The sequence below is a fragment of the Balaenoptera borealis genome (assembly GCF_965194805.1).
Source record: "Balaenoptera borealis genome assembly, chromosome: 1".
NCBI lineage: Eukaryota > Metazoa > Chordata > Mammalia > Artiodactyla > Balaenopteridae > Balaenoptera > Balaenoptera borealis.
Window position 1 is genome coordinate 48,441,135 of NC_138860.1, and position 144,179 is coordinate 48,585,313.

At 42.1% G+C, this 144,179-nt stretch overlaps 1 protein-coding gene and 2 pseudogenes across 4 annotated transcripts; all 3 read right to left on the reverse strand.

Moving 5' to 3' along the window:
• Nucleotides 1-17,497: 17,497 nt before the first annotated feature.
• Nucleotides 17,498-83,370, reverse strand: RGSL1 (regulator of G protein signaling like 1). Of its 2 annotated transcripts, XM_082382534.1 has the most exons (15): nt 81,899-83,370; nt 80,721-80,882; nt 78,683-79,650; nt 69,052-69,114; nt 68,379-68,601; nt 65,504-65,611; nt 42,091-42,196; nt 33,253-33,446; nt 30,826-30,943; nt 30,298-30,412; nt 27,969-28,098; nt 24,245-24,416; nt 21,299-21,437; nt 20,931-21,055; nt 17,498-18,437 (listed from the first exon to the last, which is right to left on the reverse strand). In XM_082382534.1, the coding sequence occupies exons 1-15, from the start codon at nt 81,996-81,998 to the stop codon at nt 18,242-18,244; spliced, it is 2,919 nt and encodes a 972-aa protein (XP_082238660.1). In that variant the 5' UTR covers nt 81,999-83,370; the 3' UTR covers nt 17,498-18,241. The 2 variants fall into 2 exon arrangements, with proteins under 2 accessions (XP_082238660.1, XP_082238661.1); XM_082382535.1 differs by lacking the exon at nt 65,504-65,611 and having other exon boundaries at nt 80,721-81,995.
• Nucleotides 83,371-108,957: 25,587 nt separating this feature from the next.
• Nucleotides 108,958-114,172, reverse strand: LOC309632601 (transmembrane epididymal protein 1 pseudogene; annotated as a pseudogene). Its single transcript has one exon. The product of its transcript is annotated as a transmembrane epididymal protein 1 pseudogene (transcript).
• Nucleotides 114,173-137,189: 23,017 nt separating this feature from the next.
• On the reverse strand, nt 137,190-138,805 carry LOC309613592 (RNA-binding protein with serine-rich domain 1 pseudogene; annotated as a pseudogene). Its single transcript has one exon. The product of its transcript is annotated as an RNA-binding protein with serine-rich domain 1 pseudogene (transcript).
• Between the last annotated feature and the right edge of the window lie 5,374 nt (nt 138,806-144,179).

Consider the following 144,179-nt stretch of genomic DNA (forward strand, 5'->3'; position numbering starts at 1 on the left):
GGGGAGGCAGGGGTTGGCTGTGGCTCACTATGGGGGCAAGGACACTGATAGTAGAGGCCCCAGGGAATTTTTTTTGTTTTGACTTGTTTTATTGTTGTTGTTTTAATTTTTAAATTTTACTTATTTATTTATTTAATTTTAAAATACATTTTTAATTTTTCTATTTTTATTTTTTGTTTTTGCTCTTTTTTTGTTTTTGTTTTCTGTTTTTTTGTTGTCCTTTTTGTGTGTTTATTTTTGGTTTTCTTTGCTTTTTTTGTTGTTTTTGTCTTTTTTTGTTTTTGTTAGTTTTGTTTTTATTGTTTGTCTTGGTTTTTTTGTTTGTCTATTTGTCTGTTTTCTTTCTCTCTTTTTTTGTTTTTTGGCTGCACTGCATGGCTTGGAGGGCCTTGTTTTCCTGGCTGGTGGTTGAACCTGAACCCTCGTGGTGGAAGCGCCAAGTCGTGGCCGCTGGACCGACACAGAATTCCTGGCCCCAGGGAATATTACTCAGCATGAGCTCTCCTGGAGGTGTCCGTCTTGGCACCAAGACCCAGCTCCACCCAACAGCCTGCAAGCTCCAGTGCTGGACACCTCAGGCCAAACAACCAGCAAGACAGGAACACAGTCCCACCCATCAGTAGACAGGTTGCCTAAAGTCATACTAAACTGACAGACATCCCCAAAAACACACCTTGACATGGCCCTGCCCACCAGAGGGACAAGACCCAGCTCCACCCACCAGAGTGCATGCACCAATCCCTCCCACCAGGAAGGATATGCAAGCCCCTGGGCCAAACTCACCCACCAGGGGGCAGACACCAGAAGCAATTGGAACTATGACGCTGCAGCCTGAGGAAAGGAGACCACAAATACAGTAAGTTAGCCAAAATGATATGACAGAGGAATATGTTGCAGATGAAGGAGCAAGGTAAAAACCTACAAGACCAATTAAATGAAGAGGATATAGGCAATCTACCTGAAAAATAATTCAGAGTAATGATAGTAAAGATGATTCACGATCTCAGAAATAGAATGGAGGCACAGATTGAGAAGATACAAGAAATGTTTAACAAGGACCTAGAAGAACTAAAGAACAAACAGACAGTGATGAACAATACAGTAAATGAAATGAAAAATACACTAGAAGGAATCAATAGCAGAATAACTGAGGCTGAAGAACAGATAAGTGAGTTGGAAGATAGAATGCTGGAAATCACTGCCATGGAACAGAATACAGAAAAAAGATTGAAAAGAAATGAGGATGAGTCTCAGAGACCTCTGGGACCACATTAAACACACCAATATTTGAATTATAGGGATCCCATAAGAAGAGAAAGAAAAAGGGTCTGAGAAGATATTAGAAGAGATCATAGTTGAAAACTTCCTTAACATGGGAAAGGAAATAGTCACCCAAGTCCAGGAAGCACAGAGAGTCCCACACAGGGTAAACCCAAGGAGAAACACACTGAGACACATAATAATCAAACTAACAAAAATTAAATACAAGAAAAAATATTAAAAGCAGCAAGGGAAAAGCAACAAATAATATAAAAGGGAATCCCCATAAGGTTATCAGCCAGTTTTTCAGCAGAAACCATGCAGGCCACAAGGGAGTGGCATGATATATTTAAAGTGATGAAAGGGAAAAACCTACAACCAAGAATACTTGACCCAGCAAGGATCTCATTCAGATTTGACAGAGAAATCAAAAGCTTTACAGACAAGCAAAAGCTAAGAGAGTTCGGCACCACCAAACCAGCTTTACAACAAATGCTAAAGGAACTTCTCAAGGCAAGAAACACAAGAGAAGAAAAAGACCTACAAAAGCAAACCCAAAATAATTAAGAAATTGGCAAGAGGAACATATATATCGACAATTACCTTAAATGTAAATGGATTAAGTGCTCCAACCAAAGACATAGGCTAGCTGAATGGATACAAAAACAAGACTCGTATATATGCTGTCTACAAGAGACCCACTTCAAACCTAGGGATGCTTACAAACTGAAAGTGAGGGGATGAAGAAACATATTCCATGCAAATGGAAATCAAAAGAAAGCTGGAGTAGCAATACTCATATCAGACAAAATAGACTTTAAAATAAAGACTGTTACAAAAAGCAAGAAAGGACACTACATAATGATCAAGGGATCAATCCAAGAAGAAGACATAACAATTGTAAATATATATGCACCCAACATAGGTGCACCTCAATATATAAGGCAAATGTTAACAGCCATAAAATGGGAAATCAACAGTAACACAATAATAGTGGGGGACTTTAACACCCCACTTACACCAATGGATAGATCATCCAGACAGAAAATTAATAAGGAAACACAAGCCTTAAATGAAACATTAGACCAGATAGACTTAATTGATGTTTATAGGACATTCCATCTGAAGGCAGCAGAATACACTTTCTTCTCAAGTGCACACGGAACATTATCCAAGATAGATCACATCTTGGGTCACAAATCAAGCCTCAGTACATTGAAGAAAATTGAAGTCATATGAAGTATTTTTTTCTGGCCACAATGCTATGAGTTTAGAAATCAATTACAGGAAAAAAACTGTAAAAAAACACAAACACATGTAGGCTAAACAACATGTTACTAAATAATCAATGGATCACTGAAGAAATCAAAGAGGAAATCAAAAAATACCTAGAGACAAATGACAACGAAAACACGATGATCCAAAACCTATGGGATGCCGCAAAAGCAGTTCTAAGAGGGAAGTTTATAGCAATACAATCTTACCTCAAGAATCAAGAAAAAGCTCAAATAAACAACCTGTCCTTACACCTAAAGCAACTAGAGAAAGAAGAACAAACAAACCCCAAAGTTAGTAGAAGGAGAGGAATCATAAAGATCAGAGCAGAAATAAATGAAATAGAGACAAAGAAAACAATAACAAAGATCAATGAAACTAAAAGCTGGTTCTTTGCAAAGATAAATAAAATTGATAAACCTTTAGCCAGACTCATCAAGAAAGAAAAGGGAGAGGATTCAAATCAATAAAATTAGAAATAAAAAAGGAGAAGTTACAATGGACACCATAGAAATACAAAGGATCATAAGAGATTACTACAAGCAACTATATGCCAATAAAATGGACAACCTAGAAGAAACAGACAAATTCTTAGAAAGATACAACCTTCCAAGACTGAACCAGGAAGAAATAGAAAATATGAGCAGACCAGTCAGAAGTACTGAAATTGAAACTGTGATTAAAAATCTTCCAACAAACAAAAGTCCATGACCAGATGGCTTCACAGGCGAATTCTATCAAACATTTAGAGAAGAGCTAATACCTACCCTTCTGAAACTCTTCTAAAAAATTGCAGAGGAAGGAACACTCCCAAGCTCATTCTATGAGGTTACCCTCACCCTGATACTAAAACCAGAGAAAGATATCACACACACACAAAATTACAGGCCAATATTACTTTGAGCATAGATGCAAAAATCCTCAACAAAATACTAGCAAACTGAATCCAACAACACATTAAAAGGATCATACACCATGATCAAGTGAGATTTATCCCCAAGATACAAGGATTCTTCAATATACACAAATAAATCAATGTGATACATCACATTAACAAATTGAGGAATAAAAACCATATGATCATCTCAATAGCTGCAGAAAAACCTTTCAACAAAGTTCAACACCCGTTTATGATAAAAACTCTCCAGAAGGTGGGCATAGAGGGAACCTATCTCAACATAATAAAGGCCATATACAACAAACCTACAGCTAACATCATAGTCAATGGCAAAAAGGTGAAACATTTCCTCTAAGATCAGGAACAAGACAAGGGTGTCCTCTCTTGCCACTTTTATTCAACATAGTTTTGGAAGTCATAGCCACAGCTATCAGGGAAGAAAAAGAAATGAAAGGGATCCAAATTTGAAAAGAAGTTAAACTGTCACTGTTTGCAGATGACATGACACTATACATAGAAAATCCTAAAGATGCTACCAAAAAATGACTAGAGCTCATCAATGTATTTGGTAAAGTTGCAGGATACAACATTAATGCACAGAAGTCTCTTGCATTCCTATACACTAACAACGAAAGATCAGAAAAAGAGATTAAGGAAACAATCCCATTTACCATTGCATCAAAAAAGAATAAAATACCTAGAGGAATAAACCTACCTATGGAGGCAAAACAGCTATACTCAGAAAACTATGAAACTCTGATGAAAGAAATCAAAGATTACACAAACAGATGGAGAGATATACCATGTTCTTGGATGGGAAGAATCAATATTGTGAAAATGACTATACTACAGATTCAATGCAATCCCTATCAAATTACAATGGTATTTTTTCACAGAATAAGAACAAAAAAGTTTTACAATTTATGTGGAAACACAAAAGACCATGAATAACCAAAGCAATCTTGAAAAAGAAAAACGGAGGTGGAGGAATCAGGTTCCCCGCTTTCAGCCTATACTACAAAGCTACAGTCATCAAAACAGTATGGTACTGGCACAAAAACAGAAATATAGAACAATGGAACGGGATAGAAAGTCCAGAGATAAACCCATGTACTTATGGTCACCTAATGTATGACAAAGGAGGCAAGAATATATAATGGAGAAAAGACAGTCTCTTCAATAAGTGGTGCTGTGAAAACTGGGCATCTACATGTAAAAGAATGAAATTCGAACACACGCTAACATCATACTCAAAAATAAACTCAAAAGGGATTAAACACCTAAGTGTAAGGTCAGATACTATAAAACTTTTAGAGGAAAACATAGGGAGAACACTCTCTGACATAAATCGCAGCAAGATCTTTTTCAATCCACCTCCTATATTAATGAAAATAAAAACAAAAATAAACAAATGGGACCTAATTATATTTAAAAGCTTTTGTACAGCAAAGGAAACCATAAACAAAATGAAAAGAAAACATTCAGAATGGGAGAATATATTTGCAAATGAAGCAACTGACAAAGGATTAATCTCCAAAATATACAAACAGCTCATGCAGGTGAATATCAAAAAAACAAACAACCCAATCAAAAAATGGGTGGAAGATCTAAATAGACATTTCACCAAAGAAGACATACAGATAGTTAAAAAAGACACAAAAAGATGCTCACATCACTAATCATTAGAGAAGTGCAAATCAAAACTACAATGAGGTATCACCTCACACTGGTCATAATGGCCATCATCAAAAAATCTACAAACAATAAATACTGGAGAGGGTGTGGAGAAAAGGGAACCCTCCTATGCTATTGGTGGGAATGCAAACTGGTACAGCCACTATGGAGAACAGTATGGAGGTTCCTTAAAAAACTGAAAATTGAGCTACCATATGATCCAGCAATCCCACTCCTGGGCATATATCCCGAAAGGACCATAGTTCGAAAGGATTAATGCACCCCATTGTTCATTGCAGCACTATTCACAATAGCCAGGACATGGAAGAAACCTAAATGTCCATCAACAGAGGGATGGACAAGGAAGATGTGGTACATATATACAATGAAATATTACTCAGCCATAAAAAGAAATAATGCCATTTGCAGCAACATGGGTAGACCTAGAGATTCTCGTACTGAGTGAAATCAGACAGAGAAAGACAAATATAGTATTATGTTGCTTATATGTGGAATCTAAAAAAGGCTACTAATGAACTTACCTACAAAACCGAAATAGAGTTACAGATGTAGAAAATAAACTCCACGGTTACCGAGGGGTAAGGGGGATGGGGAGGGATAAATTGGAAGATTGGAATTGACACATACACACTACTATATATAAAATAGATAACTAATAAGGACCTACCTGTATAGCACAGGGAACTCTACTCAGTACTCTGTAATGGCCTATATGGGAAAAGAACCTAAAAAAAGAGTGGATATATGTATTTGTATAACAGATTCACTTTGCTGTACACCTGAAACTAACACAACATTGTAAATCAATTATACCCCAATAAAAATTTAAAAATAAATAACTAAAAGGAAGCCCAATATTAATACAGGATGTGAAAGATAGTATTCTCTTTTGTATTTACTTTAAAATAATATTTTTAAAAGTTGAGGAAGGTATATGATTTGAGACTGGCAAATTGTTTATAACTTTATTATTTTCTCAATTGCTTTATGTTTGAAAATAAATGTCCGTACTTTGATAGGCCTTCCTAATCCAAAGTTGTTCACAGCTGTCATTATTTTTGATGACACCAGAGCACTATCTGAACGTTATCTGAAATTATCAGTTTTTCCACATTAAAAAAAATTTGTACTTCTTCCTCATGATGATGAGAACATAAGCTCCATGACAGCAGTGATGTTGTCTGTCTTCTTCAGCCTTTTATTCCATCTCTGATACCTAGTACAGTGCCTGGAACAAAGCAAATTTCAATACATTTTTACTGAATGGAGAAGTAAATGCTTCTATGAGTGTAATATCTCACTGAGTTATAATTATCTCATTATAAACCTTTCTTTAAAATACAAGCATCTAGAAGGTTAAGATTTTTTTTCTTGTTCATTGTGCTTGGCACTGAATAGGTGGCTTGATAAAATCTGTTGTGTTTAGTTGATCCTCCCGCCCCTAGGGGGCTCTGTTATATTAATATGGGTCTCTCAATGAATGCAGAGGCTCTAAAGCCCAAATAAAATACAGTTGAAAGGTGTGATTGCAGGTGTCATGGCGGGAGGTAGGGAAGGACATTAGGATGCTTTCTGGTATCTCTCAAATTATTTCTAGACATCTGCCCATAAGACAAGCAGATTTTAGGTCCCTAACTTCCCCTGGCCTGTGGAACATCCAAGAAGTAATAGAGTCAGGCTCGTGGGCTCACACTCTGTGGTTCCTCCCACAAGCCCAGCTCCCTCTGAAGTTTCAGTTTCCAGATGAAACTTTCTTGGTGTCAGCTTGCACACAGTTAAGGCAACAGCTCTACCCCATGTGCTGTATTCAGTAGTGGGTGGCGTGTATACCTGTTTCCCCAGAGCCTGGTACAGTGCCTGGCACGTTATAGGTGCATAGGAGATGCTTCTTAAATTCACTGGAATTGATTTTTGGAAGGTTCCTGCTGCAGCCTGGGAGAGAGGTAAGTCTTGGAGCTGATTCCAAGGGCAGACTCTTCCCATTCTCCACTCACCTCCACTTTAGGACAGTGGGGTTTCAACATACTTTGTGTAAAGTGCAGCAGAACCTCCCACCAGAGGAGACCTTGGGAAATCCAATTTTCCCTTTTCCTTTCTGTGGGGCTCTCAGGATTGCCAACATGCCCAGCACAGTGCCTGGCATATAGTAGGCACTTAATATCAGTTGCTGCTCTTGTTAATCACCTAGCTCATGACAGGCTTGCAGCAAATGTTTTATCCTCCTTCTCTCTTCTCCTATTACAGGAAACAGAAATATCAAGGGAAAAAAGAGTGAAGTCATGCTTTAATTGCTTTATTGCCTGTTTGCTTAGCTTAAGGACAAGAGAGGCTAATAAGAAATGGAGAGAACTGGGTGGAAAAAACAGGGGGATTGGATTTTCTGAGGCTCTAGAGAAACATTAACAGGATTAGATGTTAATAATATTTATTTTTATCGTTTTTAAAGATTAGTATGTGCCCATCAGTATCTTTAGCCCTAATAGAAGCCTATGGAAATTTAACACAGGAATCCTGAAGTGATTTCATGTCTGCAGAAGGGATGAACCCCAGCAGTGAGAACTATTGACTTAGAGATTTTCATTTTCTTTCACTCTTGAAAATTCTCTCCTCTCCTGGAGTATTAGGTGGGATTTTGTTTTGTGATTTTGTAAAATTGAGATAATCAAGTAAGATTTTACTTAGTAGCTCTTTTAATAAAGACCAAATGAAAGTGACTTAAGCAAGGTAGGTTTGTATTTCTTTCATGGTAAAGCCTCAGTGGCCAGCGGTCCAGGAAGTAGGCAATTTTTCCCCATGAGTCATGGAGAGAACAGTGCTTTGCTATCTTCAGTGATTAAAGCACTGGAAATACTACAGGAAACAAACCAGCCAAAGATCTCTATCCTCGTGGGGAATTAGAGAGGTGGAAGATGGAATTAAGCATTAATAAAGATACAGCACACTAGAAGGTGATAATGACCAGGGATAAAAGTAAGGCAGAGTAAGGGGTTGCAAGTTAGGGAGGATAAGTGAAATTTGAATAGGGTGATCAGAGGAGAGAGCCCTCTGTGCTCATTATCTACCTCTCTCCTTCAGCAGTAAAGTGTATATGGCACCTATCCGTCGTTCTTGAAACTGCATGTATGTTAGAATCTTTTGGGCCCCATCCTAGACCAATCAAGTCAGAACCTTGGTGGGGCCCAGGCCTAAGCTTTAAAAAAAATCTCCTGGAAACGTCAGGCTTCCGATCCAACACATTAGGAGCTTCGAAGTCATCACTCTGTCCTAACAGTAAGTAAAAAGCTGAACTGAAAAATCAACAACTCTTTTTGGATCTGTCAGAGAAATGAAGTCACAGGACAAACTACTACTCCCCAAACTACAGAGACAGAGAGAGGCGAATACAGAGAATCACAACTTCCAGAACAGAAACCCACCTCAGTGAGAACCAGTAAAGGAGCAGGAAAACCTAAACTGTAACTAACAAATTGCTGGAGGCTCAGTGTGGACAAGTCTGAGAGATAAAAACTCCAGGGAGACTGGCTGCTAAAAGGGGTGGTGAGGGCTCACACTTTTGTGAGTTTTACCTCCAGGAGGTAAAAACCAGGCTCTCACAGTAAAGATTAGAGATTAGAGATTAGAGATTAGAGAAAAGATTAGAGAAAAATCCCTTTGGATTTGCCGCAGAGGGAGGAGGGGGGGGAAAGTAACCATTTTGAAATACACCAGAGCATTCTGAAAAAGAAACTATTTTAACAGGCCTAACACACTGGGGTTTTATCAGAGTCTAACCAATGTCCGGGAAGGGAAATAGCCAACTTCAGCTTCCCTTGGTTTCCGTGTGGGGAAAGGGAAATACTCAACTGTGGTCCTCTCTAGCCTTCCATGTGGAAGAAGGCAAATACCCAACTCCAGGCCCCTCTGGTCATCTTGTACCACCTAAAGGGGTGAAGAAAAGGAAAACCTAAGAAGCACTTGTAAAGTTGACAGCTCAGCAGCACAGGCTTACTAAAAGCTTAGGACTTAATCATAAGACTATAAGATACTCAACCCTCCTTTCGCACCTCACCACTACCTTACAAAAGACCTATTTACCACATTCCTTTTAATGAGTACATCATGTCTAGCTTTAAACAAAAAGTTACCTGGCATACTAAAAAGCAAAAAAAGCAATTTGAAGAGACAGAGCAAGCATCACAACCAGACCCAGATAGGGCAGGGATGGTGGAATCATCAGGCCATGACTCTAAAAACACTATGATTAATATGCTAAGGGCTCTACTGGAGAAAGCAGCCAACATTCAAGATCAGATGAGTAATGTAAGCAGAGAGATGGAATTTCTAGGAAAGGATCAAAATGAAGTGGAAGAGATAAAAACGACTAACAAATGAAAAATGCCTTTGATGGGCTCATTAGTAGACTGGACATGGCTGAGGAAAGAATTTCTGAGCTTGAGGATTTGTCAATAGAAACTTCCAAAACTGAAGGGTAAAGAGAAAAAGACTGGAAAAAAAAAGAACAGAATATCCAAGAACTGTGAGACAACACAGAAGATATAACATGCAAATAATGGGAAAACCAGAAAAATAAGGAACAAAATAAATATTTGGAGAAATAATGTCTGAGAATTTCCCAAACCACAGATCCAGGAAACTAAGAGAACATCCAGAAGAATATCTACCAAAAGACTACACTTAGGCATATCATATTCAAACTGCAGAATATCAAAGAAAAAATCTTGAAAGAAGCCAGAGGAATAAAACACCTTACCTATAAAGGGGCAAAGATAAGATTTATATCTGGCTTCTCCTTAGAAATCATGTAAGCAAGAAGCTAGAAGAGACCTGCCCTCTCTACATGTGCATTAGCTCACCTGTGAAATAAGGCTTACAATTCCTATCCCAGCTGTCACATAGTTAAGCGCTCAATAAAGGGTCACAAATATTTTGAAGTATCGGCTAGGGGCTCCGGGTGTGCATGGAGGAAATCCATGGGCACAGGAGGAAATCTTTTTACCTCCTATTAATAGTAAATATATAACATATAGAAATCCTCCAAACGACTACATATACATCAGGAATTAAATGGACCTGTGGATTCCTGGCCACTCAACCCCCCACAGACCATGTATCTTGTTGGAGGAAGTGCATTCAGAATTTTCTCAGGATTTAGCACTTCCAGTATACCACTCCCGGTCAATCAGTTTCTTCATGTTCTGAGAAGTTAGGGGACAAGGTGGAAAGAGGGGCAGCAACTAATGTCCCTGCCCCCAGCTCTGTTCCTGGCCCCATGGCGTGCACTTGGCCTGCCAGACTTCAAGTTAGTCTCCAGACAGCCCTGTGAGGTAGACCTTATCACCTCTGTTTCACACACAAGGGTGTCGAGATCGGGACTCAGTGACGTTAAGTAATTTGCTCATGATTACAAAGTTACTCAGGAGTGGAGAGAGGATTTAAAACCAGTCTGCTTCAGGGAAAAGCGGGAGCTCTGAAGGAACTCTGTTGGTCAGGGGAGGGCCCATGTTCCTGAGCCTCTGGACAACGCTGGCTGGCCCCTGGTCTTGATCCAGGATGGGGAGTAGTATTTCCACTAAGCTCTTGAATTGGAAGTGACCTTAGGAGCCCCCTAGGGAGCAACGTACTGTTTCCCTGTGCCCTTTAATGAGAGTATGGGAGGCCCACGATTGTGAACATGGACGTCTTTTATTCTGGCTAATGATATGCAGTGCTGGTTGAGGTGTAGGGGTGAGGACTGGCCCCCTGAGGTGCTGCACACAAGAGCCGCCTCTCTTCTGCAGTGACACCTGGATCATTTGGAGGCATTCAAAATGAGGGACACACTTGCTGTAGAAAGAGAAGCGATTTATATCACTCCCAGGCACACAAAACTGAAAAGGCTCCTGAACGTGGAAGGCAGATCTCTCTTGGGCTCTCTTGCTCTGTTTTCCTCTGCCTCTTTCTGTCACCCTTTAGTCTGAATGGGTTACGTGAGCTTCCTTAAAAAACAGAAAGTTCTGAAAGCATAAAGCATTATTGGAGTATAAAAATGTTTCATAAGGAAAATTTGCTATTTCTTCTTTATTGGGCTCGTCACAATTGTATTGGTTACTGATTTGATTTTCTGGTCAACAGCACCATCTACTCTAATGGCCTGTGAGGTTGGCGTAACTGGCTGTAAGGTCAGGGCAGCCACGAGCTGTGTATTCTGTTTTCTCCACTCCATTCCCAGCGCCAGGCACAGTTCGTTTACTCATGCATTCATTGTGTATCTGTGGGGCAACTATTACATGCATTACTGTGCTAGGTGTTGGAGGTATGAAGAACAATAGGAAATGGTCTCTGCCCTATAAAAGTATACAGTCTAGTAGGTGAGGCACATACACGAATAGGTATCTCCAAAAAGGGGGAAAAACATGTTGCAGAAACAGAAGGGTGAGAGAGAGGGGATAACCAGAAGACATCACCACTGTGATGTTTCTTACTGCCCAGTGGAGAAGAAAGGGAAGGGCATTTTAGACAATGGTGTGGCTGGAGGATGAAGTCCATAAGGGGGAGAGGCAAGAAATAAACGTGGAAACCTAGCCCGCGGTCGAGTTGTCAATGGTCTTGTGTCTGCCACTAAGGAGCGGAGGCTTTTTCAACCAGGCAAAGAAAGGCCAACAGCCAGCAAGGTAACAAGACCTCAGTCTCCAACCACAGGGACTGGATTCTCCTAACAACCTAAACGAGCAAGGAAACGGATCCACCCCTAGAGCTTCCAGAAAGGAATGTAGTCCTGCACACCTTGACGTTAGCCCAATGAGTCCCAGGTCAGACTTCTCACCTACCGAACTGTAAGACAGTACTTTGATGTTGTTTTAAGCACTTAAGTTTCTGCTCATTCATTATGGTAGCAACAGAAAATGAATACAAGGGACTAGAGTAGACCAGCTTCCTTACCTGGTTCTTCTTTCTTGGCCCTTTCCTTAAAGGTCTGTCTGTGGCCCCTTTGGGTCCATTGTCAGGACGTCTCTTCCTCCATTCTGTCTAAGATGACCCAGGACCCAAACACAATTTCACAGGGAAAGAAATAGCTTAAAGCAAAGACCGCAACTTGTTGGGCTGTGGACCAAGCTCACCCACAGCCAAGTTTTGTTTGACCTGAATGTGTTAGAAAAATTCTAAACATCTTGTTCTTTGTTCTTTTTCCTTTTTCTTCTTTCCCTTTTTTCTCCCTCCCTCCCTCCTTCTTCTCTCCCTCCCTACCTCCTTCTCTTCCTCCTTCCTTTTCTTTCTTTCATTTTTTTTTTTTTTTTCAAGTAAGCAGCTCTGGCAGCACTGGGTTGGCCGGCTAGAGCTGACTGTCGCTGACCCTCTGAGCTGTATTCTCCAGCTCATCACAGTCTCTACCATCCCTTGTTATCTCTCAGGGGTTACTTTACTAGCTTACATTACTTGCCTGCATCCTATAGGTGATTGACTTTGGAACACTCACCGAGTTCTGGTGTTAGAACATGCTAGATCTGGGATCTCTGAAGTGACAGCATAAGAAACTGTGGGAAGCAATCAGCAAGACTCAATAAAAGAGCAGAATTTTTTTCTACTCAGAGTGGTCCTCATAAGTGTCGTGAGGCCTTTTAAATAATATGCTTGCGTGTGCTTGCATACCTGTGCATGAATACACCCCTGGGTGAGCGCACAGAGAGAGAGAATTAAGAAACGGGCAAAGATCACAGTTTCGAATGAGTCCACTGAACAATCTTTCTCTTCCTTCAGTGGGACCCACCTATTGCCAGTCTGTAGATTCAGCCTTGCCTCAGTCCACTGCGAGGGTAGGTAGGCAATGACCCTGACCCGGTATTTTACTAGATCCTCGTCCGTCACCTTGTTGCTGGCCTGACATCCTCTCCAGTTCCACGCTCCAACTCTTGTTCCTTTTTGACCAAGCTCATTCCTGGCACCTCAATTCCAGTAATAGGGCTCTTCTCCATTCTTTTCCTGGAATGTTGCCTTAGTTTCTTGCCTGATTTTTAGGAACTGTAATTCTGTCTCATGCCTTCTGCTGCTTCTGTTAATTGAAGTCTTTTTCTGGAGCCCTGGCCCTGTTAGGGGAGGAAGCCTTACTCCCTTCCTCTGGGCCCCCCTTATGCTGAATGCTTGCTTCGCCGGACCTTGTCCGTGCCTGAGAGGCTCCCCATACCTTGCCTACATCCAGACCTCCCCTAGTCATGTCTGCCTTCAGTCTTCCTGGACCTGTCACAGGCACAGCCCCACCCAGATGATTCCACAGTCCCGGGTGTTTGTGAGCCCTGTCCAGACATCTCAACACTTATCATCTTGAGAAAAGTCTAGGAAATAAAGGACATCCGCATAGCAGGAAACTTTGTCTGGAAATTGGAAAGGATTCTCCAATAAGCTTTCTAGTCTCTCGTCGTCCTGCAAACCATGGAATCAATGAGCCAAGTGGAGGGCTTGTTTAGGATATTCTGACTGTCATTTTACTCCCGATTTTCTTCAAAGGGCAGAAAATGGGCCAAGTCACTTTAAAATGATGGCAATAATTTGGTTTTTAGGTCAAACATTTTCCCGAGTCTCTCTATCTATTAATTGGCAAATGGACAGAATTCCAGGGAAGAACTATTCCTTTTGTGTGAAGAGTTGTGTAGATGGTGACCATGCAATGAGAACTGGCCAAAGAATCAGAAGTGGTATGTTCGAGTCCAGACCCTGCCATTTACTACCTAGTGATCTTGGGAAAGTCATTTACCATCTCTGTGTATCAGTTCTTCATCTATTTAAAAATAAATGATTTCAGACATGGTTACTCACAGGGTTGTGAGGATTTGCTGAGACAATGGGTGTGAGTCATCGTCCAAATGAGGGGATCCTAGCAATAAAAGATCCCATCCAATAAAAACAGTACCTTGCTTCCTAGGGTGTTTAATGCCATCTACATACAGTTCTCCTGGGACTCTTCAACAACCTTGAGTCAGGGATTTGCTCAAGGCCATGCAGCTGCAGAGTGAGACTAGAACCCAGGTGTCCTGACCCCAAGCGTAGGTGTTCTGTTACACACCCACCATGGAAAGACCATCTCTGATAGAACCTCTGGGATCAGTGGGGGCAGAGGTGCTTCTGTTCGTGCTCTCCGCCCACATCTTAGCCACTGCAGTCTGTTCCTGCCAGGTCTGGGCTACCACCCCTTTGATCTTCCCAGGGCATATGGCTTCAGGGCATTTCATTTCTGACCAGAAAAAGTTCTGTCAGTGGGAGGAGGCCTGAGAGATGATGTGCCTCTGTTGGGGGGTCTGACTTGATTACTTCTTCTCCTTTTGGGTGCTGGGTAATTTTGGCCTGAAGGAAGGGAGAAGAGTGGCCAGTTATCACAATGGCATTGAGGTAAATGGCATTGTATTCTCTACTGGTTGGTTGCTGTCATCCCCTCTAAGTATGGCGACGGCCAAAGCTCAAACCCTTTGCTTTCAGGACAGGGCCCCCTCATTCTTATTCTCATCTTCTTCCTCAAGAACTTGTAACTGTGAAGCAATGCATTGCCCTTCTGTGCAAAGAGCTCCCAAGTTGCTTGTCTTCCAGGCACCAGCACTGGCAAATAATGCCTGGGCAGCTCCAAGCCCCTGTTGGACTTGCAGCAAGTCTGAGAAGGTGGGATGGCTGGTGAGAAACCAGGCCTGCCATTCATAGAGCCTGCTGTCTATAACCTTGACCTTCAAGTAGCCTTTTGGCACTGTTTCCACGACCCCCTGGGGATTCTCCTATATCCCTAACTTAGCATCAGTCCCACTCTGATGCTTGTACAGAAGTGGATTAGGCTAAATCAGATTTTGACAGTCTCATATCCTTTGCAACCTTATTGCCAATATCCTGGCAAGCAGAAGAATAGCTCTTCTTTCCCATCTTATTCATCTTACCCTGAAGGACTGCAGTATAAGGGAAGCTAGCAATAAAAGATCATCCAGGACACTTCCCCCGACAATAGCATTCTACTGGGAGGTGGGTCAGGGGCTCCAATTTCTTCAAAGTGGCTGTCTTGATGGAGAGGGACACTAACGCACAGAAAAGCCCTTCCTTCGCTACCCTGACTAGACGCCTCTTGAGAAACAGCAAGCTCAAGAGGCTTCTTGGTTCTGTATGCCAAGGGGTGTCAGGATATGGAGCTAGGTCTCAGGGAAGTTTCTCCCCCATCTCCCATCATACACTTGGACAAAGCAACTCTGCACTGAAGAAGAGGAATTCTGTCTCATGCCTACCCTGGGACAGGACACAACTGCATGGCGGAGAGAGCATGTCTTGACTGGGTAAGGATGCTAGATGAAGCTAAAGACAAATACAGAGAAAAAAATGCATCAGCACTCATGGCACAGTTGCTCACTGGAGGGTCAGCCCAGGACAGCTTCCAGGGAATGCCTCTAGGGAAGGAGTTGGGAGAGGGAAGGGGAAGCAGTAATGCCCCAGGGACATTCAGGAGGCCTGGTTTATATGCTGCAATTTTTTTTTTTTGTCCTAGGAGACATTTCATCTGGATGCAGAGGTCATGTTGCCAACCTCATAGACCCAAGGAAGTAAAATAAGGAGATTAATCTGCCAGATGAACACTAGAATCACAAGACTTTAGGGCTGTTTGGATCTTACAGATCACGGGCAATGTTCTATAGTGGCCTCCCCGCCATTAAGCAATGAGTGGACATATACAAACAAGCAGACGGGGCAAGCTGGCATCTCGTGCCTTCGAGAGGCAGAGAAGCAGTATCCCCCAACCTAGAAATAGATGCTGATAATTGGGATAGACAGGAAACGCTAGTTGGGAGAGACCATGCAGAAACAGAGGCAGGTTTAGTGCTTGGGAGTGGGATTGACTCCTTGAGGCTGAAGATGGGGAAGAAAAAGGATATAACAAGGACCCCAAAATGTGAAGCTAGGGCCATAGTGTTTATTACAAGGATAAGAAGGTCAGTAGCAGGAGCATCTGGGAAGTAGGAGGTGTGGGACGGAGGTCCTGTTCCAGCCAGTGGGCGCTCTCAGTGGGAGGAAGAAGTAACCAGCGGATGTTACGATTGTCTCATTAAAGGTCATACACCACACCTGGAAATAGGCCGAGGAGCCAGGAGAGATACAGAGAAGCTTAAGGCACGCCCCCCTTCAAAGGGCTCTATCAGGGGCCATAATCAGGAAGACACGATTATTCAAATGGGAGTTGTGCACAGAGCCCCGAAGGATGGCCAGGAGACCCAGTTTTCACCCCATCTCTTGTGAGTGGCAGAGTCACTTCATATTTTGGAGGTGTCGGTCTCCTCATGGTCAGTAAGGAGACTGGCCGAGCCGGCCGTCCAGTCACCCTCTAATTGAGTAGTAGACTTTTGATATCAGTGGGGTTCCAACTCCAACTCACAGTTTTGGACTGGGCTTCCTGCTGCATCCCAGAGTTGAGGTCACAACCACTCAATACCTCTGAGCAAGGTGAATCTTAAGACAGCGTGGTCTCCTGGGGAAGGTAGAAGGGGGCTCATTAAAAACCCTTACAGTGACACCCAACAAGATAAATCTTTGTAAGTAAGCAAGAAAGCCCCTGTTTAACATTCTTTGAATTATAGGATGTTAGTGTTAGAACATTATGTAAATCCAAACCTTGGTATCTGAGATAAGGGGTATGAGTCTGAGAGAGGGGAAGCAAGATGGTCAAGGTCCCTCAGTCCCACACCATGACACTCCAGGCTGAGAACCTAAGTGGCCTGACCCCTTAGCTCAGGACACCCTGCTGCCCTCTTCCAACTTCAGACACCAGGAAAGATTTGGGGATCTACGTCCCTGGAGCTCAGCAGGAGGAAATGAGCCAAAGGCTGGAAGCTCTGGGGCAGGTACTAAGGGACATTTGCTGGCTCCTCTGAGTGAATATCATTTGCCCGCCCTGCCTGCCCTCCTCCCCCTCCTTTTCCTCTTACTACTCCCTTCTTCCCCTACACCTACCGGCATCCTAAATAAGCCCTTGCACCCACAGGGACATTCTGCCCCATATACTAAATAGATTGCTGATTTCCGCCTGCTGATGTGACATTCCACAAGGCTGAGACAAGGATAATGAACAATGTTCATCGACCCTTGGGGTGGCTGCAGCCAAAAAGGTAGGTGATCTGTTTCAAACGAAGGTGAGGACCCTCTTAGAGGGGCAGGACACTCTACAGCCAGCCAGCCTTGCTTCCCCTACCATTCGGGCCAGCCAGAGATGGATTGAGGTCTCAAGGGCCCTTTGCACTCCAAGCAGGGGGTGGGGTGCTTGCTTGTGAGGGCTGGGATGGGGGGCAGGGGTGAGTATCCGGGGAAATGGACACGAGAATGGGGTAGGTTTGAGCTGAAACAACAGAACGCTCAGCTCCATCACGGGACAGTTAGCTGCTGTTTTTAAGATTCTTGTCCTATCTCCATATTTTGTTCTGATGCTGGTACTGTTCCCAGATTCACAGACCTGTTGTCTTTGGTTCCCCCAAATTTCCACTGCAGAGACATCCAGCCTTGCCCTCATCAGGCACTTCCCTGTGCACCCTCCTCCTCCCTCTCTTTAAAATTCCCTTTTTTTTGCTCAAGTACTGATCTCAGCGCAGGTATCAGGAAAGGGGCTGAGTTTAACTGCTCTGTGTTAAGGAAACATATATATGTATATATTTATTTATAAATATATTAGTAATATATGTATGTTAATACTAAGTGCATAAACATCTCATAATCACACTACCCAGAGATAATTCATTAATACTTTATTTCTAAGTTCCTTCCCATGTTTCATAAAAATTACATACATACATAATGATTTATATATATTTACCACACTAAAATCACACTCTACATCCAGTTTTTTCATCTTCTCACTTAACACTATACAATAGATGCTTTTCAAATGATAGGGTTGAATGGAGACAGTTGGAGCAGGAGGCTTCATCAACAGCAGTAAAGCAGCTTGCCACCTCCATCTACCCCCCACGGAGTCTGTGACCTGCATCCTGGGAGGTACTGCCAAGGAGCAATGCATGGGTGGGGTACCCTTTTGCTAGCACTGATAGCCACAGATAAAGTATGCGTTAATGCTTCTCTGGGGGCCAAGTTAATGAGATGGTCACCCCTCCAGCAAACACCTTCTGTGAAGTCTTACAGCTGGTCCTTCCGGACCTCTCTCTTCCCTCTGTGAGTCTCGTCTGCTAGAGAATGGGGCTGTGGGTCATGGTGGAGCTTACCTCCACTCCAAGGAGGGTACTTGTACACAGGTTTAGGAGAAACTATTTCGTCCTTGAACTTCTGGCCCCTGTGCTGGACGTAAGAGCGGATTGCCTTCCAGGAACAAAACCTGTGAGAAAAATGGCTTCTGGTCACAGGGAGAAACCCACTAGCTGAAAGGGCTGGACCACTGAGCACCGGGGAATGGGGTCAGGACCAGTCTGCACAGAGAGGGGGGTGTCCAACAGAGCGGAGTAGAGCCATTGGCCTCAGAGTGCTGCCTGTCAGAGGCCCTTCATCTGAGGCCTCTTCTTTGTCCAGGCCTGGCTCCAGTGAGGGTCTGGCCTGGGCAGTACGCTGGGACTTCCTTCTGGAACCACCAGTGAATGGAGTCTGTAAAGAATGTGCAGCACTCAGGCCTGGGCGGGGCTAACTGCTGGGGTGCTCGCTTCAGCCTTGGACTAGGAGATGAGATCACTATCTGATCCCACCTGGTGCAGCCAGAGTGTCTGACTGGCCTCCTCTAGGGACCAGATCCTTGGTTTCCATCCTGTCCCTTAACTGAGGGCCATGATCCCCTCACCTCATTCCTAACAGCCCCTTCCCTGGAGTAGACCCTGGTTCCTCATGCAGACTCACTGCAACCTGGGAACTCTCACTCCCTAGAAGCCCTGTGACACTCCCCATCTTTTCCTCCCTGGCCTCTAACCCTTTGCTAGCCCTCAGCCTGCCCTTGGATGGGACCACTTGGAGGTCAGTCTTGGCTAAGACTGGATTTATTTTCTATCCTGCTTTGGCTCTGGTGTCTTGAGTTCCACCCTCCCTCCTCCTCACTGAGGGGGTACTCTGTTCATTTACAGTTGGTTTCTCTCATTCCACTTACTGAACTGGGTCTCCCTCTCATTATGAGCCATGCAATGTGCCACAAATGCATTCTTTAGGGTGCTTAAGAGACCAAGAGACCTCGTTTCTAATCCTGGTTTTACTACTTACCAAGTGATCCTAGGCAAGTCCCTTAATCACTCTGAACCGAGGTTTCCTCATCTATAAAATAGGGATAATAATACTTTGCCCCACCCAGCTCACAGTGTTGCTGAGAGGTTCATCTTAGATAATATGCATGGACAGGGTTTGCACAATATGAAACTTTTTATAAGTATACAGGAAGGGAAGTAAAGAACCAGCTGCATGAGGATTAGGGATTCAAAGCCTGCACCGCTATACTCCTCAGTAGGTCTGAGGGAGAGCTGAGCACTGACTCCAGCCGGGAGCAGTGTGTATTTCTCAGGGGCTTCTGAACCTCCAGAAAATTTCAGGATGAGTTTCCATTGAGTCCTGGTTCGGAGAACCAGAATCAAGTCTAGAATTAAGTGCTAGGTAACAACTGGTGTTCAAAAGGCTAAACTGGGGACTTCCCTGGCGGTCCACTGGTTAAGACTGTGCTTCCACTGCAGGGAGCACGGGTTCGATCCCTGGTTGGGGAACTAAGATCCCGCATGCTGCATGGCACTGCCACAAAAATAAATAAATAAAACAAAAGTCTAGACTGATGATCTTGATCTTAGATTTTTATATTTTTTAAAAATTTTACATTAAAATTTTTAAAGTTTTACATTTTAAAAATTTTATATTTTTAAAACATTTTACATTAAATAATTTATTAGCTATTTTAAACCAAAGGTTGGTTATGGGTAAGCAACCTTTACACTTCTATTTTAATGAAGCAACATTTTCTTTTGTAGGAGAGGGGAATCCCTAAGGGCCAGAATCACATAATAATCTAAATGTCCAAATTAGCCTGGTCTGGGAACATTTCAGCCAGCTGTCCTCTGGTCACTATCACCCAGGGCACTGCCAGTCACTACGTGTATGGTATGAGCTGGAGCTGGAGTAGATCAAAGGAGTCAATAACCGGCTGGGAAGATCTGGGCTAGTCTCTCAGCCCAAACCTTGACAGGTAGGTTTGGAACCAGTGGGCCTCAGGTTGCATCTGTTGTGCAGCCATTTTGTTTGTTTTATTTTTATTATATTTATTTATTTTTTAAATTTTGTTTGTTTTATGTTTGTGTTTTGTCCTTCACAGCTTCCTCACCATGTTTTTGTCTTGAGTTAATTGCCATATTTGCCACTTTAATCTTGGGAGATATGGCATGCAAATCTGACTGTCTAACTCCTTTTGAAAATGGAAATATCTAGCAACTGTGGCCCTAGTGATAATCATGGGATCTGAGCCTAATAGAGCAAAGGTTTTCTGATTACTGCCTCTGTGAAGCTCCTTAAGCCCAAGTACAGTTGTGTTAGTCTTGACAGAATTTCTCCCAAGTAGCTGTGGTCTATCCTCATCCTTAGGTGAGGAACCTACACCTAAGAAAACCTAGGGGAGAGGTGGGAGTTAGGCATCCTGATCTCCAGTCTTACATGGCCTTTTACTCTCTGATTCAGTGTTCAGTGTGAGAATGTGAGGGACAGAGTGGGTGAACAGCATAAGACCATAAGACTACACCATCTGAGTTCCCATGAAACTGGAAACTGAAACAGAGGGCTAGAAGCAGACAGAAAAGTCTCCAGAAAGTCAAATGTGCTTTCCTGACTTCATGGTCCTCAGGTGAAGGGAGATAGTTACCTTTTCCAGAAGTACATAATGACGGGGAAGAGAGCCATGATAGCCCCGTGGAAGATGCTCCGATCTAGGTGGCCCTCTGCAATGGTAGCAAGGATGGCATCCTTCTGGGACTCAGAGATGTTTACCTACCCACAGAGTGGGAGCCTGTCACTGGCAGAGGCTCCAGGGAAGGAAGAAAAACACTTTTGGCCCCCCAGAACTTTCAAGACCACCTCCTCCCCAGAAGGCAGAAGTTTTTCATGGGGCTGCTAGGTAAAGGACATCTGGTTGACCCGGACTTAGGAGGTGCCTTACAATTAGCTTTCAGGGTTCTTGTGGGGGAAATGCTTCTTGGCAAAAGGCCAGAGAGGAGTGGGGTTCCCCCTTACCCTCAGCCTTGGAGGGACCTCTGAATGCAGGTAGAGCTTTAGGATGATGTTAATTTTGGACTTCATTAAGATCACGTCATTCTCGTTGTATGCCCGGTTGACTTGTAGCACATGAGCTGAACTCACCAAACCATTAAATCTAAAAAGAGGTAGTAAAGAGGAAATCAGACTAAATCAATTTAGTCTTTCAAGGAGAAAATGAAAGACTAAATAGGGTGGCTGGCTCAGACCTATTTCTGGCCTAAAAACAAAAGAGCCAGTCCTGGGCCAGGTTGTGACTTCGTTCATTCAATCATAATTCATCCATCGGCAAATACTAACTGAGCACCTACCACATGTCAGATGATATGCTAAGTGCTTCTTCAAGTGTATTTCTTCACCATAAACTCCTTTATTTATCCCATCCTCCCTTCTTTACCCACATCCTGGCCCCTTCATCAGTTGTGCCTCCGACTATTTCAAGGGCTAAGGGCTATCTTGCTCTTTCTTTCCCCTCCTGTGCTGACCCTCTCACAATTACCACCACTTTCTGAAGCAACATATTCCTTTTCTTAAAATTTTTTTATTGTAGTAAGATATGCATAACATAAAATTTACCAGTTTAATCACTGTTAAGTGTAGAGGTCAGTGGCATTAAGTACATCCACATAAATTGTGCAGTCATCATCATCATCCATCTCCAGAACTTTTTCATCTTCCCAAACTAAAACTCCATACCCATTGAACACTAACTCCCATTCCTCCCTTCCCCTAACCCCCAGCAACCACCATTCTACTTTGTCTCCTAGCAACATGTTCATTTACTAACCAAAATATCTGTCAGTTATACCTTATCTTAAATACACAATGTACTTCTCTCAGGCCATTTTAAATCTTAACCATTTAAAATCTTCCTAAGAGTGGAGTACCAAGGGTTTCCCATTAAAAGCCTGTTTTGCATGTCTATTCATATATTTGATCAGCGGACATTTATTATGGTTTTACTCTGTGCAGGCGGCATTCCAGGAGCAGGGATTCGGCACTGAACACAGTAAACAAAGTCCTGCTTTCCAGGAGCTCATAATCAACGAGAGGAAGAAGACATATAAGTGAATAGATGAATAATTCAGTACGCAGTAGAGTGCTATGAAGACAACAAAAGAGGATGAGTGATTTGGGAAGGGGGTGGGCACTGAAACTCGAACAATGAGAAAGAAAAAGACAGTCATCTGAAGACTTGAGGGCAGGGGCTTCTTCCCACAGAGAGGGGAGCAAGTGCAAAGGCTCTGAGGCAGGCACCAGCTCATGGGGCACGAGTGGGACAGACTGGAGACCCTCATAGCTAGAGCATGGGGCAAGTGGCGAGTAGCACGAGGTGAGCTCTGAGATGCAGGCAGGGCCTGCTCATGTAGAGCCCTTTAGGCAATGAGAGGAGGTTTGGACTTTATCCCAGCGGTAATGGGAAGCTGCTGGCACACTTTAAGCAGGAGAGGGATATAATGTGGTTTACACTGAGAAAAGGCTGCTCTGGCGGCTGTGCAGAGAACAGTTTGTAGAGAGCAAATGAGAAAGCAGAGATGATGGTGACAGGAATTGGAGCAGTGGCAGAAAGGGCTGTTCACTCTGGTACTTTTTTCTGCTTCTCACTCGCCTGCCCCTTGCACACTTTAAAAAAAAAATCTCACTAACCCCTATTCATTCTTCAAAGTTCAGCTTAGGTGACCTGTCTCCTAAGAAACCATTCCTAAGCACTCAGTTGTCTAAATATACTTCCTGGGCTTGACTTGACAACTGTCATCCTACTTCCTAACTTTCATTTGTGTGTTTTGTCTACCATCCCCATTGGTCTGTGGGATCTTGGAGAATAGAGAACATGTCTTAGCTGGTTTTTTATATTTGCAATGCTAAATCCAGTGCCTAAGAAACAATAAACAATCACTAAACATTTGTGGAACTGAGCTAAATCCTTCCTTAGGGTACCATGGAAGATCTCTTAACCAAACACTCCTAACCTGTGTGCAGAGTTACCAGCTGCCCTGCATGTCTGAAGAACACATTGCCTGATCTGGATGGCACACCCAGCATACACACTGGTGGTACCTTTTCATGAACTCTCTCACTTTTCTGTAACTAATTGAGGCAAATATTTACTGAGAGTTATTCATCTCTTCCCAAATATTTTTGCCTGTTGTTACTTTAATTTGTAATTTATGAAAATTGACAAACTATGAACGTGAAAAGAAAAGGAATTTGTTGTTTCTGTGAAAACAAACTTGAATGCTTTGGGATGTTCCAATAAAGGCGAGTTCCTTAAAAAAATTGCTACTGAGTTAGATAGGTGTGGCAAGGCAATTTAAAACATTGTAAAAACAAGTATAAAAATCCAGAAGGATTAAATGGCTTTTCAGTAACTATAGTTTCTCCCTCCACCATAAGGAGAGAAGAAATTAGAAATAGTAGATAGCATTTTAGGTATGGTTTACACAAGAAAAATATGTGGACCTCCAATTAGTGGAATGGTTTTGGCTTTACTTCAAGTTTGACAGGTGTGTGAATGTACGTTAATATGTTTTAACTTAAAAATATCTGTTTAATGTCATGCATACATATACACACACAATTTTTATTATTATAATTCCTTGCTTTAACTAAAGAACTATTGGCTCAGTGGTGTGACATAAGAGGACTTCTATCGTATTAATAAATAATAGGAAGAAAATTGCTCTACTTCCTGGGTATAAGTAAGTGCATTTCAATATTGGGAACTGCAGAATACTAAGGAGCTTTTAGGATCCAAAGGAAAAAATGGTGGACATGGATACAGGGACAGCATTCAGTGAGATTTTCAGGTGGAGACTCCTGCCTGGCAGAGCTGAAATCCCTGTATCACTTCCAGGCCACTCCAGTCTTTGCTGGGAGGAACTAAGTATAGAAAGCCATGAGGCGAAAGAGAGATAGGAAACTTACTTTTCCATCTCAGAAAAGAAATATAAATCATTGATGGCAAAGTTGACAGTAATAATCCTGTGGCCAAATATCCGGCGCTTCATAAGGATTATGTCTCCATTCTCGTGATCTGCGCTCTGGATGTTGGGATTTGTGATTGGGAGTCCTGATATGTTTGGTGATGTGGAGAAATCTGAGAGAGAAAGAGAAAGGAATTAACATCTAGTTTGATCAAGTCACTCTTAAGCCTGAAGCCTTCCACCTGGGCATGACCAAAATGAAAAAAGGAAACTGTGGACCCACCTTTGGGCTTTTTGAAATAGTGGTTTCCTACCACTGGGCGCAACCTTTCACTTAGATTTGAAACGCTGTTAAAAAGCCTTTTGCTCAGATTAGTATGACAGCATACGTACCAAAAAAAAAAAAAAAAAAAAAAATCAGCTGAGTACTGAAAGGTGTTTTCCTGGTGCTTGACTAATAGAAGTATAATCAACACAGTAGTTAGGTTAATCCCTAACATTTCTGCAGAAACAGCATATGTGACTTTCAGAATGGAGTGTGTGGTTCTGATAATGCTTATTCAAGGTTTATCAGGGAAGTAATTTAGAAGTAAACTAGGAAAACAGCGCAAAATAAAAGCTAAAACAAAAAGTAAAGTTTATTAAAGAAACGGAGTAGGAAAGTGACAGAAATGGGTAAAGAAAAGCATAGAAGCCTCTAGAAGGTTTGGACTGTGTCTCAGAAAAATAAGACACTTATTTTAGAAAGTTTCTTGACTAAATAAGATATATCCAAAGAAATCCATTCATAGGGATTCAGGGCTGAGAACAGTTTGGGGCAGGATCTGACAAGTAGACCTTGGTTAATTGCCTGGTTTAGGAAAACTGTCTAATTCAGCTCCAGAATGGAATAACTGGCATGGGCATGATGCTCCTTATGGTGTAAGTAGGATTCCTTTTGGTGCAGTATTACATATAGCATGGGAGGGTAACTACAACATTCAACAAATACCTACCACCTCTTATATCCCACTGTGTTAGGTCCTAGGGTTACAGCACTGAATGACATAAGGTCCCTCTCTACTACCTTACGCTCTATCTTTATCTCTTAGACTTAAATTTGAAGGGAAAAAAGTCTGGATAACAGTGGAAGTTGATATTATGGTCAGGCATTTTAGGAAAAGAGCGTGCTAAATCTAGCCCCAAAAACCTAGAAGCAGTGGTATACTTGTAAACCGGCTCTGGTAGGGAAGGGAAAACCCAATTTGGATTATTTGCTGATTTCTGTAGTAAATATTCCCACCACGGTTGATTTCAAGCTATCGGTAGTTTATCAACTGGCTCAAAAAATTCCTGAGAGCCTCACAATTGGCTCTCAATTGGGCTAAGTTTGTCAGGGTGTTTTTCTTTTTTAAGCAAGATCCAACTATATGCTGGCTACAAGAAAAGCACTTTATTTTTTAAAAAATTATTACTATTATTTTTTGGCCACGCCACGTGGTATGCAGGATCTTGGTTCCCTGACCAGGGATTGAATCTGTGCCCCCTGCAGTGGAAGCATTCAGTCTTAACCACTGGACTGCCAGAGAAGTCCCAAGAAAAGCACTTTAAATGTAAGGCATAAATAGGTTATAAGTAAGGGAATGAAAAAAGGTATTCATGCTAACACTAACAAAAAGAGAGCTGGAGTGGCTGTTTCAGATAAATGTACTATATCTGAAAGTATATTTCAGATAAAAGAATATTCCCCAAGGATAAAGAAGGTCCTTTCATAATGATAAATGGGTCAATTAGTTGAAGGACATGACAATCCTGGAAAGGGTTAATTATAGTAATAGAAAGAAGACCACTGGTCAAGTAGATCTCCCGTTGAGCTGCAGTAGTACATTTGTTGTTGGTTCTCATGCAAAGCTGGGGATGTGGAAAGTCAAAGGAGGGTAAAATTGGACTTCCCACCATTCTGGGGCATAAAGGTTTCAGTTGATTTTATTTAAAAGAAAAAACAAAAGAACTCTTCTTAAATCCTAAATGTTTGGTTGTGAAGCAATGCATAAAAATTACATACAAAAAATTTTGTTTGTTAAAGTGCGAGTTGGAACAACACAAAAGTCATCAAGGGAGATGAGATTTGTTACTATCAATCCCTCCAGGCTTATCTCAGGCACTTTCTCCATCTTATTAACCTCTAGTCCAACTTGCTTGATTGCAGTTCTTAAATTGCACCATCCTCTTTCTTGTTTTAGGATTCTATACAGACCTAGAAGTTCCTCCCCTCCTATTTTGCCTACCTAACTTGCTCATTTCTGAAAACTCAATTTTATGTCATTTTCTGGAAGAAGTCTTCCCTTACCCTCTTCCTTGACTAATTAGGGTCTCTCTGCAGTTATCACTGGGATCACTCATCACAATTCTATAAAAATAGCAAGAATACTGGCTAACACTTTTATGGCACTTACTATTGCCAAGAACAGTTCTAAGATGCTTTATATGTATTAAGACAATTCTCACAACAACCCTATGCAACAGGCACAATTATTATTTCCATTCTACAGATGAGGCACAAAGTCACTTATGCAGGATCCTCCAGTTAGAAACTGACAGATTCACATCCAGGCAATTTGGCTCCAACATCTGTGACTCCATTTTCTGTCTTGCCCTCAGAAATGTAGGTCTCATGAGAGCAGATCATATGCTGCATAGTTATTACTGTATCTCCAGCACCTGGCAAAGTGCCTGCCACACACTGTATTCTCGAAAAGTGCCTTGAACAAACAAATGAACGAATGAATGAAGTAGTTGAATAAATCTATACTATGGAAAAACAACATAAGGAAGTAGTTTTGTAAAATGTGAGATCTCAAAGTGCTTGAGACTGATCATTACCTACATTTTCTGGCTCCTTGAACAGAATGCACTGGGCTCACATTCTTTCTAGGTGGGACTGCTGGACTTGGCTTTGCACCCAGGACCTGGAGTTCTTGCTAGACCCCAGGCTAACACAAGCATTGAAACCAAACAGAACCCTGCGAGGCCTTCCTAGGGACAGACACCGCCCTCCACCCCATGTTCCCTTCCTCTTGTTTGTAGAAAAGCTTTAGCATCCTAGCCTGAGTTCCAAAGAACAAATTTAATCAGAGAAGTGACAAAATGCAGAAACAAAGGAAAAGAATCAAGCGAGATAAAATAATAGTAGTTTATCCATACAACAAAGTCAAGGACTTTTTGTTCTTCTTCAAGGGCTATAGATAATATTCTGGGCCATATCCTTGAGTTGTTTTACAGACACTAAACCCTCCACCAGGTGAAAGAAGTTAACTGCATGCTGACCACCAGCACGTAGACCCCAGACCAGTTGGAACCAGAAGGTTTATTATGTTGACTCCAATTACCTCACTACCAACCAATCAGAAGAATGTCCATGAGCTGATCAGGTATCCTGCGACCCTCTCCCTCACCTTGCCTTTAAAAATCCTTCCCTGAAAGCCAATGGGAGTTCAGGTCTTTTGAGCATGAGCTGCCCATTCTCCTTGTTTGCTCTATGTTGGATGCCTTGCAATAAAGGCTGTACTTTCCTTCACCACAACCCAGTGTCAGTAGACTGGCTGTACTGCAGGTAGGTGAGAGGGCCCAGGTTTGGTTCCTTAACAGCATGACACAAAGCAGTAAGCTCTGCAGCTTCTTACCTGGGTTAACCCCTGTAGCTAAAATATCAACAGGGAAGAGGAGTAAATAGAGAAGTGACTTACTTTCCTTGTTATTGTGTACTTCCAGGTGAAGATAGTCTTCAAACTCCCCGCGCTTTTGGGAATTAGACATAAATCTGCGGTACTTACAAAATCTCTTGATAAAGCTGATCATCTTCAGCCAGCCTCTCTTCTGGGGAAAGCGGAAGGAGTATGACATATTCATTAGCATAGCCTGCTCTTCACTGAGAGTCTACTATGTGCCAGAAACTTGACATTCATTACATTTAATCCTCACAACATCTCTTTTAAAAAGAATAAATTTTAGCTCCAATTTAAAGGTGAGGAAACTCAGGTCAAAGAACTTGTATAATCTTCCCCAGAATAAGGGGCTGGTAAGTGGAAGATTCTGGCTTCACCCAGGCATGGCTTGGGCCATTGACAATGCTCTTTCTACCATAGTCTTTCTACAGTGAAGATTTGAGATGCCATGATTGGGAGAGAGCGTGTGAGAGCTAAGAACAGAAAGAAACAGAAGACAGAGATAAGTATGACTCACAGGAAGGGAATAATGGCTCAGGCAGATTTTGAAATGTTGAGGAAATAAGGAAGTGAGTAAACCATTTCTAAGCATTATAAAAGAAAAATATAATTACATGCACACACTCATACACCACCACCCCCACCACACACACACAGGGACACACAAAAATGCATGTTATGTTTCTTCATCTGTTTCTTAATAGATACCCAGTGATCATTCTCCAGTTTATTTACCCCTTGATAAACTGATACTTAGAGCCAGAAAGATCTAGTTGATCAACTAGTTCAACTGTCTCATTCTATAGAGAGGGAACCTCAGTGTAAGCATGGCTTTAGAGAGCCAGTGGTAAAGCACAAAAACCACTGTATTTAGTATCAGAAGCTTTGAGTCTGGAGCCTAGCTTCACCTTAACTGGGTAATTTGGATCAACTTTCTTAACCTATGTCTCAATGTCTCCATGTGGAAGGTAGAAACAACAGCCTTCAGGGTTATGGTGAAGGTTAGTGATAATATATGTAAATCACTATGTGCAGTGCTTGGCACAAAGTAGGCACTAAGTACATGCCGAATCCTTTTCATACTTTCTTAATTAAGAGCAACTGGAAGACCTGAAATTAAAACAAAGCATCCTGATGCGGGGTGCAGTATTCTTTTTATTCTCCCACATCATCATTCATGGTACCCTGACATAGAGCTGATCCATATATGGAGGAGAGGAAAAAGAGAAAGGAGGGAGCAGCACATTTTCATATCTGGGGTATTGTGTCAGTGGGCATAGGCGTTATTTTTTTTCACTATTCTAATATAATTGTTTTTATTTCACCTAGTGCGTATATAATTTTATAATGTTGTGATTATAAAAATACAATTTGGGGATCTGCTGGGTTTAAACAAATTTTTTCTCACGTCATTTTTTTAAATTGAATGAAAGATTCCTTAAAGTCTATAGTGCTTTACAATTTTCAAAAGTCTCACACACATGATGTCATATAATCCCATAATAACACTTTCCCCCCCCCCCCACCCCTATATTGCCCCTGGTAACCATTAGCTTGTTCTCTATATCTGTGAGTGGCACAGGCATTATTTTCAGAGATACTTTAGCATGATCTTTAGAGTCAGATAGAGCTGGACTCATATCTTTCTGTTGACCAATTCTACAACACATTGAGCAAGTGATTATTTAAGAGGAGCATGTATTTTTTTTCTCAAATCATATGAAGAGACTTTGCTGATAACATTCCTGTCTCCTCTTTCTTTTCTTCTTCTCTCCTCCCATGAGAGAAAGAATGAGTTAGATAATTGATGAGTTTGGAAGAAGGAAATGGGCATGCTTTGCTCTTTAGACTTTTGCATTCTCTCTGGGAGCTGCTTATCTGCAGACACCTATGCTCAGGCCTGCCCTTTGTCATGTTGTAAGGGGTTCACCCAGGTAAGTGGAGGCCTAATTCTTCCTCTATGTCAGTGACTGGACATGGAAGTAAGTAAGGGTGCAGAGAGGATTATCAAACCCACTTGGCTTCATAGCCAATCCATGTCCTCCAAACTAGTTTTCAGCAGTAAAAAAACCCTGACATTTTGATCTCCATGTGACCAGGCCCTGTGCCTATCACTCAATTAGTTCTAATCACAGATAGTGAAGACAGGGATTTCCTTAAATTCTCACTGCAACAATTCCTCTGAGCCTCAGATTCCTCCTTTGTAAATGGGGATTTGAAAGCCTATCCCAAAGAGTAGTTGTTTTAGTGAATAAATAAGCTAACGGTGAAACATTTTGTGTGGTCAACAATGCCGCGGCAGTGGTTTCCTTGTCCACAATATCTTGTCTTCACCAACTTCCTCACTGACCTGGGATTCCTGCAGGTAAGTGGCTGTCTTTGAGGGTTTCCTGGGCGAAGCTAGTGGTATTTCAGTTTCCTTCTCCAGAGGATGAGGTTGAAAGAGATCTTGGTAATCTTTAAACCTGCCAGCAGGAGACCAAGACTATCAAAGAAGGCAAAAACCTGGCACATAAAAGGTAACAATCCAGGAAAAAGTATCACAGCCTTTGGAGGAAGGGAGATTTGGGGAATGGTGCGATACTCAAAAATACTCTTCTTACCATTCCAATCCTTTGCTCATGTCAACCTGTTCTTCCTGATCAATACTGTAGTGTTCCTTGCTCAGGCAGGTGAACAGAAATGTGTGTGTGTGTGTGTGTGTGTGTGTGTGTGTGTGCAGGTAGGCAGGTAGGTAAGAGGGTTCAGGATAAGTTTGGCTTTTCTTTTGCAGGGAAGCTCTGGCAATGAACCATGAGTGTGGATTAGAGACCAACGTGGCTGTCAGAATCCAATGAGCAGCTCCAGGGAAAAACCACCTTCACCCAGAAACACTCACCACTTTTCTTCCAGAGATTTCATGACATAGCCCTGGAGCATTAACAATGTTGTTGTGCTGACATGATGCATGCGAGAGACTTCTTTGATAATAGGGGCATCACACTGCAGCATTTCTTCTAAAAAATGCAAGAGAGAGAAGAAAATTCATCATTTTCTTGTGTACCATTTCTGAGTTAACTGGGGGTGTTTTTCATCTTAGGGCCTTACAGTTCCTTATTCTCAATCTGCCTAGACTCAGCTCTCCACAATTTGTTTGAAAATTTCAAAAGCACATTTGCAATGTTATGTGTAAGCATACTTGTAGAGCAAATACTTTCCTGGTTTAGTTCCATTCGAATTTCAAAGATAAGTGCTTAAGGGGAAAGAAATGTTTAAAGGACTTCATTTCTGCAGTTAGTTTGAAGTTTTCAGTTTAGGAAGAGAGCAGAAGAATAAAGGATTCAAGTTAAATGGCTGAGGCAGAAGGAAATCCAAGATTACCAGTAGGTCTTCTAAGGGCAATATGATCCTTCAGGTGTTCAAAGACTACAGTGTTCATTAATGAGACTTAAAAACTTATCGAGGACAGGATCTGCATACTCTTCTTTCACTTCTAGCTCATTCAAAATGATGCACAGGGGGGGCTTCCCTGGTGGCGCAGTGGTTGAGAATCTGCCTGCCAATGCAGGGGACACGGGTTCGAGCCCTGGTCTGGGAAGATCCCACATGCCGTGGAGCAACTGGGCCCGTGAGCCACAATTACTGAGCCTGCGCTACTGGAGCCTGTGCTCCGCAACAAGAGAGGCCGCGATAGTGAGAGGCCCGCGCACCACGATGAAGAGTGGCCCCCACTTGCCGCAAATAGAGAAAGCCCTCGCACAGAAACGAAGACCCAACACAGCCATAAATTAAAAAAAAAAAAAAAATGATGCACAGGACTTGATATCCTGAGACTCAACAAATAAATACTACTTACAAGTAAAGACTTGTCAATTTTACCTCTTTTTCTACTTTCATAAAGTTTATAACCTTATCTTGGTTTACCACAAGCAAAACAAACACACACACAACCTATCTGTTCATCTGTGTCAAAATAGGAGGCTTTATCTTCATTGTTTTGCAATAAGTTTTGTTTACCTCCAGGATGGGATCATGCTCACCCCCTTTTGTTTTCCTCTAGAATTATAGATCAGTATTTTACTTGCAACTTCTTCTGGACAAGATGAATTTACATGGGTCAGATTTACCCTCCCGCCTTAGGCAAGAAAATAAGACAAAACCTATCAAACATTTTCAGGGAGACAGTTCTCCTTTTCGGTACTTTTCAGTACTCTTTACAACCCATGGATGGTGGATACTCCAGGTTTGCATGCTGCTAACTCTTGCTTTTGTATTTAACTCCAGTCTACGTGATCTGAGCATCAAATGACTTGAGTTTGAATTCAAGTTCCACCAACTGGACATGTTAGTTAACTTCTCTGTGTTTTACCTTCCTCATTAGTAAAATGGAGTTGTTTATCCCTACCTTTTAAGGATTAAATAAAATCCTATTTTCAGGATTGAATAAAGTTAAATGAGAGGACGTATTTCACATATTAAGTGCAAGTGTCTTGCACTTGGCTTCTTTTACTAGTAGTATTATATTTTGGATTTATTATTGTAGTATTATTTTAGTTTTTCTACAACAGTTTTCTTAATTATTATAAAAAACTAAATACTAACACATGTTGAGAATTTAAATAAAACTCCTGCTTCAGGATTATTAGCACATTCTGATTTTAACCAACCAGCCATTCTGTCTTTTCAACATTATACTTCAGAATGGTTACATATAAAAGAACAAGAAGACATACAGGTTTTTTAAACCATGCTTCTTTCTTTCAATTCTCCTTTTTTTCTTTAAGAAAAAGAATGATAAATTTGATTTTTTTTCTTTTTTGATATACTGTATGTTATCAGTTATGTGTGGAATCTAAAAAATAAAATGAATGAATATAACAAAACATAAACAGACTCACAGATGTAGAGAACAAACTAGTGGTTACCAGTGGGGAGAGGGAGGGGGGGTGGGGCAAGATAGGAGTAGGGGATGAAGAGATATGAACTAGGCATAAAATAAACAAGATACAAGGATATATTGTATAGCACAGGGAATATACCCTATATCTTATACTAAGTTTAAATAGAGTATAATCTATAAAAATACAGAATCACTATGTTCTGCATCTGAAACTAATATAATGTTTATTAACTATACTTCAGTTTTAAAAAAAGGATTTATTAATCTTCTCTGCTTTCACTGTCCCTCTTGATATTTGTCTCAATACTGCCCCATGTGGACGCTGCTTTCTTCTGCTCTCTCAGGGAGAGAGCAGGCTCTTTCCTAAACTCTTCTCCTAAGATTCCAAAGGGGAAGGAAACATTATCAGGAGAGGAGAATGCATACCAGGAGAGTTTTTGCCGTGGAAGAAAGTCTTGATCATGTCTTCAAAGAGAGACTTGTAAATCTTTTCATTTGTCTCAACGCTGATCTTCTTTATGGCTACCAGGAATTGCAATGGGCTTTCAGCCTTCCGTTTTCTGAGGAACTCCCTGAAGAACTCTAAGTGCTGTGTATTTAGGAGGACTTCTGTCAAGTTTCTGGAAGACAAGAAAGCATCATTGGTGGAGAGAAAGGGATGGTGACTCTGAATTCTGCTCCAGTTAGGGAATGGGAAATGGCACCTCCCAGGCTGTGAAGCCTTTAACCGTGATTGAAGAGTGGGGTGAATGAATTGGTTACTCTCCTTATTTCCTTGAAGATTAACTTCTATGTACCCATCGTAAACTTGGTGTAATCATTTGACAACTCCAGTGGAAGAAGAAAAGAGGTATTTTAAAGGGGACAATTTTTTTTTTCCTAAGGAAACCTTCTTTTTACATTATGGATTCATTGGCAGTCATTTCAGTGAAGCAGAGCATGAGTGATCAGCAGTTATTGATCAGTATTTCTAAATTGCCATTGCTGATTTCTTCTTTCACTGTTCTTTACATACAGGTGTCCCTAATGTTTCAACTCAATCCTCTTTACTTTTGCCTTATGATTTTTTCCTGCTGGGTAATCTCTGCATTCTCTGTGGTTTCAGTTTTCATTCATAGGAGGAAGTGGTTTCAATTTTCATTGATACGGTGAAACTATATCTCTAGTTTCTGTGAGCTCCACTTCAAACTTTCAGCTGCCCATTGAACCTCATCATTATGTCACTGTCATTGTTTAAACCTCTCTATACAAATGCACAAGTTGTCCAAATTGTTCTTCCTCCATTACATACCTATCTCATTAAGAATTATGTTAGCTATAGGTTTTTTATACATGCCCCTTTTAAGGATGAAATGATTCCCTTCTAATTTTATTGAGAATATTTATCATAACTTGGTGCTGGATTTTGTAAAATGCTTTTAATTCATCAATTGAGATAATCGTGTGAAGTTATCCCCCTTATTTTATTAATATGGCACATTGTATTAATTTATTTTCAGATGTTTAAATCAACCTTGCATTCCTGGAATAAATCCCACTTGGTCATGCTATATAATCCTTTTTATATGTGGTTGAATTTGGTTTGCTAATATTTTGTTGAGAATTTTTATATCTAGGTTTGAGAGGGATATTGGTCTGTAGTTTTCTTATGATAACTTTGGCTTTGAGATCAGGATAATACTTGCTGGCCTCATAAAACAAGTTAGCAAGTGTTCCTTTTTCCTCTATTTCCTCAAAGAGTTCATAGACTATTGGTATTATTTACCCTTTAAATATTTCATACGTTTCTCCAGTGAAGCCATCTGTATCTAGATTTTTATCTGTGAGATTTTAAATTATGAATTCAGTTTCTTCTCTTGCTTTAGAGATTTACTCACATTTTCTAATTCTTGAGTCAATTTCAGAAATTTGGATATTTCTAGAAATTTCTCTATTTCATCTAATTGTCTAAGTTACTCCTTGCATTTTCTTATAAACTTGTTAATTTCTGTAGGGTCAGTCGTCCTCTCTTTTGATCCAGATTTTGGAGATCTGTGTCATCTCACTTTTCCCCCTTTGTCAGTATAGCTAATGGTTTATCAATTTTGTTGATCTTTACAAAAACCTACTTGTGCCTGGATTTTCTCTATTTTTTCTCTTTATTTTATTGATTTCCATCTAATATTTATTATTTACTTCCTTCTACTTCTCTTGAGTTTAGTTTGAAAGTATCATCTCACCACCTTTAATCTCCATTTTTTCTTTTTTATTGAAGTATAGTTGATTTACAATATTATATTAGTTTCAGGTGTACAACATAGTGATTCAATATTTTTATAGATTATACTCCATAAAATTAAAAAAGTTATTAAAAAATAATAGCTATATTTCTCTGTGATGTCCAATATATCCTTGTTGCTTTTTTATTTTATACATAGTAGTTTGTATCTCTTAATCCCCTAACCCTATCATGTCCCTTCCCCCTTCCCTCTCTCCACTGATAACCACTAGTTGGATCTCTACATCTGTGAGTCTGTTTCCATTTTGTTATATTCATTCATTTGCTTTATTTTTTAGATTCTACATATAAGTGAGAATGTAGAGTATTTGTTTTGTTTGTCTGACTTATTTCACTAAGCATAATACCCTCTAGGTACAGCATGTTGTTGCAAATGGCAGAATTTCATTCTTTTTTAGGGCTGAGTAACATTCCACTCTATATGTATTTACCACAAATTCTTTATCCATTCATCCGTTAATGGACACTTAAAAATGCTTGATATAATTTCTAGCCTCTTAAATTTGTTGAGACTTCCTTTGTGGCCTAGCATGTGATCTATCCTGGAGAACATTTCAGGTGCACTTGAAAAGAATGTGTATTCTGTTGTTTTTGGATGAAATGTCCTGTTGATACCTGTAAAGTCCAATGGCCTAATGTATCATTTAAGACCACTATTTCCTTATTGATTTTATGTCAGATGATCTGTTCATTGATGTAAGTCGGGTGTTCAAATTCCCTATTATTTTTTAAAATTAATTAATTAATTTGGCTGTGTCAGGTCTTAGTTGCAGCCCATGGGATCTTCATTGCAGCACGCGGGATATTTCATTGCAGTGAGCGGGGTCTTTGTTGCGGCACACAGGCTTCTCTCTAGTTGTGGTGCATGGGCTCCACAGCACTCAGCCTCAGTAGTTGCGGCATGCGGTCTCTCTAGTTGTTGCGTGTGGGCTCCAGAGTGTGCGGGCTCAATAGTTGTGGCACGTGGGCCTAGTTGCCCTGCAGTATGTGGGATCTGATTTCCCTGACCAGGGCTCGAACCTGCGTCCCCTGCATTGGAAGGCAGATTCTTAACCACTGTGCCACCAGGGAAGTCCCCCCTATTATTATTGTATTGTTGTCAATTTTTTCCTTTATGTCTGTTAATATTTGCTTTATATATTGAGCTATTCCTGTATTAGGTGCATATATGTTAAAGAGTGTTATATCTTCTTCTTGTATTCATTCCTTTATCGTTATATAATGCCCTTCTTTGTCTTGGGTATAGGCTTTAAAAAAAAATTCTATTTTGTCTGATGTGAATATTGCTACTCCCACTTTCTTGTTGTTTCCATTTGCATGAAATATTTATTTTTTCCATCCTCTCACTTTTAGTCTGTGTGTGTCTTTAGCTCTGAAATGTGTCTCTTGTAAGCAGCATTTATATGGATCTTTTTTTTCTCCAATCGGCCACACCATGTCTTTCAATAGAAGCATTTAGTCCATTGATATTTAAAGTGACTATTGATAGGTATATATTTATTGCCATTTTATTACTTATTTTCTGGTTGTTTTTGTAGCTCTTCTCTGTTCTTTTCTTCTTTTAGTTTCTTCCCTTGTGGTTTGATGTTTTTCTTTAGTGGTATGCTTGTGTTCCTCTCTCTACTTTTTGTGTATCTATTTTAGGTTTTTGATTTGTTGTTACCATGGGATTCATATATGTTTCCTTAGAACTATTTCTACTTTTAGACAGGTAGTCCTTTAAGTTCAAACACATTCTAAAAGATCTACATCTTTTACTCTCCCACATTTTATATTTTTACTGTCATAATTTACATCTTTATGTGTGTCCTTTACTGATATTTACTGATATTGTAGTTCTAGTTGATTTTACAAATTTTTGTCTATTAATATTTGTACTAGCTTATTTAAGTGGTTGATCATCAGCCTTTCCTATATAGCTGCCTTTACTAAAAGGATTTTTCCTTTTCTCTAGATACTTACTTCTTGTTATAGCCTTTTCTTTTCCACTTAGTGAGATGCTTTAATGTTTCTTTTAGGGCAGGTTTAGTATAAACAAACTCTTTCAGTTTTTAGTATTAATGAACTCTTTTACTTTTGTCTGAAAAGTCCTTTATCTCTCCTTCAATTCTAAATGTTAATCTTGCTGGTAGAGTATCCTAGGTTGCAGGGTTTTCCCTTTCAGCACTTTGAATATGTCATGCTACTCCCTTCTGTCCTGCAAAATTTCTGCAGAAAAATAGGCTGATAGCCTTAATGGGGTTCCCTTGTATATGACTGTTTGTTTTTCTCTTGCTGCCTTTAGAATTCTCTTTATCTTTAACTTTTTCCATTTTAAGTATGATTTGTCTTGGTATGGGTCTGTTTGGGTTTATCTTGTTTGGGACCCTCTGTGCTTCCTGCACCTGAATATCTGTTTCCTTCCTCAGGTTTGGGAATTTTAGAGCCATGATTTCATCAAATACATTTTTGACCCCCTTCTCTCTCTCTTCTCCTTCTGTGACCCCTATAATGCAAATGTTGGTACAGTTGATTGTGTCTCAGAGTTCCCTTAACTGTTCTTATTTTTAAAAATTTATTTTTCTTTTTGCTCTTCTGATTGGGTGATTTCTGTTATTCTATCCTCCAGATCACTTATGAGTTCTTCTGTACCACCTAGTTTGCTGTTCATTCCTTATAGTGTGTTTATTTCAGTTATTGTATTCTTCAGTTCTGACTAGGTCTTTATATTTTCTAGTTCCTTGTTAAAATGATCACTGTGTTCATCTATTGTTTTCCCTAATTTACTTAGCATTCTGTTTCTAATGCTTTGAACTCTATCTGGTAAATTATTTATTTCTGTATGATTAGTTGTTTTTTCAGGGGGTTTGTTTTGCTCTTTCAATTGAAACAGATTCCTCTATCTTCTCATTTTGCTTAGCTTTCTCTCTCTCTACAAAATTAGGTGAAACAGTTACCTATTAGAGTCTTGAAGGGCTGTCCTTGTTTGGGAGTGTCCCTATACAGTCTGCATGTGCCCAGTGGCTTTGGTGGGAGCACTGGATCTGATGTGAACATAATTTATGTCTTTCTTCAGGGTTTGTTGGGAACTATCACTTTGGTATGAGGTGGGGCTAGAGATGAAAGGGCTAGGTCCAGAACCAGGTGTGAGCCAGGGCTGCTACTATGCTCAGTGGCCACCACCACCCTGTCAGGAGCAGAGGTGAGTTCCACATTGCTGGAGCAGAAGTCCTGATGGTCAGGTCTGAATCGGGTCCACTCCCTTTAAGTGTGTGCTGTCCTTCCTCCCAGCACTGGTATCTTTATTTAGAGGAAATCAATACTGGAGAAAGACAGGCTGATGCAGGCACTTGGGTGGGCTGTGGCAGGCACTTGGGTGGGCTGTGGCAATCTGGCTTCCATCCGAGACCAGACAGCTTCTGATGCACTGCCTGTGTAAGTGCCAGTAATGGCTGCCCCTGTCCTGCCCAGCCATTTCTCCGAGTCTGAGCTGCCTGTGTGGCAAACAGCCGAACTCTCTCCTCGGTCATGGCAGCCCTTGCCCCAGTGTGGAATTGTGTTTTGAAGCAAGTGAGACCAGTGCAGTCACTCAGCTCAGGCTGGGGTGTGTGCCCAGGCAGTTGTGGGAAATCAGCCAGCAACCTGTACAGTTTCAATTCACCCTCTCTGCCCTGTTTTGGGAGTAAGCAAACATGGGCATGTTCCTCACCAGCAGAGTCCAGGCTCCCCAAAGCCCTCCTGTTAGTCTCACTGGCCCTCCAACCAGCCAAGGGGACTTGTCTTCCCAGGGTCAGAGCCCAGGGCTGGGGTGCCCAATATGCGGCTTGAACTGGGAGGATCTCCACCTGTGTAATCCCCTCCCTCTTCTGAGTCTCCTCCCAGGGCCTGTGCTTCTCTTGCCTTCCTACTCAATTCTGTGTGGATCTTTCTTACAGCTTTAGTTGTACAGGGGTCTTTCTGCCAGTGTCCAGTTAGTTTTCAGTGAGGATTGTTCCACATGTAGGTGTATTTCTGATGTGTTCATAAGGGAAGGTGAGTTTTGCATCCTCCTACTCTGCCATCTTGATCTCTCTCCTACTCTCCATTGCTTCTGATGTGAATTAAATTTTAAGCTGGTTGTAGTTCGTTGAATGATATCATTTTTTATCTTGCACCATTTTTTTTCTGTTTATCTTTCAACAGTTTGACTATGATGCGTCTAGGTGTGGATGGATCTCTTTGAATTTATCCTACATGGAGTTCATTAAGCTTCTTGTATGTCCTGATTAGGGGGTTTTATTCAAATTTGGGAAGTATTTAACTATTAGATATTAAAAATTTTTTTCTGCCTTTTTATCTCTCTTTCCTCTCTTGCTGTGGCTCCCATTATTTGTATGTTGGGGTGCTTGATGGTGTCTCCCAGGTCTCTGAGATTCTGTTTATGCTCATGTTTCCTTATTCTTTTTTTCATCAGAGTGGATAATGTCTGTGGACCTATTTTCAAGCTCACTGATTCTTCTGCCAAATCAAATCTGCTGTTGATTTGTTCTAGTGATTTTTTTTTCCATTTCAGTTGTTGTAGTTTTCAACTGCAGATATTTATTTGGTTCTATTTTATAATTTCTATCTTATTGATATTTTCTATTTGATTAGTCATTGTCATTATATTTTCCTTTAGTTCTTTAAACATGTTTTCTTTTAGTTCACTGAACATATTGCTTGGAAGTCTTTCTTATTCCAATATCTGAATCACCTCAGGCACATTTTCTATTGACTGCTTTTTTCCCTCTGTGTATAAGCCATACTTTCCTGTGGGGCTTTTTTTTTTTTTTTTGAGGGATGGGGTATGTCTCATAATTATTTTAAGTAAAATTTTTCGAGTTTACAGAGTTCTGAAATTTTTTGATAGGTTTGTTTAGTTTTATCATTGATTTTGTGGGGAGACAATTTGTGAAGTTCTTACTCCACCATTCCAGAAGTTTATCTCTTCCTTGTCAGTGTTTTTAAAAGCTGTAACTTCTTTTCCACTTCTATTGTCACTGTTTACTTCAGGCCTTTAATATCACTTGTCCAAACAACAGCAACAAACTTCCAAATATTCTGCCTTCAATCTTCAAGTCTTTGACCCTTTATACTATCATTGCTATTTCTGCCACAGTAATATTTTAAAAATACATATAATAGGTATCTCTGTTACCCCTGTCCAACAAACCCCAGTGAATCCTTATTGCCATTTAATAAATACAAATTCTTTAATAATTCGCTCAAGACTTTCTTTCAGTTATTTAGTCTCAATCTAGCTTTCTAATCTTATGTTTTATGTCCCTTCACCCTATGCATTCTGTGCTTTAATACCACTGGTATTTTCAAGTCTTTGAATATTATTTTCATATTTATGAGTTTATATCTTTGTGTGATTTCTTCAGCTTAGAAAATACCCACAAAATACTCCCATTGCTTTGTAATTAAATTTCTACATGCAGCTCAGGGCCCCTTCTGATATTGTAATTTTCCTAATCCTCACTTAAGACTTCCTTCTCTTTCCACTATGCTCTCATAGTAATTTTCCAATACTTTATCCTAATATTTTAAGGTTACTATTGTATTTTACTTAGTTATGTATTAGAGTAACGACAAGGACTGTGTCTTAGTTTTTGTATCATTAGTAACTACAGAGTGTCTGGGACATAGTATATGATCAAAAACTGTATATTACATTAAATGAGGGCTAGGAACAAGGATTAAGAGATTTGCAACTGTGGTATCCCTGAGCCATTCTGTTGTGGTCTTAAGTGAAGGCATGAAATTGGACTACATGACCTTGTATATTCTCTCTAGAATGTAATGATCTTGTGAATATATGATTTAGAAAAGACTTCTGTGATACTCATGCTCAACTAAATTGGAAAATAGGTATTTCTGTAGACATAGTGGAGAGTGGTGAATAATATAAATTGGAACAGCAAAAGGAATAAATGATTGAATTTCAGGGAATAATTTCAGTTCCTTAAAGGGATAAATGATTGCCCTTCAGGGAATAATTTTAGTTCCTTGAAGGAGAGGAAGCTCCATCTAGAGTATTTAGAAGAGACAGAGGACTTATAACACTCAATGAATGTTATCAGTAAATGAAAGCATACTTCTGGAAGCTTTATCTATGCACAATATTCTGCCAGTGACATTGACTTCCAAACTGGTATGTGCTAATATATCTCTATCATCTATAAGAGGACTTTTTATATAGCCAGAGTCATTAAAAGATAATACTGAATTAAAAAAATAAGTGGCTGAATGAATGACATGGATTATAAGAAAAATATAGTCAAGTCGAAAAGGTGGAAATAAATAAAAAATAAAGAGCAGTAAAAAATAGTGCATGGTAATTCTTGGTGCTGTATTTTGGGGGTTTAGTATTTCAGAGGAGATGGAAGTCATAGCAGATATAAAATTGAAGAACTTTTTATGTAGAGTTGGAACTTGTGCTAAGGTAAGTGGAAAGAAAGGTGGTGAGTGGGCACTCCTGAAGGAAGGGGCCACAGAATTGTTGTCTAGCCATGGGAACTTACCAGTGGCTGACTCTAAGACTGATTATAAGGGGGAGAGACAAGAAGTAAGGAGCCAGTAAGGAGACTACTACAGCAGTATGCAATCCAGAAAAACACAAATGGCAAGGACATATGTACAAAGATGTTTCTTGGGGTAACATTCGTAGCAATGAAAAGTTAAAGATAATATAAATGTCCATTATAAATATATAGTTAAATAAACCATGCAACATCCATACTGTGGAAGAAGGTAGACCTATTCATACTGACATGAAAGGATAGCTATGATAGTTTATTAAGTTTTAAAAAGTTAAAAAAAATGAAAATTAACAAAGTAAAAAGTTATTGTATAATATATATTGCATGGTGCCAATTTTAGAAAATAAGTAATGATTTAAAACACAAAGTGTGCCTGTGCATGTACGTATGATTAAGGAGAGCTTGTGCCTGGATGTGTTGCTGTGGCCAGATCCTATGTCTTACCTTGGTCTTATCAAAGGCTTCCTTACATTAGTCCTTTTAAAGAATGACATTCTCCTATGTGAGGGAGAAGTCTTCCTTGGTTCTCTGACAATTTCTACTGCAAAATCTAAAAAAAATTACAAAATTGGGGAACACCATGTTATAAAGAACCTTGCAGACATTAAGAAGGGACAAAGTAGTTAGGACATTTATCATACACTGAGTGCATGTAGAAAAACCACAGTCCCCATAACTGCTGCCATCTCAGGCCATTAGTGTGAGAAGAGACTTACGGATGATTTCTACCCTTAACACTAATATCAGTCCAGACGGTGTTTCTAAGTCTTCTGGCCATTAGACACAGAGCCTACCTTCCTCAGAAGACTGCTGAGACCAAGCAGTCCTTCTCGTTTGAACTCCAAATGTCATCCCTCCCTCAGTCAGCCATGTTTTACTAGACCGTACTCCGTATGACATTCAGTCTCCCTTGGCAAGTCTGCTGTCCCATCCTAAACCCTTCCACTTGCCCTCTGGAACTCCTAGTAATCAGCAAACACTCACAAATTCTTGACCTCTTTATTAAGAGTTAGTTCCCTCCATCTTCTTGCTTTAACTGAAACATTCTCTTATCTGAGGACACTCCTTCAACCGGAAGCTTCTCAAGTGGTATTCTATCACACCATACAGAATTTAGCATGGGTGTCTGGCTCTCTATTGTCATTTAGAAACCATTATTTCAAAAATACATGAAAACATTACTATTGAAGAATAGTAGATTCCAAGGATCTCAGTATTAGAAGAGCCCTTTGAGGTTAATATTGTAGAAGAATATATAGACTATCAACTCATTATGGGCAGGGATGATATTACTCATCCTACCACCCCAAATTAGGACATGGCATAGTTTATCCTCTAAAATATTTATTAAATAGAATGTACCTCACAGGAAATTTTTGTGTGGTTTGGTAACGCGTTTAATGACAACATACAAAAATGACTGAAAACAATAGAAAAATATACTCAATCTAAATAAATCCAATTGAATCCAAACAGTGGAAAATTAGATATAAAAAAAACAAAGCAAAACAAAACAAAAAATAAACAAAAAAAACCCAAACATCTCCCAGTACAAAATACCTAGAAATTTCTGCATAAACACACACACACACTTTTAAACTCATAAGTGTGTAAGAAATTAAGACAAAACAAAAATAAAAACATAGAGATTAGAAAAAAGAGAATGTTAAAAACCAGAAACATAAGCTGATACCAATGATTTAGTTGTCTTAGAGGCATTTGCAGTGCTAAAGCCACAGTAGGACAGAAGACAAGGCCATAGACCTTTAGAAAATGGGCAAAAAACCTTTTAGTATTGCTTTTACTCTTGGGGCATTTGATAACTATGACAATTTCTACTGAGAAATTTAGCAAAGCTTTGGCAGACTTTCAGGGCAGAAGGGGACAAAAAACTGCAAAACAGCAAAGGAGAGGAGACTCTGTTAAACACCCCAGGATTTCAATTGGGACCCCAAGGAGTAAGGGAGACCAGAAATAGCTCATCCATCAAAAGGAATGAAAGCTAGCTTTGAACCAACTCAGTCCCTAAGTGGATTAAGGTTATTAGTTCAGTGTATGCCCAAAGTAAAATAAAATCCTCTCTAGAGTAAAATAACATCACCCAGAGAGAGCCTCAAATCATCTCTACAAATTTGTACCAAAAATGTTCACAAATAAAGCAGAAATAATAAGCTACTTAAAAAAATTTGACCAAAAACCAAGGGGAGAAAATATGACATTTGACATATAGACACATATGGATATATCCAATAGACATAGGAAATCCAAATACAGACTTTAAAATTACTATTATCAATATACTTGAAGGAATTAAAAGAGAAGAAAAATATCAGTGTAGACTGAACATCACAAAAAAGAAAAAAATGAAAATTCTAAAAATAAAAAGTTTAATGACGAAAATTTAGAAAATTAAGAAAAATAGTTTGGGAATTCCCTTGGCACAGTGGTTAAGAACCCGCCTGCCAATGCATGGGACACGGGTTTGTTCCCTGGTCTGGGAAGATCCCACATGCCACAGAGCAACTAAGCCCATGCGCCACGACTACTGAGCCTACATGCTAGAGCCTGCGAACAACAACTACTGAAGCCCTCGAGCCTAGAGCTCATGCTCTGCAACAAGAGAAGCAACTGCAATGAGAAGCCCACACACTGCAATGGGGAGTAGCTCCCACTTGCCACAACTAGAGAAAGCCCGTGCACAGCAACGAACACCCAATGCAGCCAAATAAATAAATAAATAAGTTAATTAATTAATTAATTAAAAAATAAAAGAATAAAAGGTTTAATGAGAAACTACACTGCTGAAGTGAGAATTGTTGAATTAAGAGTTAGATCAAAATAAAATATCCAGATTGAAACATATAGAAAAAAATATGAAAAATACAGAGAATAGCATATAAGACATATGATTAAAATGTCAAAAATATATGTAGTAAGATTATTAGAAGGAGGGAAGAGATCAAATATTTGAAGAGATAATAACTGAAATTAAAACTGACAAACGACATCAAGTTGGAACCGCAAAAAGTCCTAAAGCCACAAATAGCATAAATACTTAGGCACATCACAGTAAAATTGCACAAAGGCAAAGGCAAAGACAAAGACAAATAAGGGGGTGGGAAAAAAGAAACACTTCCTTCTACTAACTAATGTGAGTGAAGACTGAAGGCTGACTCCTCCAGCTGAACTAAGAAAGCCGAGAGACAATGGAATAATAGCTTCAAAGTGCTGAAAGAAAATAACTACAAGAATTCTACATCCAGAGACTATGTTCTTCAAAAATAAAATAAAAATAAAGACTTTTTTATTAACACTAAAGGAAATAAAAAAGGGTGTTCATTAGGCAGAAAAAATAATAAGTCTGGATGGCAGCTTAGAGGAGCAGAAAGCAATGAAAAAGAGAAAAATAGTAAATATGTGAGTAAGCCTAAGTTAATATTGATTTATAAAATAATAACACATATGCAGTAAAAGTACTAATTTGCATTAAACTTTAATGTAACAGGATGCATTTTGAAATCATAGAGTAGCCACTAGAAGAAGAAGAAAACATGTAAAAGTAACATACAAACAGAAAGAACATAGAATTATTAACAATAACAACAGAAACAACCCAAGCCCTTAGAATCTAAAAGAAAGCCAAAAGCAGAGAAAAAGGAACAAACAGCAGAAGGAACAAGTAGAAAATGGTAAGGCAGCATTTAAAACTTAAAATAGGAGAAATTACAGTAAATGTAACTGGACTAACTACTTCAATTAAAATGCAACTGTCAAATTGGACTTAACAAAAGTAAACAAATACAAAAAAACGATTCTGCTTAAAAGAGGCTCACCTTAAATATAAACAAGAAGGTATTAAAAAGTAAAAGAATGGAAAATGATGTAACAAGCAAACACTAGCCAGAAATAAAGGTGATAACTACAAAAAAATCAAAGTAGACCATAAAGTATGGAGCATTACCAGAGATAATTACTCCACCAGGAAGCTATAACAACTCCAAAATTTGCTTACATCTAGTGGTATAGCCTCAAATAACAAGAAGGAAAAATTGAAAGTCTTTTTCCACGTTCTCAACAACACTTGTTATTTCTTGTAAACTCTGAACAGCAAAGGAAGCCATCAACAAAATGAAAAAGTAATCTACTGAATGGGAGAAAATATTTGCAAATCATATATCTAATAAGGGGCTAATATCTACAATATATAAAGAACTCATACAACTCAACAGCAAAAAAACCCACAAGCAACCTGATTAAAGAATGGGCAGAAGATCTGAATAGAAATTTTCCAAAAAAGACATACGTATGGACAACAGGTACATGAAAAGATGCTTAACATTATTAATCCTCAAGGAAATGTGAATCAAAAGCCACAATATCATCTCACACCTGTTAGAATGGCTACTAACCAAAAGACAAGAGATAACAAGTGTTGGTAAGGATTTGGAGAGAAGAAAACTTTTGTGCACTGTTGGTGGAAATGTAAGTTGGTGCAGCCACTATAGAAAACAGAACTGTATGGAGGTTTCTCAAAAAATTAAAAATAGAACTACCACATGATCCAGCAATTCCACTCTAAATATTGACCCAAAGAAAATGAAACCCTAACTCAAAGAGGTATATGCACTCCCATGTTCATTGTAGCATTTCACAGCATTACTTACAATAGTTAAGATATGGAAACAACCTAAGGGTCCATTGATGGATAAGGAACATGTAAGATAGATATATATATGGACAATGGAATGTTACTCAGCCATAAAGAAGAATGAAATAATTCCATTTGCAGCAACATGGATGGACCTTAATACTTATATTAAGTGAAGTGAGTCAGACAGAGAAAGACAAATATCATATACTGCCCTCAGCTGGAAGAGAAGGTGCTTCACTCAGGGAAATGCCTCTTCCACAGGAAGCAGCGGGACCAGCCAACATAAGCTTGGCATACGCTACGAGAAGATGTATGAGATTGATGCTGAGGGTGCTGGATCAAAGGGGATAAAATATAAAGTTGGTTAAGGGAGAGTTGATCAATATGGGCACATGCTTCCAGGATTTAGGGTTTCAGAGCCTGGCAAGGATCTGGGAGTTAGTACAATGTTGCTAGGCTGGTTCTTAGAAGTTTGGGTAAAACAATGGCCCACACTAGTAGACACTCCAGTGGCCAAATAAACGGCTCAGGAAGACATCAAAAGACTCATAGAACTGAGCATGCTACAGAGGATAAATTACATAATGTCCCCAAATCCAGCAGCCAACAATGTTCCACAGAGGTCCCAGAGAGCAATCCTTTTACTAAAGAAAAGAAAAAAGCACTGTTGAGAGCAAACTAGCATCACTGAGAAGCTTAATGGTGACTTTCCGTGATGAAAAAAATAGCCATTTTGAGTTGCTGTCTTGGCATTTTGCAGTATGACAATCCTGCCCACACCCAGAGTCTGGATTCTTTAAATAAGGATCGGAGCTTAAAATAAGATAGATAAGATATAATAATAAGATAAAATAATCCTTATTCCTTAAATAAGGATCAGAGCTTAGGTTTCCTGCCTTGCTTTTCCTGAGGCACCTTTTTAAGTGACCGCTTGGAGTTGAGCCAAGAAAAATTAGCGACTGCAGCTCCAACCTCCTTGCCCTGCTTGCTCTCTCTCTGCCTGATCATATGTGACTTGGGACTGTACTACCTTTCCGCTGTCTCACTGTGCCCCCATTTGGGGACTTGTAAGAAATTAACCAGTAAGTAGTAAACTTTACTTCCTTTGTGTAAGTGTATTGAACCTGCATCTTCAATCTAAACAGCTCTGGGGTTTTCACTTCCCCAAAGTGGGAGCTTGGGTGTCCAGGGAGCTGCCTGCCAACCTCATGTGCGTGGCTTGTGCCTTGTCATTCAGCAGGTCATATCCTTAACACACTATCTCTGGGTTTTCCAACACAATTGGTGACAAGAATGGGACGGTGGACATAGTTTGAACTCTCATAGCATGGCTTTTAGCTACAACTGGCTGACTAACTTCCTCTTCCAGCTGCCCAGTCTCTGGGAGGGAACCACTGCTGGCTGGCGGTCTGCGGCGACGCTTTGTGCTGCTGGGTATGCTGTTGCTGGGTGTTACTGCGGATCCCCACCCTAAATTGTTGGTGGTGTGAAAGATCAGACTCCCCATTAGACTGGGTATGGGGTCTGGAAGTGATTGGCTATATTATATGTGAAAGTCCTGGCACTGAGGCAAGATGAGCTAACTGGGATGGTAGGTCTCTGCTTCTTTCCCTCAGGCAAGGACCAGGGTATGGGCTAGCAGGTCCTGGAAGGCCAGGAGAGTTCCCCTAGATTAGCGCTGGAAGGGGAGACTGGCTGCTGGACCCTACTGCATCAGTAGTTGAGACTAGGGTCTTGAGCTTGGAGAGCCTGCTCTAACCCCTGACAGAGGAAACTCTACCAGGGGCATCATGGCACCCCAGGTGGGCAAACACTGGTGAAGCAAGTGCCTCCTATGTTGCTGCCTTCCTTGCTGCTGTCCCAAATCGTCCCTTGGCCCCGTGGGCTATCAGGAATCCCACCCCTCGTGTGGTGCAGCAAAACAGATTTTGGCTAAACATGGGACCCCCAAGTACATGGTACCAGTGCCTCGCATGTCCCCAGAAGAGGTCAAAAACTACCAGATGCTTGTAAGACCCCCTGCTCAAATGGCTTGGGCCTTACTGAGTGAAGCGGTATATCAACACGCCTAATCACTGGTGCTTGGTGCTTGGGAGATTTCCTAATACATTAGCTAACATTGCTGATGTTATTGGGAGGAGGTGAACCCCGATCCCTTGGAGGATGATTGGGACACCCTAGTAGGGGAGGTGGCAGCATAGGAGTTGGGGAAGAGACAACCTCCTCCCCAGGTGTTCCCCATCACTATCCATTGCACCCAATTGTCCAACGACAACAAAAGTGAAAGAGAAAGAGACACCTAACTATAGTGTGATAGAAATGCAAAATTCTCTGTACCAAGTCTAAAGATTGAAACTACTGTAAATTTCCACGTTAATTCTTTGCACATGGCACTTATGTCTTTATTATAAAATATGTTATCATATGCAAGTGGCTTAAATATTGAGCCTTTCAAAATAAAAAAAAATGTCTTCCATTTTTAGTGTTTGAGAAAAATGCATTTCTGTGGAGAAAGATTTCCTTTTGAGTTTTGTAAAAAGCCATGTCAATAGCAGCCAGCCCTGCTCTGTGGGAGAATGCCATCACCCCTCAGAACACTGCAACCCTGGCAGTGGAACCCAGGATCCTGTACCCTGACTTCCTGCTCTAAGGTCCTGGAGGTTCCCCTTAGTTTGTCCCTTCTCTAGAGGACAATCACCCACATACTTTATCCATTGGGACACACACAACAAACATTTTAGGGCACTCATTGACACTGGAGCCCAAGTTACAGTGCTTCCCAGGAACCCCTCCAAGCATAAATGAGGGGTACCCTTTAAATTACAAGGCATAACAGGAGGGGTAGTGGACAGCATTCAACTTCCATTGAACGTCACAATTGGAATGCTTTATTAAAAACATTTTAGTCGTGGTGGCCCCTTTGGTCCTACCCTTTCCTGTGACAGGTGTGGATCCCTTGATGTGTCACCACACCATTTGGAAATAACCAAAATTCCTGGCCTTCTTGGTGGGAACTGCACTTTGGGAGCCTGTAAGACGGCCACACCTGATTAAGACTGTAAATGCTACCTAATACAGTTTACAGCATAGGACTGAGGGATTGCAGCCCATAATTCAAGATTTATCAAAGGAAGGAGTCATTAAATACACCATTTCTCCGTTCAATTTCCCCATTTGGCTGGCATTAAAACCCCCTACTAATGAGTGACACCTTACTACCTTACTACCGAAATATAAACACTCAGGTGCCTCCATGAAGGCTCCTATTTCCAACAATGTCCCATTAACTAAGGACATCCAAAGGGCTCTAGATTCACTTTGCTGTGAATCTAGCTAATATGTCCTATTCAATATTGACTGCAGTTTGCTTTCATTTTTGAAGGCACCCAATATACCGTTGCCCGGTGTATTGGGCTATATTAACAACCTGGCTGTTGCCCACAATTTGCCAGCAAGACCCGGACACCCTTACAGTGTCCTCTTTCTCATCTGGCACTATGTTGATGACATCCTAATCTGGTGCCCCTCGGAGGATGTGGTGCACGAGACCCTAACACATACAATATGGAGGTGGGGCTACTGCCCCACATAAAGTTCAAGAGCAAGCCACAGATGTGAAATTTCTGGGCATTAATTGGTCCTCTAAAGGATGGGACATTCTGTTTGCAGTTAAACGTCAATTGTTTACAATTCAGCCTCACACAACATGTCTTAGGCCCCTTCATTTAGGCCACTGTCATTTTAATCTCAACACATACCACGCTTGTCCATCATTCTTAGACCCATTTATGCAGTCACATGGAAATCCACATTTTACTGGAGACAAGCTTAACAACAAGCTTTATAGATGGCACAAAGGTCAATTCATCAAGGCCTCCCCCTGATTCCCCTGGCTCCTCCTTTTGGGTTGAGGCACTGACCACCACGGACTATGCATTCCACACCCTGTGGAGTAAACACAGCTCTTCCTGGTTGCCTAAGGGCTTCTGGACCAGATGGCTGCTCTCCACAGCCACCCCTTACACCCCCATAGAGCATCTAACTCTGGCTGCTTACTGGGCTTTGTTAGAAACAGAGGCCCTCACGGGAATGGAGAACCTGTTCTCCTACGTGCCCGTTGTTCCTATTATGCTGTGGATAAGGGACGTCTCCCAACAGCAGCTCCGCACTACCATATCCACCTCCTTGTTAAATGAAAATGGTACCTGACAGGATTGGCAGGTCTTTCCAAATACAGGAGGATGTGGCTTCCCCACTCCTCAAACCCCTGCCCACAGACCTTGAAGAACCAGTGATGGCGCCCGTCGCTAGGCCTCTGGTGACCTGGGGTAGCCCCTGGGAAAAGCTGACGGAACAAGAAAAGGAGACCAGACCGTGTACTTCACGCACGGCAACGCCACCATCGTACGTGGTGGAGCCTGTTGGAGATGGCAGTGTCCCATCCTGCCAGTGGCGCCACGCTTATCGAAGACAGCAGGTTGGGGTCAGCTCAGCTTCCTGAGCTTGTGGTGGTACAGATGGCCGTGCAGAATGCCACTGCCCGTGACAAGCCTCTTGTGCATATTTCTACTGACTCACAAGCACTTGCTAACTAGCTAGTGGTTTGTTAAGGCCAATGGTAGTGGGATGATTTTTACATTCAAGGCTGTCTCATTTGGAGTCCCCTAATTTGGAGGGATGTTGCCCAGGCAGCAATCACAATTAAGGTTACACATGTTTCAGCAGACATAAATGCTACCACTCCAGAGGCTGTCTTTAACCACAAGGCTGGGACCCTTGCCCAAATACAGGTCACCTCCTGTTCGGGGCTCTCAACCACCAACTCTTCACCCACAAGTCCATCGGCTCCACTCACCAGCAAAACCCCACACAGCACCAACCCCTACCCTTCCACCATGTTGGCCTTTCCTAGTCAACACTTCTTAACTCCTTATTCTCTGGCTGAGTGGTCCCATATCTCTTCAAGTCATGAGGGAGCTGCTGCCCACAGTGACCAGGCCTGCTGCATCGGTGTTCCTCTTACGGCAGCCCTTGAAAAACGCATGGTTTGAAATTGCAAATTGTGCTTCAAACCAAACATTGGAAACTGCCTCGCCATACTGCAGCTCCGTAAGGGGGCCACCCCTTTCAGCCACTGGCAAGTTGATTTCATAAGGCTGCTGCCTCCATCTGCAGGCACTACCTGCTTCACCATTACATGTGTGGATATTTACACAGGGCTACTGCTTGCTCCACCCACCAGGAACACCTCTGTTGAGCAGGTAATCTCTTTCTTTCCTAGGTATTTGTTTCTAAGTGTCCCCATTTGGCCCTCCTGACATCACTGACTCAGATCAAGGATCTATCTCATTTTACTGCCCACATAACAGGACATCCAAGGGAACTTTCATCTTCCATACTGGCCAAAGGCCTCTGGCATTATTGAATGCCACAGTGGTCTTCTAAAATCCTTGCTCCTTAAGTTACAGGGTGGTATAAGGACGCCTAAATGAACTTTCTTGCTGCCAGGGCCACTTACCACTCTCAACTCTAGGCGATGTTGCTTATGATTGTTAACATGGGGAATCTGATGCCTTCATTATATAGGACAATATTATTTACATTTTCCCCAACAGTTTGGAGTCCCCTTAAAGATTTAAAATGTTGATCATCTCGCCTTCCAACATTCATTGGCAACCTGCTCAGGGAAGCTGGTCAGCTATGACCCCCGGCCCATTAGAACACAGACCACTATGCTGCCGCTGGGCCACGCTTAATGCTTGATATGCAAATTCCAGCTGAAATTCCAAATGTATAGTGGCTTTGGTGGGTGGCTCATTTTTCCTAACCATATCTCCCTACAGGAAGTGGAAATAATTGCCCCTGGGCCCACTGAATTAAACGGTGTGGATCTCAAAAAGGGGAAAAATGGCACTCAGCTTTGTTGATAGCAGCAACATTAGATGATGGCAACATGACGATACAATTACAAGACTTGGCCCACCCCACTTTTGAGGAGGCCCCCAACAAGCTGACCCACAAGGCCTTATAGAAAATGTTCACATAGGGCAGTCAGTGGGCAGGCACGAAACTACAAAATACAAATCCTTGGTGCTGTTGGCCTTATTCTGTACCTTTTGTGCCATCTGAGTCAGGGGGCTTCTCCTTGAACCTGGAGAGGTGACACTACAGAGGTGCTGGAACCGCACAGCACTCGCAGCAATTGCACCCAGGATAGGGGGACGGCAAGTATTGAAGGTCAGTCCTGGAGGGGCTACATCCGAGATGCCACCAGGTATGGATACCAGCTGGGTGATTCCCTCCCTCTATCTTAAATGGGACCAAGGGCACAAATGTTTCAAGGCCGCCAGCCCTGCCCAAACAGTCACCAACATCCTGACGTTTGGGCACTGGCCATTACACTGCCCAAATTTTAACCCTGATTGGCGGATGGCCTTATGCACTTCAGACCCATCTCTGGCAATACAGGGCCAAACATTAGATTGTCAGGAGCATATAACAAAAATTTTTTTTAAACCAAGGTTACACATGTGCCTCCAACTGTATTATTTATGGATGGAGACCTCCTACACCTCGAAGGAGAGCACTGCCCAATCATCTGCGAGGAGCACCCTTGAGAACCCCCCAAAATTTCCTGAGAATTTGTAATACCAGTAGACACTCCTGACAGTGCAAGCAAACCTTAATCAGGGAGTCCTAAACCCATGCGACCATGTGAGGCCCCTTGGCCCCTCAGTTCTCCTCCTGGGTGGCTACCTGGGAGAGCCATGCGCTCTGGGAGGGCCCCCTCCACTTGCGACAATGCTGGAGATGACTGTGCCCCAACCCACAACGCTGCAGGACATGATTTCGTCCCGAATGCCACCTCCACCACCTCCCACTATAGCAGAGCAGACACCCAGGAAGACAGGTGGCTGATGATGGTGAGCGTGCCCCAGGACCCAGGACTTGGTTGCTGAACTGCATGCTTGTTTATCTAAATTCCCTGCTGACAACCCCCTTGAGTGACTTTATGCAGAGTTAACTGTGTGTTTACCCCAGGGCCTCCTTGCTGACTGCAATGCTTGCTGCTCTAGTGTGAGGCAGTACTGACTGCCAGGCTGCTCTCTGTTTTTGGAGAGTCTTTGAGCTTCGGAAGACCAAGGTATGTGTTGAGTCTCATCACCTTATGGGGCCCCTTTAAACACTTCACTTGGTTGCTTGCCCTCACCCCACCAATTAGACTGGTCCTATGGGGGGTCGTGAGTTTAATTTCTATTGGGAGGACTCCTCCTTGGCTGTGGATGCCGCCACCACCATAGCAGCCCCCAACAATACCCTCCAGGACCACAGCCACAGGGTCACCTCTTTACCCCTGTGCCACCCTGAAAGGACCCTTTCCCATCATCACCACTCAGGGCTCCACAATCCTCCCTGTGAAACCCTCCAGTAGTCTTAATATTTTAATATAATGGGCAGACACTAGGGATCATTTTGGGGGCCATTGTCATTGCTGGGCATGTTACTGGGCTCAACAAAGGCTGTTGCCAGAGTTAGTGGCCTAGCCAGCTGACTCACTGGCCCTGCCCGCATTTGCCCCACGGATCCCTGCAGCTTGCCCGGCTGATCTCTGTGGTGCTCAGTTGCTCTCACACAGGACACTTTGCAATACAGCATATAGAGCCTGGCAGAAGGCCCCACATGTCCTCTATAATCCTCCATATCTGCCCAGACACCAAGACTGCACAGATGAATATGCCTACACCTCGTCCCAAGGAGCAGGACTCCCATGGTCTTGGGGCTCAAGGCCCAGCTGCCCAGGAGAAGCCCAGCTTACTTTGTGTTCCCTGGCGTGCACTCTGGGTCCGGTGCCCTGGGGCTGTCATATGTAAGTGGTTTCCCACCTACACATTTCTCCTTCCCTCAACTTCCAATGTGTTTGCCTCCTTGCTGGCCCCCAGGAGTCCTGTCTGTCCATACCAACGTAGTTTAGTCTCCCCGGGACTACCCTCACAAATCATGGAGCAGGAACCGCAGTCTGACTTTCTACCCCTTCACGTCAAAAGTGAGTGGTTATTGTAATAGCTGATTCACTTTGTTATAAAGCAGAAACTAACACACCATTGTGAAGCAATTATATTTCAATAAAGATGTTTAAAAAAAAAAAAGTGAGTGGTATTCATCCCCATTAAGTTGGGAGTAGGTCTGCTACTATCCCTCCCAAGAACTGGGTTAGGCAACACCACTATAGAGATGCAACAACAAATCATTAAGGCAAACACCAACCTGTCAGCCACCCTGGCCAAGCACAATGGGCTGCTATACCAAAGCCCAGCCTTAATGCAACGACAACGTGATTCTTTGGCGCAGATGGTTCTGGATGACCATTTACCTACTGGCCAAGGAAGGAGGTATAGGTGATGCAAAGGGTACCAACTGCTGTATGTACGTTAATAATTCCACACCAGGGGGCTTCCCTGGTGGCGCAGTGGTTGAGAATTTGCCTGCTAATGCAGGGGACACGGGTTCGAGCCCTGGTCTGGAAAGATCCCACATGCCGCGGAGCAACTAGGCCCGTGATCCACAACTACTGAGCCTGCGCGTCTGGAGCCTGTGCTCCGCAACAAAAGAGGCCATGATAGTGAGAGGCCCGTGCACCGCGATGAAGAGTGGCCCCCGCTTGCCGCAACTAGAGAAAGCCCTCGCACAGAAACGAAGACCCAACACAGCCAAAAATAAATAAATAAATAAATAAATAAATAAATAAATAAATAAATAAATTCCACACTAATTCAGACAAATTTACAAAAGACGGCCCAACAGGTACAAATATTCCATAATCCCATCCAAGTTTTCAATCAAATACCTACCTTAACCTTATCCAGTGGTTTTGATTTATTTTCTTGGATGGACCCCAACAAATGGAGGGAATGGTTATGGACAGGATTTCAAATTATCACTTGCCTATTGATATTGTTGATTGGCATTTTTGTTTTGCTCAAATGTTTCATCCATTGGGTGACCAAAACCATGCCAGTGGCTTTTAATATCTCCATCACTCAAAACAGTACCCATGATTTTCCCTAAAGAGTAATGCCTAGGCATCACAGGGTCAATTGTGATGAGAAAACAGTCATTTTGAGTTGCTGCCTCGACACTGTGCAGTATGACAACCCCCCTTACACTCAGAATCTGGACATTTAAATAAGGACCTGAGCTTAGGTTTCCTGTCCCAAGTTCCTGCCTTGCTTTCCCCAGGGAACCTTTAAAAGTGACCACTTGGAGTTGGGCCCGAGAAAAATTAGTGACTGCCACCCCCAACCTCCTTGTAAGTAATAGGTATTTGTTACCCTGCTTGCTCTCTCTCCTGTTTGCTTGTGACCTGGCACAGAGGACTGCCCTTCCCTTGGCTCACTGTGCCCCCATTTTGGGACTTGTGAGTAATAAACCTGTAAGTAATAAACTTTACTTCCTTTATGTGAGTGTATTGATCCTGCATCTTTAGTCAAAATGACTCTGGGGTTTTCACTTCACCAAAGTGGGAGTTTGGATGTCCAGGGAGCTGCCTGCTACCCCGTGTGGGTGGCTTGTCCCTTCTCATTCAGCAGGTTGTAATGTGCATATTCTTAACACACCAGCTCCAAGTTTTCCAACACACTTGCTTCTGTAGGTCACAGATGACTATTACCAAATTGAGTTCTCTAATAGCAACGGGGATAGAATCCCAAAATCAAAGAGGTTGAGGCACTTTACTATCAGAAGTAAGGAAGGTGCTATTATTATAGTAGGCAATAAAGTGAGAGTGGCAGCTAGGAGGACCTGACCCTCAGGTGTGCGTATGGTTAATAGAACATGCTGTTCCTAGAGGTTAAATAGATGGGCAGTCAACAAAATTACTGCTTAATATATACAACTAAAAGACACCGAGGATGAATTAGGGACTGAGAGCAGTTGTACCAGAAAAAGTCAAATCCCTTGCCCAGTTTCTAGACCTGAGTCAATTTTCAGAGTTGAAATCCACTGACTTAAAAAAGTTCTCCATGAAGACCCTATGACACTATGGAAAGCGTATGCTAATGACACCCCACAGTCCCTCTCCAAAGGCATCTTTGGCCATTTACTCCATTAGCTGTGCACCTGTGGAAGGGAAAGATCCAGTCATTTCAAGGACTATTGGACACAGGGTGCCAGTTAGCACTATTATCTGGATCCCCAGAATGCCATCATTGATCCAACTAGAGAAGGTGTTTATGAGGGTTAGGTAATAAATGGAATCCTGGCCCAGGTCCAGCTCACAGTTGGTCCACTGGGTCCACAGATCCACCCAGTAGTCATTTCTCCAATCCCTAAATATATATTTGGAATTACTTGGTAGTTGACAGGATTGTCACATTATTTTCTTAGCCTGAGGAATAAGAGTTATCATGGCAAGAAAGATCAAGTGGAAGTCTCTGAAACTCTCCCCCACCCCTTAGTAAAGATGTTAAAAACAATGATCTTATCCTGAGGATAATGGCAGAGACTAGTGCCACCCGTAAGAGACTGAAGTGATGGCATCATATCCCACACAATTAAGTTCTAAAACCATTAGTAAGGGTACAACAGGGAGGTGTCAGCACCAAAAGGTAGAAAGAGTCACAATGGCCCTGTGGGAAGTCAGATCTCAAACAGGGTCAGGAGGACTTCCCCACGGAAGCACTGCCCTACACTGGGTGCTGAAACCCAACCTCAGTGATGAGGGTATCCACATGAAGGGAAATTTGGATTGGAGAATTCCAAACTTAAGCAGGATTAGTATGGCATCCACATAAAGGGTGGCCCAGCATGGGGACTCCCCGTGGGGTGAGAAGGGCATCCATGTTAGGGGACAGGGGAACAGGCCAGCATAGAGTGTTGGAACTTGAGCAGAATGAGGAAGATAATCCCATCAGGTGTGGCCCAGGATAGGATGTCAGAAGCTGAGCAGGTTGAAGATGTCCATATTAAAAGGTCACTACCGGGGCTTCCCTGGTGGCGCAGTGATTGGGAGTCTGCCTGCCAATGCAGGGGACACGGGTTCGAGCTGTGGTCTGGGGGGATCCCGCATGCCGCGGAGCAACTAAGCCCGTGAGCCACGGCTGCTGGGCTTGTGCACCTGGAGCCTATGCTCCGCAACGGGAGAGGCCGCGACAGTGGGAGGCCCGCGCACCGCGATGAAGAGTGGCCCCCGCTCGCCGCAACTGGAGAGGGCCCTCGCACAGAAATGAAGACCCAACACAGCCAAAAATAAATAAATAAATAAATAAACAAATAAATAAAAATTTTTTAAAAATTAAAAAAAAAGAATTTCCAAAATGTTAAAAAAAAAAAAAAAAAAGGTCACTACCTTGTAGGAGGTGGCAGAGTTCAAGCAAGATGAGAAGGGAGTCTACACAGGGAATGGGTGCAGCCTGTGTAGAAAGTCAGTGCCTAAAAAGGATAAGGAAGACATTCTTATGGAAAGATAGCCAGGTATCTTATGGAAAGATAGCCAGGTGGGGAGTCAGAGCCCCAATGGCATGAGGAGGGTGGCCACATGTAACAGCATCTTGGCACAGGTAATCAGAGAGAGCAGAGTGAGAAAAGTTTCCCCATAAAGGAGCATCCTGAAAGTGGTGTAGAAATTAAAGCAAGGTGAGGAGGGTGCCCATGCATGGAGGTGGCCTGGTATAAGGTGTTGGAGCCCAAGTAAATGTAGGAGAGCACCGGAGAAGGAAATGGGGTGACAGTGGAGTTAGGAGATTACTTACATAGAGAGGGTTAATCAAATAAGTAATTAAATATAGGACAATGGAAGTCAGGTTTCACATTGTCAGAGAAGAGAGGTAAAAATATGGAAAAGGAGAAAAGTAGAATGAGCCCAGTGGTGTTGGATTGAATTGGTGTGATCTCATGGTTATATATATATATGGTTTTATATATATATATGTATATATGGTTATGGTTATATGTGTGTGTGTGTCTGTGTACACATACACACAGACACACATGCACATGCATGTATGTTCTCTAGCTCTGTCTATTGAGAAAACCTGATTGCAGTGACACCACAATAGCAAAAAGTTAACCTTAATTCCTGGATCTTGACTTCAAAATACCAATCTCTGAGAAAAGAAACCATGGTCTTTGGAGAAATGGCTGATTCTAGGGCTTGAGCAGGGAGAGTACATCTCATAGAAGAAAGCAAGAACATGATCAAGAGACATGTCAAAAGGAAACAGAAGCTAGCTTTGAAGGGACTGCCAGTGACCAAATTGGGGACAATTTGAGCATCAGAATAAATAATTGTAGTAATGGATTAAACCCATTGAATAAAATCAGTAAACACTGAGCCCATACAGATATCTATCTATCTATCTATCTATCTATCGAATAAATTGAAAATGTGATGAAAAATGAGATATTTACATAATTCCAAAGTAACCGGCCCCCACAATATATATTCATTACAAAGGGAAAAGATTAAATTCACAGTGGACAGCCCTGGGAGGCACCACCTTAACTAAGTGATCAAACGAAACATCACCAGTAATGAAAAAGGCAAAATTATATACCACCTGCTATACTGAAATGGACTGCATGAAATTTCTAAATAACTGAATGCATACTCCAAGTTTAATCATGAAGAAACATCAGATAAACACAAACTCAGGGACATCTATAAAAATCAGCTTGCAATCTTCAAAAGTGTCAAAGATATAAAAGTCAAAGAAAATCTGAGGAACTCTTCATACTAAAGGATACTAAAGAGACATTTGGTGAAACTTGAATACAGCCTGAAAATTAAATGGTAGTAATGTATCAGAGTTAATTCCCTGATTCTTTGAACCAGAGGCATAGGCTCTGTGACTGAGAACTAGAAATATAGAATGCTTGTCCTCCCTCCGCACCTCACTATCACAATACTAAAGGCCTATTTACAACAGTTTGTTTTACCCAATACATCATATCTGGCTATCAAGAAAAAAATTACAAGTTATACCAAAAGAAAAAAAACCTCACAATTTGAAGACAAGAGGAAGCAGAAGAACCAGACATGGCAGGGATGTTGGAAATAAAAGAACAAAAATTTAAAACAACTATAACTAATATGCTGAGAGCTCTAATAAATAGAGAGCGTGCAAGAAGAGATGAGCATATAAGCAGAGAGGTGGAAATCCTAAGAAAGGACCAAAAAGAAATACTAGAGATAAAAAACACTAACAGAAATTAAGAATGCCTTTGATGGGCTCATTAGAAAGCTGAAAACAGCTGAGCAAAGAATCTTTGAGCTTGAGGATATCTCAATAGAAAACTCCAAAACTGAAAGACAAAGAACACAAAGACAAAAAACAACAACAACAACAACAACAAAAAAAACAGAACAAAATATCCAAGGACTGTGGAACAACTTCACACAAGGTATAACTTATGTTTAATGGGAATACAAGAAGAAGAAGACTGAAAGAAACAGAAGAAATATTTGAAACAATAATGATTGAGAATCCCTCCTGTCAAATAATGTCAGACACCAACACACAGATCAGGAAGCTCAGAGAACACCAAGCAAAATATATGCCAAAAAACTACACCCAGGCATATCATTTTTCAAACTACAGAAAGGCAAAGATTTTTAAAAATCCTGAAAGAAACCAGGGGAAAAAACATCCTAATTATAGAGGAATAAACATAAGAATTATTGGGTTGGCCAAAAAGTGCCTTCGGTTTTTAAGTAAAAATAAAAGACACATTCTTCATTTTCACCAAGAACTTTATTGAACAAAATATTCACATTTTTGTTCCACTACCTTCTGCCATTTTTCAGGCAACTTCATAATTTCATCTTCCCCAAACTTTTTATCTTTTTGACCAAAGAATTGCCTTTTGCAGTCTTCCAAGGAATTGCAATTTTTTTCCATTAAGAGAATTTTGTAAAGACCGAAATAAACGGAAATCCGAAGGTGCAATGTCTGGTGAATACGTCAGATGAATCAGAACTTCCCAGCCAAGCTGTAACAGTTTTTGCCTGGTAATCAGAGAAACATGCAGTCTTGCGTTATCCTGATGGAAGATTATGCGTTTTCTGTTGACTAATTCCAGACGCTTTTCGTCGAGTGCTGCTTTCAGTTGGTCTAACTGGGAGCAGTACTTTTTGGAATTAATCATTTGGTTTTCTGGAAGGAGCTCATGATAGAGGACTCCCTTCCAGTCCCCTATACACAACATCACCTTCTTTGGATGAAGACTGGCCTTTGGTGTAGTTGGTGGTTCATTTCTCTTGCCCCACAATCTCTTCCATTCCACGTTATTGTACAGTATCCACTTTTCATTACCTGTCACAACTTGTTTTAAAAACGGAACATTTTCATTATGTTTAAGTAGAGAATTGCATGCAGAAATGCGGTCAAGGAGGTTTTTCTCACTTAACTTATGTGGAACCCAAACATCAAAGCGATTAACATAACCAAGCTGGTGCAATGATTTTTAACGCTTGATTTGGATATTTTGAGTATGTTGGCTATCTTCTGTGTGGTATAACGTAGATTTGTTCTCAGTTAGTGTCTCTATTTGATTGCTATCAACTTCAACTGGTCTACCCGACCGTGGAGCATCATCCAGTGAGAAATCTCCAGCATGAAACTTTGCAAACCACTTTTGACACGTTTGATCAGTCACAGCACCTTCTCCATACACTGTACAATTTTTTTTTGCTTTTCGGTTGCGTTTTTACCTTTCTTGAAATAATAAAGCTAAATATGCTGAAAATGTTGCTTTTAAAATTCCATCTTCAATATTAAAACGGCTACACAAAAATTCATCAATATTGATGTCTTTTTTAAAATGCACTCTGATATGACAGCTGTCATATACAATCTAACAAAATTGTTTTGAATGAAGTTAAAGACATCTTTGTGCTACTAGAGCCACCTTATGGGCAAAACACTGAATGAATCCTTTGGCCAACCCAATACATCTGACTTCTCAGAAACCATGCAGGCAAGAGAGTGGAGCGACATATTTAAAGTTTTGAGAAAAAAAACAACAACCCACCAACCTAGAATTCTGTATCCTGTAAAATTATCCTTCAAAAGTAAAGAGAAATAAAGAATTTCTCAGACAAACCAAAAACGAGGAAATTTGTTGCCAGTAGATTAGCCTTGCAAAAAACGTTAAAAGAAACTCATTAGAAAGAAGAAAGTAATATAGATAAGAAATTCAGATCACATAAAGAAAGGGAGAGCATCAAAGAAGGAATAATGCAGATAAAAACTGTTTTTCTTTTCCTTAATTGACCTAATAGATAACAGTTTGTTCAAAATAATAATAGCAATAATGTATTCAATTATATATATGCCTAGGTGGGCCAAATATATATGAAAGACAGCAATGATATCAGGGACTGAAGGAAGGAATTAGATTGTTTTGTTATTATAAAGTACTCACACTACCTGTGAGTGGTATAGTGTTATTTAAAAGTGGACTTACATTAGTTGTAAATGTATATTGCAAACTCTAGGGCAACTACTAAAAAAGTTAAAAAAAAAAAAGTATAACCAATATGCTAAGAAAGGAGAGGAAATGTAATAATATAAGATGCTTAATTAAAATCACAAAAGGCAGAAAAACAGTGGAAGAAAAAAATAATAACAAAGAACAAGGGCAAGAAATAGAAAACAGTAACAAATATGGTAGATATTGAACCAACTATATCAATAATCACTTTGAATGTTAACAGTCTAAATGCATCAAGTAAGAACAGAGATTGTCAGGGTGGGTCAAGACACAAGATACGACTATATATTAGCCACAAGATACCAGCTTTACAAATAAAAACTCATAGATTCTAAGTAAATGGATAGAGAAAGTACACCAAGCTAATACTAATCAGAAGAAAGCAAGAGTATTAATTTTATACAGAACAGCCTTCAGAGAAAGGAATGTTATCAGGGATGAAGAAGAGTATTACATAATGATAAAGGGGTCAATTCTCTAAGAAGATATAACAATTTTTAACATATATGTGCATAATGGAGTGTCAAATTATGTGACCAGAACAAGAGCTCTAGGTGTGCTAAAACTGCAAGGAGAAATATGTAAATCCACTTTCATAGTTGGAGACTTCAACACCCCTCTATGATAAATAGGCAGATCCAGCAGACAGAATATCAATAAGCACCTAGCTGAACTCAACAACACCATCAATCAAATAGATCAATCAACTAGGTAGTTACAATCTACTTTACCAAACAACAGCAGAATACACATTTCACTCAAGCTCACATAAGACATTCACCAACACAGACCACATTCTGGGCCATAAGCATACTTTAAAATTTTTAAATGAATAGAAATTATACATCTGCTGTCAGACTATAATGCAATTAAACTAGAAATCAATAACAGAAAGATAGTTGGAAAATCTCAAAACACATGGAGACTTAAAAATATACATCTAATAACACGTGGGTCAAAGAAGAAATCTTACAAATATTTTAAACTAAATAAAAATTAAAAATTATCAAAATTTGGGAGATGCAGTAAAAGCAGTACTTAGAGGGAAATTTAGAGCATTGAATGCATATATTAGAATAAAAGAAAAATCATCTAAATCAATCATCTAAGTTTCCACCTTAGGAAACCCAAAATAGAAGAGCAATTAAAATCCAAAGTAAGCAGAATAAAAGAAATAATAGAACTTAGAGCAGAAATCAATGAAATTGTAAGCAGGAAATCAATGGAGAAAATCAATGAAACCAAAACCTGGCTTTTTGAAAAGATCAATAATATCAATAAGTCTCTAGCTAGACTAAGAAAAACAGAGAGAGGACACAGATTAGTAATATCAGAAATGAAAGCAAGAATATCACTACAGATACCACGGATATTAAAAGGGTAAGAAAAGAATACTCAGAACAATTCTATCTCACAAATTTGATAACATAGATGAAATGGATCAAGTCCTTGAAAGACACAGTTTGCCAAAAATCATACAAGAAGAAATAGATGATCTGAATATATATGTATTTGAAGTATGACGACCTTTGTATTGTATCATAAAGCCCATCAATAAACAACCACTATGAAAGAGGCACCAAACAGCCAAGAAGACAGAGTGACTTAGCCAGTTGATATCAGCAAGTCTGCCATAATCCACCCTAGCACTGGCACAATGAACTCATGAACAGAGCATGTAGGTTGCAGGGATGGAGGCTGCGTATGGACCCAGTAGCATGAGCCCCACACTCACCAAGGCTGACTTAGCTACCAATGCGGCCAAACGTTCAACTTGCCAGCAACAAAGACAAATGCTAAACTCACATATTTCAATGTCGCTTGTAGAAAACCAACTACCCACTTGGTAACAAGTTGATGACATTGGACATTTTTACTCCAGAGGTGGCAGCTGTTCATCTGGACTGGAATTGACATGTATTTCTAACTTCAAGGCTTCAGTCAGCATTGATGTTTGGGGGCTTAAAGTGTTTGATCTCCTGAATAGGATCCCACATAACATTGCCTCTGATCAAGGGATACACTTACAGTAAAGGGGGTCGGCAATGGGCATATGGTAATGGGGTCCACTAGTTTTGTCACCTGTGAGAGCTGCTAGCCTTGTAGAATAACCATTTATTTGAAGGTCTAGCTGTGAAACCAGCTTGGAGATGATACCTTGGGACACGTCCTCCAGGATAAACTGAAGAACATTACATGGTGCTGTGGCCCCAGTAAGTTGAATATTGAGTATGAGAATCAAGGGATGAAAGTAGAAGAGATCCATTTATCATCAGTAACAGTGATTTACTTAGGGAAAATTTTAATCCTTACAACTTTAGGTTCTGTGGGTCTAGACCAGCACTGTCCAATAGAAATATAATGTGCACCATGTATACAATTTAAAAATTTCTAGTAGTCAAATTTAAAAAGCTAAAAGGAAGAGAGTGAAATTAATTTTAGTCATATATTTTATTTAACCTATTGGTACCAGCTACACATCAAGAGCTCAATGGCCACATGGGGCTAGTGGCTCCTGTGTAGGACAGAACCAGCCTAGAGGTCCTGGTTCCCAGAGTGGGAATGCTTCTACTAGGGACACAGTAGGAGCTCAATCACTTCAAGTTTCTTATGCCAAGAGGCTAGCAGACAAGCAAAGGAGTCACCACACTGGCAGGGCAATTGACTATAATCATTAGGGTCATCAGTTATGCAGCAGCGGCAGGGGAGCTTTCATTAGGCACTCTTGGTACTCCCTTGTCCAATTTTAATGATAAATTAACAAGTGAGCAGTCACAGCCTGAGAAGTCATGATAACCAGGGGCTCATGTTCTCAGGGATGAAAGTCTATGTTATCTTGCCAAGTTAGCCCCTCAAGACCAGCAGAGCCACTAGCTGAGCATAAAAGGAATCTATCATGGGTAGCAAAGCAGGGAGAAGTATTTGTTGTGATCTCCAGACAAGCTATAGTAAAGTTTGTCAGCCTTTCTTGTATAAGTTCCCTAGGAAAAGAAACCAATCAGACTCCTGGAAGAACTGTTCCAAGATGGGTAAAATTTCCTTATAAAGCAAGTGGACAGTACTGAGTTCTGTGGGCATGGCTTAGCTCCTTTCTTTAGGAGCAAAGCACTCATTCCCCCAGCTGCCTGGAGTCATTGGCTGCTGACACTCACAGCTCAGGTCCCCTCTGGAAGTGGTCTTGGCCAAAGGGCACTGCCCAGCCTGAGGTTATGTCCTCCCAAAGGCAGCCACATTTGAGTCAATGAGAAGATACAAAAGTTTCTTGCCTCAGTGAGGGACAACTCTGAAGGCCCATCCCAGCTTTACAGCTTCCTATAGGATCTGCTGACATTTATCATAACTACCTCACAGTTCAGCATCTACATCTGCCCAGTTCTGCTTTCCTCACTCCCTATGGCTGTTATTTCTAAGACACGCCCCAACAAACCTCCTTCCACAAATCTCTGACTCCAGGAATCTTGGCAGAAGACAAATCTGCATTATTTAAAACCCCAGAGTGATGAGTAGGTAAGAAGGTAGGAATTAACGATTTCATCCTCATCCTCCTTCATTTATAATTGCATCTGATTTTCATGATGCCCTTCTTTGGCTTTGTAGGAGAGAATAAAGACATGGTCATTCTCTGCTGACCATCCTTCTTTTGGCTTATGCCTCTTGAGTTTGGAGATTCTCTCTTACCTGGTTGTCTCAAATCTATCCCTGAGTTTAAACACTTACCTCTTTGAGGTGATTTTTCACAATATATTTTGTAGTCATCACTGATCTTCTCTATGGCCACCTTTGGATACTTACAGCAGAGTTCCTCAAAGGACATTTTCTCTATGTCTATCAAGTAGGGAAAAACAGGAATGGAATCTAGTTGCCCACTCTGATTTCAAAGATTCATGTACTTTTTTTGAAGGCATTGCCTTTAAAATGTTATTTTAGTAGGACAATAGTGTTTTAATGGAATGTTTACACAGGGACACAAGTTTCCTAGGCCAAATTAGAAATAAGAAAACACAGCCTCCCCTGTCCTCCAGAATGGGGGCTTCTGCCCTTCTTGGAGACACCTGACCCATGGAGATTTTCTGCCTAAGGTATACTCGGGTAACTGATATGACTTTGAAAGAAGCACTTATTGTTAACACATACACAAGAAGTAATTCATCCAAATGAATATTGACCCCTTCAAACCCCGTCTATTATAGGGAGGAGCTGCAAATGCATTTCACATATTCTGCTACTGCGTCAAAGAATTTGATGCACTTATGGATAGCAGATGGCAAATAACATGCTAAGACCTTTTTCTCTTTCTTGGTTCTGTCTTTGGGAATTATTTTCAGAATTGACAACTCGTATATATAACTGAATATCATACATAGTTGTGAATCATTGTCCTTTGAGAGTGAATTATTTTTTCTAGGGGTAGCTGTACATCGTTTCTAGGCATGCCTGGTGAATTGAGAGGGAAAGCCTTTTTGTATCCAAAATGAGATGGGGCAGTAAGACTGAGGCAGCAAGAGAAGTTTTAATGAGGTATTGGGCAATGGCAGAATAGCAGCGCCTTGCCTACCAAGGTCAAAACACTCATTTGTGTTGTGAGTTCTGGGGTTTAGAGTAAGTCTAATCACACACAGCTCCCCTGGAACTCTCCAGGGCAGTCCAGTACTTTTTGAGGTTATACTGGTGGAGTCTAGAAGGAATACGGGGTGTGGCCCTGTGAATGTCATTTGTCCCTATGCCAGCATTGTCATTGCCATCATTACCATCTCTCACCAGGGGAATCTGTGGTGGTAAGAGCAGTGGATTATTGCTGTAAAGAATCCAGGTTTCTAGTCCTGCCTCAATCCCTCCCTTGTGGAGAAACCTTGAGCAAGTCTTCTTACCACGCTGAGGCTCAGTTTCTCCACAGGAAAGATGAGAGTATTCTAGCTCTGATGCTCAGTGAGTTTATGGGATTGTCTGAGTGGAGGCATCAGCCTACCTGGGAGTCAGGGCCCCAGCTTGGACAAATGCACAGGAGGCCTTTTATCGGGTTAGACTTGCATTTCAAAAAAGCACTGGTGGAGAAAGTAATGGGGTGTGCTGAGGGGAGGGAGGGGGCATCTCCATGGAGGTGATTCCCACTCTTCCTGACCACCCCTGGCATTCCATGGCTACCAAGGGAATGTCCCTTGCCCAGTATGTATGTGGTCAAATTTACCAGCCATCCATTCTTTCACTGTACTCTTGATCCCTAGGAGAGGATTTGGAATGTTTGGGATTTAGAGAAAAGGTGAAATCCTGAGGTAAAACAGAGGGCCTGTTCATGCTAGATTTAAATAACTCATGCCCAAACGTGCTCTGAGGAACAAGCATCCGAAGCATCCTGTTTTGTATACAGAGTGCACATCAAAGTTTTAAGAGTTGAGGGTTACATTTTTAGTGTAATCTAACAAGTACTGCGTATTGAGGACCTGCTTGCTTTGCAAATGGATTACCTTCAGTGCTTTCAATGGTGCCATCATCCCCATTCTATAGATGAGGAAAGGAGGCTCAGGGAGATAAAGTGACTTGCCAAGTAAGCTCACAGAGCAAGGAAGTGGTGGAAATGAATATTCAAAGCTTTTGCTTACTAATATGTATCCATATTTTTCAAAGTGAAGGTCATGACTCAATAGTATGCCAAAAAATAGAGTCATCACCAGCTTTTACAATATAAAATGGAATAAAATAGAGAGTATGAGAGTGTATCATCTTAAGTAATAAGGGCAGGTATTGCTTTGTGAAATTTTTTTTATATATACGCTCACATCTATACACAGGTATATGTTCTCTGGATCATGAAGTCAAATGTATTTATTGTGCATTGAAGTTTGAGAAATATTGCAGTACTCTGACTGCCTCAGCATTGATAATTAAAGCTGTTTGTTCAATCTGAATAATAATGGCTACTCTTACTGTTGCCAAATGTTGTGCTAATGACTTTCATAGATGATCTTGGGTCATCTTCACAACAAACCTATTATTCCCATCTTACAGATGAGAGAACTGGGGCTTCAAGAGAGGTTAGATACATTGCTCAGGTCCTCACAGCTGCTAGTAGAGCTAGGATGTAACCCAGATCTCTGGGACAGGAGAGCCTGTGCTCCTAACCACTTCTTTCCACTGCCTGGGTAACTGGTGTGTTATGTTGGGAGGAAGGTGGCCGTTAAAAATATATTCAAGGAAGTGTTTTGGACCTGATTCTGGGGGAGATGTGCTGAGGTGGAACGTGCTTTTCAGATGCATGAAATGAAGTAGTCAGTGTAACTGTGGTGTTGCTTGGTGGGCAGGAGTCTGGCCAAACTTGAGAGCTCTGGCTCCCTTCAGATCCAGTGGGGGCCTCGGCAGTCAGTCAGTCTGGATCCAGATCCTGGCTCTGCCGCTTCCTGTGTGATCTTGAGAATGTAATTTATCCTCTCTGTGCCTCAGTTACTCTGTACCTACTTCATACATTATTTTGAAGATCAAATGAGGTCATCTTTGCATTGCACAGTGCCGACACATAGTAAATACTCACTAAATGTTAAATACTAATATTTCCCAGTGGCTTACGTGTAAGATAAAAAAATTATGGGACTGACCTTACCTGCCAGAAACACTGGAGTCGTCCTTTCTAGCCGGAGAGACCCGCCTTGTTTCAAGTCCTCAGTAGCTATCTTTTGCCACTGCATAGATTCCATTTCTTCCATGTTAGCCAAACCCTGGCTTAACTCCAGAGATTCCTCAAATCTCTTATAAAGAAGAATGGTCTCTTCTTTGCTTATAGATTCTCTTTGATGCCACCTGGTTCTGGTGAGCCTGCTCTGAGTCTAAGAGAAGGGGATGGGGGCAGACAGCATTTGCTACAGGAACTAGACCAGAAGCAAGATTTTTACACCAGTCCTTCTGTGCCTCCCTGGCACATGGAGTCTGATTATTTACAATTTGTTAAGAACTATTGCTCCTTTACACACACACGCACGCACACACATGCACACATGCACACACACACACACACACCCATCCCTCTTCAAATCACACTCATCTTCTATAAGGGAGAAATTCTATATGAATGTGACTTCTTCAAAGTCAGCTTATGCACTTGAATCTTTTTCCTTGAGAGGATTATCTTTAGAACATCAGGGACTATGTCAACCCCCAGATGTCATAGGAAAAATCAAAATTTCATTTACTTTAACAAACAGCACTTTTAAAAGAGCAGTTACTCCCTTTTCTTTCCTCAACCTCATGATTCCTCCCCAACTCAAAGTCCCTCTTACTGTAAAAATGAGAAACCAGTAGTCCTCTTCATCCAGGAATTCAGCATACAAGGGGCTAAGCATCTGAAACCCAAACACAACATAAGCATTATGAGGAGATGCTTGCTGTATCTCTCCTGTTAGTATTCATGTGGGAGAAGAGTAGGCTGCAGATTCTGGATTCTCTAATTTGGAGATATAATGGAACAACAAACATTAGCCATGACCACCCAGGAGGTTCCTTTGCCTCTGTGAGTATGACAACTCCCACCGCAGCCTCTCTCTGAATCTCAGAGAACAGTAATCAATATTTACTTAAGAAGGGATATAACAAATCATTTACTGAAGAACAATTATTTGACATCTACATACTTCTTTGTTCCTTTGCAAAGTACTATCTCATGTGATTTTTAAAATGATCCTGGAAACCAAGCATCTCCTTTTGGTATGTCTACTCTTAATATCTCCCACTTGAAGAACTTACCCACATGAATATTTCATTAGTTTAAAACAAACAAACAAACAACCAAAAAAATCCCCTACAAGTCAGTGCTTAGCTAAGTTTGTTTATCTGTACTCACTTTTATTTATTTATTTTTTTAAAAAATCTTCCTGGACCAGGGCTCGAACCCTTGTCCCCTGCATTGGCAGGTAGATTCTTTTTTGTCTGTAATTTATTTATTTTTTATTTATTTTATTTTTGGCTCCACTGGGTCTTTGTTTCTGCGCGTGGGCTTTTCTCTAGTTGCGGCGAGCGGGGGTTACTCTTTGCTGTGGTGCATGGGCTTCTCATTGCAGTGGCTTCTCTTGTTGTGGAGCATGGGCTCTAGGTGCACGGGCTTCAGTAGTTGTGGCTCATGGGCTCTAGAGCACAGGCTCAGTAGTTGTGGCGCACAGGCTTTGTTTCTCTGTGGCATGTGGGATATTCCCCAACCTGGGCTCGAACCCGTGTCCCCTGCATTGGCAGGCAGATTCTTAACCACTGCACCACCAGGGAAGCCCTATTCATTTATTTATCTGACAAATATTTCCTGAGTGCCTCCCATGTGCCTGGCACTGTGCACATGACTGGAAATATACAGATCAATATGCTACAAGACTGATTCTCAAGGAGCTCACCTTCTAGCATGATGAACAGCAGTATGACTTATGCTATGATAGAGGTGAGAACAAAGTTCTTTGGGAACATAGTGGAGGAAAAATTATCTATGTTTTGAGTTCAGGAAATCCAGGAAAAATTCATAAAGGCAAGGAGATTTAAGCCAGAATTTATGCCTTGCAGGATAAGTAGGAGCTCACCATGTGGACATGGAGTAAAGGGCATTCCAGGCAGTGGGAAGAACTTAAGAAAAGACACAGAGAAGGGATGTATGTATGTATGTAAGTATGAGAATGATGAGTACTCCGGCATGACTGAGGTGTAGTATTCCTGCAAAGAGCTCACGGATGGGGCAGTGGCAAGGGATGAGGCAGGGGAGGTTGGTTGGTACCATACATGAGGGACTTGAATGCTTTGGTAAGTAGTCTGGACATAATTTTGCAGGCAATAAGTTGCCAATAATAATTTTAAAGGATTGTAAGATTGTCTCCACAAACTGCCCAAGTCATGCTGCTAAAAGTGAGTTTAAGAGTATGAGTTAGTAACTTTATCAGATCTCCTAGACTCCTGGGGGTAACCAAAGTGAAGTATATTCCTAAAAGAATTCAACTCAGTGATTGAATAATAGCAATATAAAATGTAATATAGTGTTATTGACTAATGGATAAGCTCTAAGTATCTACACTAAATATGAAAAATAGACTTGTGAAATGACTATCCTATTAATGTCTATTCTGTTTTCAAAGATTTATGAGTGGTGACGGCAGCATCATGGCATTATGAGACGCTCTCTTTACCTCTCTCCTTCAATTTACAACCAGTAAAACATCCATAATTCAACAAATATTTCTCTGCCCAACACATCAGGATGCTGAAGGGTTCCACACATCTGTACATCTAAAGATGTACAGATCTTTAGAGCTGGGGGTGTGGGTGGACTGGCAGAGGCACCCACACCCCCAGCTCTTACCCCATTTTCTCCCCTCCTTCCCAGCAGCTAAGCCCATGATCCAGGTTCTCCCAGACACAGTGGAGGTGCCCAACATCCCAGTGCCTCAGGTGGTGATGCCCGTGACAGCAATGGCATTGGCAGCAGCAAGGCATCAGCAACCTCAAGGCACAAGCAGCAACCATGAGGGCACCAATGACAACTCTAGCAGAGGTGGTGGAGGATGAAAAGTGCCAATTCTCAAATACAGCCAGAGGCTGCTCAGGTAAAGGAAAACAAAAACTTGTGCTATAGCAACACCTACTAAAAAACAAAAGAAAAGTCTCTAATTACTAACTTTTTGAATTGTTAGAATCAAGTTAAAAAGCTTTACCTAAAGAAGAAAGATGTTTGGTACTTCAAATGCACTGGCAGAGGAACAACTCATCAAGCATGATGAAAAACACAAGGACACGGTATCACAAAAAGAAAATGACAATTCTCCAGAAACCAAACTTAAAGTCATGAAATATTGCCATTTAACTAATAGAGAATTCAAAATAGCTGTCATGGAGAAACTCAGTGAGCTGCAACAAGCTCTGAAAAGCAGTTCAGTGAGTTCAGGAATAAAATTAATAAACAGAAGGAATAGTTTACCAAAGAGGTTGAAACTCTAAAAAAGAACCAATCAAAAATTCAGGACCTGAAGAACTCAATAAATGAGGTGAAGAATACATTAGAAGGCACTGGAAATAGAGCCAACCAGATGGAAAAGAGAACTAGCAAGGTCGAAGACAGAAATCTAGAAATGATACAGGGAGAAGAGGAAAGAGAACTAAGATCTAGAAGAAGAAAAAGATGAAGGGGAAGAAGAAAAAGGGGAAAAGCAGAAGCAGAAGCAGAAGAAGAAGAAGAAGGAGGAGGAGGGGGAAGAGGAGGAGAAGGAGAAGAGGAAGAAGAAGAAGGAGAAGAAGAAGAAGAAGAAGAAGAAGAAGAAGAAGAAGAAGAAGAAGAAGAAGAAGGAGAAGGAGAAGGAGAAGGAGAAGGAGAAGAAGAAGAAGAAGGAGGAGGAGGAGGAGGAGGAGGAGGAGGAGGGGGAGGAGGGGGAGGGGGAGGAGGAGGAGAAGGAGAAGAGGAAGAAGAAGAGGAGGAAGGAGAAGGAGAAGAGGAAGAAGAAAGTCTACAAGAATTATCTGATCCATTAGAAAGGGCAGCATAAGGATAATGGGTATCCCAGAAGGAGAAAAGAGGGAGAAGGGAGCAGAGAGTTTATTTAAAGAAATAATACAAACCTGGGAAAAGAGCTGGATATAAAAGTCCATGAAGTTAAGAGAACACCTAATTACCTCAACACAAAAAGACTTTCTCCAAGACACACTAGAGGGAAGAGATATGGGGATATATGTATAGGTATAGCTGATTCACTTTGTAGTAAGGCAGAAACGAACACATCATTGTAAAGCAATTTATACTCCAATAAAGATGTTAAAAAAACCAAAAACCAAAAAACAACCTCAATGACAAATAATTTTAAAGGCAGCCAAGGGGAAAATGGATGGTAACCTACAGAGGAACCCCCATCAGGTAACCAGCAGATTTCTCAGCAGAAACTCTATAGGCCAGGAGAGAGTGTAATGACATATTCAAAATATTGAAAGCTTAAAAACTGCCAGCCAAAAATACTCTATACAGCAGAGTTATCCTTCAGATATAAAGGAAAATAAGGGATTTCCCAGACAAACAAAAACTGATTTCATCACCACGAGAGCTGCCTTACAAGAAATGTTGAAAGGAGCTCTTCTACCTGAAATGAAAAGGTAAAAGTACAAAAAACTTCGTGTGAGGTAATAAATAGACAGAATCAGAAAATTGCAACTCTATATCATAATATGTTGTTAAACACAATTATAGCATAAAGGTCAAAGGGAAAAATCAGTAAAAATAACTATAGCTACTTCAGTTTGGTAATAAACTCAACATAAAAAGGGATCATTTGAGACAACAAAAACATAAAAAGGGAAGAGGAAAAGCACAGAACCCTTATAAGCAAGTAAAGATAGGATGCTATCAGCAGAAAAAAGACTATATCATCTATGAGACATTTTATACAAACCTCATGGTGACCACAAAACATTATTTTAGAGCAGAGACATGAAACAAAAAAAAAAAAAAAGAGAGAGAAAACTGAGGAAAACATCATAGAAAACCACTAAACTAAAAGGGCAGACAGATAAACACAGAAAAAGAAACAATGGAGATACAGAGCAACAAGAAAAAAAAAGATAAAAGGCAGTACTAAGTCTTTATTTATCAATAATCACCCTAAATGTAAATGGATTGAATTCACTAATCAAAAGACCCAGAGTGGCTGAACAGATTAAAAAACAAGCCCCAGCTATATGCTGCTTCCAGGAGACTCATCTTAGCTCTAAAGACAAACACAGGCTCAAAGTGAAGGGATGGAAGATGATACTCCAAGCAAATGGCAGCCAAAAGAAAGCAGATGTAGTTATACTCATATCAGACAAAATAGACTTCAAGCCAAAAGGGGTAACAAGAGAAAAAGATGGACACTGTATAATGATAAAGGGGACAATTCATCAAGAGGACATAACAATGATTATATATGCACCTAAAATAAGAGCACTAAAATATATAAAGCGATCATTACCAGACACAAAGGGAGAAGTTGACAGCAACACAGTAACAGTAGGGGACTTTAATACCCCACTTACATCAGTAGATAAATCACCCAGACAGAAAGTCAACCAGGAAACAATGGCCTTAAATGAAACATTGAACAGACGGATTTGATAGATTTGTACAGAATATTCCATTCAAATGAGCAGAAGACACGTTCTTCTCAAGGGCAACATTCTCAATCATAGCCCATATGTTGAAACACAAAACAAATCTATAAATTTAAGAAGATTGAAATCATAGTAAGCATCTTTTCCAACACAATGGTATAAAATTAGAAATCAACTACAAGAAGAAAGCTGGAAAAATCACAAATGTGTGCAGACTAAACAACATGCTACTGAACAACTATTGAGTCAATGAAGAAATCAAAGGAGAAATTTTAAAAACCTGAAGACAAGTGAAGATGAAAGTATGACATACCAAAATCTATAGGATGTAGCAAAAGTGGTACTAAGAGGGTAGTTTATAGTAATATAGGCTTACCTCAAGAAACAAGAAAAATCTCAAATAAACAATATAATTTTGTACATAAAGAAACTAGAAAAAGAAGAACAAACAGAACCCGAAGTAAGTTGAAGGAAGGAAATAAAATATTTATGATTCTATCTAACAACTAATGAATAAATGATCAAGTTGATTTCATAAAAAACAATGCTTAATAGAGCATTTTCCATTAGAAGAAATAATCAGACATGAAGCAAAATGATAGGAATAAATAATAAATAAAACAATATCTAAAAACCCCATGATTGCTTTTTAAAATTTGACCTATTTTTATTTTTTATTTTTCTATAACTCTTTTTTGTTAGAATGTATTAGAGTTTCCTTCAGAATTGAGTTTGTCCATCACTTGGTAAACCTTCTTGGCCTCTCCTCAGAACAGTGTGTAAAGAGCTAGATAGTAAATATTTTAGTCTGTGTGGGCCACAGTCCAAACGGTCTCTGTTGCAATGATTCAACTGTGTAGTTATAGCACATGACAACATGTAAACAAATGGGCAAAGCTGTGTTGCAATAAAACTTTATTTATGGACACTGAAATTTGAATTTCATATAATACCCATGTGGCATGTTGCATTCTTCTTTTGATATTTTTCTACCATTTAAAAAATGTAAAACCACTGTTAGCTCACTGGCTATGCAAATACAGGAGGTAAGCTGGATTTGGCTCCCGGACTGAAGTTTGCTGACTCTGTAGTAGACTGAGGGAATCTGGATGCTGGCTCCACACTTGTCAGGAAACAGCAGTGGGACCTTAGACCCTGCTCTATCATCTGTAAAAACAGAAGGGAGGCTGAGGGAAACTCGAGGTCGTCGTCCTATTCTAAGGTTCGATGGTTCTGATTAAGGGTTATAAGAGGATGAACATTTGTGTACTACTACTTGCCAAACACCATACACACAGTGTCTTTCTTTGAGGGAGCCATTATAATCCCCATTGTACTGATGAGGAGACAAGGATCAAAGGGGCCCAGCAGCCTTCTACCTAAGATCAAACGATGTGAAAGTGGAGAAACTAGAATTCAAATTCACTGCTGTCTGCTCTCCTCACTAAAACTCAGTGTCCTTCGTATTTTTAATCTTACTTTCCCTCTTTCAAAAAGAAACTTTTTTATTGTTGTAAAATATATATAGCATGAATTTGCCATTTTAACCATTTTTAAGTGTACAATTCAGTGGCATTAATTACATGCATCATTATGCAACCATCACCACGGTCTATTTCCAAAACTTTTTACCACTCCAAATGGAAACTCTGTACTAATTAGGCAACAACTCCCCATTTTCCTTCCTCCCAGCCCCTGGTAACTATGAATCTATTTTCCATTAGATTTTATTTAATTAAGGAAATTTTAGTTTAATTTCTTGTCGTCCTACCTGGTCTCCTGCCAGTGTCTATGAAACTGCATACCCCAGACATCTTCAGCACCATCTCTCAATCTTCCCCTCTTTGGACAGAACCAAGAGCAGACTTTAAGGCTGATGTTCTGTCTTCCAGGTTCACACCCTTTTCTCTCTAGTTATTTACCTTTTACAGTATAGTATCCTCAACATAAGTATTAACTTATTGAATTCAAAAATATAATAACAAAATATGATTTTGTCCCAATTCTCATTTTACATCTGAGGACAAAGAGACGTACAGAAACTAAAGAATTTTGACTTCAAGTTTGTTCAAGACCACTTAGCCAAATGGTGACAGAGCCAGGACTTAAAACCTTTTTCCTCTATTCCACGTGGACTCTGTTTCCACATCAGTGAGTCAGAAGTCAGGATATAGACATATTAGCTGGCATGCTATCAGCATTCAACAAAAGCTGATTGTATAATTGGAGGATGGTTGAACAGATGGATGAAAATCAGAGTTCTCGCCGAGACAGGTGTCTCAGACCAGAAAAGATTGTGACAAAGCCCAAAGAAGGGTCATCTCCAACTAGGACTGATTGATTCAACAAATGTTTGTTGACATTTGACTCTCTATTAGCCCTATTGAGAACTGAACACTGCACTGCCAGTAGTTTTCTAGATGCTGTGGAGACAGTACTGACGAATCAGACAAAAACTTCTGCCCTCATAGGGAGAAGGAAAATAAGCAAATTAAGTTAAATATATATGTATTTATATATACATATATATAACACAATATATATAACATACATAACATATATATAGTGTATTTATTTGAAATATAGTACAAGTATATTATATGTGTATGTGATAGATGTACATTGTATACACAAATGCATACATGTGCATTGTAAGGATTCTACGTGTATTATACATGCACGCACACAAAGTGTGTGTATCTATGTATGTATGTAAGGAAGGATGGATGCATTGATCCAGATCGTGATAAGTGCTCAGGAGAAAAGTAAAATGGAGACGGGGTTGAAGTTTTATATAAAGTGGGCAGGGAAGGCCTCACTGAGATGACTTGAGTAAAGACCTGAGGGAGTGGGGGACTCAGCCGTGCAGGCATCTGCACGTTACATACAGCAGGAGCAGCACAACCGAGCTAGGGGTGTGTCTGGCTTAGCCAATGTGATGAGCACGGAGGCAGAGGAAGATGAAGCCAGAGAGGAGAGGCAGAGGACAGATAGTGTAGACCTTGTTGGTTTTAGCAAGGTCTTTGGCTTTTACTGGAGACAGCCATCTCTTTTCAAGCTCCTCACTGACTTTCTTTTACTTACTTTCAGTTAAATTACATAGTTTATGTTTTAGCAGAATCACTGCAGTCACTCTGGGAAGAAACCTGCTGAGGGCCAAAAGCAGACCCAGAGGCATCAGGTAGGAGGCCACTGTAGTGATCCAGGCGAGTTTGGACAGGGCTTGGATGAGAGTGGTTGTAACGGGTGAGGGGAGGAATACCAGACTCTGGATACATTTTTAAGGTTGAACCAACTGGATTCACTGGTAGACTAGACGTGAGTGTGAGACAAAGAGGAGAGTCATAGATGATATCAAGATCTTTAATCTTAGAAACTGTGATAGTCCAGCATTATCGATAACACAAATACCTTCAATATCTTTGCTGAAGACCAAAGGCCTAGAGAGAGAGCTTTGCTGTGTGGATTTGCTGTTCCAGGAAGCAAAGCCTATCTAAGCCTTTAGCCCCAAATGCCTCTACAAAGGGTGGGGAAGGGAGGGGAGGGAGGACGGCTCTGGAGCTTCTACTACTCAAGAACTGTGCAAACAGCTTTGGCTGTGGACCCCCTGGACTGATCTCATCCTTACACATCCCAGATGTGCAACCCTGGATAATTGAAGTGCATTAGAAATTGTGCTGGACGTAGAGCCAAGGACTCCTGGATTCTGACCCTGATTCCTCCGCTAGCCTGCTGCGTGCCTTTGGGCTAATCCACACACCCTCTCTAAGTCTCATTTTCCTCAGTTGTACAATAGTGGCAATAATACTACCCTGTCTGTTGCTTGGAGGTGCTAAGAAGCCCAAAGGAGGTAATGAGTGTGCTTATCAGGTAAATATGTTATAATGTGCCAAATAGCTTTTTGTTTATAGCCATTGCCCTCCAGATCCACTCTCTACCCTTCTTCACCCTGCTTGTGCCTGGGGAAATTAACCTGTATGGACACATCAACACACTCCCTTGACCTCTCATTGGATATATCCGGAGCTGGTAGGAAAAGGGAAACAAAAGGTGGAGAGTGAGCTTGGACTACCTATTCCCCCCGATCCTTCCAGACGTCCCTCTACTGACAATCACAGCTCCTGCCAAGTGCTCCACTCTCCACAGCTCTTTATCTCCTGGTTCTGGTAACTGCTCCCACTCTTCCACTCTTCAGACCTAAGAGTGGTGAAGGTGGCCCACCCTTACTGGCCCTGGGGTATTGCACGGGGTATCCACTGTGGTTTCCCTACCCTCCTTTGTAAGTAGTGCCTTTTTATTAAGCTCTCATCTGTTACCCAATTTGGCTCCACCATTTGTTATCTGCCAAGATCTTGACTTACAGTCATCAAACTATTACTTCCTGTGAGTCTCCAGGATAGTCCCGTGCTTTTATCTAATGTTTGGGGATAAGAATAAACCCTCCCACTTGGCCATTTCCGTGATGGCTAGTCTAGGAAAGGGAGACCCTGTATTTCAGTACATGAGGTTTAGAAAAGAGTTCTTAAAACTTCCCTCAATAGAACAGTTTGAGGTTCACAGTTTTGGGAGACTCTGTATAAGGGGGAAATGAAGACTACTCCTCCGCCTTCATCCTACTTTGGAGTTTTGGCTGCTTCTTGGGAATTTATATAACTTGTTCCTAAGAGATCAACCAACCAGCTCTTCAATATGTAAAGGGTTGTGTGGGTACTTATATCATTAAGTTAGCCAGGATAGAGGACCAGATAGGATTTTTGGTCAGTCAGAAGACCTAATCTTCCAGATACCAACCCATTTCTGTGAGGTATGGCCTACCTTGCAGATCTCCTTCTGGGCTCTGGGAATCCAGGGGTTCACATCCCCAGACGGCAGCAGCTCCTTCAGGCCTTTGATGGTTTGGGATTTTAGTGGTAGGCGTAGACAAATCTGTTCATTTAGGTAGAGCTCACAGATCCGGTTGCCCAGCATGTGCCGAAAGATGGCTTTCCCAGTCTTCCTGTTACTCATCAGGACACTGAGGAAATGGTGCAGGTCCTGCCAGAGGTCCAGGAGTTGGACCTCCACTTTCAAATTTTGCTTCTTCAGGTGGTCCCGGAAGGGACTCCCTGCACAGGCATCAGCACACAAGGCCCAGTGGGTGTACCCCAAGGAGAGGTTTTGCTTCACGGCCTTCTTGATTGTCATGTGGGGGGAGTAATTGATAATGGGGGTGACAGTCCTCAGGTGGGTAGAGAATGATGTCTCAATAAGGCCCTCCATGTGGAGGTGGCTCTTGGCTTTGTTCTTTACGTTGGACTTCTTGGCACAGAGAATATCCTTTTCGTGGGAACTGATGATTCTCTCCTTTGAAGAGGTCTCTTTCAGGGAAGGCATTTGTATAACCAACTGGCCTTGAGGAAACAGCTCTTGGGGGGGCAAAGTGTTGGTATCTGGATTGGTATCCACTTCCAGAGACCAAGAGTCATGGTCGATCAAGTGCCACATCTTCCTCTTGGCCTTCCTGCTCGAGTACCGCTTCTGGGGGTGGTGGCCCTTCTTGACGCTCATACTCAGAGGGAGCCCTCCTACGTGGGTATAGCAGATACTGTACAGGCGAGTCTCGTATTCTTGCATCAGAGCCTGGCAGGATTCCTCCTTGGCCATGATCGTCTTAGCGTGGGTGTAAAAGTTAGGGAGCCAATAGCTCTGGAGTTTGAACAGAGCCACTTTTTGCATGTGGCTCAGGATCTCCCTCCTGGTCGTTGACTGGTTGGGATGCCAGATAGAAAGGTTCAGAAGGGCCTCTGGAAAGAAAGATACAGGATGAAAATGATGTGGGATGGTGAAGTTTTTGAATTTTTCCAAACGTTTTTGTGTATAGCCTTTCATTCATTCCTCACGCAATCCTGGGGTGTAGAAAGGTCAGATATATAGTGAACACATTTTTAGGGTTTGTTCAGCACACAGTGACCCCTTACTCTGATTACCTTCCTTCTTCCCCAGAGAAATAACCATTTTGTGGGATTCCTCAAGTTACTTTTTAGACTACTGAAAGTTATTGTAAAGAAAAGCAAGAGGTACACGAAAACATGTTCAGGAACAGGAACATGTACCTCTGAATGAGATTTCTCAAAGTTAGATCTGACTGAAGGAAAGAGTTTGGACTGGACAAATTGAAAAAATCCCAACTAGCCCTGGTTTTAATGTCATCAGTTCTCAATTATCTATTTGAATAAAGAGGAGTGTGACTAAGCCCAAACAGTGAATCTTCTGGAACACGTTTGTATTTGGGTTAGGAACGCCTTCTCACTTAATAAATGAATACATTGGAATGAATCTGATGTTCTAGAGAAGGGGTTGGCAAATGTTTTTCTGTAAAGAGCCAGATAGTAAATATTTTAGGCTTTGTGAGCCATATATAGTCTCTGTTGCACAGTCTTCTTCTTTAAGCCTTTAAAAATACAAATACACTCTTAGCTCATAGGCCACATGTACTGCATTTGGCCTGTGGACTGTAGTTTGTTCTCAAGAATCCCAATTGAAAAATAAAACAAAACAACAAAACAAAACAAAACAAAACATGCCATGCAGGCTTAGGAGTGCAGGAGCTGTTCAATTACCCTGTCCCAATTCCCCTTCATTCTTGCCAGCCATTCTTCACTGACAAGTACTATCTCAGGAACAGGCACATACCAGCTTCAGACAACTGGTCTCTCTCAAGCCCTTCCCTGTTTAGGGTTGGGGTTCCCACTGATATCCCTGATGGAGAGGGTAGCAGTCTGCAAGGCAAGAGACTGAGGACTATCAGACACTGGATTGATTTTTTCTTATATCTCCCAGGGATTTCACTTCAGATATGCTTTATAATTCTTACTGATGTTCATGTTGCAGAGTGTCACCACCCGCGAGCTTTCCTGCAGATGGGTGGCCTTCAGCATGAAGAGGAGGGACAGGTAGTGGTCTCTCACTTCCAGGTCCATCTCATTTATGCTCAGAATCTTCTCAGCAAGAATCCAGAAATCCACCAGCTCTTCACCTACGGGTCGGACAGGATAGGATAGGCACCGAGCTGCACCCCAATCTTGCCCCTCAGTGGCTGCATCTGCATGTGACCTCTGATCCCCCGACCCCCAGCCACCAGCTTGCTCTAGTGCCTCCAACATCACCTTCAGCCACTCCTTTGGCTTAAGGCATCATCTCCAGAAACGTCCTAATGCAGGAGCTGATGGGAGGCACGGAAAAAAGGGACTTAACGGATAGGAGTCTTTCATGAGTTTTTTTTGGTTGTTAGAAAAACTGTCAGTTTAGGGAAAACCACGAGACTCTGGGAATAAATCATTAGACATTTAGGTTTTGTCCAAAAAATAAAGATCAGGGGTAAAAGAACATTTCCTAGATCATGGCCCAGAGCAGCCTGCAGAAGGACACTGGAGCCAAATGTGCCAAAGACTACATTCCCTGTTTCACAACTTTGCCAGGGTTGAAGTCTGAGTGACAAACTGTAAGACAGTCGGTCTAATTCTTCCCTGCCTGATCCCTGGAGATCCAGAATTTCACCTTTAAACTAGGATTTGTTCCCCCCTGAAATTTAATGATGCTGAACTGGAATGTCAGCCAGTGCTCACTGCCAGCCTCCTAGACTCACCAACTACTGGACCCAATAGAACAGAAAGCAGGACACCCCAACCTTTTGCTACAGGGATTTACTTATGGACTTGTTCCTTCTCTGTCTCCCCACTGTCATGGCAGCTTTGGGAAGCAGGGACTTTATGGCTCTTGTTCACCTTTCTATCCCCACCTGCAAGCACAGTGGCTGCCATACAGTGGTTCTCAGTAAACATTGTTAAATGAATGAATGAATGAAAGGGACTCTGATTGCTTTTGCCCTAACCTGCACGATGGACCCCAGTTTTCAAAGACTTTTACCCAAACTTCATTATAATATATTTTTTATATTCACCACAGACATACAGAACTGTTAGCAGTGCTCCAGAGGATCCTGGAATCTGTTAAAAACTTGCAAAGGCCCAAGGAACAACCCCAAGAACCCACCTGCACTGCCCTTGAGGTAGGTACAGAAGCGCCACATCCCTCTGACCCCGCCAAGGCATTTCTGGAGTAGCCACTGGTCTGCCTTTTTCCATCTCATCATCTTGGCTGTCAGGAAAAGTCCATGGTGAGAAACTGAGAATGAGCTCTTCCCCCGGTCCCTCTCTCAGCCTTGCACATGACCAGACCCCCATTAGCTCAGTGTGAGTGAGGAAAAATGGTGACTGGTGAGATGAGTTGGGTCCTGATTATGTGGTGCTTTTGAAGCTAGGCACCAGACCCTCTAGTGACATTCATCACGTGACATGGGATGGACATAGAAGTATGTGTACAATCCACAGATCAAAGTTACCCTCCAACGAAGGCCCCTTGCCTTCTATGGTCCCCCCCTGACAGCAATGTTCCCAATACATATCAATATATTGAAGGAGGGAGGTCAGTATAATGGGCGATTTTTTACAACATTTTACTCGGTGGGATCTCCCGAATCTTAACGTTCCCTGGGTTCCTTTTTCCTTTGGCTACTTGAGCTGAGAAGCAAGTTGTCAAATCAACCCTAGATGGAAAACTTATTCATTCATTCTTTCAACAAATATTTATTATATGCCTACTAAGTGCCAAGTACCATTCTAGGTGTTCAGGATACATCCACAAACAGAACAAAAATCCCTGCCCTCAAGGAGCTTGTACTCTAGCAGAGGAGACAGACAGTATACAATAAGTATAGTAAATACATTCTCTAGTGAGAATGAAAGTTATAAGCATTAGAGGAAAAAATGAAAAAGGAAAAGAGGATGTAGGGAGAGCTAGGGCAGGGGTTGGATGAGTGGGCTGTGGGCCATCAGGGTAGCCTTCAATGAGGAGGTGAGAGCTGCCCAGAGACTTGAGGTGAAGGGAGGTGCATGTGAATACATGGAGGAGGAGCGTTCCAGGCAGAGTGAACAGCCAGTGCAAAGCCTCGAAATGGGAATCTGTCCCTATGTCTGAGGAACTGCAGGGAGGCCAATCTGGCTGGAATGGAGTGAGCAAGAGAGAAGCAGGAGATGAGGTCGGAAAGGTAATGGAGCCAGATCTCCAGGACCTGGGAAGGCATTTTAGGGGCGCTGGATGTCACACTGAGATGGGAGCCATTGGTGGTGGTGGTGGGGATGGTCAGCGAGCAGAGGAGTGACATGATCTAACGGAAGTTTTAAAGAGCTCACCCTGGCTGCTGGGAGCAGGCGAACAAGAGCAGCAGTGAGGAGACTGATTCAGAGATGATTTCAATAGCCAGGTGAGAAATGATGGTGGCTTAGGCCAGGTGACAACAATGAAGGTGGTGCTACCTTTGATTCTGAACATATTGTAGGCAATTTGGCCATCATTAACTCTCTCATTTCTGGCTGCAGTGAGACAAACAGCCCAGCCCATCAGATTCCTGCTTGTTGCTCTTGGTTCTGATTTTTCAGCCTAAGATTTTGCCACAACACAGCCTGAGCCAACCGTACATCTACGGCTGTGAAGGCAGCCCGTATTTGTATCTTACTGTAGGGCTGACAGGCACAGGATGTGTGCAACCTAGCTGCCCAGGTTTCTCCCCACACACACCCGCGTGCTTACCTCCTTCTGGGGACTTAACGAAAGTGAGGAACTCCTGACAGAGAATGTAATGGAAACACAAGTCGGTTTTACAGAAGAAAGGTAACCGGTATTTTTCCAACCAGGTCAATAATCCTTTGTACTTTGCAACCTAGAGTCCAAACAAATAAGGAACAGAAAAGAGAAATGGAGCTGAATTGTTAAGAAATGCAGCTTAGCAATGGGCAATAAATAACCTCATGTTTGTAGTATTTGGCCCAGAGGAGAAGTGTGTTGATTAAAAATAGTCTCTAAGGGAGGCGGAGACTGGGGTTGAGGCTCGCAAAGGGCTGATTGGTAGGAAAGGAAAGGTTTGTTTTTTCATCAGAAAAATCTCTCTCATTCCTGGGTGAGGTCGTTTAAGAAAAGATCAAAGTAAAAAAAAAAAAATCTAAGTTTTGCTTGAGAGAAGAGAAGCAGGAGAGATGTTAGTCTGTTGTGTCAAGTCATAACTCTACTCAGCTTGCTTCTTTGTAAGCACACTTACCATTTCTCACAAGCTCCCAACCCATATCACCTACACAACGTGTACAAAAACACACAAACACTCATGCATAACATCATTTAGAATACGGGATGGATCCCTGAAGGATGTAACTACCAGAGAAAGGAAAAGAAAATAAAATTTTAAGTCTTGGGGTTCTCCTAAGAAAACTAAATATAAGAATCGAGTGGAGTGTCTTTCTCAGCTCTCCAGATCCCAGAGAAAAATAAAACCTTGTTGTGAGCATGGCTGAGTGATCTTTCTGATGCCACATGTCACAGGTAGGGCACGAGGAAGCCATTGATGAGACCAAGGTCTACAGAGTGGAAAAGGAGAACAGGAAGGGGGGAAAAGGAGAAGAGAAAGACAGTGGACAAGGACAAGGAAAAAACACATAAAGAGAAAAAAAGATTGGGAGAGAGATATGCCTCACGGTCAAGTAGTAACTAGGAACTGTCGAGTGTCATCTTGACTTGAGCTACACCTTACTATGCAAATAATTGCTATGTGGCCCATGGGATGCACTGCCTATCCCACACCCATGGCAAGCATCGCCAATCAAGTCTCAGACTCTTTCTGGCTTCGGTGTGGCCTCAGAGTTCTTCTCAACACAGTGCTCCAAGCATCTACTACCAAATGACCACAGTGGACACGAGAGGTTAATCCCTTTTGCTAACCATGGACTAAAATATAGAGGAAAGAACTCACCAGCAGTTGCTTGCCCAAGTGGTAAAAATGCAAAAAGCAGAAATGTCTACCTGGCTTGATGCTGTTTGTCCTACTTACCTTCTTTATAGTTTCTTCCATAGTCACCCTCAGGAGCTCCTGTCCCTCCCCGTCTTCCAATCCACACATCAAATTCAGCTGCCTCTTCCCCCATCCCAAACCATACACCATTCAAGAATCATACTCACCAAGTCATGGGGTATTTCTGGCCACAAGCTCCACTGTGAATTTTCAAGAGTGTAAAATGGTGTCTGACCAAAGACCTGCAAAAGAAAGGTAAGAAACAGCCAAAGGGGTCTAGAGTTTCTCTTCATGAAAATGTCACAGTTCATCTGCAGCCACAGGCGAAGATAGGTTCCATTGCTTTCCTATTTCAAGGGACATTAATTCTTAACTTTATTCCACTGAATCAACTTGCTTTGTGCAAAACAACCAAGAAAGATTAAATTGCAAGATTCATTTATCTTTTGGCTCCATCCTGCCCCGACCTGGGAGTTATCTTGCCTGTGTGCAAAGGCCAAAGCTCATGACATTAAAAGGTATTTATTTTGTATATTGCATTATTCATTTCTACAGGACTTAGAAAGAGCAAAGACTTAAAGCCTTTCATAAAGAGAAATACCTTTGGATTTGCCTAAATTCTTTAACTGGAGAAAGTAGAGAGAACAGAGGATGTGAGAATTAAAGGTACAAATTACTTAGGGGGGCATTAAGAGTGTCCAAAATTGATAGAAAATTCTAGGCTCCTGTCCTCTTTTGTCAGAGAGAAGGGTCTGTGACCTAGGCAGCTTTGAGATTAATGTGAAAGGGCTGCTATGTTTACAGGTAGCTATGCTTAGCAGTCTGACCGTAGGCATCAAAATATCTCAAAGTGCCCCTAAAGTATTTGTGATAAACCAGAGGGGCTAAAGTGAACTCTCAGCACATCACGTCATTCTGACCATCTCCCCGAGACTGGCAGCCCCAAACTTTTGTCAGTCTGCAGCCTCCTCCTTCTCTTCCCTTTGTCCTTGGCTGTATTGATGGAAGGTGATGGTGTTGCCTGCACTTCACAAATATCGGTCTATGACGGAGACTCAATCCTTAGTGACCCCTCCCTGCTCTGTACTCAGTGTTGGACAAGACACGCCCTGCCTGGCATGTGAAGTTACCTTTATGGGATGTGCGGTGGAACTGTGAAATCACGAGATTTTGTGGGAGTAGTGTGTGGGAGCATTTTCACCATGTGACATTTGTGCCATTCAGGGCAGGAGGCTGATGTGGAAAACACGCTGGGCCTGGAGCCACAGGACCTGGTCAACTCTAGGACTGCCCCAGATTTGTCAAGTGATCTTAGGCAAGTCATTTAACTTCTGAGACCCATCTGTAAGGAAGGAGTGATGTTGACCTTACAGGGTGATTATGGAAATTAAATGGTAGAAATTTGTAAATTGACAGCAGCATTCAACATGAAATACCACTGTCTTCCTAAATAGACCACAGCTACTTAAATGGCCAGGACATTCTCAGGATTCTACTTCCCACATTACATTCGCCATTTCTATGACATTATTGTGGACTGCATAATTAAGTTGACAAGCTGATTAGCTAAAATGCCTTAAGGTTACTTCTGAAAGCTTTCGTTAAGATAGTGGCAGATGCTGGAGTATGAGTGAGGATCACCCCCAACCACCTGTTCTTCAAGGCCTTTTCCTCCTTCCCTTTTTTACCATGTCGCTGGCACTGCCATCCACCCAGGCACCCAAGCCTGCTACCCTGATCCCTCTCTTCTTGTTACCACCTCTGTCTGACATTCAAAGTGATAGGTCCTGCATTTCACTTTGTGAAAAATCTCTCCTACTTATCCATCCTCTTCATCATTTTGCCTTTAGACTCTCATCACCTCTCACCTAGACTCTTGAAATAACCTCCTGACTAGTTTCCCTGCCTCCACTGTGGCCACCTGACAGCCCTATCCATGGCCAGACTTCTGCAGAAATAATTTTCCTACATGAAAGTCTGATCATGTCACTCCTTTACCTAAACCTCTGATGATTTTCTATCACCCGCAGAATGATGTCCAAACTCCTAAGCTCGGCCTCCCTGCTCTCGGAGGCCTGGCTCTGCAGCCTCATCTCCTGCTATGTCTGCCACTTACAACTTTTTCATCAGCCTTATTGAGTTACTTAGAGTTTCCCCCAAGGTTCCATAGGAATGTATTCAATGGTGCCTTTACTTACTCTGTTCTGTCCCTAAGGCCTCTGCTTCTCTTGATACTCAACCCCCCAGTCTTTTCCTCTTGCTTCTTTATCCACCTTCCCTCCCCATCTTCGTCCCCAGCCAATTGTCAAATAACTAGTCTTCTTTCCAGGCTTGGTTTGTGTGACCTCTTCACTGGCACCTTTCTGACTCTTCCAGGTAGGAGTGGCCTCTTCCTCCAGTGTACCCCACTACCTCTTAGAGACTTCAATCATGTCATCCACAACCCTTTGTGCACTCACCTTAAATATTGGTCTCTCACATTAGACTGGAATTCCTTGAAGACATAGATGGTATCATTAATATCTGTGTCCCTAGGACTAAGCCCAGTGTCTAGCACAAAGTGACCACCCAATAGGTGTTTGTGGAATAATAGTGTTTTTTCCTAGTTTGGTGAAATTTCACATTTTAACAGGTAGCATCCATGGAAAAGGGTGCACTGAGATGAGCAACTATTTATAAGGCACCAGCATTCAGATGTAACCAAATATTTAAACCAAAAAAGAAGCAGGATTAGTGTAAGTTTGGGTTTAAGAATATTTTGATGTTTGAGGTTTGTTTTAGTTGCATAGATTGAGAACATATATAGATTTGGTTCCAGTTAACAACTCAGCAATTGCTATCTACCAAACACCGGTTGAGGAGAGTAGAGCAGAGTGAATAATCCATGGTCCTTTTCCTGGAGGAATTCACAACTTCCCAATCCAGTGGGGGAGATACACACATATAACACAAGAGAGTTGCAAAGTGCCAAGGGGCACAGAGGCAGGGAGAAATAAGTTCCTATTGGGAGGACCTAGAAACTCCTTAAGGAGAGCAGGATTTAACTAGAGATCTGAAAAATGTTTAAGAGTTTGGTAGGTGAAACTATGGAAACTAAGAACACAGCCAAGGAGAAGCGTAGAGGTGGGAGAATGCCAGGTGTGCTTCATAAGGGTAGAGCGGCCATCACTGCAGCGCTGGGTACCAGCAAAGGATGTGATGAGAGATAATTGTGGACAGGCAAAGGCGATCAAGGAGACTAGGCATTTAGGATTCCATTATATCAGTAATGGGAACTCCTGGAGATTTTAGAGGATTTTCTACTTCATATTTATTTGCTCAAATTGAAATAGTTTTGATTTAGTAAGAAGTTTATTTTTAAAAAAATGTTGGAGAGGGTGTGGAGAATAGGGAACCCTCTTGCACTGTTGGTGGGAATGTAAACTGATACAGCCATTATGAGGAACAGTATGGAGGTTCCTTAAAAAACTAAAAATGGAATTACCATATGACCCAGCAATCCCACTACTGGGCATATACCCAGAGAAAAGCATAATTCAAAAAGACACATGCACCCCAATGTTCATTGCAGCACTATTTACAATAGTCAGGTCATGGAAGCAACCTAAATGCCCATCGACAGACAAATGCATAAAGAAGATGTGGTACATATATACAATGGAATATTACTCAGCCATAAAAAGGAACGAAATTTGGTCATTTGTAGAGACGTGGATGCATCTAGAGACTGTCATACAGAGTAAAGTAAGTCAAAAAGAGAAAAACAAATATCGTATATTAACGCATATATGTGCAATCTAGAAAAATGGTACAGAGGAACCTGTTTGCAGGGCAGAAATAGAGACACAGATGTAGAGAGCAAACATACGGATGCCAAGGGGGGAAAGCGATAGGGGGGTGGTGGAGGTGGTGGGATGAATTGGGAGATTGGGATTGACATGTATACACTAATATGTATAAAATGGATAACTAATAAGAACCTGCTGTATAAAAAATAAATAAAATAAAAATTAAAAAAAAAAGGCACTCAGCTCAGTAAGAGTCACTATTCAGCTGTTGATGAAACATTTGGATTTAAGTCTGAGAATGCTTACCGGGAGAGAAAGAAATGTGTTGAAAAAATCAGCAAAGACTTCATCCTCTAGCAGAATTATAAGATTTGTAGAACCAATTATCTCTATATGGGGAGAAAAAAAAAACTCTCATAAGCAGGATTGCATTTAGGATGGGAAAATTAAGCAATGGAATAGATCATTTCACAAGGGCAAATCTCAGCACGACGATGGCTTTTAGGGTCATCCAACTCAATTTCTCCCCTCTCCAGGACCCTCGTCTGCAACATCGCTCTGCTTAAACACTCCCAGCTGTGGGGAGCTCCCCGCCTCACAGGACTGCCCATTCCATTTATGAAGAGAGAAAATAGTTTCGTAAGATCTTTCCTACCGTGAACTGCCTTCCTTCACCTTCTTTCCGTTTGTTGAAACTCTGCCCTCTGAAGCTTGACTGAATTCATCTAAGTCCTCTTTTAATGGACAAAGATCCCATATTTATAAAGTCATTACAACCTTCTGCCTACCTCCACCCCCTCTGGCTAGTCACTAAGCATTTCTTCAATAATTCATCAAATGGCCTCCTTTCCGTCTGGTTCTCTTCTTGGCTGTAGGGGCACCCACAACTCAAGCATTCCACATCCTTCCCAGGGAGGAGATAAGACAACTATTGCCTATGCTCTGTGTTATATTAGCATGGCCGGAAATGGGGTTAGCTTTTCTCACGTTACACTATTAACTCCACCATCTTTAATTTATGCAGTCACTTTTCAGAAACCAAGTCAAATTTCATCTTGTAGGTTTGGGCCCAACATTAAAGCCCCAAAAGAGGTTTTTTGAATATATTGGAAATGTAACATATTTATTATTTCTCTCAAGCTTGATCATTGTGCTGCCCAAGTTAATCTAAGGAAATAAGTGTTGACTGTCTCAAAGCCAAGCATAGAGACCACAGGTAGACTAGCTGGTCTCTCTTAAGTTTACTCTAATTCACTGTCTCTGCTTTTTAGTGTATAATGTCAACTCTTCAATAGTAATTTAATTGTTCTATCAATGGCCCAGCATTTTCCCATCATACCTAAAGTGTATAATGAAAGACTTATAGGGCTTCCCTGGTGGCACAGTGGTTAAGAATCTGCCTGTCAATGCAGGGGACATGGGTTTGAGCCCTGGTCTGGGAAGATGCCACATGCCGTGGAACAACTAAGCCTGTGCACCACAACTGCTGAGCCTGTGCTCTAGAGCCTGTGAGCCACAACTACTGAAGCCCATGCGCCTGGACCCCGTGCTCTGCAACAAGACAAGCCACTGTATTGAGAAGCCCACGCACTGAAACAAAGAGTAGCCCCTGCTCACCGCAACTAGAGAAAGCCCATGCAGCAACAAAGACCCAACACACCTCAAAATAAATAAATAAATTTATTTTAAAACACCCAAAACACTTATAAAATGAGAAACCTAAATATTATACACTAGTCCTATCTCTCAGTCCAGCTAAATGTTTGGTGAGAAGAGTATGTGTCACGCCTCTAGGGTGAAGTTATAATAACATAAGAAAACTGAACAATCCCTTTCATTACTTTTCCTAATGACACTTTGGTGGTTATTGTCTTCTTATAATAGAAATAGAAATAGAAATCCAGACAATCAAACGCTATTATAACAGAACTGATACCAGTTCCTGCCCTCTGCTCCATAGATGTCTTTTTTTTCGGTACCTAGTGTTGTAAATATTTATGTGTTTTTTTCTGTCTTCCTCCTCAGCCCTCTGCTCATCTTTTTATGAGAATTCCCTGATTATTTTTTTTAACATCTTTATTGGAGTATAATTGCTTTACAATGGTGTGTCAGTTTCTGCTTTATAACAAAGTGAATCAGTTATACATGTACATATGTCCCCATATCTCTTCCCTCTTGCATCTCCCTCCCTCCCACCCTCCCCATCCCACCCCTCTAGGTGGTCACAAAGCACCGAACTGATCTCCCTGTGCTATGCAGCTGCTTCCCACTAGCTATTTATTTTACATTTAGTAGTGTATATATGTCCATGCCACTCTCTCACTTTGTCCCAGCTTACCCTTCCCCCTCCCCGTATCCTCAAGTCCGTTCTCTAGTAGGTCTGCGTCTTTATTCCCGTCTTGCCCCTAGGTTCTTCATGACCGTATTTTTTTTTTTTTTTAGATTCCATATATGTGTGTTAGCATACGGTATTTGTTTTTCTCTTTCTGACTGACTTCACTCTGTATGACAGTCTCTAGATCCAACCACGTCTCAACAAATGACCCAGTTTCGTTCCTTTTTATGGCTGAGTAGTATTCCATTGTATATATGTACCACAACTTCTTTATCCATTCGTCTGTTGATGGGCATTTAGGTTGCTTTCATGACCTGGCTTTTGTAAATAGTGCTGCAATGAACATTGGGGTGCATGTGTCTTTTTGAATTATGGTTTTCTCTGGGTATATGCCCAGTAGTGGGATTGCTGGGTCATAAGGCAGTTCTATTTTTAGTTTTTTAAGGAACCCCCATACTGTTCTCCATAGTGGCTGTATCAATTTACATTCCCACCAACGGTGAAAGAGAGTTCTGTTTTCTCTACAGCCTCTCCAGCATTTATTGTGTCTAGATTTTTTGATGATGGCCATTCTGACTGGTGTGAGATGATATCTCATTGTAGTTTTGAATTGCATTTCTCTAATGATTAATGATGTTGAGCATTCTTTCATGTGCTTATGGCAATCTTTATATCTTCTTTGGAGAAATGTCTATTTTGGTCTTCTGCACATTTTTGGATTGGTTTGTTTCTTTTTTTGATATTGAGCTGCATGAGCTGCTTGTAAATTTTGGAGATTAATCCTTTGTCAGTTGCTTCATTTGCAAATATTTTCTCCCATTCTGAGGGTTGTCTTTTCATCTTCTTTATGGTTTCCTTTGCTGTGCAAAAGATTTTAAGTTTCATTAGGTCCCATTTGTTTATTTTTGTTTTTATTTCCATTTCTCTAGGAGGTGGCTCAAAAAGGATCTTGCTGTGATTTATGTCATAGAGTGTTCTGCCTATGTTTTCCTCTAACACTTTGATAGTGTCTGGCCTTACATTTAGGTCTTTAATCCATTTTGAGTTTATTTTTGTATACGGTGTTAGGGAGTGTTCCAATTTCATTCTTTTACATGTAGCTATCCAGTTTCCCCAGCACCACTTATTGAACAGGCTGTCTTTTCTCCACTGTATACTCTTGCCTCCTTTATCAAAGATAAGTTAACCATATGTGCATGGGTTTATCTCTGGGCTTTCTATCCTGTTCCATTGATATATAGTTCTGTTTTTGTGCCAGTACCATACTGTCTTGATTATTGTAGCTTTGTAGTATAGTCTGAAGTCAGGGAGCCTGATTCCTCCAGCTCCGTTTTTCTTTCTCAAGATTGCTTTGGCTATTTGGGGTCTTTTGTGTTTCCATACAAATTGTGAAATTTCTTGTTCTAGTTCTGTGAAAAATGCCAGTGGTAGTTTGACAGGGATTGCATTGAATCTGTAGATTGCTTTGGGTAGTCATTTTCACAATGTTGATTCTTCCAATCCAAGAACATGGTATATCTCTCCATCTATTTGTATCATCTTTAATTTCTTTCATCAGTGTCTTATAATTTTCTGCATACAGGTCTTTTGTCTCCTTAGGTAGGTTTATTCCTAGATATTTTATTCTTTTTGTTGCAATGGTAAATGGGAGTGTTTTCTTAATTTCACTTTCAGATTTTTCATCATTAGTGTATAGGAATATAAGAGATTTCTGTGCATTAGTTTTGTATTCTGCTACTTTACCAAATTCATTGATTAGCTCTAGTAGTTTTCTGATAACATCTTTAGGATTCTCTATGTATAATATCATGTCATCTGCAAACAGTGACAGCTTTACTTCTTCTTTTCCAATTTGGATCCCTTTTATTTCTTTTTCTTCACTGATTGCTGTGGCTAAAACCTCCAAAACTATGTTGAATAATAGTGGTGAGAGTGGGCAACCTTGTCTTGTTCCTGATCTTAGTGGAAATGGTTTCAATTTTTCACCATTGAGGACGATGTTGGCTGTTGGTTTGTCATATATGGCCTTTATTATGTTGAGGAAAGTTCCCTCTATGCCTACTTTCTGGAGGGTTTTTATCATAAATGGGTGTTGAATTTTGTCGAAAGTTTTGTCTGCATCTGATCATATGGTTTTTCTCCTTCAATTTGTTAATATGGTGTATCACATTGATTGATTTGCATATATTGAAGAATCCTTGCATTCCTGGGATAAATCCCACTTGATCATGGTGTATGATCCTTTTAAAGTGCCGTTGGACTCTGTTTGCTAGTATTTTGCTGAGGATTTTTGCATCTATGTTCATCAGCGATATTGGCCTGTAGTTCTCTTTCTTTGTGACATCTTTGTCTGGTTTTGGTATCAGGGTGATGGTGGCCTCATAGAATGAGTTTGGGAGTGTTCTTCCCTCTGCTATATTTTGGAAGAGTTTGAGAAGGATGGGTGTTAGCTCTTCTCTAAATGTTTGATAGAATTCGCCTGTGAAGCCATCTGGTCCTGGGCTTTTGTTTGTTGGAAGAATTTTAGTCACAGTTTCAATTTCAGTGCTTGTGATTGGTCTGTTCATATTTTCTATTGCTTCCTGGTTCAGTCTTGGCAGGTTGTGCATTTCTAAGAATTTGTCCATTTCTTCCAGGTTGTCCATTTTATTGGCATATATTTGCTTGTAGTAATCTCTCATGATCCTTTGTATTTCTGCAGTGTCTGTTGTTACTTCTCCTTTTTCATTTCTAATTCTATTGATTTGAGTCTTCTCCCTTTCTTTCTTGATGAGTCTGGCTAATGGTTTATCAATTTTGTTCATCTTCTCAAAGAAGTAGCTTTTAGTTTTATTGATCTTTGCTATTGTTTCCTTCATTTCTTTTTCATTTATTTCTGATCTGATCTTTATGATTTCTTTCCTTCTGCTATCTTTGGGGTTTTTTTTGTTCTTCTTTCTCTAATTGCTTTAGGTGTAAGGTTAGGTTATTTGAGGTGTTTCTTGTTTCTTAAGGTAGGATTTTATTGCTATAAACTTCCCTCTTAGAACTGCTTTTGCTGCATCTCATAGGTTTTGGGTCGTCGTGTTTTCATTGTCATTTGTTTCTAGGTATTTTTTGATTTCCTCTTTGATTTCTTCAGTGATCTCTTGGTTATTAAGTAGTGTATTGCTTAGCTTCCATGTGTTTGTACTTTTTAGAGATTTTTTTCTGTAATTGATATCTAGTCTCATAGCATTGTGGTCGGAAAAGATACTTGATACGATTTCAATTTTCTTAAATTTACCAAGGCTTGATTTGTGACCCAAGATATGATCTATCCTGGAGAATGTTCCATGAGCGCTTGAGAAGAATGTGTATTCTGTTGTTTTTGGATGGAGTGTCCTATGAATATCAATTAAGTCCATCTTGTTTAATGTATCATTTAAAGCTTGTGTTTCCTTATTTATTTTCATTTTGGATGATCTGTCCATTGGTGAAAGTGGGGTGTTAAAAGTCCCCTACTATGATTGTGTTACTGTTGATTTCCCCTTTTATGGCTGTTAGTATTTCCCTTATGTATTTGGGTGCTCCTATGTTGGGTGCATAAAGATTTACAATTGTTATATCTTCTTCTTGGATTGATCCCTTGATCATTATGTAGTGTCCTTCTTTGTCTCTTGTAATAGTCTTTGTTTTAAAGTCTATTTTTTCTGATATGAGAATTGCTACTCCAGCTTTCTTTTGATTTCCATTTGCATGAAATATCTTTTTCCATCCCCTCACTTTCAGTCTGTATGTGTCCCTAGGTCTGAAGTGGGTCTCTTGTAGACAGCATATATATGGGTCTTGTTTTTGTTTCCATTCAACCAGTCTGTGTCTTTTGGTGGGAGCATTTAATCCATTTACATTTAAGGTAATTATCAATATGTATGTTCCTATTACCATTTTCTTAATTGTTTTGGGTTTGTTATTGTAGGTCTTTTCTTTTTCTTGTGTTTCCTGACTAGAGAAGTTCCTTTAACGTTTGTTGTAAAGCTGGTTTGGTGGTGCTGAATTCTCTTAGCTTTTGCTTGTCTGTAAAGGTTTTAATTTCTCCATCAAATCTGAATGAGATCCTTGCTGGGTAGAGTAATCTTTGTTGTAGGTTTTTCCCCTTCATCACTTTAAAAATGTCCTGCCACTCCCTTCTGGCTTGCAGAATTTCTGCTGAAAGATTAGCTGTTAACCTTATGGGGATTCCCTTGTGTGTTATTTGTTGTTATTCCCTTGCTGATTTTAATATTTTTTCTTTGTATTTAATTTTTCATTGTTTGATTTATATGTGTCTTGGCATGTTTCTCCTTGGATTTATCCTGTATGGGACTCTCTGTGCTCCCTGGACCTGATTCACTATTTCCTTTCCCATATTAGTGAAATTTTCAACTATAATGTCTTCAAATATTTTCTCCGTCCCTTTCTTTTTCTCTTTTTCTTCTGGGACCCCTATAATTCGAATGGTGGTGTGTTTAATGTTGTCCCAGAGGTCTCTGAGGCTGTCCTTAATTCTTTTCATTCTTTTTTCTTTATTCTGCTCTGCCGTAGTTATTTCCATTATTTTATCTTCCAGGTCACTTATCCGTTCTTCTCCCTCAGTTATTCTGCTATTGATCCCTTCTAGAAAATTTTTAATTTCATTTATTGTGGTGTTCATCACTGTTTGTTTGCTCTTTAGTCCTTCTAGGTCCTTGTTAAACGTTTCTTGTATTTTCTCCGTTCTATTTCCAAGATTTTGGATCATCTTTACTATCATTATTCTGAATTCTTTTTCAGGTAGACTGCCTATTTCCTCTTCATTTGTTAGGTCTGGTGGGTTTTTACCTTGCTCCTTCATCTGCTGTGTTTCTCTGTCTTCTCATTTTGCTTAACTTACTGTGTTTGGGGTCTCCTTTTCGCAGGCTGCAGGTTCGTAGTTCCAGTTGTTTTTTGTGTCTGTCCCCAGTGGCTAAGGTTGGTTCAGTGGGTTGTGTAAGCTTCCTGGTGGAGGAGACTAGTGTCTGTGTTCTGGTGGATGAGGCTGGATCTTGTTTTTCTGGTGGGCAGGTCCACGTCTGGTGGTGTATTTTGGGGTGTCTGTGGCCTTATTATGATTTTAGGCAGCCTCTGTGCTAATGGATGGGGTTGTGTTCCTGTCTTGCTAGTTGTTTGGCATAGGGTGTCCAGCACTGTAGCTTGCTGGTCGTTGAGTGGAGCTGTATCTTGTCATTGAGATGGAGATCTCTGGGAGATTTTCGCCATTTGATATTACGTGGAGCTGGGAGGTCTCTTGTGGACCAGTGTCCTGAACTTGGCTCTGCCACCTCAGAGGCACAGCCCTGATGCCTGGCTGGAGCACCAAGAGCCTGTCATCCACATGGCTCAGAATAAAAGGGAGAAAGAAAAGAAAGAAAGAAGAAGATAAAATAAAATAAAGTAAAATAAAATAAAATAATTAAAATAAAAAATAAAAATAAAATTATTAAGAAAAATTTTTTGAAAAGTAATAAAAACAACAACTACAGCAAAAATGGACAGACAGAATCCTAGGACAAATGGTAAAAGCAAAGCTATACAGACAAAATCACACACAGAAGCATACACATACACACTCACAGAAAGAGGAAAAGGGGAAAAAATAATATATCTTGCTCCCAAAGTCCACCTCCTCAATTTGGGATGATTTGTTGTCTATTCAGGTATTCCACAGATGCAGGGTACATCAAGTTGTTTGTGGAGATTTAATCCGCTGCTTCTGAGGCTGCTGGGAGAAATTTCCCTTTCTCTTCTTTGTTCGCACAGCTCCTGGGGTTCAGCTTTGGATTTAGCCCCGCCTCTGCATGTAGGTTGCCTGAGGGTGTCTGTTCCCGCCCAGACAGGACGGGGTTAAAGGAGCAGGTGCTTCGGGGGCTCTGGCTCACTCAGGCCGGGGGGGGGGGGGGGGAGGGAGGGGTACGGAGGAGGCGGGGCGAGCCTGCAGCGGCAGAGGCCTGCGTGACGTTGCAGCAGCCTGAGGCGCTGTGTGTTCTCCCGGGGAAGCTGTCCCTGGATCATGGGACCCTGGCAGTGGCAGGCTGCACAGGCTCCCGGGAGGGGCGGTGTGGAGAGTGACCTGTGCTTGCTCACAGGCTTCTTGGTGGCGGCAGCAGCAGCCTTAGCGTCTCATGCCCGTCTCTGTGGTCCACGCTGATCTCCCTGGCTCGCGCCCGTCTCTGGAGCTCCTTTAAGCGGTGCTCTGAATCCCCTCTCCTCACGCACCAGGAAACAAAGAGGCAAGAAAAAGTCTCTTACCTCTTCGGCAGCTGCAGACTTTTTCCCGGACTCCCTCCCGGCTCGCGGTGGCGCACTAGCCCCCTTCAGGCTGTGTTCACGCCGCCAACCCCAGTCCTCTCCCTGCAATCCGAGCGAAGCCCGAGGCTCAGCTCCCAGCCCCGCCCACCCCGGCGGGTGAGCAGACAAGCCTCTCGGGCTGGTGAGTGCTGCTCGGCGCCGAGCCTCTGTGCGGGTATTTCTCCGCTTTGCCCTCCGCACCCCTGTGGCTGCGCTCTCCTCCGTGGCTCCGAAGCTTCCCCCCTCTGCCACTCGCAGTCTCCGCCCGCGAAGGGGCTTCCTAGTGTGTGGACACCTTTCCTCCTTCACGGCTCCCTCCCACTGGAGCAGGTCCCATCCCTATTCTTTTGTCTCTGTTTTTCCTTTTTTCTTTTGCCCTACCCAAGTACGTGGGGAGTTTCTTGCCTTTTGGGAGGTCTGAGGTCTTCTGCCAGCGTTCAGTCGGTGTTCTGTAGGAGCTGTTCCACATGTAGATGTATTTCTGATGTATTTGTGGGGCGGAAGCTGATCTCCGCGTCTTACTCTTCCATCTTGAAGCTCCTCCCCGAGAATTCCCTGATTTAATTAATCTATTCCACATGGATAATTTCAAAATCTATGTTCTCAGTCCAGACTTCATTCTTTGGCTCTAGCTTTAAATTTCCAGTGAGCTATGGGACATTTCCACATGAACACCCATCAACCACTTTCATCTCAATGTTTTCAAAGCTGAACTGATAATTTTCCTTCCCAACCTGCTCCTTTTCCTGTTTTCCCAGTCTCAGTTACTGGAACCACCTTCCGATTGTCTAAACCAGAAACTTGAAAATCTTCTTTGATTCCTCTTGCTCTGTTTCTCTCTCTCTCTCTTTTAATACTCCCCTATGCAGTGGAGGGGCAAGTGGTTTCTCCTTTTACATATCTATGGAATCTACTCTCGCATCCCCATCCATATAGTCATTCTCTTATTTTAGGCCCGTATCATCTCTCATCTAGACTATTGCATCTCTTTCTTCAAATGTTCTCCCTGTTTCTAGTCACTGCCACCATATTGTTGTTAAAACCCTTCAGAGACTCTTTAATGTCCTACAAGGTAAAGGCTAAATTTCTTAGTACAGTATGTGAGGCTTCACCCAATCAAGCTTTTGGGTTCTTTCCGACCTGCCATCACTCCACAACGTGCTGCCTCCTGTCGACCGGCCAAGACATTGTTCTTTCCCGCACATGCCATGCATTCTCACATCCAACCTCTGTATCTTTGTTCCCACATTCCCATCCCCTGAAATGTTCTCTCAGCTCTGGTCTGCTTTGCAAATTATTAGTTATCTGTCAAGAACTGGTTTACATTAATCTCCCTGGTGAGCCAAGAATGGTAGAATCTACACAATAGTAAAATTGATCACTGCTCCTCCCCACCTCACATGGTCATGTTCAACTTCCATCACAACAATTAGCAAGTCACTGTTTTCACTCATTGATGCATCTGTCTTCCTCAACAGACTGAGCTCCATGAGAGGACGGACTTTTGTCTTTTCATCTTTCTTCCTCTAGACACTAAGAGTGTTTGCACAGTGTCTAAGTTCTGTAAATTTTGAATGAATTGTTCTTTCAAGAAAAGATCTTCAATCGTTTGGACTTTTGTTCATTTGTTGTTAGTCATAAATCCTGGCATGGATTTGCTGAATAAGATTATTGAGACGATCTGAGTGCAGGAAAGCGAGGTTTTGGATAAATTTCTCAATCGATTGTTTTCTATAGTCACACATACTGTTGGTGACAAGGGGATTGACTGTGACAGTGCTTGGCATTAACAATACAGTCTTCATGGGATATAGGAACAAGGATCTCCATATCCTCCACTTCCCTGTCCTATTTCTCCATTCTTGTTTTTCCATTCTCACCTGTTTTGCCTTCAAACCATATAATAATCTGAGCAGGCTTTCAACATTCGTTCCACACAATAGTGATACTGATGTGGTAACAGAGAAATTGTTGGATAACCCCAAACCTCATGCCAGCCTTCTCCCTGGAGGAGGTATGATATACAATGGCCCAATATGCATTTTAATTCTTCCCTCTTAGTTATCCCGCCTTGTTGCCTTAGCTGTCTTATGAATGGGACCCTTTCTGATCCTAAAAGATGTGGTGGCATAAAGTGGGTGAAGGGGAGAAGAGAGAAGAAAAACAATGGACATGAATAACATAAAATCTACATGTGGTGTCCCTGAATGACTCATTCCTGTTAACGACCACGATGGTGAGTGGTTTGCCTTATTTGGGGGGCTCAAAGCCGCAGAGACATCCCTCTCAGAGACTCACCAGCATTGCTCATGTTGCTTTGCTCTTCCTGCCAGTGCGATTGATTAGGAGCAGAATTAGACCCCAGTCAACAGAACCCTGCTCCTTATGAATGCACAATGACACCTTCTCCTAGGGGTTCCAGATTCTATACCTCTGGTAGAGACCTCAATCTGAAAATGAGTCTTTATGTTACCTGATCTTCTGGATTCCCTTAACCATACAGACTCTTCCCATACTTAGGGCTTTAGTCCATACTATTTGGTGTGGTTCAACAGTTTCTTTATAATTGTTGTCTAATTCTAGATCCTGAGTTTAAGTTCTGTCTTTTTAACTTGATTTTATGCTTCGAGGGAGTAGGAATTGGTTCATTCATTTCTCATGTGTCTTTTGGATCCAATATCCTTGTAGAAATTTAACAGGTACACAGTGAATGTTTAATGACTTGACTTGTCTCTCAGAGAATCTGGAAAATTCAACCTAATATCCATGCTGTTTTCTACCCCTTCTCTTCCTTCCTAGATAGTTTCCTCTGGTTGGCTGTGGGTTACTATCCACTGGCTTTGAAAAAAGATTGAATAAACATTAGCTGAATGCCTTCCATGAGGAAGAATTAGACTAGGTGTTTATAGTTGATTCTCATTCAATTCTCAGCCATGCAAAATAGGGATTATCATCACCTCCTTTTCAATGAAAGCTAATAAGTGCAACACTGAGATTGAACTCTGCCTATTCGATTCAAGAGCCCATGCCATTTCAAATGTGCCAGTAAGTCAAACCTCCCTTTCACATGAAAAACATATTTTAATGGGCTTAGAAATAACTCTCTTGGACTTTCTCACGATGATGTATTTTTCTGTATAATTTCTCCTGCCACTTCTTGTGTGTATCCTTATATGTTTAATTAGACTTTCTTTCCCACAAATGTTATAAAGGAAGACATAAACAATATCTATATGGAAAGGAGCTACTTAGAAAAAGGTACCCCACATATCTAAGAATTTTACCATAAAACTGAGAAAAAGTCATTTAATATTTTCATCAAATCATAGCACACAAAAGAACTGCAGATTTTCTGTGACCAATTTTGACCAGAAATGTTCTAATCCTGATCAATCCCTCATTCATCTAGACCAATCACTCCAGAAAATAGAGGCAAGCAAGAGGAAATATGGGAAAGAAGTTATAATTCTTTCATTTTAATTTTTCTCAGGATGGTATAATGATTTTCTATTGTAAACTAGGCCAGGCTTACTTCTGGGGTCATGAGCAGCTCAAAGAAAAGAGCAGAACACTTTTTATCCACATACAAAGAGTCTTAGAAATGAAGAACAATAATAACCGATGAGACCAAGGAGGCAGAAGTAATTTCTAGCAAGGTCTAAAACATTTTTTGCAAGTTGGAAATTTGGAACTCAGCATGAGTTTACTCACAGAGAACAGCTTGCTGTAAGACAAGTGTTCAGAAGATTTTAACGTGGAAATTAACTTTTGTTACTCATTTTTTATTGCCTTCAAATGGGTTTGAAGACTAAGTTCTTGTTCACTTGAAGGAGAGGCAAATGATTTTGGGTAGTCCTGGGTCTGGGTCTGATTGGCCACATTTAGATCCCTCCTTACACTGTCCTAGGATACCTGTAAATCAGCCCAAAGAGGATCCTGAACACCGAGTGGGTCAGAAGCAAGTGCATTTATTAGCGTTTTGTGTAGCTTTGTTTTGGTCACTCAGTCTCTGACCGTCCTTCTTATTTGGGGTGAAAAATTGTGTGAGTCTTGGAGGGACTGTCTCCTGCCAGAGGGGCCAGACAATCCCTCTCCTGTCCTGGCCGCAAGGACACGGGCACCTGTCCTAGACTCAGCAGTCAGATCCTCCATCCAGAACTCTTCATCTTCATTCAAGGGGTGACTCAAAGCAGTTATACTCCAATAAACAATAATAATTATAATAATTTTAAAAAGCAAAAGAAAAAAGCTCAGGGGCAATGGGAAATTATGCATGGTGGTGCTTATTACAGCAAAGGCTCATTGGTGATGGTGCCAGCAGTAGTGGCCCAGTGGAGATGTCCACAAAGGCTGAAAGAAGACGCTGTAGTTGAAAATTGCCTTTGATTGCAATGGGAGGTGGTGCTAACCACCAAAGTATATGTGGATATAATAGCAGCGATGGTGTATGGATATCAGAATGATCCAACCCACAGATCCTTTGTGGTGGCTATTGATCATAGGGTCCCTTGGAAACAATGTGTGGCCGACTCACTAAGATTCTACTTGAGAACATAAGCTACATGGTGGCAGGAATTTTGTACTCTTTTTTAAAACGATGCATCCCAAACATCTAGAGCAGTTTCTGTCACGTGGAAGTGCTCAATAAATATTTGAGTGAATGAATTAATATGAATACGAACCAAAAATGAGCCGTCATGTAGCATTCCAGGCCCCTCATCCAATTTTCAGTCCTGAGTCGGACCTAGAAGCTCTTAAATGAAAAGAAAGCATTTTGCCCCTTAGGAAGAACCTTGCGATATTTTTGCAAGTATTTCCTGGGAGTCTCTTCCTCACTTTTGCCAAAGAGATCTGCTGCCATTTCCAAGGTAAGTGTGTACTGGAGTAACGGAGATGCCCAGAGCTTTGGGAAATCATTGCACACTGGATCTGCTCCAACACACAACTGGTAAGTGGTAGAGCTGAGACGTGAACTTAGGTATAAGTTTTAAAAAAACAATATAGTTTATATTTGCCTGATAATAATAATCATCTGGGGCACTTGTAAAATATACAATACCCTTGAGCCTCACCCAGGCTTTTCTAAGCTAGAGTTGTCAGAGCATGGACATGGTAATGTATGTGTTTGTTTGTTTTGTTTTGTTTTATTATTTATTTATTTATTTATTTTTGGCCGTGTTGTGTCTTTGTTGCTTCGCGCGGGCTTTCTCTTTTTGTGGCAAGCGGGGGCTAGTCTTCCTTGCGGTGCGCAGGCTTCTCATTGCTGTGGCTTCTCTTGTTGCAGAGCATGGGCTCTAGACATGCGGGCTCAGTAGTTGTAGCTCGCAGGCTCTAGAGCACAGGCTCAGTGGTTGTGGCTCACGGGCTTAGTTGTCCCGTGGCATGTGGGATCTTCCCGGACCAGGGCTTGAACCTGTGTCTCCTGCACTGGCAGGCGGATTCTTAACCACTGCGCCACCAGGGAAGCCCAATGGATGTGTTTAGCAAGCACCCCAGGTGATTCTTATCATCACACAAGTACGGGAGACATCCGGTACCCTTTCACTTTGGGAACTAGAAGGTCTTGAAAGGATCAGGGATCTAACCATCATGTAATTCAAGCCTCTATCCAGCATTGTTGGCTTTTAGTCCTTGCTATTATTGGGGTGACAACACTCCATTTGGTTGCTAATAGCTCCAGTAATCAGTCTCTTTGAGCTGCAGGGAAGATAGTGGGGCAGTGATTAGGAGTAGAGGGTGGCTTCACATAACTTCATTGAAGACAAGTCTAAAAGCATAGTGTCTTATCATAAATGGGTGTTGAACTTTGCCAAAAGCTTTTTCTGCATCTATTGAGATGATCATATGGTTTTTCTGCTTCAATTTGTTAATATGGTTTATCACATTGATTGATTTGCATATATTGAAGAATCCTTGCATTCCTGGGATAAACCCCACTTGATCGTGGTGTATGATCCTTTTAATGTGCTGTTGGATTCTGTTTGCTAGTATTTCCTTGAGGATTTTTGCATCTATTATCATCAGTGATATTGGCCTGTAGTTTTCTTTCTTTGTGACGTCTTTGTCTGGTTTTGGTATCAGGGTGATGGTGGCCTTGTAGGTTGAGTTTGGGAGTGTTCCTCCCTCTGCTACATTTTGGAAGAGTTTGAGAAGGATAGGTGTTAGCTCTTCTCTAAATGCTTGATAGAATTCGCCTCTGAAGCCATCTGGTCCTGGGCTTTTGTTTGTTGGAAGATTTTTAACCACAGTCTCAATTTCAGTGCTTGTGATTGGTCTGTTTATATTTTCTATTTCTTCCTGGTTCAGTCTCAGAAGGTTGTGCTTTTCTAAGAATTTGTCCATTTCTTCCAGTTTGCCCATTTTATTGCAACATAGTTGCTTGTAGTAATCTCTCATGATCCTTTGTATTTCTGCAGTGTCAGTTGTTACTTCTCCTTTTTCATTTCTAATTCTATTGATTTGAGTCTTCTCCCTTTCTTTCTTGATGAGTCTGGCTAATGGTTTATCAATTTTGTTTATCTTCTCAAAGTACCAGCTTTTAGTTTCATTAATCTTTGGTGTTGTTTCTTTCATTTCTTTTTCATTTATTTCTGATCTGATCTTTATGATCTCTTTCCTTCTGCTAACCCTGGGGTTTTTTTTGTTCTTCTTTCTCTAATTGCTTTAGCTGTAAGGTTAGGTGGAAATACAAACAAAAATAAACAAATGGGACCTAATGAAACTTAAAAGCTTATGCACAGCAAAGGAAACCATAAACAAGACCAAAAGACAACCCTCAGAATGGGAGAAAATACTTGCGAATGAAGCAACTGACAAAGGATTAATCTCCAAAATTTACAAGCTGCTCATGCAGCTCAATATCAAAAAAACAAACAACCCAATCCAAAAATGTGCAGAAGACCTAAATAGACACTTCTCCAAAGAAGATATACAGATTGCCAACAAACACATGAAAGGATGCTCAACATCACTAATCATTAGAGAAATGCAAATCAAAACTACAATGAGGTATCACCTCACACCTGTCAGAATGGCCATCAATAAAAAATCTACAAACAATAAATGCTGGAGAGGGTGTGGAGAAAAGGGAACCCTCTTGCACTCTTGGTGGGAATGTAAATTGATACAGCCACTATGGAGAACAGTATGGAGGTCCCTTAAAAAACTAAAAATAGAACTACCATATGACCCAGCAATCCCACTACTGGGCATATACCCTGAGAAAACCATAATTCAAAAAGATTCAGGTAGCACAATGTTCATTGCAGCTCTATTTTCAATAGCCAGGGCATGGAAGCAACCTAAGTGCCCTTCGACAGATGAATGGATAAAGAAGATGTGGCACATATATACAATGGAATATTACTCAGCCATAAAAAGAAAAGAAATTGAGTTATTTGTAGTGAGGTGGATGGACCTAGAGTCTGTCATACAGAGTGAAGTAAGTCAGGAAGAGAAAAGCAAATACCATATGTTAACACATATATATGGAATCTAAAAAAAAAAAAGGTTCTGAAGAACCTAGGGGCAGGACAGGAATAAAGATGCAGATGTAGAGAATGGACTTGAGGACACGGGGAGCGGGAAGGGTAAGCTGGGATGAAGTAAGAGAATGGCATGGACATATATGCACTACCAAATGTAAAATAGCTAGTTAGTGGGAAGCAACCACATAGCACAGGGAGATCAGCTCAGTGCTTTGTGACCACCAAGAGGGGTGGGATAGGGAGGGTGGGAGGGAGATGCAAGAGGGAGGAGGTATGGGGATATATGTATATGTATAACTGATTCACTTTGTTATGAAGCAGAAACTAACACACCATTGTAAAGCAATTATACTCCAATAAAGATGTTAAAAACATAAAAATAGAAATAAAAGCATAGTGTCTTAAGGAATGTGGGTATATATCAGTGCTGTATAGACCACTCTTCTAGGAAGAGAACTAAAAGAATTTCCTTTGCCCAGGTTATGATCTCTCTTTTCCAAAGGAAGTGATAATCTAACGAATAAAATGTGATTATTAAACTATTCAGAGCTTCACCCTGAATTGTCTTAAGATGTGTGCATGTGTGTGTGTTACACTGATTAATGAATGAGGTAATTTATGATTGAAGAAACATGGTAGGCTACAAACTCATCTTGGAACACATGAAACATCAAGACACACATGCAAATATATTGTACTTTTAAAAAAATGTGTGCTATTTTGTGTATGTTGTTTTTTGTACAATAAAATGCTTAAATTTTGTTTTGCATTTAAAAATCTGACATTAAATTTACAAGAGCCTTTTTAAGTTCTTAGGAGAAACTTCTTTGTTAGGTTTGTAAATCTGCCTTGTTAGGTATGTAAAGTATTTTTTAAAATCATATTTTCAGCTCATAATATGAAATGCCTAAGGAATTTTAGTTAACAAAATATGGAAGTGGTATCTGTTTAGGAAAATTTGATTTATCAAATGTATGATTTTATTGAAAAAAGAGGAAAAAGTGAAAGCAATTTAAAATAAAATTACATTTAAAAGTAATTCTATATGCCAAGTTTAAAAGTTTAACAATTAGTTTATAAATGTGTGCCATAATATATTGAATATTGATTATAACACAAGCAATTGCAAGCATTTTGTTGTTGGCACCGCGCTCCATTGGAAGAGCCCATTAATAATCTTCTACCTTTCCCCTGAAATGCAAATTAATGAGCTTTCCATAAAACAATTTGTGTGGCTCTTCCTTAGCCACCCTTCCTAGGGGGCAGGAACTCAAGAGTTTTCTCTGGTACCATCGGACCATGAAATCCCATCACTGGAACTGCACTGTTGGGCTTATGAGTACAGGAACGTATGACCTCAGAGTGCCTGCCCTGAACTCCTCTAACAAACTCCTGCGTATCCCTCAAAACCCAAATCAGAATTAAATTGACATTTCATCCATGTTACACCTGTACTAGATGCTTTATTTACTCATTCACCAACTATTCATTGTATGCCTATGTGATGAGCTAAATGAGCATTTTGATGACTTTTATAGAGTTGCTAAAAAACAGCCATTTTAGCTCAAGTGTTTTGACACTGCTGTGTTTTTGAGACACACAAACATATATATCTATATATTTATGTATATACAGCTATCTTTATCTATATATCTATATCTATATATGGATATATAGATATAGATATATAGGTATACATATATAGATAAAGATACATACATATATACTCTATATATCTATGTATAGATAAATATCTATACATATATACTCTATATCTATTAGCTGCATTTTATGCTTATTCATGTCCACACATCTAAGTTTAATAGGAAACAAACAGACCTTCATTATGCTTACTAGATGCTTGGAAAACACTTGCTTATGTATTTTTCTACCTTCCTCTTCATCCTTCCCTCATTTCATTTAAAATTGATACCTCAGCACAAATGGAGAGCAAGGGCCCTTTCCTAGCTCATGCAAAGATGGTGCCCTCTGGTGGATGGTGGTAAAGATTACACCTTTGTCTCCAGAATTCTGTTTGGGCTTTTTAGTTTTCTTTTTTTCCCAGATTTCTCTTCAGTTGATTTTACATTCCAGCGTCATTAGGATTACTGTCAGAGTGCTCATGCTACTGTGATATGAGGAATGCAGAAAGTTCCTTATCACCCAAACAGCAGCCCTGCCCATTCCACCATGATATCAGGCCTCAGTAATAATCCTTTGTGGCTTTGAAGGTCCCTGCTACTATTTATTATTTTACCTCAAAGGTACACATTGTGAGACATAATAATATTTTGAGGCATTAATTTACTACAAGAGATGAGCTCATCAGTATCTGATCTCAAAAGTACTCAAAAGCAAGACAGATCTGTCAAAAAGTGGCTTAGGTATCTCTTCAACTTTTACATTTGTAGAGAGAAAATACCTTAAAATAGTAATATTTTGTCCTTTCTTTTCTGCCCTTGTATATAACTTTTCTCCCTATAGTGAAAGACATTGCCTCAAGATGAGGTCAGATTGTAATACCAAAAAAAAAAAAAATTCAATTTTTAGGTTAAAAAAAATTGAAAATATGCTTTTAATATGAAGAAAAGGAGGCCTGAATGAAGTAGAAAACAGAGTTTTGTCAAATCACTAGGAACGAATATAGAGGAAAACCAGACTCCCTGCCACCCCAAACTCAAGGCACTAGAGGAGTTTGAATGAGGCCACAGGAAGGAGGAGCTGCAAGGCTGGGCAAGGCCTGAAAAGATACCTAAGGTTGTGGGTAAGAAACAAGGGGATGGGACCCAGAGGTGACAACCAGGAACAGAGTAGAACCTCCAGTGGAAAGTGCAGAGCTCCACGGTCACCAGGAGCAAGGAGAAGCACAGAAGCTGAACTAATGTCTGGGGACTATTTTATTTCCACCCCGGGGACCATGGCTCCTGTCCTGTGGACAGCATCATTACCTGATCATCCCACTGGTGCAAGGTGTAAGCCTCCCATGGAGAACTGCCCGCTGCTCACACACTGGACGTTGAGCACATGCATGCCAGCCTGCATCCTGAGACACTGCTGAGCCCCCTGTAAATAACACTGGGAAGTACCTCACTCCTTTGCAATCGTCAGAATGCTCACAAGTTCCCAAAACCAGAGAGTAGAGGCTCTTAACAGCCAGACAACAATTTACCCCTGCTACACCTTAACTTTTGAACAAGAAAATAAACAAGGAAGAATAGCGCCAGAACCAAAGGAAAAGGGTTACGTCTTGTTTTCCTAGGAACTAGAAGCAAGGGGGAAACTAGAAGGATAATGGCTCTCTAGAATCCTTGTCCCAGCCTCACTCTGTTCTAAGCATAAATATTTTAGCCGTGACCGCAAGTAGGGAAGCGTAGATTCTCCACATCCTGGGGACAGCAGGGAGAAAAGCAGAACGGGTGGCGTAAAGACATTCTTTTGCAAGTCCCCAATACTTTAACTCTACTCGCACAGAATTCCATTCCCTTTGACTCGCAGCTATAGCATTATGTGACATGGCTAAATGTCTACCTCCATTAAGCCACTTTGTTAAGACTTTTGAGTTTTAGATTATCATCTATAAGTCTACCTCATAGAATAGTAGTGAGGATTAAAGAGAAAAATATGCAGAATAAACAAGCCATTGGATTTTTTTTATTGGAGTATGATTGCTTTACAATGTTGTGTTAGTTTCTGCTGTACAGTGAAGAATATCAGATATATATATATATCCCTTCCCTTTTGGACCTCCCTCCCCTCCCATCCCACCCATCTAGGTCATCACAGAGCACTGAGCTGATCTCCCTGTGCTATACAGCATGTTCCCACTAGCTAGCTATTTTACACATGGCTTTGAGGGCGGGGTCTAGGTGGGGGTGGGGTTTAGGCGGGGGCGGGGTCTAGACTGAGGACATGCGCAGCTGGAAACGGCAGCATGGTGGGAGGGGGCCTCGGAGCGCCGAGTCTGGAGGTAAAGACCTGGGTGGGGGTGTGGGTGTGGAGCTTAGGCTCAGCGTGGCTGGAGGGAGCCTTGGAGGGTAGAGGATTAGGCCTGGGACCTCAGCAGACTCCCTGCAGCCCAGTTGGGCAGGGGAAACACTGGCCGCATTCCCTTCTGATCTTCCGATCTCCTGAGGGTCTCTCCCCATCCTCATTGATCCTCTCACTGTGGGTGTGCCCCTCCTGAGCCTGGGAACCCCTCCCCTCGCCCAGCCGCCCCTCAGGGGCACTGCTCGCATCCAGCATCTACTTTCCCTCCCCACCTCCCACCCTCCCACACCCTCAGGAGCCATGCAGCCAGAAGGGGCCTCGGAGGGCAGAGGATCAGGCCTGGGACCTCAGCAGGCTCCCTGGGGCCTAAGTGGACAGGGGAAATGCTGGCCGCGTTCCCTTCCAATCCTCCGATCTTCCGAGGATCTCTCCCCATCCCTCTTGACAACCTCACCTTGGTTGGTCTCTCTGGGTGTGGGACCCTCCCCTCCCCCAGTCACCCCTCAGGGGCACTGGTCCCATCCCACCTCCACTTCTCCTCCCCACTCCCTCTCCTAAACATCCTACTGGGTGGCCTGGGGTTTCCTCTTGTCCTGTCCCCTTAAGTGTCAGTGGTCCCCCACCAGTGCCTGGTAGATGCCCTAGTTGTAAGGAGGGGCAAACTCCGTGTCCTCCTAGTCTGCCATCTTGACTCAGCCCTAAGCCATTGGATTTTATTTTATATGAGAACCAGAAAAGATTGGGTGCAGGTGAGTCTTATTTGGAAATTTGTTGAGGTGTGTACACAGCAGTGGGTTGATTTACCCAGGTAGAAGAATATGACAGACACTACACTTGGCGAGAAGGGGCTGGAGAAATTCTGGAAGCAGACAAACACTTTTGAGCCCTCACTATGTGCAGGTTGCTGCTCTGTTCTTCTAGACCCTGAAGAGGAAATTGCCTTTAAGGATTGTGGTGATGGTATCACAATATATTTATGCCCAAACTCATCAAAATGTATAACTTATGTCCAATTTTTTTATATATTAAGTACACCTCAACAAAGCTGAATAAAAAAAGTATCTGACTTTCTGTTTGATAAACCATAAAGTAATCAAAAGAAAGACCTCAATAACAGTTCTCTGAGTTCTAGATGGTCAAAATAACAGTTCACATTTAGTATGAGTATTGAAGCGATCCAGAAAGAAAAAGGATGAGGAGGTGGTTATTATGATGGGTAAAATATTATGCTGCACCAAAGACTGTAAATCATTATAATTACTAAATGTCAGTGACTCGTGGTAGGTACTCTATGTGGTGGGTGAGGGACATTTATAAAAACCCAAAGGCACATTATAGTGCATTTATTTTCACTTTCTACTGGGTTGGGGTGGTGGGTGAGGAATGCAGAGAGGAGCAGGGCAAGCAGATTGCTTTGGCTGGAGCTGAGGCAAGTCGAGGGGAGATGGGGGAAATACTTGGGGAGTTGAAAGTGAAGGTCCTAGTAACATGCCTCCTGGGTTCATTTGCCTTTTCTCTGCTCACTGCTTAGCAAACAAGACTGAAAGAAGCCAAAAGAGGAGAGAGCTGTATGCCCCTCCCAGCGGAGTGAGCTGCCTCGGTGGCACCTCTGAAGGAAAGACACTTGGTCTCCCTCTCTGACAGCTCCTCGTCCCACAACTTCTCCTCCAGTTGTTCCAGAATGTGCAGGTGAGAGGTACCCTTCCGGGCTCACCCGGTTCAGACATCAGCAAATGTAACAATACCACAAAAAGGAGACGCCGTAGATCCAGATCATCAAAATGGCAAGGGAAGCCACATGCCAGCAGAAGAAGATGGTGACAAATAAAATATCATTTTTGTCATCATCCATCCATTTATGGCCAGAGATTGGTTTGTACAGCATAAAGCCTATCTGGATGAGCCAAGAGCCTATAATCATATATAAAAAGGCCTTCATCACCCAGAGCTGCTGCACGTTGGGAGCCCACAGCTCTGCGATCACCACCAGCAGCAGCAGGAACAAGGCCTGGATGAGCAGGACGTGACACCGCAGCTCCACTCCTTCTGAGTCCTGCAAGTGAGACACCATCAGGGGCAGAATCAGAAACATGCCCAGGGCTTGGGCGCCTTGTTCCAGGGCAGGAGACCTCTGGGGCAGCAGGTTCTGGCTCACCACATCTACACACCCACTCAGGAAGAAGGTCGTGTAGAGAGTGAGATGCTGCCACTGTTTGTGGTACAAAAAGTTTCTCTGGTGATATATCTTGCTGATCAGTACAAACTGCCCTTGAATGTTATGCAGTTCTTGGGCTACTAAAATGAAGGAGCTCAATATCTTCGCCAGTCCCACACAGTATATTTGCTGCAGCCTCGCCCATCTTCCTTTGCTGCAGGGACGGCGTGGCAGATACTGGACGGGGTAGTTGCATATCAAAGCCCTGGAGACTAGTCGTGCGTGATAAAGACCATAGAAGAAGAGAGACAGTCCTGGGTACAGATGACCCTCAAAGCCTCCCATGAGACTGAAGGTAGGTCTGAGCACTGGCAGAGGCAAGAGGCTCTGGAGTGGCCACGTCAGGCTCTAGAGTGTGGAGGGGGGTTCTTGACGTCTACTTATATTCCCTATTCAGCTCATTGCATCCACATACAGAAGGAAAAGGGTTTTGGAGAAAACCCAAGCTTACGGTGGAGTGGGTGTCATGGTTTCCGTTCTGGTCTTCTGCTCTGGTTCATTGATAGCTAACCAACCATTGCCAGATGAAGAAATAAGCATATTCACCAGCACAATCCTTGAGCGTCTCTCTTTCTCAGAGACAATGCCATAGGCCCTCCATTGCCTCTCCTCCCCCTTCTCCCCATTTCTACCTTCCTTACTTCCCTCCCAAATTCACAGAACACAAGCAAGTACTCAGAGACAGCAAGGAGAACACACAATATAGGTTAAATCCCTTAAGATTCCTCACATATAACCTCATAGAAATACTAGGTACAAATATGCTCTTCCGGGTATAAATAGTCTTAAGAGCCACAAATAAACATACACAGCCCAATTACTCTGATGTTATTTGATGATGGCCAGAAAAATATTCACTCCTGACAATCTCTTCCCCTCATCTCCAGATAGAACTGAAATGCCTCCATCTGAGGTTCCTTCCTTTGAGTTTCAGTGTTTTTCCAACTTATGCAGGCAAATAGGTTCCACTCAGAGATACCGATTTGAAATCTCTTGGGGTAGTGTCTTGCAATAAGCACTTCAGTAAACATTCCCAGGGAATTTTCTTATGCACACTAAATTTTGAGAATCACTGAGTAAAATGTAGGTACTGGTATCAAAGAAGATCCTATTCAGCTAGTAACCTTCATGTGAATTAAACATCAAATATTTTCTCTCATGCAAAAAGCATTTATTTACAGTGTGATGGTCATGTTACGCTTCATGACTGTCAAGTACAGGAAATGTCTCTAATTAATTATGTTTTATATTGATCCTACAGATTTCCATATTGGTTTATTTGTCTTTTGTTGCTACTATGAATGGATCTTACATTTTATTATATTATTTTTACTGATATGAGACTATAATTTTATATTGCTCTTTATATTAATCATCTTGTTGCATTTATATACTGTTCTTACTAATTTTCAAATGATTTTAATTATGTCCTTTTAGATATATTTTTGTCTTTTCTAATTGCCTTTTCTCAATGAAATGTCCTGATAGAAATCTATTGTCATTTTGATTATGAAAGCTTCCCTTGGAAATTCCCTGGCGGCCCAGTGGTTAGTACTCTGCGCTTTCACTGACAAGGGTGCTGATTCAATCCCTGGTAGGGGAACTAAGATCCCGCAAGCCGCTCGCACCGTGTGGCGTGGCCGAAAAGAAAAAAAAAAGAAAGAAAAAGAAAGCTTCCCTCTTCTGGGAAGTGTCCCCTCAAACCATCTGGGTCAAGTGGGAGCTGTCATCTTTTATTCAATTCTGCTTTCCTAGTCATAGATCAGCCAAGGGATGGACACCTGACCCAGCTAAGCCAATCTCAGCCCTTCACCAGATTTTTTTTTATATTTTCATATCTTTTATTCCTAATGGTTGATTATGTGTATTTTCTTTTTTTAATATTTATTTATTTATTTATTTATTTTTGGCTGCTTTGGGTCTTCATTTCTGTGCGAGGGCTTTCTCTAGTTGTGGCAAGCGGGGGCCACTCTTCATCGCGGTGCGCGGGCCTCTCACTATCGCGGCCTCTCTTGTTGCGGAGCACAGGCTCCAGGCATGCAGGCTCAGTAGTTGTGGCTCACGGGCCTAGTTGCTCCGCGGCATGTGGGATCTTCCCAGACCAGGGCTTGAACCCGTGTCCCCTGCATTGGCAGGCAGATTCTCAACCACTGCGCCACCAGGGAAGCCCCACCAGATTTTTTTAAACCAAAGGAAACAGCTGTCAGCTCTTCTGTTCACTATAGAACCAAGTGGTGTATTAGGGTTGTATTTCCTTCTCCATGGATGCGTCTTGTACTGGGTATTTGTCATTGTGTAACTAATTAACATAAACTGGTGGCTTAAAACAACATACATTTATTCTCAGCTTCTGTGGGTCAGGATGCAGGCATAGCTTTACTGGGTCCTCTGCTCAGAGTGTCACAAAGTGCAGTCAAGGTGTCTGCCAGGATGTGTTTCATTCTGTAGCTCAGGGTTCTCTTGGAAGCTGATATGGTTGTGGCAGAATTTGGTTCCTTGTAGTTGTAGGACTGAGGTCCCCATTTGCTTGCTAGCTGTCATTTTACACCTAACAGACTGACAAAAATTAGCCTGACAATAGTCTGACGATGTGAAAGAAATAGAATAATTAATACATTCTGAGGGGGGATGTAAGTTAATACAACCACTTTGGAAAAGAATTTGGCATTATATGACTTTATATAGTAAAGTTGAAGATATACATCCTTACTTGTATATACTGTACAACAACTCTCAGGAATGTCCACAATAGCACTGTTTAAAACTGACAGAGAGAGAGAGACAAATACTCAAAATGTCCTTCACTATTTAAATGCATAGATACATTTATCAAATACTCATAAAATAAAATATCATAGGGGAGTGAAAATGATAATTACAGCTACATTCAACAACAACATTGTGACAGTTTCATGTGTCAACTTGACTGGGCATATGGTGCCCAGATTAAACATTATTTCTGGATGTGTCTGTGAGATTAGCCTTTGAATGGGTGGATTTAGTAAAGTAGATGGCCCACCCCGATGTAGGTGGACCTTATCTAATCCGCTGTGGGTCTGAATAGAACAAAAGACAGAGGAAGGAGGAATTTGCCCCTTTTTTTCCCTGCCTGTCTACTGAGCTGGGACATGGGTCTTCTGCTCTTGCACTGGGATCTACATCAATCGCTCCCCTGGTTCTCAGGTCTTTAGACCCAGATTGGAATTATATCACCGGCTTTCCTGGCTCTCCAGATTGGAGAGAGCATATGATGGGACTTCTCTTCCTCCATAATTGTATGAGCCATTTCCTCAAAATAAATCTCTATCTATCTATCTATCTATGTATCTATGTATCTATGTATCTATGTATCTATGTATCTATGTATCTATCTATCTATCTATCTATCTATCATCTCCTATTGGTTTTTTTTCTCTGGAGAACCCTGACTAAGACAAACATGGAATCTCAAAAATGTAATTTTGGATGAGAAAACAATGTCACAAAATATACATAATTTTGTGGATGATTCTACATACATAAAGTTCAAAAACATTCACAACTGAAAAATGTGAACACATATGTGGAACTATAAACAAAATTCAGGAAAAATGGTTACCTCTGAGAGGGAAAGGATAGGATAGATTTGAGAGGGATACACAGGACATTGAAAATAATGGCAGTGTTTTTTCTGTTCTTACAGTGGGTAATGAGCACGGGAGTGTTGTATCCCAATGTTTACCTGCATTCTATAAATGTTATTTCGTATCTACTCAATATTAATTTTCTTTTAAGAAATAAGAAGACTAAGTAGAAGTGTTGTGTAGGTGAGTGAGACTTGATGCCTAGCAAGTCTACTTTTGGGTGAGAAGGTGGGAAGACAGCTGTTTGCAAAGGGGCTATCCCATATGCCAAAATGAGTTTTTCTCTAGGCCATCAACACTTCTATGCATCATCCTACAATACAACTGACTTTTTTTCACTCAGTCATGTATCATGATGGAGACAGAACCATTTTGTCATATAGAGGTGCTGCTTACTCCTTTTAATGTCATATTCTTTATCCAGTTCCTTATTGATGAAAATGTTGGTCTATCTGTTTTTTAAAAACAAATAATTCTGAGAAAATATTCTTCTTTAGGGTAGATAACCATAAATGACATTTCTGAGTTATAGACTAGTATTCCCTTTTTCAGTTTTAATAGATAGTGATAAATGTCCCATCAAAGTGGTGGTACCAATTTTCACTCAACCTCACAGCCCATTAATCAACAAGTTCTCTAGATTCTCCTTCCTAAGTAACTTTTCTGGTCAGTTCCTTCCACTCCATCCCCACTCACCACCGTTGTTCAGGCATCACCAACCCTGCATTGTTGCAATAGCTCTTAACCAGGTTCCAATCCACTGGCTAATCTGAATTCTCTAGTGGCATCCCCTTGACTTGTGGTTAAAATCCATGTCCTTAGAATGAGCTTCAAGGCCCCTCGTGTTTTGCCCTGGCCTCATTTCCAGTCCCTTCCCACATGTACCATTCTCTCCAGGCATATCAGGAGCTTCCAGCTCGGTCTGAAATGGGCTTCCTATTACACATTTTTTCTCTATCGGAGAAGCTCTGCCTTTTCTTCAAGGCTTAGCTCAAGCACTGCCTCCTCTCAACTGGGAAGGATACCTCTCCATGCAACTTCTAGTCATCTCTATCGGTACACTTGTCACCCTGTTTCACCACTCGTTATTTACTGGGAAGTCTTTGAAGTAGGAAACCATGTCCTGTCTTGTCTCTTTAGAATCCAGCCCTATGCCTGGAGGTGCTCAATGGATGTTTGATGGATGAATGAATACATAAACGCATGAGCTCCACCATAAAATGCTTATGATATAGTTATAAAGACAGAACAGATACATACAAACGATGCAAGGTCACTAATGCTAAGAGTGAAATACCAAATGAGTGGAACAAATGACCAGAGCTATGCAATTAGAAGGGAGAATTCACCCCAGCTGTTGAAGTCAGGGCAAATTGGATCATTCCCAAAGAACAGCTGGAGAGACCAACATATGTGTGTTCCAAGTTTATCTTGACTCCTTTCTCCTTAATTAAACATAGAAGAGGTCGAATGAAAGGGTGTGGATGACTTGGCATAATTATAACTTCCCAGAGACATAGACCCCTTTTGCGTAAACCAGTGTTTTTCAACCTTTTTTTCATTTTTGTCCTCCCTAAGGAAACTTTTCAACATATGTTCCCTTATGACATTCCCCCCCACCACCGCATGAAAATTTAATAACGAAATATACTGTCTATCTGTTTTATGTCCTATGGCCCTTTGGAAAGCCACACACCATTGTAATATCTAAAATCACAAATTTTTACTTCCTTGGGGGTCATAATGCCCCCTTTGAGAGCACATGGGGTAAACCAAAGGCAGAGTGTGATCCCAGCAAAGAGCTTGGTGATACAGCACAGAGCTCATCTTCAAAAACACTGGTCTTCAAAAAATGTTTTTTAGCAATAGGCAGTGAGGGTTCTTTAGTGAGAGGTAGACTAGGTGGCCTCAGAGACACTTCCAACTTCTACATATGGAGCTGTCAGAACCCAGAGATCTCAGGGGGAATGTCCTGGTATTTAATTAGAAAACTAATTTCATTTGGAAACTAATTAAAGTAATTAGGAAATTCATGTTCTATTAGAGGGACTTGAATGAAAATTGCTTTCCTCTTACTCTTCTCCAGTCAATAACTGGGGTGACAACTATAGGAGAGAGGGAAGTGTTATCTAAAAGGATGAAAGGGATAAGCATATCTCTGGTTTAGGGACTTGTAGCCAAAAATAGATGAAATGCAAATCAGGAGACTCAGCTTGCCCAAATGTGGTGGAAGCAAGGAGCTCCCTTCTATTCAGCCAGACATATCACCGATGGGGTATCCAACTAGGACGGGGAAGGAGCAGCTGCCAAACTCACTAACTGATGTTCTGTGACCTGCAAGCAAGGCCTCCACCTGAGGCAACACTCCTGGTACTATGGTAGACACTTGCCCACTCACTGGCTTACCCTCAGGGACAGTGTCTGATGGGCAAAGGTCTCAACAGGAAAGTATGCATCTTGCTACACATCAGAATCATCTCAGGAGAGCTTTTCTAAAATACAGAGTACTAAGTTTTGTATGACCCTACTAAATAAAGTCTCTGAGTTGGGGCCCAGGAACCTGCATTTTGAATCATACCCCCCTCTCCCACCACTGGTGATCCCAATGCAAGGCCATCTTTCACCTGATGTTTGGAGACCATTACATTAGACTGGAAAACACCACCCTGGTCATCAGGTCACACCTGGAAGCTGTCTTCCTGCCCTCACTGACCCACAGACTCACACAGGAGTGTGGGGCAACATCTTTATAAAAGCAGAACCCAAAAGGATTTACCAAGAAAGGCTGGCATGCAGGAGGAAAGGGAGGGCGGGGGAGGGAGGTGGCTAAGAGGGGGATGGAGAAGTAAGGGAGAAGGAAGGGAGGGTGGAGGAGAGAAAGAGAGATGGAGAAGGCTGAGGGAGAACATGGAGAGCTCCGCAGAAAGAAGACAAAGAGGGTGAATGCAGCCCAGACCCTGGTAAGGAGAGGTGAGGAAAGGAGGAAACAAGGGAGCCAGAAGCCTGTGCTTTCTCTCTCACGGTGGGAGAGAAGTAAAAAGTCCTCCTTGTCCAGGCCCAGGAGATATTACCAGTTGGTGATTAAGAAAATGTGTTTCTGGCCAATTGCTAGGTGGGTGTTCTAAGACAAGGTATTTACCTTCTCTAACATTCATTCTCCTCACAGGTAAATGTGGAATTGTAATCGTAAGGATTCCATGAATAGTGCATTTTAAAGCAGGTTATAAATATAAAGCACTTTAAGTTGTTTATCTTCGGGCTGGATGAGACCATTGGGTCTATTTCCTCCAAATCCCTCTTTTCACAGAAAAACCGAAGCCCAAAGACAAGTGACCCACAGGGTGTCACATGGTGAGCGGTGAGTTAGTAACAAAGTATATGCTGAGATACTCAGTCACCAGCTGTCAAGAAGTACGAGAGAACTCCAGCCCAGCATCAGGCAAAAGGGGAGGTAAGTGGGCGAAGGCTGTGAGCCCTCTTTCCCAGTCAGCTCCCTCGGCTGGCGGCCCCAGGCCACAGGAGGGCACAGCACTCTGGCCAGCCCACGAGCTGGATCTTGGTCTGTCCCCCCCTGCCCACCCCCTCAGCGGTCTTGTCAAGAGGAGAGGCCAAAGGAGGCATCCCCAGAATTGGGGGACGAGGAGAGTCAGCCTCAAACACGCAGAATTGTCCCTGCAGAAGCACCCCACCCTAAGAGGTACTGGGCACCACACTCATGTCCACCATTAAAATGCTCCCTTGAATGTACCCTCAAGACTGGAATGCAGCTGGAAAAAGCTAGAATAAAATCAGTTATTTTGAGGCTGGGCTTCGTGGTAGAAGGATGTGTTGGCTGAAGGGGAGTGGCTGGTCAATATGGAGCCAGAAACACATATAGTTAGAAGCAAGAATTTATCTGTCTTCATCCAGTGCTAACCAAGGAGAAAGACTGTACTGGGGAGGAAATAAGTATTACAGAAATGAAATCCCTTTGGAGAAAGGACAACTTGTCAAGGTTTTCCTTTACCTGCTTTATTTTCCCCACAAGTACATTTAGTTATCTATGTTCTGAGTCAATGTTCTGAGCTAAGCTATCCCTTGCTACTTTGATCTCAGGCGAGGGGCAGGGTGGGGGGCGGAGTGTGGATGGGTGGGGGGGCGGGGAGCATCTCATAAGCAGGCACAAGTAATTCAGTCACTGGAGAGACATATCCTTTAATGTTAATGAATACACGGCCCTTCTGGTTTATAAGCATCGGTCAGTCCTTCAGAACCTAAACAGACTGATAAACGTGAGTTTCTGGATCTGTAAAGATGAGGTCTTGGTCCTACTCAGGATTTATCCTGCCTTGCTGCGAGCCCCAAGCCCTGCCCCACCCTACTTGCCACCATCTCAGCTACAACAATACTCTAATACTACCCAGATCACACACTTACATTTAAGGGAAACACACCAGAAACACCAGTGCCTTAACCCATTTCACTTCAACAAATGTGTATTAACCAGCTATAATCAGCCAGACACTATACTACAAGCTGCTGTTACAAAGATGAATAAGACATGGCACCTGCCTTCCAGGAACTCAGAGGCAGTACCTTGCCACTGCAAGTGTGGTCCGTAGGCCACCAGTGTCAGCTTCACCGCGGAGCTTGTTAGAAATGTAGATTCCCAGGCCCTATGCCAGACCTACTGATTCTGAATCTGTATTTCGCTAAGATCTCCAGGTGATTTGTATGCATATAAAGTTTGAGAAGCGCTGATTTAGTAGAAAAGATTCAACTAAAGCCATCTTGAATTAAACGTTATGACGATGAAGTAAACTCAGTATGGTGGGAACATCGAGAAGGGTTTGGTTAATTCTGAGGGAGAAGTAGCCATTTGCACTGAAACTGAACTGGCCAACAAGTTGGGGCTGGGGGCAACTGAGAGTAGGTAGGAGCATTCACCTGTGGAAAAGGGCATGAACAAAGTTGTGAATGTGCCTGGTGTATGGGTGATGGGGGGGTGGTGAGGGTGAGGGTAGGCCATGTGCAGAGCCAGACTGGGACAGACTGGAAGAAAGGTCTTTCAAGGGCTCCTAAATCTCACCCCAGGATGGATGGCTGCCCAGCCTATAGGTGCTGTGTTCTCTGCACTGCCCTTGTTACCGGCCCTCCATGCTAGGATCTGACCAGTGCGTGGACAGGGAGAGGACTCTTCCCAACTTCTGGGCCTCAGTGACCCCTTGGGATGAGGGGCTGATGTTTGCAGACAGCACAGGGTGCCGAGTCTCAGATCTCATGCCAGGACACCTGGTCCCTGGCAGCAACTCTGCAGAACGACCTTGGTAGGAAGTGGACGCACAGATTCCCGTGGATCCCGTGGATTACCGGCAGCCCAAACAGCCTCCGAGGAGAGGGCCTCCCGCTTATTCAGCTTGTCAGCGAAGCTGACTCTGGAGAAAGTTGAGAAAGTAATGACATGTTACGGAAGGGGATTGAGTCAGAGTCTGGAGGCTGGGTTCCAGTCGCGACCTGGCCTCTAGCTGTATGACCATCAGGAGGTCTCTGGGTCTCAGCTGTAAAATGAAGAAGATGGACAAGGTGATTCCCAGGTCCTTTCCAGCCCTGATAGTCTGTGATTCTGGAACCTTCCAGTTTTAGAAAGGTCTGCCATGTTCCCCTTTTTCAGACTCCTTGGATTCTTGTGGAATTTACTGCTGAGTGGCAAAATAAAACATCCTGAGGACAGGATCTCCATCCAACTAACAAGGGCATCTGCGTTATATTGTCCATCGAGGTTACATTTAGAGGGCTAGATAGATAGATAGATAGATAGATAACACATAGACAGATTGGTAGTTAGATAAATTATGAAACTGACATTAAACCTCTGCCATGGGTTGTGTTTGGCAACTGAGTTGAGCACCAAAAATGCAGAACCTTTCAATCTGGCCAAAATGTGGTCGTATGTATTTGGAGAAATATGACACATGTTAGCAAAGAAGAAAGCACTATGTAATTCCATAATAAAGTGTTCTGTTAATGATAATTGTTAACATTTTACAGTGCCAAACACTTTATAGGAATTTCCTCATTTTTCTCCCTCAAATCTATAAGGTAATAAATCATGTCATATGTTTTTGCCTGTAAATAATAGAAAACCCTGATGATGCTGGCTTAAGCATTAAGAAATTTATTCTCTCACTTAACAAGGACTCCAGAGGTAGTGTAGCTCCAGAGCTGGATAACACAGTGACTGAATGAAATCATCAAGGGTCCAGTTCATTTCTGGTTTTTCTCTCTGCCATTCTCATTGGCCTTCTCCTCAGATTAGCGACCAACACCGTTTCAAGATGCTTCCACACTTACAGATGCCGTATCCTCACAGAATGTCCAGAGGCAGAAAAGACAGCTCTATCATATACATAAAATATTCCTTTATGACGGGGGAGCACGTTACCAGAAGAACCAGAGCAGGCTTCCCCTCACATCTCCCTGCCTGGGCTTGCATTTCATGCCCACCCCTAAACCCACCACCAGCAAGGGAATCACCGCGGGGCTCAGCCTGCTTTACTATTGTTTTACTGCTTGCCTGCGGTGGGCACGAAGGCCCACCTTCCTCTGAGAGGGAGGGGAGCTGGTGAAAAGAAAAGGAGGGGGTGTTCTATAGGAAGAAAGAAAGGGAAGTGGTTTTAAGGCAAAAAAAGAAAAAATCTCATTTTACAGTAGAAGAAATAGAAGTTTCAAAAATTAAGTAACTTGTTCAAAGGCAGGCAACCTGCAAGCAGCAGAGTTGGGATTCAAAACAGAGCCCATACCCTGACACATTCCAAATCAGGTCAAAGTCACCTGCCCCCTGCAGCCTCCGCTGCATTCCTGACCTCAGCCTCCAGGCAGTTACTCACTCTGGGGTCAGAGGCTTCTTGCCCCATCAAGGTCACAATACACAGATGTTATTTGCTCACCCAGCCTTCTCCAGGGCAAGGACTAGATCTCATCCATCTATTTATTTCTCTTTTATCCCCACCCTCTAACATCATGCTTAGTTTCCTTTTTTTTTTTTAATTAATTAATTTATTTATTTTTGGCTGCACTGGGTCTTCGTTACTGCGTGTGGATTTTCTCCAATCATGGCGAGCAGGGGCTACTCTTCATTGCGATGCGCGGGCTTCTCATTGCGGTAGCTTCTCTTGTTGTGGAGCACGGGCTCTAGGCACACGGGCTCAGTAGTTGTGGAACGGGGGCTCAGTAGCTATGACTCGCGGGCTATAGAGTGGGGGCTCAGTAGTTGTGGCGCACGGGCTTAGTAGCTCCGTGGCATGTGGGATCTTCCCGGCCCAGAGCACGAACCCATGTCCCCTGCATTGGCAGGTGGATTCTTAACCACTGCGCTACCAGGGAAGTCCCTTAGTTGCTTTTAAAATAAACCTCCATCTACTCTCCTATGAGACTGAATTTTCCTCCTCAGTATAAAACATATCTCTTTTCTTTTGCCTCTTCCTCAGCCTTACCACTGCCCAGAACTCAGTAATAATACAAGCAAACATTTAGAATAAGTAAAGGCTCAGACTTTGGACCCTGACAAGCCAAAGTTTCAATTCTGGCTCTGCCACTTACTAGCCATGTGACTTAAGGCTCATGACTGAACCTCTCTAAGCCTCAGTCTCCTTACCCATAAAATGAGGATGTTTACCACACGAGGTTATAGTAAGAATTGAATGAGACAGAGTTTAGCACAGCCCTCAGTAAACGGGAGTTATCGTTCTGAATTAGTATAATAAAAATGAAAACTCACGTTATCACAGTTTGTGGCGCTTTCTTTACATTATCTGGCCTTACCCTGATAACAGCCGTCTTAGCGGAAGGATGCTGCCTCCCTGAGATGTTGAGGAGACCATGCCTGAGAGAGGTGAAGAGCCTTGTCTCTTTCAGATTCTTCTATTACATTCTATGGTACACTCTTGGGGTGCTACTCCCCCATTATGTGCGTCAGCTCACCCTCCTTGTTGTGGATTACCTCTTATGGGTTAGATTGTGTCCATCTCTCACCCCCAAATTCATATGTTGAAGTCCTAACCTCCAGCACCTCAGAATGTGATGTTATTTGGATATAGGAGTATTGTAGATGTAATTGAATGAGTTAAGATGAGGTCACACTGAAGTAAAAATTTAAGTCCTTGGACTAGCTATTCAAGAAAAGCTCATTTTCTAATTCATTTATACACATGAATTACTTTTTAGTGACGATAAAACCTGTTTATTTGCCATCAAGTTGTCTAGGAAACGAATCAAATTCGGCATTTATTTTCAGTTTTTAAAATAATTTTAGACATGAATATTGCTAAAATATGTTGAAACTTCTCTGCTACCTTTAATTAGGGATGGTGAAAACAATTTAAGTTTTTATCTTTTATGGCTCAGTTAGTTATCTTGTGCCATCATATAGGAAGGAACACCATGAGGTAGGGGGTGGGTTACAGAGGGAGCGCTGTGATTATCTGCACTTAACCCCAAACTGGTAAAATCGTTTAAGTTTTGTTTTGCTTGTCAGAGTTTTTTCTCTTAGGCTACCAGCTAGTTCTTCTCTGCGGTCAGTATGTCAATTTTCTCTTCAATTAATATACCATTTCTAATTTATGACCTAGTAAATGAATCAGGAAGATACACTTATTAACATTGCACATAAAAGCAGAGCGAACTGGCGCTGAGTGAGGTTTCCAGGTGCCTCTCTGCGTGATTGCCACTGCTTGAACTTTAGCACGTTGATTCCAGCTAAAGTGTTTAAGGGTGCTCTTTTCTCTTGGACCTTCTCTGTATTCTGGATACTTGAGGTTTCCTATCTATAATCTTCCAGAAGTGAGTGGAGTATAACTATGGATATTATTCTCAGAGATTCCACTCTTTAACACCTAACTCCATGCGTAAAAGTGTGGATTTGAGCACTCTTTCATTTTTCCTTTCTGTGTTCCCTCCCTCTCCCAGCTACTATTGCCCTGTCCCCTTCTCTCTAAGCATTCATGCCAGTGGCATATTGTCATGAAATAAAATTGGCCTCTGAATTTGGACCACTCCGTCGAATTCCTGATTTTTCTTAGGACGTAAACTTGGAAAGTCATATGGCTGCTCTGAACCTCAATCATCTAATTAAAAAGAGTGATAATTCTTCTTAGATGTGAAAACTGAAGGTGGTAATGCTGTGAAAGCATTTTCTAAAAGTATTGTCATTCACCAGAGTAACCTCTCACATATCCTTGCTAACAATTATTGACAATTATTCTGCGACAGACACTGAATTAGGCTTCATAGATTTTTCTCATTTAATCTTCACCAAAAAATCCTAATTTATGCTACAATAATGCTAATTTTATCCTCATTTTGAGAAAGAGGAAACTGATGCTTCGAAAGGTTAATTAACTGAAGTTCATGCAGGTAGTAAATGTTAGAGTTAAGGTTTAAGCTCAGGCAGGAGGATTCCAGACCCCAAATCTGAGTCTCCATACAATGGCAGAATTCAGATATCTTGGCTGGTGGGGATCAGGGAAAGAGGAGGGGTGAATTAGTGGAGCAGATTAGCAAAGGCCCCTCAGACCACAGCCCCACCGGTGGCTGTCTCTCCATCATTCTCCATTCAGGCCCAGGGCAGCCCTGGCCCCGCATTCCCACGCCAGCTTTCAGAGTCCCACTTCAAGAATAATTCAAACTCCCTTCCAGGTAGAGGTCGGACCACCTCCCTCACAGGCCATGCTGAATCTCTATCGATTCCTGTATGTAGCTGGCGTTGCAACTTTTCCGTGGTGAAGTGGGGCAAGCAAGGCCCTAACACCCGTGGAAACACATCTGTGTCTCCATCATGCCAGCCAGCACTTGATGATCTAAGAGAAAGCTATAGTTCTATAGAGTTCTATATAGCTCCAAGCTGCTGATGGAGCCCAAAGTCACTGGTTTACAAGCACTTTCTTTGCCTGCTCTTTCCCTCTGGCTATGCACCTGCCTAATCTCTCTATGTGAAAAGCCCCAGGATCAAAAAGGATATTGAGTCATTACCTAATAATCTAACAATCTAAAGAATTCAGCAATGACTGCAATCTCCTGTAAGAGCTTTCCTTATAACTTGGACCATGTGAACAAAATAAGATTACCAAAGAGGGGACTATAATCTGGGGCTAAGTGAGGTTTAACTAGGTGGAACTGTCACGTTCTGGCCAAAAAGTACTGGCGCTTCTCTCCTGTGGTTCTCCATTTACCCCATCATTTATTGACTCCTCACAACTGGATGGCATTTAAACATAAACTAATGGCATAACCCTTCTTATGCAACACACTCTGTGGGTAGCAGATCCTTATGATAAGCATCACCCTATTTGACAGATAAAGTAATTGAGGTTTAAGGACTTGTCAGAGGTCACATAGGCAGGAGGTGAAAGACTGGGATTCAAAGCCAGGTCCAGCTGGGACCAAAGCCTGGTGCTTGCCCCTGGACCACACTGCTTCTTGGACTGACCCTCACCACTCATTCATTCCCTGGGTAACTGGACTGTGCCAAACATGCCTGGTCAGAATGTCAATACCATACGTGACAAGATGAATAATCCTACCTCTAAAATACCCAGCCGGCTTGCAGTTTGCTCGCCCTGATTCATGGAAATGAAGAGGCATTGTTAAAGCATGTATTAGGCCCCTGCCTGAGAAACCAGAGCCCGCTGCTAACAGGCAGCTGACAGTAGTGCCTGGCTTTCTGCAGAAACAGGCTGTTTTAAAGCCAGCATCAAATGCACTCCTTCAGGAGGACCCCTTCTTCCCACCCCTCCTTAGATCCCTGGTAAGTTTCTATTCTCCATTAATCTTTATCCCAAGAACTGTATTCCCAGGATGGCCCTAACTCAGGGAGGAAACTGAAGGTTGGATTAGCATAAAAATATGTGCTTTTCATTAGATTGTAGGCAGGCAGCATGCGTTGTAACCTGCCCAACTTCAACACTTGGAATAGAAGCATAGCTCACAGTCTGAGAAATACAATCAGTGCTAGATTCCCACTATGCCCCTGACTGCTCAGGATCTCTGGCTCCCTACTGGTTCATCAGACCCAAAATAAATGCCACAGTCTGGCATTCAAGGTCTTCAGTCTGCTCTCTCCAGGTCTCCCTAGTCAACCCTGGCTGCTCCGCCCAAAGCTCCCTGGCTTGGCAGGCAGCTCCCCCACAGCTCCTCCCCATCACGGCGCCTTGGCTTACGCCTGAAACACCCTCTCATCTCCATCCTCCCCCTCTAACCCCATCATTTCTTTTAAGACTGACAAGGCTCCAGGAAGCTCTTCCTGACCAGCCCCTATGTCTACATTTGTTTCCATTAGCCCTTACTCAGTAGACCTCCCATGGGTCATCAAGCCCTTCTTTGGCCAACATTTTTTGAGCCCTTTCTGTGTGCTAGGCCCTGGGATAAGTGCTTTGCATATCATCCTCTTGCTCTGCTCCCCTTTACAGGAAACCTCCTCAAAGAAGTTGTTTATACTCGCGTCTCAACTCCTGTCCCCTCGTGCTCTTTTGAACCAACTTCAAACAGACCCTTGTCCCCACCTCTCTGCTGAAATTGTTCTTTTCAAGGTCACTGATGATTTCTATGCTGCTAAATCCAATGATTACTTTCCAATCCTCTTCCTCGTTGATCTTTCAACAGGATTTGTAGCAAGCATCGGACTCTATCATACCCTCTTATGTTGAGTAAGTTTTACTTAAGAGAAGTTAGATAATACGCCCCCCAAAATTGTCTATTTCTTCCTATTTGACCTTACGAAATAAAGGCTGAATATAAATACACACACACACACCCCTACAATTACTATAATTGTTTCAGCTGCAACTGTAATCTGATATGTGGTGTGACTACTCAAATAATGGATCTTGATGCTAACAATGTATTTGTTTCCCCAAATGATAACTTTGGATTAAATTCTGAACAAAGCAAAGTACAATGTGCCTTTGATTTAAATGATTAAATATTAAGCGTATGTTGCCATACTAAAAAGAATATTTTGTAAAGTGGAAAGAGAGTCGAGGTTAACATAATTCAAATAATTATAATTTTTTTCACTTAAGTGAATGCCTGACAAGGTATTCAAAGTTGTGTGGGACATGAGATCGTTCTCTTTGTGTGATACTTGTCCCGCACATTGCAGGATATCGAATAGCCCTGACTCCTGCCTGTGAAATGCCAGTAGCACCCACAGTCATTGTAAAAGCCAACAGTGCCCCTTAAGGTTTCCACAGTGATCCTTCAGAGGTGACACCATGTGGGGAGACAATTCTCCTGCCTTTCTGAACAGCTCATGAGCAGAGATGCCGACTGGCTTTATTCCGGACTGTCTTTTCAAGGATCTTTGTGTAGCAAACAGCTTTGGAACATACAGATAGTGTCCATCTCAGAGCAAAGGATAGGCATGCCTATTGCCTGTTACAAAAGCTTCAGGCTCCCTCAGCCTGGGGTTCCTTTCCTGTCATGCAACCCACTGTGTGTATGCAGGCACTTCTGGCCCTCTCCACATTGCCTTAGGGAACTGAGACTCAGGGAATAGGGCAGGGAAAGGCGGCTACTCTGGCTACTGCTATTGCTGAGAGTAATAATGTCTTTTGTCTGTGACCCCAGGAACTCATGTTTTCTGCCAGCATCCATGAGGCTGGGGTAAGCTGACCTCAAATAAGGTCAAACTCAGATCCTTCACAGTTTCTGACAATCACTCCACTGAAAATCAGTAGAACTCTATGCTAACTCCTATTTCTGTATACTAGTCCTGACCTCTTCCTGAACTCCAGACACTTATAACCAATTGCCATCAACACTTGAACGTCCAACAGGCATCTCAAACTTAAAGTGCCCCCCAATACACTCCTTATCTTTCCCCCAAATCCTTTTCTTCCTGAAGCCTTTGTCATCTCAACAGAGTGCAAATTCACCTTTTCTTGCCTCAGGCTGAAAATCTTGGTGTTGGGGTTTGGGGAGGTGCTTTCCTTTCTCTTATACCACACATCTCATCAGTCTCTTAGTCCTCCTGACGCTACCTTCAAAAACCATACAAACTCTGACCACTTCTCACCGTCTTCACCTCTCTCACCCTGGTCCACACCACCATCAGCTGCCGTCTGGATAACTGCCATCTTCTTAACTGGTCCCTTCCCCAGACAATGAATGACTCACTAGCTCATGTCACTTCTTTTAAGTCTCTGCTCAAATGTCACCATTATCACACAAGTTTTCATGTATGACCCTATTTAAAATAGCAACCCCTTGCAGGCCTGGTGAATCCTATTCCCTTTCTCTGCTTTATTTTTCTCTCTAGACTTTATTAGCATCTAATATATACATACATTACTTGCATATCTTTTATGATCTATCTCCTCCTGTTAAAATGTAATTGTCTGTTGAATGGGTGAATCAATCGATATAATCTTCACAGCACACCCCTGGAATTCCAAAAGTAAAATTTGCAATAGTTGCTAGAACTGAACTGCTCATAACCTGTGTGGAAGGAGAGGATTAAATGCCATGAAACAACTGACAAACAAAACCTGAAACCACGAAGCCTAGGGTCAGATCCTAGTTATATCGTTGGCTAGCTCTGTACTACTGGGTAAGATAATAACATTGACCTACAGTTATTTCTTTTGTCAAACAAGCACATTCCCTGCTGATCCCTTGGGTTGCGGTGATTGTCAAACTTAGTAAGATATCCCCCAAAGCTCTGTAAACTGTAAAGGACCGTGAGGATTTGTTTTATGCTGTTTATCTTTAAAACATACCACACTTTTCATGCCCATTGTCACAGTTACAGCCTGTATGATCTTGATCGGCAAGCATTCCTGTGCTTTGTTGTATACCTGGATTGTCTCAAGCAGTTCTGTCTGTACTAAATGCCTTTGCCCCACCCTTGCCATTTGCCCTGGCCCAGATCCCCTGCTACAAAGACTCCAGGTCCTAAGATGGAATGTCTTTCCCATCCCCTATACTACTTTGGAATGGTACTGTCAGGCTTTTCAGGGTGTGACTGTTATTAAAGGTGTTACAGCTCCTTAGCAGCTCCTAGGTTGCAGGTATTGGGCCTATTCACCTTTGTGACTCCCCGACTCCTAACACAGTGTGGTTATAGCACAGCGTCTACTTGGCTGAATGAGCTCAACATGTCAGGGAGCAAGCTGGAAGCAATTTATGATTTCTCACTGACATTCTCTGTAAAGAAATCGCCACTTTCCAATCTCTTGTCAACCTCAGCTTCTTACATGGGCTGCGTGAAGGACAAAAGCCAGCAGCGTGACTCCAAGTCTTCCCTTTGAAAGTCTTGCGTAGAGGCTCCAGCACCTGCCCTTGGAATGACAACAGGATTTCCCATCAACGGTTCTATTACTAACTATTGAGGCCTCTGCCGAAACTTAGAGACAAAAGAGTGAGTTACAGGGAAGATCTTATATCAAGCATTTGTTGAATCGCATACCAAAAATGGAAAATGACAAGACATAGCTCCAAATGAGGTGTATTACACTTGAGACGAGTCCAGAAGACCTACTCTGCTAGGAACGGAGCAGCTGATGAATTCTTAAGCTCCTTTCTGGAAATGTCTTCAAACAGAAGACTGGGAAAGCAGTGAAGGAAATGTCTTGGAAAGAAGAGCTCTTTGGTGATGTGGATGTGACAAGACACTTGGAAAAGATGCTCATGCCATCGTGCAGTTTGTAACAAGATGGGAACAGTTCAATCCTGGACACGAGGGCCCTTTGATGACAGGGAGGAACTACCTCTGCTGGGGACTGCCTGTGGCAATCCTAAACCTCCTCAGTTAAACATCAATATTGACCTGCCGATCCCTCCCTTTTTTGCCCCCAAATTCCATATCCCAGTAGAAATTCCTGGGAATCTGCTTCTCACCAGCTTAGGGACTGGAATGGAGGGGAGAAACAGAAACAGGCATGAGCGACACTAACTACCATTATTGAAGCACAAACAATGATCTACACACTTGCCTATTATAAGCCATTTAATCTTTACAATTATTCTGAGGAGTATACAGAACTAGCCCCATGGTTGAAACCGAGGCTCAGGTTGCTGAAGACATTTTCCCATGAAAACACAGCTAGAAGAAACAGGGGAGGTACAATTTGCTATTCCCAGAACCTTCCCTGGATGGCCCTGCTGGCGCTCACCCTGTGTGCTCCACCTGAAAGACCACTGCTCATATCTACTGGTCCAGATCCCAATCTTCTTAAAGGGGCAGCTCCCATCTAACTACCTGCGTACGGCAGTCTTGATTCCTTCCAAGGTGGAAGCAACGGCTCCTTCTTCCATCAGATGGAACATTGTACCTTCTATCCGACATGTCACAGTGCCCCCCCACCACCGCCCCCAACGTGGCCATTTGTGTACATCATATTTCCTCTACTAGAAGGAAAAATCCTTGTGGGCCGTGACAGTGTCTTACTCACCTTGGTATTACCCAAAGCATATAATAAAAGCATTAGAGCAAGTTTCTTGCTCATAGTAGGTATTCAACACATGTTTGTTGAATGAGGAACACAGAGGCATTGTAATACGTGAAATCTCAGGTATTCTGGTACCAGAGCCCCTTGATTTCAGCTCAGATGAACAAGATCTGAGGGTTCGCTGTCATCAAAAGCAAACGCTGGCCCAATTCCAGAGGGCATCTACCCCTTCCTGGCTTCTGCTTCAAAGTTTCCCCTAAGTCCCAGTCGCAGCCCTCTTGATCTTTCCCTGTTTGCTCATTAAAGTTAATTTGGGACATGAAAAGATCCAGGACTGAATATTTCATTCAGGCCAGGTCTTCTTCATACAGCAACTGCAGACAAAACGTACAAAGAGGGCAGAGGTTATCAGTACGAGGCCAGTGCATGTAGCACCTGTTTAAGACCTGGACCCTCTGTTCGTGGATATAGATGTTCAGTCAGCTTTGGGATGCTGAGAATAGCAGGAGAAGTAGATTATGTCTCTTCATAGAGATGTCATGAGTCTTCAAGAAGTTCCACAGCTCTCCTTGTGGGAGGGATTAAGAAAATGCCCATTTGTGTGAAAATGGTCTTATTTTGGGTCCTGGGTATGGACGAAGATCATTGTTAAGAATATCAGTTATTGGGACTTCCCTGGCTGTCCAGTGGTTACGACTCTACACTTCCCTTGCAAGGGGGCACAGGTTTGATCTCTGGTTGGGGAACTAAGATCCCCCATACCGCACGGGGCAGCCAAAGAAACAAGAAGAAAAGGAATATCAGTTATCACCTTCTGAGCTCTTACACTGTGCCGAGGATCGTGCTGAGTGTTTCCACGTGGATTACCTCTTCCAATCCTCCCAGTCATCCTCCGAGTGGTATTATAATTGACCTTGTATTTCTTATGAGGAAAGCATGGCCTAGAGAAGTTAAGTTACTGGACTGAGATCTTACAGCTATCGGACGACAGGGAAGGTGACAAAGCTGAGATTCCAGCCATGGCAGAATAGGCCCAGGGTCTGGACTACCAACCACCACATCCTATTGTTTCTTAGGATGTCTCAAAATGTATTTTTTAGCAGGCAGAAAAGATACTAACCAATAACTGCTGCCTTAGATGGTGCTGCTCTGAAGAGTCGCGTAAGGCCTTGGTTTTTGTTAAATTTCACATATAAAATTCATTTATTTGAGGAATGAAAGAACAGAGGTTGTCGCATAAGCAATTGGTGCCATGAGAACCCAAGGACATCTTTGCCTATGTGACATGCCTATATGGCATGTCAAGGTTCTAGGATTCAAAGAGATGGTCTGTAAAGTTTTACGAAGCTGGAGCCAGAGGGGTGAGCAAAGTGGACGAATACAGAAGCACAGTAAAGTATCGCCAGTCTCAAGTTCCTATCGCCTTCGATTCTAACAGACATATCTTTGTTTTAGAAGAAATTTTAATTCTAGTAAATGTAAGTTACTCAGTCCTATGGAAATATTTTTAAAAGCGGAACTGGGGTCAGGACTAAAATAAGAAACAATGCAAGCATAAAATAAAATTCTACTAACAAGTCCAAATATATCAATGATCACGATAAATGTAAGTATCTTAAATTCCCCTGTCAAAGTAATAGAGTTTCAGAACAGGTTAAAATACAAAGTCAAGCTATATGCTGATTATAAGACATATGCTTAAACAACTGGGCACAGAAAGCCTGAAAACATAGGCATTAAAGCACAGCAAAGGAAACCATAAACAAGACCAAAAGACAGCCCTCAGAATGGGAGAAAATATTTGCAAATGAAGCAACTGACAAAGGATTAATCTCCAAAGTTTACAAGCAGCACATGCAGCTCAATAACAAAAAAACAAACAACCCAATCCAAAAATGGACAAAAGACCTAAATAGACATTTCTCCAAAGAAGATATACAGATTGCCAACAAACACATGAAAGAATGCTCAACATCATTAATAATTAGAGAAATGCAAATCAAAACTACAATGAGATATCATCTCACACCGGTCAGAATGGCCATCCTCAAAAAATCTAGAAACAATAAATGCTGGAGAGGGTGTGGAGAAAAGGGAACCCTCTTGCACTGTTGGTGGGAATGTAAATTGATACAGCCACTATGGAGAACAGTATGGAGGTTCCTTAAAAAACTAAAAATAGAACTATCATACGACCCAGCAATCCCACTACTGGGCGTATACCCTGAGAAAACCATAATTCAAAAAGAGTCATGTACCAAAATGTTCATTGCAGCTCTATTTACAATAGCCAGGACATGGAAGCAACCTAAGTGTCCATCATCGGATGAATGGTTAAAGAAGATGTGGCACATATATACAGTGGAATATTACTCATCCATAAAAAGAAACGAAATTGAGTTATTTGTAGTGAGGTAGATGGAGTTAGAGTCTGTCATACAGAGTGAAGTAAGTCAGAAAGAGAAAAACAAATACAGTATGCTAACACATATATATGGAATCGAAGGGGGAAAAAATGTTCATGAAGAACCTAGTGGCAAGACGGGAATAAAGACACAGACCTACTAGAGAATGGATATGGGGAGGGGGAAGGGTAAGCTTGACAAAGTGAGAGAGTGGCATGGACATATATACACTACCAAACGTAAAATAGATAGCTAGTGGGAAGCAGCCGCATAGCACAGGGAGATCAGCTCGGTGCTTTGTGAACACCTAGAGGGGTGGGATAGGGAGGGTGGGAGGGAGGGAGATGCAAGAGGAAAGAGGTATGGGAACATATGTATATGTATAACAGATTCACTTTGTTGTAAAGCAGAAACTAACACACCATTGTAAAGCAATTATACTCCAATAAAGATGTTAAAAAATAATAATAATAAATAAAATACTTTTGAAGAATGAAAGAAAAAAGACTAGAAAAATAATAAAAGAAAATAGATGTTATAATACTAACATCAGACAAAAGAACACTAAAGATGAGAATCACTAACATTAAAAGGGACAAATATATTTTGTCCTTTCTGTTACCTTCAACTCACAAAGAAGATATAACAATTATCAATTTTAATGCGTTAACACTGCGGCCTTTATATGCGTAAAATAAAAACTGATAGAAATAAAAAGAGAAATGTTTTCCAGATAACTTTTTGGTTAAATAAAAAATAAATAAAGTAATAATGAAAATATAAATGGAAAAATTATTCAGAAGTGAATGACAGTGAAAGCACTCTATGTATCAAAACCTATGGGATGCAGCGAGAGTGGACTCAGCTAAAAAAGTAGTCACCTTGCCATTTCCTGAGCCTTCAGGCTCTTTACACTAGCACTGCACCATTTGCTACAATGGCCACTGTCCACATGTGGCTAGTTAAATTTCAATCTATTACAATGAAAAATTCCCTTCCCTAGTTGCACTGACCACATTTCAAGTGCTCAATAGCCACAAGTGGCTAGAAGTTATCATAGTGGACAGCACAGATTTTAGGAACTTCTCATCCTTGCAGAATGTTCTGCTTGGCAGTGCTTCTCTAGAGTTCGCCAGGGAAGTTCCAGTATGTCAACTTTGCTGACTGTAGGCCGCCATTGAGCCCAGGTTTCAATTGGCCAAACTAGCCAACTATCGATATTTATACCATTCCCAGATGCTCAAGCCACGTATTAAACCTAGAATCTCAGGAGATTCAACTCCTATTGATAAACGAGGCTCAATCAACTCTTCAATTTCATTCTACATAGTCAAACACCTTTAGAATTCATTCACATCCACGTTCCCCGTACTCTTGCCAATACCGATTGGTGAGGTCTTGTAACCCTTTTGGTGGGTCGATTCCCTCTCTCACCTCAGGCCAGGTCTTGTACCCCCTTGTCTGGGCTGTGTTGGGATCTACTCTTGTTAGGGACATGGAGGTATTAAGAGTGGTGGGAATAGGTCCTACAAAGACTGGCATCCCCTGGCGACGGGACCCTCCTGGGTGCAGTCACTGAAAGGTGTTTATGCAGAGGAAGACTTTTTCTCTCAAGTGGGAAGATGGGTTTCCTCCATCAGAAAGAGAGGTCCTATGGAATTGGGGAGTTCAAACCTCTCAGCCTCCCCTGTTTCCCCATTCCAGATCTCAAGGTCCCATGCCTTCCCCCACAGGTGCCCTTGTCTTAGCATTAGAGACTGGTGGGGCAGGCCTTTAATTGGCCCTGCCACTCTACAACACATCCAGTACAGCCCTGGGTTCTTAGCCATGTTGGCCCTGCAACGATAAGAACTGAAGGATTCCTTTCAAGTTGGTATAAAGGCTTTTGAAAGTACTTGACACTAGAACCTTCCCTGAGTTTCTGGCAGTTTTCTAAGACATATCCAGGGATGATTCTGACCAACCTTGAACCTCCCCCAGGAACACCTCCTGTCATTGAACTATTCTAATCTGCACTCGACTCATCATTCAGCATGACATTCTCTAATTAGTGTGTAATTTGTATATTTCCTGTGCGTGTCTGAGTCTACTACACCTTTAACTATATCATAAGTTTGTGAGGGCAAGATTATCTCACAACATTTAGTAAATTCATATGTACTGAATTCCTGAAGGCATTCTGGCTCATCCTGGCATTTCCTGCCAGACAAGTGGCAGTGGCTGTGCTGGGGCCCGTCGAGAACGTGGGGTGGTGGGGGGGGAGACAGGTCTGAGGGGGAGTCTCGTGTGGAGCAGCCAGGACGTGAAGGACCTCCGTGGGCTCCTGTGGTCAAGCTGAGTTTTCCTCAGGAAACTCTTTCAAGGCACTCGGTGTCCACAGACTCTGGAGCTGTCTGCCAGCTCTGCTAATCATTCACCACCTTTGGCTTCCTTCTTGGCGACTGGTGGGCCGTGTCTGGTTTGTGACGGGTGATTCCTATCTTCAAAGTCTTGGTCAGGATGTTCCTATTTTAATGAACAACATGCAGCCTTGATGCCTGGCCAAGGTGTGTCCTGAGCAACCCAGACGGGACCTGAAGTGGGGCTCCTTGTCCCCATGTATGCCACTTGCAACCTCACATTGCTGTGGGCTCAGTGCTGCTGTCCTCTCTCCCCCTCTGGCCACTGGCAATCAGCTGCCGGAAATGGCCAAGAAGTGGAGAGAAATGTGGTGGTCAGGAGATGACTGGTGTCTGCTTGTCCCTCAGTGTCCACTCTGTCCCTTAGATCTACAGCGCTGAGGTGCTGCAGATATCATTACGAGCGACCTGAAACAGCCTTTTTTGACACCCGCAGTCCAATCTAGGTAGAACTGGGCTACTCAGAAACGTGTACTGGCTCTTTGCTGATGGTGAATACTCAGCAGAGCAAAGGCCTTTGCTGCACAGAGGGCCACTTGCGCTCACAGCAGCTCAACAACTCCCCAGAGCACTGGCAAGAACCAAAGAGAATACTGGAGATTTCTCCTCCCTGGTTCACTCATCACAGTGTCATGTGCATGGCTTCCCTTTGTACCTCCTCTCCCTGAGCATTTAGCTTTTTGAAGTTTTCTAGGTGTTTTGATCACTAGTTAAAAAGGAAATACTGTGGGGTTCCACAATCACTCCCTTCTATGCAACAACCCCATGCCTCCCTCCCTGCTTCTCTCTCTCCCTGCTTCTCTCTCTCCCTCCCTCTTCTTTTCCTTTCTCTGCTCCCCAACCCCCCAACCTCCATCCTTAGACAACACAGATGACAAAGCTCTTTCTCTTTTTTCGTAGAGAAACCGAAGCTCTGCTCTTTAGGGGGAAATGGCGACCGGATTCATGGTCTCTCTATTTCCAGTCGTTCTTTTTCCCCATTTCACCACCCTGCTTTCTTAAAAGGTAGGATTCTACAGAAAAATATTTACATTGGTTATCATCAGGTTTAGAATTGCAGGTGCTTATTTTTTCTCTCATTTTTTGCTTACAGATTTTTCCAAATTTTTCTCTAAAGGCTCCATATTAGTTTTGCTTTAGCTCTGGTAAACTAGCTGCTATAACAAACAATGTGAAAAATTTCCATGGCTTAATCAAAAAACGTTTGTTTCTTGACCACATGTAATCTAAAATGAGTGTTCCTGAACAATGTACAGGCCTCCTAAAAGGAGTAATCCAGGAAATCTTTCCTTTTCATCTTGCAGCTCCTCCATCCCCAACAACATATGGCTTTTAAGTAAGCTGTGATATTCTGTATAAATCCAGAGGAAAGGAAAATAGCTTGGAAGAGTATTCGAGACAGGATTTTATGGATGTGACCGGAATGTAATATATGTCACTTCCATTCACACTCCATTGGCCAGAACACAGTTGCCAGGCTGCATCCATCTGCAAGGCAGGTGGAAATTGTAGTTTATCAGCAGACAAAGGAAAAGGAAATGAATATGGTGAATTGCTGGCCAATCTATGCCACACTTGCATAAGAAAAAGAAAAGAAAGTTGAAGTTAACATGAAATAAGGAAGGTCAGCCCTTCCGTAAAGCAATCTTAAGCTCTCTCTCCCACAGCATTTTCACTCTGAAATCCCCACTCTCTCACAGTCAAGAAAATGACCTTCATCCTCAAGGGCACGGACAGATTGGACTTTCTGATATTAAAGAGGTATAGAAAACGGAGAAGCTGAGGGCTGAGACTGAGGGTTCACAGGCAGTGCTGTGACCTGGGTGCAAACTCTCCTCCTCCCCACTAGGGGCGCTGTCAGCATATGAGTGCTGCCTCTCTGCCCCACTGCATTGCTTATACGGGAAGGACAGATGATTATGCAGAAGACTGTGAGGTCAGCATCATTCATGTTGAATAATGGCCTTCCTCTCCTCTAAGCACACCTATCCCTCCCTCCCAGAGAAACTTTGGTTCTACGTACCTCTTACAATAAATCCAGAACCACTGGTGTTCCCAGGGCATGTCTCACATTCCCTGTACCTTGTTCTTCACCACCCCCTTTACATGTAGACTCTTGCCTTGAATACAGTCCTGCAAATGCAACTGAAAGTCACCTAGTGCCTAGAACTCTTTCTACCTATGTATGGTTTATTTATTTATTTATTTATTTATTTATTTATTTATTTATTTATTTTTGGACTCTAATCCTAGGTTTATTCAACACAATTCTTTTCTCTACACAACAAAGTACAAACACAATATTATCTAAAATGCTACAAAGTTACAAAACTGAAAACAGAAAATGTATAGTACCAACTGTACAATAAAAGCCAAAAAAGCCATGTACACATTGCCAAGGTAACCTGCACGACCACCATGAACACCAACACAAGGGAGGGTGGGGGGGTGGGAGGGGATGACCCGACAGAGCTGGCTCTCAACTTACCAGTTTCAGAGAGAAAGGGAGATGTGTGTGTGTGCGTGTGTGTGTGTGTGTGTGGCGCACACACATGAGTACACGTGAAAAGAACCATTTCGGGTATTTGGCCCTAGAGGTCAGAAGAAGACTCAAGCAGGGGAGCAGGGCCAAGCTAACAGGAACGGCAGTTGCGTAAAAGCACACCCTTTCCTGTGGGACCCCGCAGGCCAGCAGGTTAGGGCACGAGCAGGCCACCAGATCGGCCCCAGGTCATCTGTGGAATGGGAAAACATGCTCCCAGGCTGGGGCTGTACCACCTCCTGGAGCCCCCTGCTCATCCCTGCTGGCTTTGCCACTAAACTGACTCTCAGGAACTAGAAATGTGGAAGCTTTCTAGCCAGAAAACTGGAGGGCATCTTTATAAGCGTGACCCCCCAAACCAACAACACTCCTGCAGCCGGAACTCTGCCGCCAGGAGAAATGTAGCAATTACTGCCTTCACCTCCGAAGCCTGCCCCTGAGTGAGGGATTTCTTCCCTACCGATCCTCCTTCGGCTAAAAAAGTGACAAAAGTGAGTTGGTTGGAATACAAGTCACAGGGCAGAGCTTCGGTGGCCCTGCTTATAGTGAGGAGTTGGAGCTGGAGCGGCTCCTGTGGCGCCGGCGCACGGGGGACCTGCGCCAAGGGGAACGCGACCTCCTCCGTGGGGGTGACCTGCGCCACATGGGAGGCGGTGGCAGCATTCTCCTGGGAGGGCTGAATCTCCTGAAGGGGTGGCCGAGGCCAGGGGGCCAGCACAGCGGTGGCAGTGATCTCCTGGCCATCGATGTGTCCTCCGTCCACGTGCCTCAGCGCCTTCTCGGCTTCATCTGGATTCTCAGACTCCACATTTGCGTAGCCTTTAGACAGAGGCGGGCGCATCCTTTCTACAGGCACGTCAATCATTTTAATTTTCCCATAGGTGGAGAATATCTCCATGATATGACCCTTGGTCACATTCCTGGCGAGCCTTCCAATGTGCACTTTGGTGGGTTTAGGGGAAGCGCTCCGCCTTTTCCTTTCCTTTTCATCTCTTCTGGGTGGTTTGGATTTGGAGCCGGAATGCCGCCTGTTGTCCTGCTTGCGCCGAGAAGGACTCGGAGAGCCAGGGGAGCTGCCAGAGCTGGAGCTGCGGGATGTGCTGGAACTTCCCGAGCGGCTCGATGCTGAAGATGAGCTGGAGCCGCTGCTGGAGCCCGTGCTGGTGCTCGAGCCCGAGCTGGCGGTCGAGCTGGACCGAGACCTGGTGCTGCTGCTACCACTGGAAGCGCTGCGCCTCTTTGGAGTTTCATCCCTGCCACGATCCTTCTCGCTGGACGCCTTGGTGGCCCCCTTATCTTTAGAGCGATCCTTGGACTTCTCATCAGAGCGGTCTTTGCGTTTGGTAGGAGAAGGAGCCCCAGTGCTGGACTTTTTATTATTTTCTCTGACTCCTAGCAAGCTCTTCTTTTTCACTCCTGATAAATCCATTCTCCCCTTCTGAGGTGTTCAAAGCAGCAACGGCGGCCTCACTTATCTGAACGCTCACTTCTAACTTGAGTCTGAGAAACGATCCCTAATCAATTGCAATTTACGCCAAAGTGCAGTATCTTCCCGCAGCCGCCGCGACCTCCTCCCGCTCTTCTCAATCTCTGAGGCCCACGCTGCTCGGGCATCAGGATTAAGGAGTGGGAGGGCCCTCTGTATGTTTTAGACACACAGCAGATGATAATTAGAGAATAAAGTTGATGAGCTAATTCATACTCAATACATATGCAGATATGTTGAATATGTAATATTCAACAACATATCTTCATATTAATAAGAAATGACACCCTGACGTCCCAAAATTAATCTCAAAAGCTAGTTTTGCAGGTTCATCTACTGTCCAGCGGAGAGAGATTTAGGGGCAGGTGAGGGGCTTTCTAGGTGCTCCCCCAAATCTGTCTGTTACAGAAAAATGAAGAGGTTGGATAGACGCTCAGTATGTATAATGTGAGCACACTTCCCAGTGTTTACAAGGTTTCATGCTTTCAGTATATAACCAAACATACAAGTAAGGGATCTTAAACGATGTGCAAAGGTTTGTGAGGAACCCAGGCCTTTTCTGGATAATCTTCGTGTTTGTGCACCTGTCCACCTCTCCTCTAAGCACTGGACAGGAGCAGGAGAAAGCAGGCCATGGGAGTGAGAGACAAGTGTAACCAGAAGCATCTCAAAGGCCCAAACAGACCTCAGGAGTGCACACATTCTCACAGGTGCACGTTGGGAAATATTTACCTTCCTCCTTTGGCAGAAGTCAGTTAGTTCCCCATGTACTAGGATGGAAGGGAACAATGAGAACCAGCTCACCAGAAGTGTAGGCTCCTGTCCACAACTTTCCATTCTGCCTGGGAGCAGTGGCCAGAGGGAGATGATAAAAGTAGGTAGAAGTTAGCTCTGTATATACAGCCCAAAACTTGAGGAGCCCTCAAGGGAGAAGGGGGGTGGAGACCTCCTGAGTTTTGTTCTTCTCTCCTTTGTTAGACAGATGGATTCTGCCTTGTCCTGTTTCTCATATTGTTTTTGGTGGGGAGGTTTTGCCTCACCAACTAAAAGCTAGGCTGCTTAAGAGCAGGGACTTTGTGGGACTTCCCTGGCGGTCCAGTGGTTAAGACTCTGCACTTCCAGTGCAGGGGGCATGGGTTCGATCCCTGGTCGGGGAACTCCTGCATGCCACAGGACATGGCCAGAGAAAAAAAGGGAGCGGAGACTTTGTCATATCCTAGCTACCTAATTTGCTCTGCAAGTTCCAGAAGAATATAATGTTGTCCTCTACACAGTTGATGCTTAACAAAGTCTCCTTTGCTTCTAGCGCCTTCCTTTCCTGTCTCTCCTCAGTGTAATGTCTGATTGCCCTGTGAACTCTCAGGGAGGCATCAACGGTCTAAAGTCTGAATTATCTAAGCAGCGGGTCCACTCTCTTTCTGGTCTCTGTGTAAAAACCTGCCGCTGACTTTGAAAGCGTTTCTCTGTATATCGTTGCTTAATATCCCTACGTAAGGTGCGCCCTCTTGGTTTTCCAGAAATCTCCATAACTGAGACTCCAACAGGTTAATTTGCCCAAAGACTCATGGCTGGTCGGGGACAGGACAGGGATTTAAGCTGGTAGGTTTGAAAGCCAAGCCCCTGCTTCTGTCATCTGGCTTCCACTGACTTCTCTGCAGAGAAAGGGGTGATTAATCAGACAACAAAGTGGGTAAAAAGTGGGCAGCAAGGAGACCCAGTGTGCATGAGTAGAACAGTGAAAATATCCCCCATCCTCCTAAACAGTATGTATACATCACGCTTTCTGTCTCTATCCCCAGGCTCCCCAGGGTGTGGAGAGGTTAACAAGCCTCCACGTTCCCGGCTGGGGCTTACCTTTCTGGGTACAGGTCAGAGTGTTTCGAATCCTTCTTGTTTCTCCTGTTACACTTAGTTACTTGGCTCTTTCCCATTATTTTTCTTCTGGGATGCCACTTTTTTATCGCCGTTTTTTAATACAGTCATGGAAAATGATGAAGTAACTCAGAAAACACTTCCTCCTTGCTCTTAGCAAGTTATTTGTGCTCCAGTTCTAAACTGCTAGACAAATCTCTGATAATTAATGAATTTCTACCAACATAATACCTCGTAAAACATATCTTTTGGGTAACATACCTGCATTTATAGAAACATATTTAAATTAAATGCACTCCCAATCCAAAAAAAAAAAAATTGTCCCCATAATTTTAATGGAATTCAGCAAACCCATTCTAAAATATATCTGGGAAAGACATTTACAGAAGAACCCAGGTCTTTTTCTTTTTTTTTTCCCAGAAGAAAAAATGAGGAATAAATTGCTTAACCAATTTTCATAATACATTATACATATTCAATAATTAAAACTGTGGTGTAGGAGCAAGCAAGTATCATATGCCCATAAATTAACATAGTATGATGTAATAGAGACTCCAGAAACAGAAACATGCAGTGTGAGAACTAAACACATGTTAAGTAAGACATAACACCATAAAACTCCTGGAAGAGCGCATAGGCAAAACATTCTCTGACATAAATCGTACCAAGGTTTTCTTAGGTCAGTCCCCCAAGGCAATAGAAATAAAAACAAAAATAAACAAATGGGACCTCATCAAACTTACAAGCTTTTGCACAGCAAAGGAAACCATAAAAAAAGAAAAAATGAGACGACAACTTACAGAATGGGAGAAAATATTTGCAAATGATGTAACATCATTTGCAGGATGGGAGAGAGAGAAGGAGGGAGAGAGAGAAGGAGGGAGAGAATGAAGGAGGGAGAGAGAGAAGGAGGGAGAGAATGAAGGAGGGAGACAGAGAAGGAGGGAGAGAGAGAAGGAAGGAGAGAGAGAAGGAGTGAGAGAGAGAAGGAGGGAGAGAATGAAGGAGGGAGAGAGAGAAGGAGGGAGAGAATGAAGGAGGGAGACAGAGAAGGAGGGAGAGAGAGAAGGAGGGAGAGACTGAAGGAGGGAGAGAGAGAAGCAGGGAGAGAGAGAAGGAGGGAGAGAGAGAAGGAGGGAGAGAGAGAAGGAGGGAGGGAAGCATGGGGTTATTGCCTAGAAGGGAGGGATTGTGGAACCCCACAGTATTTCCTTTTTAACTAGTGATCAAAACACCTAGAAAACTTCAAAAAGCTAAATGCTCAGGGAGAGGAGGTACAAAGGGAAGCCATACACATGACACTGTGATGAGTGAACCAGGGAGGAGAAATCTCCAGTATTCTCTTTGGTTCTTGCCAGTGCTCTGGGGAGTTGTTGAGCTGCTGTGAGCGCAAGTGGCCCTCTGTGCAGCAAAGGCCTTTGCTCTGCTGAGTATTCACCATCAGCAAAGAGCCAGTACACGTTTCTGAGTAGCCCAGTTCTACCTACATTGGACTGCAGGTGTCAAAAAAGCCTGTTTTAGGTCGCTCCTAATGATATCTGCAGCACCTCAGAGCTGTAGATCTAAAGGACAGAGTGGACACCGAGGGACAAGCAAACACCAGTCATCTCCTGACCACCACATTTCTCTCCACTTCTTGGCCATTTCCGGCAGCTGATTGCCAGTGGCCAGAGGGGGAGAGAGGACAGCAGCACTGAGCCCACAGCAATGTGAGGTTGCAAGTGGCATGCATGGGGACAAGGAGCCCCACTTCAGGTCCCGTCTGGGTTGCTCAGGACACACCTTGGCCAGGCACCAAGGCTGCATGTTGTTCATTAAAATAGGAACATCCTGACCAAGACTTTGAAGATAGGAATCACCCATCCCAAACCAGACATGGCTCACCAGTCACCAAGAAGGAAGCCAAAAGTGGTGAATGATTAGCAGAGCTGGCAGACAGCTCCAGAGTCTGTGGACACCGAGTGCCTTGAAAGAGTTTCCTGAGGAAAACTCAGCTTGACCACAGGAGCCCATGGAGGTCCTTCACATCCTGGCTGCTCCACACAAGACTCCCCCTCAGACCTGTCTCCCCCCCCACCACCCCACGTTCTCGAGGGGCCCCAGCACAGCCACTGCCACTTGTCTGGCAGGAAATGCCAGGATGAGCCAGAATGCCTTCAGGAATTCAGTACATATGAATTTACTAAAAGTTGTGAGATAATCTTGCCCTCACAAAGCTTACGATATAGTTAAAGGTGTAGTAGACTGAGACACGCACAGGAAATACACAAATTACACACTAATTAGAGAATGTCCTGCTGAATGATGAGTCGAGTGCAGATTAGAATAGTTCAATGACAGGAGGTGTTCCTGGGGGAGGTTCAAGGTTGGTCAGAATCATCCCTGGATATGTCTTAGAAAACTGCCAGAAACTCAGGGAAGGTTCTAGTGTCAAGTACTTTCAAAAGCCTTTATACCAACTTGAAAGGAATCCCTCAGTTCTTATCGTTGCAGGGCCAACATGGCTAAGAACCCAGGGCTGTACTGGATGTGTTGTAGAGTGGCAGGGCCAATTAAAGGCCTGCCCCACCAGTCTCTAATGCTAAGACAAGGGCACCTGTGGGGGAAGGCATGGGACCTTGAGATCTGGAATGGGGAAACAGGGGAGGCTGAGAGGTTTGAACTCCCCAATTCCATAGGACCTCTCTTTCTGATGGAGGAAACCCGTCTTCCCACTTGAGAGAAAAAGTCTTCCTCTGCATAAACACCTTTCAGTGACTGCACCCAGGAGGGTCCCATCACCAAGGGATGCCAGTAGGACCTATTCCCACCACTCTTAATACCTCCATGTCCCTAACAAGAGTAGATCCCAACACAGCCCAGACAAGGGGGTACAAGACCTGGCCTGAGGTGAGAGAGGGAATCAACCCACCAAAAGGGTTACAAGACCTCACCAATCGGTATTGGCAAGAGTACGGGGAACGTGGATGTGAATGAATTCTAAAGGTGTTTGACTATGTAGAATGAAATTGAAGAGTTGATTGAGCCTCGTTTATCAATAGGAGTTGAATCTCCTGAGATTCTAGGTTTAATACGTGGCTTGAGCATCTGGGAATGGTATAAATATCGATAGTTGGCTAGTTTGGCCAATTGAAACCTGGGCTCAATGGCGGCCTACAGTCAGCAAAGTTGACATACTGGAACTTCCCTGGCGAACTCTAGAGAAGCACTGCCAAACAGAACATTCTGCAAGGATGAGAAGTTCCTAAAATCTGTGCTGTCCACTATGATAACTTCTAGCCACTTGTGGCTATTGAGCACTTGAAATGTGGTCAGTGCAACTAGGGAAGGGAATTTTTCATTGTAATAGATTGAAATTTAACTAGCCACATGTGGACAGTGGCCATTGTAGCAAATGGTGCAGTGCTAGTGTAAAGAGCCTGAAGGCTCAGGAAATGGCAAGGTGACTACTTTTTTAGCTGAGTCCACTCTCGCTGCATCCCATAGGTTTTGATACATAGAGTGCTTTCACTGTCATTCACTTCTGAATAATTTTTCCATTTATATTTTCATTATTACTTTATTTATTTTTT

Excerpts from the sequence above, each read along its gene's own strand:
- RGSL1 (XM_082382534.1), bottom strand. The coding sequence starts at position 81,998 with ATGATGAGATGGAAAAAGGCAGACCAGTGGCTACTCCAGAAATGCCTT. Across the intron at positions 30,944-33,252 it reads CCACGGCAAAAACTCTCCTG|AAGAAATGCTGCAGTGTGAT; the intron begins GTATGCATTCTC and ends TGCATTTTTTAG. Across the intron at positions 21,438-24,244 it reads TTCTTTTCTGAGATGGAAAA|ATTTAATGGTTTGGTGAGTT; the intron begins GTAAGTTTCCTA and ends ACCTCTTTTTAG.